This window comes from Pan troglodytes, chromosome 10 (genome assembly GCF_028858775.2).
Source record: "Pan troglodytes isolate AG18354 chromosome 10, NHGRI_mPanTro3-v2.0_pri, whole genome shotgun sequence".
In the NCBI taxonomy this organism is placed as follows: domain Eukaryota; kingdom Metazoa; phylum Chordata; class Mammalia; order Primates; family Hominidae; genus Pan; species Pan troglodytes.
Genome location: NC_072408.2, coordinates 111,789,132 through 111,925,291, shown reverse-complemented (window position 1 = coordinate 111,925,291; position 136,160 = coordinate 111,789,132). Strand labels below are relative to the sequence as shown.

Sequence of the window (136,160 nt, the reverse complement as noted above, 5' to 3'; positions counted from 1 at the left end):
GAATTACATAAAGCTCAATACATCCATACTACAAATCACTGAAGAGCTGCTAAAATAGATGAAATATATTTATAATGGCATGAACTACCGACACAAGACAGTTGCAGAGTAATGTGTATTTGTGATTACATTTATGTTTTTAAGTTACACAAACGCGTATGTGCCTATGTGTATGTAAATTCATAGGAAGACAAATCAGAGGACGGTGGTTACCTGGGGAAAAGCATGTGTTGGTGAGTAACAGGATTTTCAAGTTTTGATGTGTCTACTTATGTGTTTTTAATCCTTAACAATGAGAATTTATTAAGGTTTTACTTTTGTAATCTTAAAAACTACCGAAAAGAACTAATCAATGTAGGCAAAAGGTCTATTGAAGAGCATTCTTCTGAGGTCATTGGATCTGCCCTGGGTTAAATGTTTATTGAGTGCCCACTGGGTACCAGGCACCAGGCTAGATGCAGAAACTATAAAACATGTAAGAAAATTGCTTTCTGACCCTATGGCAGACTTAGTGGGCATTTCAGAAAGAAAAAAAAAAAATCTTGAAAAGAACAGGCATCCTTAGGGTCTAATGGCTGACAAACTTTTTTCCTGTACTTTCTGTGTGACCATGAGTTTGACTTTCCTGGATTCTTAACATTTGCATTAAATCACTGTACTTAATCTCCCAGCAGCTCATTGTGATAAATTGAACTTACAAGTCAGAAAAATTTGAGTCTATAAATACACTAATCTATTAAAGTTAATAGATCAGTAGCAAGAGGCAGTGTCATGTAATAATTGAAAGCACAGTTTTGACTGCCAAATTGCCTAGGTCCAAATCCTGGCTCTGCCACTTACTAACCATGTGATCTTGGGTCACGTAATTTAACCTCTGCCTCAATTTCCTCATCTATAAAATGAAAATAAAATAAAAACTAGTAAACACCTTGTGGGATTCTTACGAGGACTAAATTAGTTAATACATATAAGGTACATAGAACAATACCAACCACATACTATACCAGGTTGCTATTATGAATCAATATAGATTTATCTTAAAAAGATCTCAGAAGTCCCAGTGTGGTGGCTCATGCCTGTAATCCCAGTACTTTGGGAGGCCAAGGTGGGTGGATCACTTGAGGTCAGGAGTTTGAGACCAGCCTGGGCAACGTGGTGAAACCCTGTCCCTACTAAAAATATAAAAATTAGATGGGCATGGTGGTGCCTGCCTATAGTCCCAGCTACTCTGGAGGCTGAGGCAGGAAAGTCGTCTGAGCCACTACACTCCAGCCTGGGCAACAGAGCAAGACTCCATCTCAAAAAAAAAAAAAAAAAAAAAACTCAGGGATTTTCTGTCTTGATCTTAAATATGTTTAAATCAAATTTCACAGCCTATAATTTCAAATTTTCTTAGAGAATTACAAATTAGATACCAAATAGAAAAGCACATTCACTAAATGAAAAGTGCTATCTGAAAGTTATTTATAAAAATGTCCTATTGTTCTTAGACATAGTCTGCAGAAGGCAAATCATTATTTTAAGTAATCACATATTCTTCATTCTACTACTCTTCATTCACACGGTACTTTCTGAAAAGCAAGCTTGGAAATAGAAGGAGAAACTTTTCATATGGGCAATATTGTGCTATTCTGAGAGCTTCTGTGAACTTTAGAACAGCTGCCTACAGAAGGTGCCTGCCTGCCAGTTCCTAGGAATCCGTGCCTTTAACTTACAGCCCCATATACCCACACCTTAAGTTCTAGTTTATTCCATACCAAAATATTTTACATATATGTTATATAGCTAAGTTCTTGGTGAATTTGTTTATTAACTTACATTAAAAGTCTTCTTCCAACTGCTATTCACCCCAGCAATCCCATTACTGGATTTTTACCCAGAGAAATGTAAATCATTATACCATGAAGATACATGCATGGGAATGTATCTTCCCATTGCAGCACTATTCACAATAGCAAAAACATGGAGTCAACCTAAATGCTCCTGAATGACAGATTGGATTTTTAAAATGTGGTACATATATACCATGGAATACTATGCAGCCATAAAAAAGAACGAGATCATAGCTTTTGCAGGAACATGGATGGAGCTGGGGCTGTTATCCTTGGCAAACTTAGCACAGGAACAGAAAACCAAATACCACATGTTCTCGTTTATAAGTGGGAGCTAAATGATGAAAGCTCATTAACACAAAGAAGGAAACAACAGACACTGGAGGCTAACTGAGAGTGGAGGGTGGGAGTGGAGAGAGGAGCAGAAAAGATAACTATTGGGTACAGGGCTTAATACCTGGGTGATGAAATAATCTGTACCACAAACGCCCATGACATGAGTTTACCTATGTAACAAACCTTTACGTGTACCCCTGAACCTAAAATAAAAGTTTAAAATAAATAAATACAATCTAAAATAAATAAAATCTTCTTCCTACAATAGAAATTCTATGGCAATAACTCACTAGAGACATTTCACTTAGTAGTTTTTGTCACAGAATCCTGCGTGTATCTGTTTAAAAAATTCCTAATACGTTAATTCATGTATTTATTTACAAAGTAATCCCTCACTTGAACAACCACTATAGATGTGTGACAGGTCTTCTCTCTCCACTGTCCACATTCTCTGTGTGAAGCTTCTTGAAACCTATCTGATCAGGTCATGCCCTACTTTAGATCCTTCCCATTGCCTATGGTATGGAATTTATGCTTCATAGCATGTAACTCAAGGCTTCTTCCAATCTGCCCTTTTATTTAAGGGATCCTAAAATCCTTGTACTGGTTGGTTATCAGTGATTGTGGAATCATATAGATTACCACTATATATATTTTTAGTAGAGACGGGGTTTTGCCATGTTGGTCAGGCTGGTCTTGAACTCCTGACCTCAGGTGATCCGCCCACCTCGGCCACCCAAAATGTTGGGATTACAGGAGTGAGCCACTGCGCCCAGCCTAGATTACCGTTATATCTAATTCCCTGAATTCCTGGTTGGACCAAGTGCTTCGGCCCTGTGCTTCCATGGTATTTACCACTTCAAAGTTATCTATTGACATAATTATCTTCACTATTAAGTTATGTATTAGTTTCCTATTGCTGCTGTAGCAAATTGTCACCAACTTAGTGGTTAAAAGAGTACAAATTTATTATCTTCTAGTTCTAGAGGTCAGAATGCCAAAATCAGTCTCACTGGGCTAAAGTAAAGGTGTTAGTAGGGCTGGTTCCTCTTGGACACTAAGAATCTATTTCTTTGCCTTTCTTATCTTCTGTGCATTACTTGAACCTCTTGTTTCTACCATCACATTTCCTACTATTGACTGATTCACCTGCCTTCCTCTTATAATGACCCTTGTGATTACATCAAGCTCACACAGATAATCCAGGATAATCCCCTTATCTCAAAAATCCTTACCTTAATCATATCTGCAAAGTCCTTTTAAACATGTAAGGTAACATATTCACAGGGTGTAGGGATTAGGACATGAACATCTTTGGGCACCTGTTATTCAGCCTAATACAGACCATCAGCTCTTTGGTATCAGGGACCATGATTTATTCCCACATTCCACAGTCCCTGATACATGTTAAGCACTCAGAAAATAATTACAGTAAATATAGGAAGTCAAGAAGCCTGAAGTACTTTCTGATAACTCCAATATCTGGATTTCCTGAGGGTCTCTTTTCTGTTGTCTGGTGATGTTTTTTTTTTTGTTATGTTTTGTTTCTTTTTCTCTTGGTTTTCCATCATTTGGCCTTATTTCCTGGTATAGCTGATAATTTTTTTAGTGCATCTTGACCTTTATGTATGAAAAATTGTAAAGATAAGTTAAGCCTCTGAATGATGCCATCTTTCTTCAGAGGGGATTACTATATTTTCTGGAAGGCCATTAGTGTAGGGACAGTTTACTTTAACCCAGTCTAGGACTGTTCTGATTAGAAACTGGGTTTCTGTCTTTGTGAGAGCTCATCTATTTCTGTTATCACCTCAGTCCTAGGGTATATCTTTGCAGGGGAGCTTGGCAGAGCCTGCCAAACCTGATCAGTTTTTCCACCTCTCAGCTACTGCTTTCGGCTCCCCAGCCTCATAAACTCTCAGCTGCCACATTACAAATCAGCAGATGTCTTGAGGTGAAATGTGGTGCCAAATGTCAAGCTCAACTTTTTGGATCATCTCTCCTGAATTTCAGTTCCTCGAATCCTCACTGTCCTGGGTCTCCAATGCCTTCAAAAAGGATTTTAGCAAAAAAAGCAAAAATGGAAAAACTGGATAACATCAAACTTAAAAACTTCTGCATGTTAAAGTAAATAATCAACACAGTGAAAAAGCAAGCTATGGAATGGGAGAAAACAATTGCAAATCATATGTCTGATAAGGGATTGATTTCCACAATATGTAGAGAACTCTTACAACTCAACAACAACAAAACAATTTAAAAATTGGGCAAAGGATCTGAATAGACATTTCTCCAAAGAAGATATACAAATGGCCAAGAAGCATATGAAAAGATGTTCAACATCACTATTAGAGAAGTGCAAATCAAAACCACAATGAGGTATTACCTCACACCCATTAGGATGGCCACTATCAATAAAACAAAAAATAACAAGTATTGGCAAGGATGTGGAGAAATTGGAACGCTTGTGCACTGCTGGTGGGACTGTAAGATGATGCAGTTGGTATGAAAAACAGTATGGAGGTTCCTTAAAAACCAAACATAGAATTACAGTATGATCCAACAATCCCTCTCCTGGGTATATATCCAAAAACAGGCTGGGCATGGTGGCTCATGCCTGTAATTCCAGCACTTTGGGAGGCCAAGGTGGGTGGATCAGTTGAAGTCAGGAGTTTGAGACCAGCCTGGCCAACATGGTGAAATCCCATCTCTACTTAAAATAGAAAAATTAGCCAGGTGTGGTGGTACACACCTGTAATTCCAGCTACTCAGGAGACTGAGGCAGGAAAATTGCTTGAACCCAGGAGGCAGAAGTTGCAGTGATCGGAGACCACGCCATTGCACTGCAGCCTGGGCAACAAGAGCGAAACTCTGTCTCAAAAAAAACAAACAAGAAACATGGAAAGCAGGATCTCAAGGAGATATTTGCACACTCATATTCACTGCAGCATTAATCACAATAGCCAAGAGGTAGAAGCAGTCCAAATGTCCATAGAGGAATGAATGGATTTTTAAAAATGTTATATATATATATATGTATATGTATATGTATATGTATATGTATATATGATGGGGTGCAGGAAATACTACGCCAGCAGCTTCCAATTGTGCTTACAATAATATAGTCTCCCACTTGTCTGTATGCTCTATAAACATCTAAACCTTATCTCTTTGATACAGTTCAGTGCCAAGTATAATGCTAGGTACATAGATGATAAACATGTATTTGTTGAATGAGTGAACCAATAATTGTCATTTTTTTCAAGTGCTCTGTAGTAAATCCTCAGTTTACAGGAAAAGTATTTCCTAATAGTTCTTCAACAGATGGCACTGTTTGTTAAGGAATCTAAGGATAAAAGAAATCATGTAATAAATGGCTTTTTTAGTTGTTCATTTCTTCAACCAGTATTTAATCAGGACTTTCTCTGTGTGGTATGTCACAGTGACCAAAACTCTTCAAAGAGCCCAATTGTCTGGTAAGTGAAATTTTTCAGATGTTTTAACTTAGGGGTCAGCAAAGTACAGACAGCAGATCAGTAAATAAAGTAAAACTTTACTTACTTTTGTAAATAAAATGTCAGACTACAGCCATGCCCATTAATTTACATATTTTACATTAAACATAATTTACATTTGTGTTTCATCTATGGCTGCTTCACACTAAAATGGCAGTTGGGTAGTTATAGCAGCAATCATATGGCCCACAAGCCTAAAATATTTGTTACTTGGCCCTTTAAGAAAAAGTTTGTCAGCTGGGCATGGTGACTCCTGTAATCCTAGCAGTTTGGGAAGCTAAAATGAAAGGGTAGCTTGAGCCCAGGAGTTCAAGACCAGTCTGGGCAACATAACGAGACTTGGTCTCTAAAAAAATTTGTTTTAATTAGCTGGGTGTGGTGGCATGCACCTATAGCCCCAGCTACTTAGGAGGCTGAGGCGGGAGGATCGCTCGAGCTCAGGAGTTCAAGGATGCAGTGAGCTGTGATTGCACCAGTGTGCTCTACCCTCGGCAACAGAGTGAGACCCTGTCAAAAAAAGAAAGAAAAAAAGAGAGAGAAAGAACGAAAGAAGAAAGAGGAAGGAAGGAAAAGGAAGGAAAGAGAGGAAGGAAGAAAAAGAAAAAGAAAAGGAAAGAAAGAAAGAGAAAGAAAGAAGGAAAGAAGGAGAAAGAAAGAGGAAGGAAGGAAAGGAAGGAAGGAAGTTTGCTGATTTATCTGAACTCTAAAAGAGCAAAATAATATAAAAAAAAATTTTGCTGGCTTGACGCGGTGGCTCACGCCTATAATCCCAGCACTTTGGGAGGCCGAGGCTGGTGGATCATGAGGTCAAGAGTTTGAGACCATCCTGGCCAACATGGTGAAACCCCATCTCTACTAAAAATACAAAAATCAGCTGGGCGTGGTGGTGTGTGCCTGTAGTCCCAGCTACTCAGGAGGCTGAAGCAGGAAAATCACTTGAACCTGGGAGACGGAGGTTGCAGTGAGTCAAGATTGCGCCATTGTACTCCAGCCTGGGGACAAAGCGAGACTCTGTCTCGAAAAAAAAGTTTTGCTATATAAGTTATGTAAAGTAGGTTGAAATAGTCTACTTTTAAAAGCATAGACATTTTCGAAAATCTTCATGTCAAAATAATTGATAAGGACACTTCTAATAATGGAGGTAGCATAAAGTGGTCAAGTGAACCCATCTACAGTTAATAACTAAGAAAAGTAGCCAAAATATCTAAAAATGACTTTTTAAAAATCTAAAACAATAAAAGCAGGTAAAAACCACAGGAGAATTTGTTCAGCAACTGATAAGAATTATGAGTTTGTGGCTTTTTGTCTGATGGTGTCCCTCACCACTGAAGCTCAGCACTGCAGGCTTACTGGCTCAAACTGTCAGCAAACTGAGTACAGGGTTTGTTAGAAGAGAAGTCATCAGTTTGGGGAGTGACCTACAAAATGTGTGAGATCCAAAATCTGGGTGTAAACTCTGCTCAAATCACTGACTGACCACTGAAATACAGACAGCCTGATGAAATAACAGGAGTCCCTGAAAAACAGAACTGCACTCAGTGAAGTGTATGAGTTTGCTGCTCTTTTGAATGCATATATTTCCCAACAGAGGTACACCTCGGGTAGCAGAAAGCTGAAGACTTATTTGAGGTAACAGCGAATAGAAGTAGAGCTGGCAAAGCAGTTTAGAATTTAGAAGGAAAGACTGATAATTAGGGCAACTGCAGATGGGTGTAACCCCCACAATCTAAGTATAAACACTGGCCAAATCCTTCACTAAACTAAGAACTAAGCAGAATATAAACTGCTTCACTCTACTAAGGAGACAGGGAGTCTAGGCAAGTTTACTTCATTTAAAAACAAATAGTCAAACAGGCATGGTGGTTCACACCAGTAATCTCAGCACTTTGGGAGGCAGAGGTGGGAAGATCACTTGAGCCCAGGAGTCAAAGACCAGACTGGGCAACAAAATGAGACCCCATCTCTACAAAAAAATTTAAAAAATTAGCCAGGTAGCCAGGTGTGGTGGTATGCACCTGTGATCCTAGCTACATAGAAGACTGAGGCAGGAGAATTGCTTCAATCCAGGAGGTCAAAGCTGCAGTGAGCCATGCTCCTGCCACTGCACTCTAGCCTGGGTGACAGAGAAAGAACTTGGCTCAAAGAAACAAACAAACAACAAAAAATGCCAGTCAAATAATTATCTGAAGAACAAAATAGAATCCAGAGTGGCCACAATATGTTACAATGTACAGTTTTAACCAAAAGCTTTATAAGAAGATAACAAAATCTAGGCACTCAACAGTGTAAGACTCAAATATCCAATTAAAAATTATGAGACATACAAAGAAGCAAGAGAATGTGATCTATAACCAAGTGGAAAATCATGTAATAGACATAGAAACGATAGGAATGGCCAGGCATGGTGGCTCACTTCTGTAATCCCAGCACTTTGAGAGGCCAAGGTGGGCAGATTGCTTGAACTCAGGTGTTCGAACCAGCCAGGGCAACATGGTGAAATGCTGTCCCTACAAAAAATACAAAAATTAGCTGGGAATGATGGCATGTTCCTGTAGTCTCAGCTACTGGGGAGACTGAGATGGGAACTGGAGCCCAGGAGGTCAAGGCTCCAGTGAGCCAAGATTGCACCACTGCGCTCCAGCCTGGATGACAGAGTGAGACCCTGTCTCAGAGGAAGAAAGAAAGAAGGAAAGAAAGAAAGGGAGAGAGAGAGGGAGGGAGGGAGGAGAAATAATGGGAATGGTGAAATTTGCAGATGAAAATGTGAAAACAGCATTAAAATCATGTTTTACAGAAAATCTGCTGAATGGGAAAAAATATTTGCAAACTATCCATCTGACAAAGGACTAATATCCAGAATCTACAAGGAACTCAAACAGAGCAGTGAGAAAAAGCAAATAATCCTATCAAAAAAATGGTCAAATGACATGAACAGACATTTCTCAAAAGAAGATATATGAATGGGCAACAAACGTGAAAAATGCTCAACATCACTGATCAGGAAATACAAATTAAAACTACAATAAGATACCACCTTACTCCTACAAGAATGGCCATTATTAAAAAGTCAAAAAACAACAGATGGTGGTGTGGATGTGGAGAAAAGGGAATGCTTATACACTGCTGGTGGGAATGTAAATTAGTACAACCTCTATGGAAAACAGTATGGAGATTTCCTAAAAAACTAAAACTAGATCTACCATTCGATTCAGCAATCTCACTCCTGGGTATCTGCCCAAAGGAAAATAAGTTGTTATGTTAAAAAGTCATCTGCACGCATGTGTTTGTTGCAGCACAATTCACAATTGCAAAGACACGGAACCAACCTAAGTGCCCATCGACCAATGAGTGAATAAAGAAAATGTGATATACATACACCATGGAATATGACTCAGCCATAAAAAGAACTAAATATGTCTTTTGCAGCAACTTGGATGGAGCTGGAGGCCATTATTCTAAGTGAAATAGCTCAGGAATGGAAAATCCAATATCTTATGTTTTCACTTATAAGCAAGAGCTAAGCTATGGATACACAAAGGCTATATATGCACAAAGTGATATAATGAACTATGGAGACTCAGAAGGGGGAGAGTGGGGAGATATAAAAACTATATATTGGATACAACGTATACTACTAGTGAGACAGGTGCAGTAAAATCTCAGACTTCACCACCATACAACTCATCCATGTAACCAAAAACCACTTGTACCCCAAAAGCTATTAAAATATAAAAAGTTTTAACTGAAAAAAAAAAGATAAAATTATGTTTTAATTTTTTTTCTTTTTTTGAGACACAGTCTCACTCTGTTGCCCAGTCTGGAGTGCAGTGGGTGTAATCTCAGCTCACTGCAACCTGCATCTCCCAGGCTCAAGCGATTCTCCTGCCTCAGCCTCCTGAGTAGTTAGTATTACAGGTGCATGCCACCGCACCCAGCTATTTTTTTTTGTACTTTTAGTAGAGACAGGGTTTCGCTATGATGGCCAGGCTGGTCTTGAACCCCTGGCCTCAAGTGATCTGCCTGCCTCTGCCTCCCAAAATGCTGGAATTTTAGATGTGAGCCACTGTGCCCAGCCTGTTTTAGTTCTTAAAGGAAAACATGGGCTGAGTATGGTGGCTCACACCTGTAATCCCAATGCTTTGGGAGGCCGAGGCAGGCTGATCAGCTGAGGTCAGGAGTTCAAGACCAGCCTGGCCAACATGGTGAAACCCCATGTCTACAAAAATACAAAAATTAGCTGGGCATGATGGCAGGTGCCTGTAACCCCAGCTATTCAGGAGGCTAAGGAGGGAGAATCACTTAACCTGGGAGATAGAGGTTGCTGTGAGCCGAGATCGTGCCATTACACTCCAGTCTGGGCAAGAGAGCTAGACTCCATCTCAAAAAAGAAAAGTAAATATGAACACAATGAGGAAAGAAATGTAAGATATAAAAAAGAGCCAAAAAAAAAAGAGCCAAACAAAACTTTTAGAAATGATAATGAAAGATTTATGGAATGAGATTAACAGCAGAGTAGGCACAAGGAAGAAACTGTCAATAAATGTGAAGAAATACCAATAGGAACAATCTAAACTCAAGAGAGAGAAAAAAAAGAAAGAAATTAAGAAAATCTCAGATACCTTTGGGACAATATCAAGTGCTATAATGTACATATAGTTGAGGACCCAGAAAAGGAAGGACAGGAAAATATTTAAGAAACAATGACCAAAATGTTGGCACATATGAAGCAAATAATAAACTTATATATCTTAAACTCTCAATAACCCCAAGCAAGACACACACACACACATACACACACACACACACACACCACACTCACATCATGTTAAGATGGCTAAACACTGTTGCGGGAAGTCAGGGACCCCAAACAGAGGGACCGGCTGGAGCCAAGGCAGAAGAACATAAATTGTAAAGATTTCATGGACATTTATTAGTTCTAATACTATAAAAGTATTAGAATTAATAGTTTTATAATTTCTCATGCCTGTCTTTACTGCAATATCTGAACATAAATTGTGAAGATTTCATGGACATTTATCACTTTCCTAATAATACTCTTATAATTTCTTATGTCTGTCTTTAATCTCTTAATCCCATTATCTTCATAAGCTGAGAATGTACGTCACCTCAGGACCACTATTGTACAACTTGATTGTAAAACGTGTGTTTGAACAGTATGAAATCAGTGCACCCTGAAAAAGAACAGAATAACAGCAATTTTAAGGGAACAAGGGAAGACAACCATAAGGTCTGACTGCCTGCGGGGTTGGGCAGAATAGAGCCATATTTTTCTTCTTTCAGAGAGCCTATAAACGGACATGTGAGTAGGAGAGATATCACTGAATTCTTTTCCCAGCAAGGAATATTAATAATTGATACCGCGGGGAAGGAATGCATTCCTGGGGGGAGGTCTATAAACGGCCACTCTGGGAGTGTCGTTCAGTAAGGACTGAAATACACCCTGGTGTCCTGCAGTACCCTCAGGCTTACTAGAATTGGGAAATTCCAGCCTGGCAAATTCTAGTCAGACTGGTTCTCTGCGCTCGGACCCTGTTTCCTGTTAAGATGTTTATCAAGACAATACATGCACAGCAGGACATAGACCCTCATCAGTAATTCTAATTTTGCCTTTGCCTTGTGATCTTATTGCCCTTTGAAGCATGTGATCCTTGTGACCTACTCCCTGTTCATACACCCCCTCCCCTTTTAAAATCCCTGATAAAAACTTGCCAATTTTATGGCTCGGGGTCATCATCACAGTTCTACCAATATGTGATGTCACCCCCAGAGGCCCAGCTGTAAAATTCCTCTCTTTGTACTCTTTCTCTTTATTTCTCAGACTGGCCAACACTTAGGGAAAATAGAAAAGAACCTGCGTTGAAATACTGGGGGCTGGTTCCCCTGATAAAAAAATGGATCATAAAGAGAAAATCATAAAAGAAGCTAGAGAGAAAAATACAATATGTCTTCTTATACAGAAGAAGAGAGATAAGAATTACAGACTTCTCACCAGACACTATGCAAGCCAGATGACAATGGGCCAATAAAGGGCCAAAGGGGCACAAAAACAAACAAAAGTGCCTGTACCCAGCCAAAATATACTTTAAAAATGAAAATGAAATAGTAAATTTTTTCAAATGGAAAAGGCTGAAAGAATTCATCAGCATTGAACGTGTATTACAGGAGAGGCAGGTGATACCAAATAGAAACCTGTATTAATCCAAAGGAATAAAGAGTACCAGAATAAGTAAACACATGGGTAAATAAGAGATTTTTTTCTTATTTAAAAATTTTCACTATACCTTTCTATGAGACTAAGATTACTCCAAAATAAAAAGGTTTAAAAAATTAACCTTAGCCTGGACAATATGGTAAAACCCTGCCTCTACAAAAAAAAAAGAAAAATTAGCCAGGCATGGTGGCACACACCTATAGTCCCAGCTACTCGGGACGGTGAGATGGGGGGATTATTTGAGCCCAGGAAGGTCAAGGCTGCAGTGAGCCATGCTTGCACCACTGCACTCCAGCCTGGGCAACAGAGGAAGACCCTGTCTCAAAAAAAGACAAAAAAATAAATAACCTTAATACTTAAAGTCAAACTGAAAACGATGTTTTGTTTAGTTTATATTATATGCAGAAGTAAAATATATGATAAAATAGCACAAGGGACAAGAGGGGTAAATGAAAAAATACTGTTGTAGGATTCATATACTAAACATAAAATGGTATGTTATTAGGAGGTAGACTGTGATAAATTAAAGATACATTTTTTTAACTTAGAGTAAGCTCTAAAAAAAAAAAAAGAGGTGTAGCTAACAAGCCAACAGTAGAGATAAAATGGAATAATGAAAACTATTCAATTAATCCAAAAGAAGGCAGGGACAGAGGGAAAAAAGAAAAGAACACATGAAGAAAATGGAAAATAAATAGCAAAATGATAGATTTAAAACCAAGCCACATTAATAATTACATTGAAGGAGACATATTCTAAACACTCCAATAGAAGGCAGAGATAGGGGAGGCAGAGCAAGATGGGTGAAGAGAAGCCTCTAGTGATCATCCCCTCTGCAGGAATACTAAATTGAATAACTATCCACACAGAAGAGCACCTTCATAAGAACCAAAAATCAGCTTGGGTGCCAGCTCAGTCACAGTGGGATACAGCATCAGGTGGGCTCCTGGGGTCTCCTCTTCCAGACCTTGGCTCTCAACAGCATTTCTGGACTTGCCCTTGGCCAAAGGGGAGCCTACTGTCCTGAAGGGAGAGACTAAGAACTGGCAGTACTTACCACTAGCTGACCAAAGAGCCCTTGGGTCTTGAGTGAATATTGGGGGTACCCACGTAGTACACATTGAAGGCCGGGGCAGTGGATGCCACTAGGAGAGACTCCTCTGCTTGGAGAAAGGGTAGGGAAGAGTGGGAAGGACTTTGTCTTCCAGTTTTGGTGCCAGGTTCAGCTGCAGTAGAATAGAGCACCAGGTAGATTCCTAAGGTTCCCAACTCCAGGCCCGGGCTCCTAGATGGCATCTATGAATGCTGTCAGAACTACAGGGACTCACAACCCTCAAGGGAAGGACACAAGCCTGACAGGACTTGCCACTCGCTGTCAATCTGAAAGAAAAGGACATTCATGAGCAATAAGAAATCATCTGGGCCAGGTGTGATTGCTCATGCCTATAATCCCAGCACTTTGGGAGGCCAAGGCGGGTGGATCATGAGGTTAGGAGTTCAAGACCAGCCTGGCCAACACAATGAAACCCCGTCTCTAATAAAAATACAAAAAATTAGCCAGGTGTGGTGGAGGGCACCAGTAATCCTGGCTACTTGGGAGGCTGAGGCAGGAGAATCACTTGAACCTGGGAGGTGGAGGTTGCAGTGAGCTGAGATCCCACCACTGCTCTCCACACTGGGTGAGAAGAGTGAAATTCTGTCTCACCAAAAAAAAAAAAAAATCACCTGAAGGTACAAAATTCGCTGATAGTATTAAGTACACAGAAAAACACAGAATATTAAAAAACAGTAACTCTGGTGTGTACACTACTTTTAAGTAGAAAGAATAAAAGATCCTATCAAAAATAATAACTACAACAACTTTTCGAGACATACACAGTATAATAAGATATAAATAGAAACAATAAAAAGTTAAAAAGCTGGAGGATGAAGTTAAAGTATAGAGATTTTGAGTTTGTATTAGTTTTCCCTTTGCTTGTTTCTTTATGCAATTAGTATTATCATCAGTTTAAATTAATAGATTATATGATATGATTTGCAAGCCTCATGGTAACCTCAAATCAAAAAACAGACAACAGATACACAAAAAAATAAAAAGCAAGAAATTTAAAAATACCACCTGAGAAAATCACCTTTATTTAAAGGAAGACAGGAAGGAAAACAAGAAGGAAAAGGAGAACACAAAACACCCAGAAAATAAATAACACATTGGCAGGAGTAAGTTCTTATTTATCAATAATAACATTGAAGGTAAATGGACTAAACTCTCCACTCCAAAGACATAAAGTGGCTGAATAAATAAAAAGACAAGATCCAATGATCTATTGCCTGTACGAAACATATTCCACCTGGCCAGGCATGGTGGCTCATGCCTATAATCCCAGCACTTTGGGAGGCAAAGGTGGGTGGATCATGAGGTCAGGAGATCGAGACCATCCTGGTTAACACGGTGAAACCCCATGTCTACTAAAAATACAAAAAATTAACCAGGCGTGGTGGCATGCACCTGTAGTCCCAGCTACTCAGGAGGCTGAGGCAGGAGAATGGCATGAACATGGGAGGTGGAGCTTGCAGTGAGCCGAGCCAAGATCAGGCCACTGCACTCCAGCCTGCAACAAAGCGAGACTCCATCTCAAAAAAATAAATAAATAAATAAATAAATTTCACCTATAAAGACACACATAGAGTGAAAATAAAGGGATGGAAAAAGATATTCCATGCCAATGGAAACAAAAAAAGAGCAGGAGTAGCTATACTTACATCAGACAAAATAGATTATTTCAAAACAAAAACTATGGAACAAAGAAGGTCATTATATAATGATAAAAGGGTCAATTCAGTAAGAGGATATAGCACTTGTAAATATATATGCACCCAACACTGGAGCACCCACATATGTAAAGTACATATTGTTACCACTACAGAGAGAGATAGACCCCAATACCATAATAGCTGGAGACTTCAACACCCCACTTTCAACATTGGACAGATCATCCAGACAGAAAATCAACAAAGAAACATCAGACTTGATCTACACTATAGACCAAATGGACCTAATAGATATTTACAGCACATTTTATCCAACGGCTGCAGAATACACATTCTTCTCCTCAGCACATGGCTCATTCCCAAGGATAAACTATATATTAGGTCACAAAACAAGTCTTAAAACATTCAAAAAATTGAAATAAGGTAAAGAATCTTCAATGGAATGAAACTAGAAATCACAAGAGGAATTTTGGAAACTATACAAACACATGAAAATTAAACAAGTTGCTCCTGAATAACCAGTGGGTCAATGAAGAAATTAAGAAGAAAATTGAAAAATTTATTGAAGCAAATGATAATGGAAACACAACCTACCAAAACCTACAGACACAGGATACAGTGACAGAAGTCCTAAGAAGAAAGTTTATAGCTATAAGCACCTACATCAAAAAAGAAGACAAACTTCAAATAGATAAACTAATGATGCATCTTAAAGAACTAGAAAAGCACAAGCAAATCAAACCCAAAACTAATAGAAGAAAAGAAATAATAAAGGTCAGGGCAGAAATTAATGACATTAAAATGAAAAAAAAATACAAAAGATCAATGAAAGGAAATTATGGCTTTTTAAAAAACATAAACAAAATTTACAAACTTTTAGCCTAACTAGTCAAGAAAAAAAGAGAGAAGAGCTAAACAGATAAAATCAGAGATGAAAAAGAAGACTTTACAACTGATACCACAGAAATTCAAAGGATCATTTGTGGCTACTGTCAGCAACTGAATGTGAATAAATTAGAAAATCTAGAAGAAATAGATACCTTGCTAGAAAGCTACAACCTACCAAGATTGGGCCATGAAGAAATCCAAAACCTGAGCCAACCAATAAGAAGTAATGAGATCAAAGTTGTAATATAAAGTCTCCCAGCAAAGAAAGCCAGAGACCTGATGGCTTCACTGCTGAATTTTACCAAACATTTAAAGAAAAATGAATGCCAATCCCACTCAAAATATTCAGAAAAATAGAGGATGATGGAACACTTTCAAACTTATTCTGTGAGGCCAGTATTGCCCTGATACCAAAACCAAAGACACATTAAAAAAAAAGCAAACCACAAGCCAATATCCCCAATGAACATTAACACAAAAATCCTCAAAAAAAAATACTAGCAATCCAAATTCAACAAGACGTTAAAAAGAGCATTTATCATGACCAAGTGGTTTATCCCATGGATGCAAGGATGTTTCAACATATGCAAATTAATCAATGTGATACAGCATATCAACAGAATGAAGAACAAAAACCAACGATCATTTCACTTAATGCTGAAAAAACATTTGATAAAATTAAACATACCTCCATGATAAATCCTCAAAAAACTGGGTATAAAAGTAACATACCTCAACACAGTAAACAGATCCACAGCTAGTTTTATACTGAATGGGGAAAAATAGAAAACCTTTCCTCTAAGATCTGGAACAACGACAAGGATGCCCACTTTTACCACTATTATTCGACATAGTACTGGAAGTCCTAGCTAGAGCAATTAGACAAGTGAAAGAAAGGGCATCCAAACTGGAAGTAAGAAGTCAAATTATCCTTGTTTTCAGATGATATAATCTTATATTTCAAAAAATCTAAAGACTCCACCAAGAAACTATTAGAATTGATCAACAAATTCAGTAAAGTTGTTGGATACAAAATCAACATAACAAAAATCAGTAGTATTTCTATATGCCAAGAGTGAACAATTTGAAAAAGAAATCAAGAAAGTAATCCCATTTACAATAGCTACAAGTAAAATAAGATACCTAGGAATAAATTTAACTAAATAATCGAAGATCTCTCTGCAATAAAAAGTATAAAATATTGATGCAGGAAATTGAAGAGGACACACAAAAAATGGAAAAATATTCCATCATCATGAATTTGAAGAAACAATATTGTTAAGATGTCCATACTACCCAAGGCAATCTACAGATTCGGTGCAATCCCTATGAATATAACCAGTGACATTCTTGACAGAAATAGAAAAAATAGTCCTAAAATTTATATAGAACCACAAAAGACCCAGAATAGCCAAGCTATCCTGTGCAAAAAGAACAAAACTGCTAGGTATATACCCAAAGAATCACACTGCTAGGTATATACCCAAAGAAAATGAAGTCAGTATATTAAAGAGATATACTGCACTCACTCCCATATTTATTACAGCCCTATTCACAACAGCCAAGGTTTAGAAGCAACCAAAGTGTCCATCAACAGATAAATGGATAAAGAAAATGTGATACTTATACACAATGGAGTACTATGCAGCCATAAAAATCATGAAATCTTGTCATTTGCAACAACATGGATGGAACTGGAGGTCATTATGTTAAGTGAAATAAGCCAGGCACAGAAAGACAAATATTTCAAGTTGTCACTTATTTGTGGGAGCTATAAAAGAAAATCAACTAAACTCATGGGGATAGAGAGTAGAATGATGGTTCCCCGAGGCTGAGAAGGGTAGTGGTGGTGGCAGGGGTGGTGGGGGGCAAGTGGGTATGGCTAATGGATACAAAAATATAGTTGATATAGTTAGATAGAATAAATACAATCTAGTATTTTGATAGCACAAAAGCACACTTAAAAATAACTAAGAGAGTATAGTTGGATACAAACAATCCAACTATACAAAGAATAAATGCTTGAGGTGCTGGATACCCCATTTACCCTGATGTGATTATTATTTATTTTTTTTTTTTTGAAATGGAGTTTTGCTCTTGCTGCCCCAGCTGCAGTGCAATGGCGTGATCTCAGCTCACCCCAACCTCTGCCTCACAGGTTCAAGTGATTCTCCTGCCTCAGCCTCTGGAGTAGCTGGGATTACAGGCATGCGCCACAGTGCCTGGCCATCTGATGTGATTATTATGCATTGTATCTCTGTATCAGAATATCTCGTGTACCCCATAAATACATACACCTACTATGTACCCACAGAAATTCAAAATAAAAAAAGAATGCAGATAGACTGGGTGAAAAAAGAAGATCCAGCAATATGCTTTAAATATAAAGACACAGATTTTATGCAACAAAGGGATAGGGAATGATATACCGTGATAACTCTAATCATAAGAAAGCTGGAGGGCCAGGCGCGGTGGGTCACACCTGTAATACCAGCACTTTGGGAGGCCAAGGTGGGCGGATCACCTGAGGTCGGGAGTTCGAGACCAGCCTAACCAACACGGAGAAACCCCATCTCTACTAAAAATACAAAATTAGCCAGGTGTGGTGGCGCATGCCTGCAATCCCAGCTACTCGGGAGGCTGAGGCAGGAGAATCGCTTGAACCCAGGAGGCGGAGGTTGTGGTGAGCCAAGGTCTTGCCATTGCACTCCGTCTAAAAAAAAAAAAAAAAAAAAAAAATGCTGAAGTGGCTGGTGGCCATATTAATATCATACAAATTAGAGTTTGGAACAAAGAATATTATCTCAAATAAATAGAGACATTTCACAGTGTCAAAGTGATTAATTCATCAAGAAGACATTACAATCCTAAATATATATGCTCTCAATAACAGAACTTTAAAATATATGAAACAAATTCTGACAGAATAGAAAGAAGAAAAAATAGATGAATTTACAATTATAGTTTGAGACTTCAACATTTCTCTTTCAGTATTTGATATAACAAGTAGACAGAATGTAGACGTATATAGAAGAATTAAACAATATTTTCACCAACATGTCTTAATTGATGTTTACAAAACACTCCATCCAACAACAGCAAAATACACATTTTTTTCAAGAGTACAGGGACTATTCAGTAAGATAGGCCTTGTGGTAGGCCATAAAATAAATCCCAATAAAGTTAAAGGGATTGAAATATAGTTATATTCTCTCACTACCATGAAATTATATTAGAAATCAGTAACAGAAGCATCGTAAACTCCATGGAAAATGCTAAATATTTGCACAAATCTCAAGGACATCATGCTGAGTGAAAGAAACCAGGCTCTAAAAGTTACATACTATTGTGTTTCCGTTGATTTGACAACTACATTCAAACTACAGTCATAGAGAACATATCAGTGTTTATCAGGGCAAAGAGGTGGTTAATGGATATCACAACAAAGGGATAGGGCAAGGACTTTTTTCAGAAGGTGAGTAATGCAACTATTGATATTTTGACTGTGGTATTCCCTACACAAGTATATACATGTGTTAATACTCATAGAATTGTATACCAACAGTAAAGTCATTTTTACTGCATGTCAATTTTAAAACATCTAGTGTGGGGTTGGCCTTTATGTGCATCTGGCTTCAGGATTCAAATGATGCCCACTGTTTGAATTTTTATTATTATTATTTTTTTATTTTTATTTTATTAATTTTTTTTTTTTTTGATAGGGAGTTTCGCTCTTGTTGCCCAGGCCGGAGTGCAATGGTGTGATCTCAGCTCATCGCAACCTCTGCCTCCCAGGTTCAAGCGATTCTCCTGCCTCAGCCTCCCTAGTAGCTGGGATTACAGGCGTGTGCCACCACGCCCGGCTAATTTTGTATTTTTAGTAGAGACGGGGTTTCTCCATGTTGGTCAGGCTGGTCTCAAACTCCCGACCTCAGGTGATCTGCCCGCCTCGGCCTCCCAAAGTGCTGGGTTTACAGGCATGAGCTACTGCGCCCGGCCATCACTGTTTGGATTTTTACTGTTTCTTTTCTGTGTCTTCTACAGTTTGGGCTACATTCTTTAGGTTCCTATGGTATTCCTTGGCAGCTTCAGGCTCACATCATGACAAAGCATCTGCCTTGTTCATCTCTCTACATCTAGCATCTACTACAGTGCCCAGCACATGACAAATGCTCAAACATTACTTAGTGAACAATTGTCCTTAAATTTGACACACAGCTTGGTGGAGTCAGGCATGGAGCAACATATTATCGCATTATTGCACAGATTACTGGTGATAACATGAAAGTGAGAGTGGTTATTTCTACCTAGTTTAGCACTGTTCACGTGGCACTGTTTATTTCTTTTGCTCATTTTTCTTGATGTCCCGGTGAAATGGCTCCATTTTCTGGAGTATATCCCCTGGTTCTTTGTCACAGCCGAGAAAGAATTCAAAACATGGACACACACAAGGAGTGGGTTTAGGAGCGGAAAGTTTAATAGACAAGAAGAGAGAGAAAAAGGTTTCCTCATGCTGAGAAAGCGGATTGCCCCAAAGGGAGTCCAGTTTGGGGCAGAACGCAACCTGTTTTGTACGGAGGCTTGAGGAGGCGGTGATTGATTTACATAGGGCACAGGAGATTGGTTTGACCAGGTGTGTCATTTACGTAGCCAACGAAAAGACTGTCCCTCCCATCCTAGTCTTTTTTAATGCAAATGCAGCCTCCTCCTGGCGGCAGCCATCATACCTGTATACGTGGTTTTTACCTGAAGGCTGCTTTAATGCCAGCAAAGGCGGTCATAAGGAAAAGAGGGCGGGAGACCCCATATTGAATGTACCTGGGTTTCAGGTACAGCTGCCGACATTTACATATAAAAGCTTCTCAGGCTGCTTTCTGTTAAAGAAGTGGCTTGGGGCCGCTTTTTATTAAAGGAAAATTCCACTGAGAACTTTCACCCTTTCTAGTTGCCTAAGAATTATTTCTTAATAACTCCTGTATTACCTGGTCAGTTATAATTGAATGCAGGAGAGTGAATGAACAATTGCAGGCTTTCTGGATGACGTTATTTTTCTCCAGAGAGGATTGATCCTATTCTTTGGCAGGCAACTAAAGTCAGGCAGATCAGCTCATTCCAATCAGGGCTGAGAGCATGTGAGGCTAGGCTGTAGTCTTACAATAGTTGTACTGTCTCTAGTTTGCACCCTTTCCTAGGGTAATGTCATTGAAGAGTATCAGCTGAGAGCTTGTGGTGTTTACTGGACTTCTTCCTTCTTGGCAGATGCTGAATTCCAATTTCATGGTACAGAAAACTCTGCTGTGCTTTTCGGTCATTTCTGCTTGGTTTAGTAGCCTCTAATCCCATGCACCTCTAGAATCAGCAAGTACTTCTAGCTAAAAACAGGTATCATGAACTGAGTACACGTCTACATCTCTTATCTCCAAGATCTTGGCTCCTAAATTCCTGGCAGCTCAAACTCCAGTTTTTATCTTCTCCATCCCGTTAGATTGCTGAAAACTGCTGGTGTCTCTAGCATCTTCTTTATGCCTGGCTTCTCACCCCAAACCAAGCATTTGTAAATGCTGAAGAGGAAAGCAGAATGCAAAATATTGGATTCAACTTAGTGAGCTGCTTTTTCCTCTAGGACATCGGTACATAGAGTCTTGACTGCCGTTTCAGCTTTCTGATGCCTTCAAATAGATATGCCAAAAAATTTTAGCTAGATGTACTAGTTGTTCTTCATATGAGTATTAATCTGCTGCAAAGGACTTTGTCATAGCTGAAAGAGAAGTCTCTTATGCTTTTTTTTTTTTTTAATGACAGGGTCTCCCTTTGCTGCCCAGGCTAGAGTGCAGCAGCATGATCATGGCTCACTGTAACTTCTGGGCTCAAGCAATCCTCCCACCTCAGCCTCCCAAGTAGATATGACTGCAGGTGTGTGCCGTGACACTTGGCTAATTAAAAAAAAAAAATTAATAGATACCAGGTCTCTCTATGTTGCCCAGGCTGGTGTCAAACTCCTAGCTTCAGGAAAGCCTCCCACCTCAGCTTCCCAAAGTGCTGAGATTACAGACGTGAGCCACTGCACCCAGCCTCTTTTTATGTTTTTAATGTCTATGTGATCTGTACTACTGTCCAATTCTCTGTTGTTGATATTTGTTATTTCTCTTTATTTTTTCTTTATTAATCTCACCAAATGTGTACCAATTTTATAAGCCTTTTCAAAGAACCAACTTTCGGTTTCGTGGATGTTTTTCATGATATGTATTAATATGGCTCTGATGAGTGAAGAACACCAGGGCTCTTGTCTCACGCCGAATTGGATAAAACGACACGGACACACGTGGAGTAGTTTTAAGGAGTGGAGACTTTAATAGGCAAGAAAGAAGGGAGAAGAAAGAAGAACCTCCCCTGAACAGAGACAGAGGGAGGGGGGCGCTCCAAAGCCGTGAGAGGAAACCCTGAGTGCCGTGGAAATGTAACTGCTTATATAAGGAGGCTGGAGGAGGTGGTACCTGATTTGTATAGGGCTCAGGGAATTGGTTTGAGCAGGCATGTCACTCACATAACCTGTGAAAAAAAACTGGTCCTCCCACCCTAGCCTTTTAATATGCAAATACAGGGCACCATGATGTTCTACACACGTGGGGATATGTGGGGGCGGCCATGTTGCCAGGCACATGTGGGGGCAAGGGCAAGAGGGCAAAGGTGGGAATTGCCATGTTTGGGTGGACCTAGTTTCTAATGACTTGCATTTGCATATCAAAGTTTGCCGGCCTGGCTCTAAGAGCTGGAGCTTTCCTTTTCTGGAGCTGCTTTAAAAGAGACAAAAACTTTCCAAGGACCCCTTTTCCTCTCTATCTGCCTAAAATAATTTCTTAATAACTCCTATAACATTATTACAGGTTTCCTAAAATGCCAAGATGAAATTAGACATGCAAGGGATTTATTAGTGGAAAACAGTGGTGAGGGGAAGTGAGGAGGCTGGGAGGGGAGGTTGGGAGAACTATCAGGCCACAATGCAGGTCTGACCTTTTGTGAAGGAAAGCAGGCTAAAGAAGAGGTTTAGACTGCTATGAAAGTCAAAGAAAGTTCAACAGGCCAGTGAGGAGTCACCCTGTCAGAAGTGATCTGCGTCTTCCCCGAAATGACCTACCATAGCATTTCTGCCACTCCCAGTCACTGCTTGGCAGCACCCATGAGAAGCATAGACTCAATGTGTATGCAGAGCTGGATGCAAGGAGCACAGCAGCTGAAGCCATCAGTTTTCACCCCGCAGCTGAAGATCTGTCAGTGAATATGCTCAAGGTTGCCACTATAATTTTGGGTCACAGGGTAGTGCTTATACTGATGCAAACAAGATCCAAAAGGGATGCCTGGTTCAAAAGGTGGGAGGCTTTCTGCAAGTGAAAGATGAGGAAAAACTTTAAAAAGTTTATTTTAGGCTCTTGATCCTCATTGTTATGATGCATCCTTGTAAATTTGTCCCAAGAAAACTTTATTAAAATTCATGTATTTAATGAGATTAACCAAAGGAAAAAAAGGAAATGAATATTAAAGTGACAATTACAGAAGTAAAAGACCTAATTATTTATCAGGGGCAAATTCCATACAGTATTTATATTACATAATATATTTGTATCAAGTTTAATTCACTTAATTCATCATTAAAATTGTTTACCAGAATTCAGTTCTTCCTGTTACACATTGCTGGGCTGGTGCTCTCAAGTGTTTGTTTTTATCATAAAATTATTTTTGCTTAAACAATAATTAAGCATTAATAATTGTTTTAATTAACAATTGTTTAATACAAGGTCAAGAGTGCTTTAAAAAAGTGAGATTTAGGCCAGACTCAGTGGCTCACAGCTGTAATCCCAACACTTTGAGAGGCCGAGGCGGGAGGATGGTTTGAGCCCAGGAGTTCAAGACCAGCCTGGGCAACATCGTGAGACCTTGCTGCTGGAGTGCAGTTGCGCTGTCTCGGCTCATCACAACTTCCGTCTCCTGGGTTCAAGTGATTCTCCTGCCTCAGCCTCCTGAGTAGATGGGATTACAGGCATGTACCACCACACCTGGCTAATTTTGTATTTTTATTAGAGACGGGGTTTCTCCATGTTGGTCAGGCTGGTCTCAAACTCGTGACCTCAGGTGTTCCTCTTACCTCGGCCTTCCAAAGTGCTGGGATTACAGGTGTGAGCCACCGCACCCAGCCTCAAATTTTTTTTAAAAAATTATGTGTGATGGTGCATACCTGTGGTCCCAGCTACTCAGGAGGTTGAGGCAGAAGGATCACTTGAGCCCATGAGATTGAGGCCACAGTGAGCCTTGTTTGTGCCACTGTATGCCAGTCTGGATGACAGAGCAAGACCCTGTCTCAAAGAGAGAGAGAGAGAGAGAGAGACAGAGACAGAGAGAGAGAGAAATTTATAAAGAAAACATCTCTTTTTTTTTTTTTTTTAAAGTCAGGGTCTCTGCTCTGTCACTCGGCTGGAGTGCAGTGGTGCAATCATAACTCACTGTGCCCTCAAACTCTTGGACCCAAGTGATCTTCCTACTTCAGCCTCCCAAGTAGCTCGGACAACAGGTGCATGCCACCATGCCCGGCTAATTGTTGTTGTTGTTGTTGTTTTTGTTTTAGCGATGGGGGTCTCCTTACATTGCCCAGGCTGGTCTTGAACTCTTGGCCTCAAGCGATCCTCCTGCCTGAGCTTCCCAAGTCACTGGGGTTACAGTCGTGAGTCACTAGCCTAGCTCACATCACTCTTATATATGGTAAAACAGAGTATTCAGCAGAGCAAAATTTAAAAATATATAGAGAAACAGCAATGTTTCCAAATAGTCAATATGGCTACATGTTAATTTCAGTCAAAAAGCAACCAAACAAGAAGAGGGCATGGAAACCCATAGAATTTTGTTCTAAAATCCTTGAAGTTGACTGTGGAAGTAAAAATGTTCTACACACATTTTTAGAAGTTTATAAATTATATGACTTGCAATTTCATAAAATTCTGAGTGAACATTGTGTCTAGGACAAAACAGATCCCTGATCAACGTATTATATTTGCACAAGGCCCCTAATGTCACAGATATTAGTCACTAAACAAAACATTTATCTATGGCAGAATGAGTAGATTCCAATGTAGGGCCTAGTGCAGTGGCTCACGCCTGTAATACTAGCACTTTGGGAGGTGGAGGTGGGCAGATCACTTGAGGCCAGGAATTCGAGACCAGGCTGGGCAACATGGCAAAACCCCTTCTCTACAAAAAAATACAAAAAAAATTAGCCGAGCATGGTGGTGTGTGCCTGGAATTCCAGCTACCCAGGAGGCTGATGTAGAAGGACCACCTGAGCCAGGGAAGGTCAAGGCTGCAGTGAGCTGTGATCCCACCACTGCATTCCAGGGACACCAATTCCAAAAAATAAAAATAAAAAAGATTCCAATTTAGTATTCTGTAAACCCAAGACCATAGCCACTCTTACTATGCAAGCTTTACATAGAACTCTAACTTTCATACAGAGTTTTGTGTGGGAATTCTTGGGTTTCAACTTGGCACATCATCTATGTACTTTCTAAAGTGTGAAATTAATCCAGACACTTACAAAAAGTTATTCAAATGATTGTATTTACAAAAATGGCACAAAGTGAATTAAATAGTCTATGCACATGCATATATATATTTGAACTCCATAAAACATTATTATTATTGTTCTATACAATTAATATTAACTTAAATTTGCCCTCATATTAATCCTTTACATTACTATTCATTCTTTCATCTGTGAGTTTCCATCTGGGATTATTTTCTTTCCTACAAACTTATCCAACAATTTTCTATTGTTGTTTGGATATTTGTGTATTTTCATGTATACATATATAAACATAATATTTTATTATATTAATTATAATAATTTATTATTGTTCATGTGGTCAATGTTCACTTTTTTTTTTCTTGAGACAGGGTCTCACCCTGTCACCCAGCTGGAGTGCAGTGGCACAACTACAGCTCACTGAAACCTCAATCTGCCAGCTCAAGCGATCCTCCTTACTCAGCCTTCCGAGAAGCTGGGACTAGAGGCACGTGACCATGCCTGGCTAATTGTTGTATAATTTTTGTATTTTTTTGTAGAAACAGTGTTTCACCATGTTGCCCAGGCTGGTCTCGAACTGTGCCCACCTCATCTTCCCAAAGTGCTGGGAATACAAGCGTGAGCCACCACGCCCAGTCCAATGTTCACTTTAAATTTGCTCACGTCTTTGCCTTTTTTGTTGGGCTTCTTGCATTTCTAGGTTTCCATGTGGGTAAATTTTTTTTTCCTGCTGGAAGGATACTCTTTCATATTTCCTTTATTGTCTGTCTGCCGATGACAAATTCTCTCAAGTTTTTGTTTCTAAAAATGGCTTTGTTTTATCTCTATTTTTAAGGAGTATTTTTGCTGGGTATAGAAATAGATGGGCAGGGGTTGGTCTCTTTGTCAAACTCTGTAATTGCATCTGATCTAATTTCCAGTTATCAAGGAAACTATACTTTTGATTCTTCCAGGGAAAAAGTAAACACAATGAATATTTCATTATATTTGAGTGAACATAAATTCTACATTTCCTAAACTTGGGAATAGTAATATATAACTATGGAACCTCATTCAGGAAAAACAAAAACAAAAACAAACAAATAAAACAAACAAACAAACAAAAAACACTCCTTATGCACCCTTCTAGTATACACAGATCAGAATAAATAAAGTGAATATCAATATTTGGAAGTTTAAAAAAGCAATAAGTCACAAAATGCAGTCAGGAAAGTGGGTTGAATTGGCAAGATGTAGTGCTCAAAGCAAAACCCTGGATGTTTGTTGCAATTCTCCAAGTTTTTTTTTTTTTTTTTTTTTGAGACAGAGTCTCCCTCTGTCGCCCAGGCTGGAGTGCAGTGGCGCGATCTCGGCTCACTGCAAGCTCTGCCTCCTGGGTTGACGCCATTCTCCTGCCTCAGCCTCCCAAGTAGCTGGGACTACAGGCGCCCGCCACACGCCCGGCTAATTTTTTGTATTTTTAGTAGAGACAGGGTTTCACCGTATTAGCTAGGATGGTCTCGATCTCCTGACCTCGTGATCCGACCACCTCGGCCTCCCAAAGTGCTGGGATTACAGGCGTGAGCCACCGCGCCCAACCGCAATTCTCCAAGTTTTAATGATGGTTCTTTTTTGTCTCCTTACTCTCTTAAACACATTCATCCATTTCAACAAATTTTTTTTTAACAAGTTATTTTTTATTTTATTATTATTTTTTTAAAGCTCTGGTTAGTGCTAGATACTGTAAATCCTGATTAATCAGACATGGACTTAGCTTGCAAGGAGCTTCCAACAGAGACGTTAATAGGTATACAAATACCAGTAGCAGATTGAGACAGCCATAACAGATGCATAGACAAAGATTATTTCCTGTTAAGAGGAGTGAACAATTATTTATGGGGAATAAGGAGACTAAGAGAGAAAAGAATCAGAAAAAAGCGCCTCCAGGAGGCAGCATGTAAGCGGTACCTTTCAGAAAAGAAACGGTCGTGCCAAGATAATTACAAGTGACAGATGACAAGCTTTTCTGGGAAACATTGTCCAAGAAGGAATAGGCAAGAACTGCAGTCAAGCAGAATTACATATGCAAAAGAGCAGTGAGAAATAAGAGAAAATGGCAAATTGCAGACGGCCCTGAATGTTGGGCTAAGAAGTCTGGCTTGAGATAAACGTCCAGCTAAAGCAGGTCTGAGCGTTTTTTCCAGAGAGGTGAGGGAGAAGGGCATGTATCTATTAGGTTGATGCAAAAGTAATTGCGGGTTTGCCATTATTTTCAGTGGCAAAAACCACAATTACTTTTGCACCAATTTATTTATTTATTTTTAAGACAGAGTCTCGCTCTGTTGCCCAGGCTGAAGTGCAGTGGCATGATCTCAGCTCCACTGCAACCTCCGCCTCCCCGGCTCAAGTGATCCTCGTGCTTCAGCCTCCCGAGTAGCTGGGACTGCAGGCATGCGACATCACGCCCGGCTAATTATTTTATTATTTTTTATTTTTAGTAGAGACGGGGTTTCACCATGGTGGCCAGGCTGGTCTCGAACTCCTGAGCTCAGGCCATCTTCCCTCCTCGGCCTCCCAAAGTGCTGGGATTACAGGCGGGAGCCACCGCGCCCGGCCTACCGTCCTACGAGGTAGGCATCAGGATCCCTCCACAGCGAAGGCGCCCCCACTACGTATCTGTCTACAGGCGTGCCTTTTACGGGCTGTGCTATGGACAGCACTTGGGATGTTAGATTGACCACTAATAAGGTAGATCCGTATACACTGCTGCGGGGCTGAGTAACTGGTAGAGGGTCCCACAGTTAGAAAGCACCTGGACCTTGGCTAGAATTGGCGGAAAGTCCAGGCAGCGGAGAGGCGCGGTCCCTGGGACTGGGCGCGCTCTTGGCACCAGGGTCAGGGCCCACAGGCTCCAGGAAGCCCACGCGCTCCGCCGGGTCGCACCAGGTTGGCTGTCCGAACGCAGCCAGCTGGCGGGGCGGGGCCTTCCAGCTGGGGGCGGGGTCTTGACAGCTAGGGGGCGGGGCCTCGCAGCTGGTAGGGTGGGGCGGGCCGCGGGCTGTGGGCTTTGGGAGGGGTGCGGACTAGCAGAGGCCGAGAGCCGCGAGCCGCGAGCCAGGCAGTCCGGGGCATCCAGACTGCAGGCCGCGCCCAGGCCGCGCCCAGGCCGCGCCCAGGCTGCGCCGCCCGCCTGCCTCCCGCGCCGCCGCGTCGCCAGTGCTAGCGCTCCTCTCCAGCATGCTGCGGCGGGGCAGCCAGGCGCTCCGGCGCTTCTCCACTGGCCGGGTGAGTCCGGCCCGGGCGAGCGTCCCGGCTGTCACCCTGTCCTGGTTTCCAGACTCCGGGGCGGGAGGGCCGGGGCGGTGGGGCTGGGGATGAGCAGCGATGCTTAGACTTTGCTAAACACCAAGACAGCGTTTAAAACAAACAAACAAACAAACAAAAACAGAGAGACCTCAGAGGAGGGCTTGGGGAGGGTCCCGGATGGGAATTGGCACGCAAGCCATTGTCTTCTGCCGGGAGGGGGCTGAGGATGCAGTTTTTGGACGTGTCAAGTCTGGCTGGGATGGCAAGGTAGGAACAGTCACTTGGTAAGGAGGACAGAGTCTGCTTCCTTTCCTTTTTCACTTCAATCATGAGATCCCTGGTCAAGAGCTGGAGCCATATGGGACCGAGACTGTCTCCTGGAGGAGGGGAGTATCAAGTCAATAGGGTCCTCGTTGGCGGCCTGGGAGGTGTAAGCGCTCGAGACTGGCACGCAGGGCCGGTTCAGATCATGGCACTCAAAGCTGATGGCTGCAAGCTCAGTATTCCTGAGCTGAGCTGCAGATGGCAAAATTTCTAGAATTGCCAGGCGCTGCAGAGGCAGCCACGCTGGAACACTATTCTACTGTAGCACAAGAACCGAGCTCTGGCCCAGCCCCGCGCCTTGGAATTGCATCAGCTCCTCCAGAAATGGAACCGAGAGAGGACACGTTGCACTGTGGTGCTGCCTTCAGCACCCAGGGGGCCTCGGGACTGTTTAGGGAAGAGAGAGAGAGAGAGAGAAAAAATAAAAACTGTCTTATGTATCGTATCTCTTTTATAGGAAGTACATAAAAGAATTTGCTTATCGATTCTTTTTCTCGGCCATGCCAAAGCCATATGTACATATGTATATATTCAGATGTAAAAAACTTGGAGGCAGAGAGAAGTCTTGAGTAGCACCAAAAACTGGCCCAAACTTGCATCAAAGGAAAAGCTTTCTGTATCCCAGACAACCCCAAATAATAAGAATTCGTTTTACTCTTTGCAACCAGTTCTAGTTACTTTGAGGTATAGTCACCTTTTATAAAACGAGGGGTGGGGGTGGGGAAGACCTGCTCTGCTAGGACTTTTGCCTGCTCTCCTGGACCCCTCATTAGCCTCCCCCACCACGTGGCACATGGGATCCCAGATGGATAGCACAGAAAGCAACGGGCTGTGCCCAATGCCTGAGCCTGTTTTGTTGGCCTCCTCTGTCAACACCTTTCATTGACTTGTCTTTTTTGGAGACCAGAAGGAAGTCTTGCAGAATGAAAAGATTTTGATAGTGCGGTTTGCATAAGATTTCAGTAATAAAAGGTAAACATCTCAGGTGGCAAATGGCATAAACAAAACTATGGATGTGGGGAAGAACTGGCGTGATCAGGGTCTGACTGTACGCAGGGGTGCATATGGAAAAGCAGTGATACTCATGGCTGGGAAGAAGACAGTTTCCTCAATGGTCGAAAGGAAGCTATTGAGTGATGAATGAAAAATGTGGGATGTTTTATCCTGTAGAAAATGTTCTGGACTGTGTTTTATAAGAATTATTCAAAATCAAACAGATACATGGCTGGTGGAAATATAAAATGGTACAGCCACTTTGGAAAACTGTGTGGCAGTTTTATATGTAGTTAAACATAAACCTATCATATGACCCCAGAATCACACTCCTAGGTATTTACTCAAAAGAAATGAAACCTTATTCACCCGCATAGAAACCTGTTTATTGATGTTTCTAGAGGTTTTATTCATAATTGCCAAAAACTGGAAATAAATTGTCCTCAGCTGGTGACAGGATAAACAAGCTGTCGTATATCCATCCATACAATGGAATTCTACTCAGTTGGGGGAAAAAGAAATGAACTACTGATGCATACAACATGGATGGAACTCAAATATATATGCTAAGTGTAAGAATCAGACTCATAATGCTACATATTTTATGATTTCATTTATCTGACATTTTGGAAGAGTAAAACTATAGGGACAGAAAAAAGATCAGTGATGTCTGGAGCTGGAGATAGGAGGAAGGATTGATTATAAATAGGCATAAAGGAATTTGGGTGGTATGGAACTGTTCTACATCTTGATTGTGGTAGTGGTTACGTGACTGTGTGTTTGTTAAAACTCACAGCACGGTACACTGAAAAGGGTGCATTTTACCCATGCAAATTATCTTTTAATTTTTATTTTTTTGAGACAGAGTCTCACTTTGTTGCCCAGGCTGGAATGCAGTGGCACAATCTTGGCTCACTGCTACCTCTGCCTCCGGGGTTCAAGCAATTCTCCTGCCTCAGCCTTTTGAGTAGCTGGGATTACAGACATGCACCACCATGCCCAGCTAATTTTTGTATTTTTAGTAGAGACGAGGTTTTGCCATGTTGGCCAGGCTGGTCTTGAACTCCTGGCCTCAAGTGATCCTCCTGCCTCGGCCTCCTAATGTGTTGGGATTACAGGCATGAGCCACTGTGCCCGGCCTAATTATCCCTTTATCTTTAAAATTTAAAAATCAAACAATGCTTTTAAGTTTAGTATTAAAGCAGAATGAAGGATGAATAAAAATAAAGCTTTCAGAACCTAGCAAAATCCAAGGGGAAAATTAGTTTATAACACTTCTTGATAGAATTCATTTTTCCATCCTCTGTCTTAAATAAAAGGACTTAGAAATACTTAATGATTTCAGCTTAGTGATGGCTGGATCTTTTTAACTAAAACAATGGTTTGCTTTAAAACCCTTTGTCAATTAGATATTATTGCCCACCTCTGATATCCTGCCTGGCTCACTGCTTCTTCTCCCTGTGGTAGGAGTTATTTAGCCCTCTATTCATTTGACATTCCTTTGTTTAGCTTTCTCTGCCAGTGTCTGGGTCAGGTCTGTCTGGTAGCTCTGGGTTTATAGCCTGGCTCCAGGTAACTTGAGGTTACTTTATGATCCAGTCCAAAGAGGTGGGACCCTTCCTTGCTCTTTGGAACCAAGTACCTGCTTTATTTCTCAGTTCTAGGAACCAGGTTCTTGTTTCATCATTGCCCGACCTCTGCTCTGGTGTCTTATCTGTTCATAGGATCTCCAAATTCAACTTTAAACTGTATTTAATTGTCTGTTATACACTGAGGACTCTAAATCCTGAGGATATAATATTAATAGATGCATTAATAAATGCTTTACATATACAATTGTCCCTTGTATTCATAGGGGATTGGTTTCAGGACCTCCCGTGGATATCAAAATCTGAAGATGTTCAAGTCCCTTATATAAAACGGGTAATATTTGTATATAACCTGTGCGTATTCTCCTGTATACTTTAAATCATCCGTAGATAACTTATAATAATGAATACAAAGTAGATGCTATGTAAATAATTGTCCCACTGTATTGTTTATGGAATAATGACAAGAAACATTATACATGTCTAGTACAGATGCAATTTTTTCCAAATGTTTTCGATTCATGGTTGGTTGAATCTACGGATACAGAACCCACAAATACAGAGGGCGACTGTGTACTCCTTTAATCCTCATGATATCTCAGTGAAGTAGGTACTAGGTTAAGCATCCCAAATCTGAACATTTGAAATCTGAAATGCTTTAAAATCTGAACATTTTTGAGCACTGACATGACACTCAAAGGTAATGATCATTACAGCATTTTGGATTTCAGATTTTCAGATTTGGGATGTTCAAATGGTAAGTATAATGCAAACATTCCAAAGTCTGAAAATATCCGAAATCTGAAACACTTCTGGTTCCAAGCATTTTGGATAAGGGATTCTCAACCTAGATTATTATGACCATTTTGCTGATAAGAAAACTGAGACCCAGAAGTGAACTAACTTTTTCAGACTCTCATAACCCAAAAGATAAAACAATAAACAAGAAAGAAATAGTCCCATTTTCAAGGAGTTCATAGATTAGTGGGACAGACTATTAAATCTATGTTTTTAGGAAAAGAATAATAATACATAATACACTAACTAAAATGATATACCAAAAATGAAATATAAATGAGCAATAAAATATGAAAATACACTCAACCAAACTAGTAATTAGGCAAATGCAACTTAGAACAAGATACCATTTTTCACTCATCAGGGTGGCAAAAATCATAAATTTGACGATATTGTGTGTTTAGCAGGGGTGAGAAAACAGTTGATCCACTACTCTAGAGGTCAATTTGATGCTACATATTTAAATTAAATTTATGTTTAAAAATGATCCTGCAGTTTCACTTGTAGGTATCTGAGAAAAATACTTCTACATGGGCACAGGAAGCATGTACCACGATATTCATTGCCATGGTATTTGTAATAATGACATATTGAAAGCCAAAATGTTTCTCAATAGGGACATGAACAAATAAACTGAGATATAGCTACACTAAGGAATACTGTGCAACAATTTCAAAGAATGAATTATATGTACCAACAAGGAAAGTTGTGGAACATTACACATAATATTATTTCATTTGAATTATTTTTGGAAATACAAAACAATACTTTTTGTATATATTTCCATGTTTTTAAATGCCTAGGAAAGGTCTGTAGAATTCACACCAAACTACAATAGTAGTTTCCTCTGGGGAGTGAGAAGGGGATGCAGATTGGGAGTGATGGTCAAAAGGGACTGTAGTCTTATCTGTGATCTTTTTTTTTCATAAGGAGCTTGTGTGTATATGTAATATGTATAATTAAGAATTAATTTTAAAAATTTTATACAATTGAAATATTATAGTAAATTCTGTGCACGGAAATCCTGCCTCTCTAGTACTGGAGTCCGTTTCTGGACTCGAGCCCTTTGGACTGTCTCTCCCTTTACTCAAAGTCTTTGAAGTGTTCTGTGGTCACCAGCCTCGGCCCAGGAGCTCTCTCCAGCCTCTGAGTCCTGGGCATCCCCCTCTGGCATCACCTGCTCATAGGCCCCTGTATTGACATCCCTCCTTTTAAAATATTTTATCCTTTTTATGATGAAAAAACAAAAGTTGGCCAGACATCCAAGAAAGCCCTCGCTGATATCTTCTTTATATAATGAGGCAATAGGAAAATCAAGTTGCACAAGCTTGCCATTTAGGATGGTATCCTGAATCTTGCAGATCTACCTCTATGTAAAGTGTACTTGTTGCTTCTGTTAGTATGAGAGTTTGTTACAATTGGTTGCAAGAGCTTTTACACTATTCCAAACTATATCCTGTGACTATGCTAAAGGTGGATTGCTAGGTCAGCTTTGATTTTCACGCTCTGGTCCATTCTCAACACAAGAGGTGTGTCTACCCGGAGCTAGTTCATGCCTCCAGAGTTACCTAAGCAGTCTATTAGCATAGAAACTAGACTCTCCTGGTTTCAATTAACTCTCCTGCTTAAAGTGGCTCAGTGAATCTCATTGTCTTCACAATAAGGTCCAAATTATTTGACACAAAGCGCTCCATAATGTCTCTTGCTACGGTGTCACTTGTCACCACTCCCTAACTCCCAGTATTGGACACGCTGTGCACATGCATTTGTTTCTTTGTAAATACTGCACCCTCTGCCTGGAACTTCCCAAGCTTCTCCCTTTTCTCTGCCAACTCCCAAGATGGATTCTCTAAGATTCAGCTAAGTAACTCCCTTCTGGAGAAGTCTTCTCCTCTCTTAACCAAACTGTGCTCTCTTATTCTAGCACTGTTACTATGTCTTAGCTTGTGTGCCCTCCCTACTAGTTGGTGGATTCCCGAGTACAGGGACTGCTTCTTTTTATCTTTAGTGTAAGGGTCGCAAAGAGAAATTCCCACAGAGGCCAAACAGGTAAAGCAAATGAGAGATTTGAGCTGGATAGAGGGCAAGACCATGTCTAGGGTAAAGGGGCCACCACTGCTCAGCGCTAGCTGACTGTTGCTATATGGCGCCATAGACCAGGGTTGACAAACCTCCTGAGTTTTTTTGATTTTTGTTTTTTGAGACAGAGTCTTGCTCTGTCGCCCAGGTTGGAGTGCAATGGCGCGATCTCAGCTCACAGCAACTTCTGCCTCCCAGGTTCAAGCGATCCTCCTGCCTCAGCCTCCTGAGTAGCTGGGAATACAGGCACGTGCCACTACGCCCAGCTAATTTTTTTGTACTTTTCATAAAGATGGGATTTCACCATGTTGGCCAGGCTGGTCTTGAACTCCTGACCTCAGGTGATCGGCACCCAGCCAAACCTCCTGAGTTTTAAAGACAAGTTAGAAATTGTGCCTTCTGAGGTGAAACCTCCTAAAAATCTTAACAGAGTCCTCTTAAAAATGCTTTGTGGGCCAAATAAAACACCCCTGCCAGGCCAGTAATGTGCCACCTCTACCATGCACTACGCCCAGAGTGTGGCAAAGCCTGAAAACCTGCTTGTTGGATGAGTCTTGCACAGAGTCAGGCACAGTCTGGGGCACTGTGTGCCGGATGCTCCATGAAGTGTTAGGCACCTCCGGGTCTCAGGAAAATGTACTTTGTTTTATTCTTTTGTGTGAAGGTCCTCTGTGTGAAACTGCCAATTCTTACTTGGATAGCTTTGGCCTTACTTTACACCCTGCCCAGATGGTTCTATTAGCATCTGGCCAAAGAGCTTCAGATCAGGGCAGACTCTTCGCACTGTGCCTTGAAGTTTTCTTTGGAAAGCTATGTGTACCCTTTTTTTTTTTTAATTCTTGGAGCATAGTCAGGGTCTGTATTAACTTGCTTCCTGAAGAATTCCACCAGAGGGTGGACAGCCTGGGAATGCATTATTTGACAATTTGGAAAGCAAAGGCTCTGCTCCCTGCAAAAGTCTCCTCTAGTGAAGAATGTTCTCTCTAAAGAAACAAGGTCGGGCGTGGTGGCTCACGCCTGTAATCCTAGCACTTTGGGATGACAAGGCGGGTGGAGTGCCTGAGCTCGGGAATTTGAGACCAGCCTGGGCAACACGATGAAACCCCATCTCTACTAAAATACAAAAAAAAAAAAAAAAAAAAATTAGCTGGGCATGACGGCGTGTGCCTGTAATCCCAGTTACTTGGGAGGCTGAGGCAGGAGAATTGCTTGAACCCGGAAGGTGGAGGTTGCAGTGAGCCGAGATGGCGCCATTGCACTCAAGCCTAGGCGACACAGTGAGACTCTGTCTCAAAAAAAAAAAAAGAAAAGAAAAAAGAAACAAGATTAGATTATAGAACTTATCATCCAGATTTGGAAATGACTATGTGTCATTTTATGCCCTTTCTCACTAATGCGACAGACACCTATAGTGAGAGCCGGTTAAAGAATGGTGCTGTCTCCCACGTCACTTCCACCGTGGCATTTCCTTAAACAGGCTGATGGAACTATTCCCAATTGACCTGTCAAACTGTTGCTATGTTTTTCTTTTTCTAAAGTAGGAGGGGAACTTTCAGCATAGGAAAGCCTTAGAAACACATCTGCTAAAGTAAGATAGATCCAGGTTTGAATCCTGCCCTGGACCCTTATTAGCTCTGCCCTTGGGCAGGTTACTTAACTTTTCTGACCCCTTTGTTTTCTCATTTGCAAAATGGGTCACTGGGGGGATTAAAGATGTATAATAAGCATTTGATAAATACTTTTTGAATTAATGAAAAGGGCTCAACATAGTGTTTGGCTCATGGTATATTTCCAATAGGAGATATCTATTATCATTATTTGTAGGTACCTAGGTATTGCTTATGGTATGATAATAATAATAGGTAACATTTACTGAGCATTTACTATTGCCATGCACTGTGCTAATGCATTACACACTTTATCCCATTGAATCCTTATAACAACCTTATGAGATAGGTACTATTACTATTCTGATTTTAATTGATGATGGAAAATAAAGCCCAGTTCAAGACTGCATAGCTGGTGTATGAAAAAACAATAGGCACTAGGATAATAAACAGAGTTGGAATCTCAGGGCTGCCTCTTAGCAGCTATTTGACTCCTGGCTACTTAACCTCTCTGTGCTTTAATTTCTTTATCCCTAAAGTGGGTTAATAATGCCTGTCTCCAGGAGTCATTGTGCAATCAAATGAGATAATAATGTGAAATACTTGGCCCAAACTAGGGTCTCATTAAAATGTTTGCTCTTATTTCCACCATTTCTTCCTGACCGAAACTCCCCAGGGCAGAATCTTGTTCTTGTGGGCAGACATACCACTCTCCACAGAGCAGAGATTCTCAGACTTCCATGTACTTCTGAGTCACTGAAGAGTTTGTTAAAATGCAGCTTCCTGGGCTTAAGATTCTGAGTCAGTAGATCTGAAGTAGGGCCCAGGAATCCATATTTTAAACATGTTCTCCCAGTTACTTCTGCCAATACAGGCAGGCACCACACCTGGAGAAATAAGACTGAAGTAAAATAGCCTGTAATCCTGGCACTTTGGGAGGCCAAGGCAGGTAGATCACCTGAGGTCAGGAGTTTGAGACCAGCCTGGCCAACATGGTGAAACCCTGTCTCTACTAAAAATACAAAAATTAGCTGGGCATGGTGGTGTGTGCCTGTAATCCCAGCTACTAGGGAGGTTGAAGCACAAGACTCACTTGAACCCGGGAGGCGGAGGCTGCAGTGAGCCGAGATTGCACCACTTCACTCCAGCCTGGGTGACCATGGAGTGAAACCCTGTCTCAAAATAAATAAATAAAATATATCAGTCCAATTTTCTGGAATCTTGCTAACTCATTATAAACATATTTATAGTCATGAAATCTGAAAACTTCTCAGTGTTAGAAACTCACCTTTATAGCTTCAGCTTCAGTGTAAAGCTCAGAAAGTGTTTCAATGAATGTAGTGTTTCCAAAGATACTGACATGGTTTCTTTTTTTGCGGGGGGGTGTGGACAGAGTTTCACTCTTGTTGCCCAGGCTGGAGTGCAATGGTGCGATCTCAGCTCACTGCAACCTCTATCTCCCGGGTTCAAGCAATTTTCCTACCTCAGCCTCCCGAGTAGCTGGGATTACAGATGCCTGCCACCATACCCGGCTAATTTTTGTATTTTTAGTAGAGACAGGGTTTCTCCATGTTGGTCAGGCTGGTCTTGAACTCCCGACCTCAGGTGATTCACCCGCCTCAGCCTCCCAAAGTGCTGGGATTACAGGCGTGAGCCACCGCGCCCGGCCAACATGGCTTCTTTAAATACTGTCTTTCTCAGAGAGGACTGAATCTGGAATTGAACTCCAAATAACCAGACGACAGCCGAGCGGCACATTACATTTGAGTCATCTCAGTCTCTTGGCTCTTGTGTGTTTGAAAAGTAGTATTTTAGATGTCTTGAATATCTGGCATTGGTAATGGTAAGTGGTAAAGCCAAAATTTTTGTAAGGTGGCAAACATGTAGATTCTATTTCAAGCAACAGCATTAGTTATAGGATTTGAAGATAGCATATAGGACATTTGATTTTTTTGAGAAGAGGAAATTAAATGGTCAGCCATGCATTATCTGCAGGTGAATTTGCTGTTGTTACAGAGTTAATCTGTTTGTTTGCAAGTATTTGTTGAAGCTTACTTAGGTTCTTTGGGGATAGAAAGTTTGGCTGACCCTAGGATGTTTTTTAATTAGTTAAATTAGTTAAAACTTTGTTTTATTATCTGCTCAATTACAGGGAAGTTGTGATCTGGTATCCTTTTAAGTTCATTCCTAAAAACAGGATGTTATGTATGCCTCTAATAAAGTGGGAAATAAGGGAAAATTAAATTTCTTCAAAAACAGAGTTTCTCAGTGAGGCTTTACTAATTTAGAATTACTTGCCAGAACATTAGCGAATCCCATTTAGATTGGTGGGGGATAAACATCCTAAGTTCAGATCCCCGTGGAGCCACATGCTAACATGGAAGAATGTAAGGTAGAGAGAGTTCTGCGGAGGCATTGCCAAGAGAGGAAGCTCATAGGAAGTCATGACCCTCTGATTACCCTCTTTCTTTCTTTCTTTTTCTTTTCTTTTTCTTTTTTTTTTTGAGACAGAGTCTTGCTCTGTCACTCAGACTGGAGTGCTGTGGTGTGATCTCGGCTCACTGCAACCTCTGCCTCCCGGGTTCAAGAGATTCTCCTGCCTCAGCCTCCTGAGTAGCTGGGATTACAGGTGTGTGCCAGCACGTCTGGCTAATTTTTGTATTTTTAGTAGAGACAGGGTTTCGCCATGTTGGCTAGGCTGGTTTCAAACTCCTGACCTCAGGTGATCCGCCCACCTCGGCCTCCCAAAGTGCTGGGATTATAAGCGTGAGCCACCGTGCCCGGCCAAGGGTAGGTTTCTTACATGCATATATTGAGTAGTGGTGAAGTCTGGGCTTTTGGTGTACCTGATACCCAAAGAGTGAACATCGTACCCAATAGCTATCTTTTTTAACCCTCACCCTCATCCAGTGTCTTCTATCCATGCTTATGTCTTCGTCATTGAATTGTTTCACAGGTTTATTTCAAAAACAAGCTGAAGTTGGCACTAATTGGCCAGAGCCTCTTTGGACAAGAAGTCTATAGCCACCTCCGCAAAGAGGGCCACCGAGTAGTAGGGGTGTTCACAGTTCCAGACAAGGATGGAAAAGCTGACCCTCTGGGTGAGTGCATCTTGGGATGACTGGGTCAAGAATTCTCAGGTCCTTACCAATGCTGGACTTCCATCTCATGGTCCAAGGTAGCTGCCTCAGCCCCTACTATCACAGCGCCATTCCAGCAAGCAGGAAGGAAAAGAGTGGGAATCAGGGAAAAGCTTTTTATTAAGGGCATAATCCATATTACTCCCACTTGTATCCCATTGGCCAGAACTTAGTCACAGGCCAAATCTATTTGCAAGAGTGACTGAGAAATATAGATTTGATTTGGGGTGGCTATGCATTCAGCTAAACTAGGGAATCCATTGCTAAAGGATGAAGGGGGACAACTAGCAGTCTCTGCCATATACGTGGACTTCAGAAGGATTGCAAGCATATGACTTTTAGACCTCCTTTCAGAATGAATCCTGGGAAATGAACTCTTCCTTAGTGCCTGGTCCCAGGGTCAGGACCCCCTTTCCATTTGTCATGGCCATTTGGGCTCATGGCATAACTCAGAAAAAGAAAAACTGCCAACCTCACTTATAGAGTAACTATATGAGGAAGTGGGTACAGCATGTGGGTAACAGCATATGTTCTGGAATCAAGGAGTGAATTCTGATTCTGCCACTTACTAGCTGTATGACCTTGGGCAAGTTACTTAATCTTACTAAGCCTCAGTTCAGCGGTAGCTACCTCACGTGGCTGCTATGAGGATTAAATTAGATTAATGTACACAAAGTGCTCACACTATGCCTGGTTCATAATAAGGAAGCATTGACAGTAGTTGAGTATTCTTGTTAGAATATTCAACGAGGACAGTCAAAGATAGCTCTGGGGCAGCCAAAAACTGAAACGGAAGCCCAACACCTGGATGTCTCAGCCTGTCTCAGCAGAGTACTTTTTTCTTTTTTGAGACAGAGTCTAACTCTGTTGCCCAGGCTGGAGTGCAGTGGCACGACCTCTGCTCACTGCAACCTCCACCTCCCGGGTTCAAAGCAATTCTCCTGCCTCAGCCTCCCGAGTAGCTGGGATTACAGGCACCCACCATCATACCCGGCTAATTTTTGTATTTTTAGTAGAGACATGGTTTCACCATGTTGGCCAGGCTGGTCTTGAACTCCTGCTCTCAGGTGATCCGCCCACCTTGGCCTCCCAAAGTGCTGGGATTACAGGCATGAGCCACCACGCCCTGCCTGGAGTACATTTTTTTACAATGAAGACTTCTAAGTTTCCTCCACCCCATTTTTCTTTGCCATATGATCCTTCACAATTTTCTCTCATGATCACATATTTTTTTAACCACCGTTTATCCACTTTCCTGTCATCTGACATGTGAGTTAAGTTTTTTGAACATCTTATGAACACTCACATTTTGTGAACACTATTGTGCTGGTCTCTCAGATTCTTCCAAACGGATTGATCAGGGGCTAATCGTGATGGCTGGGGGTCCTTCAGGACTTCCTCAGGCTTCAGAATTTAGGTTTCATGGTGGAGGCATCATCTCATCCTAAGTCAATGAATTTTGTTGTTCAGATCTAGGAAAAAGGAAAGGGACACAAAAATGCAGATAGAAAGCTTTAGTTAAGACTTCTGGAAATTGCCTAAAATTAACATATATGCTATTATATATTAAATATATATACTTATATTATACAAGTAATATATAATAATATATTATAAAATGTATATATTATATAGGATATTAATATATATCATAATTTCTATAATTTATTAATATATACCATTATATATTAATAATAGTATGTATATATATTTTATACACTTAAACAAATTTTTTTAGAGAAAGGGTCTCACTTCATTGCCCAGGCTGGAGCGTAGTGGCACGATAATGGCTTACTGCAACCTGGAACACCTGGGCTCAAGTGATCCTCCTAAGTAGCTAGAATTATAGGTATGTGCCACCACATCCAGCTAATTTAAAAATAATTTTTGTTTTTTTGGTAGAGATGGAGGTCTCATTATGTTGTCCACGCTGGTCTCAAACTCCTGGGTTTAAGTAATCCTCCTGCCTTGGCCTCTCAAAGTGCTGGGATTACAGGTGTGAGCCACTGTGCCTGACCGATTTTTTAAATATATACTACTCGGGAGGCTGAGGCTGGAGAATGGCATGAACCTGGGAGGCGGGGCTTGCAGTGAGCTGAGATAGCACCACTGCAGTCCGGCCTGGGCGAAAGAGCGAGACTCCGTCTCAAAAAAAAAAAAAAAAATTATATATATATACTACTTATATATAAAACTATACTTAAATATATATATAAATACTTAAGATATAAGGCACACAGTAAAAATGACATTTCATTATGAAAAAAATAGGCTTGTGCTGTTTGCACTTTGGTGGGCCATTCCATTTTCACATGGCATTAGGATGGAGCCATTTGTTTGGGAGGGGACAGTGCTCTTCTTAGGAAGGAGACCCTGGTCTGCTTAGTGAGGCCAAGCCCTTAGCAGGAGCTGAGCATGTATTCTCCTTGGCCTCTCAACTTTGTTAATTTATTTGTTTGGTGAATTTGGGAGAAGGAAGTAGAAAAGCTCAGCTCAGCACTTATGCTGTTCATCTTTTGGGATCTGCCTGTTTGGCAGGGAGAATGTGTTCTGGTCTACGATGTGTTCTGTATAGGGAGGGAAGAGATTCATGGCTTTCTAGCTGTGCCAGAGGTGAGTATGTTAAATTGGTGGGTGAAGTATTGGCACATGCCTCCAAATCTAAAGCTATGTTCTTAAAATGTTGTATCAGTAATAAAGGTACGATTTTTGATCTAAAAAAGAAAAAGCTTTCATTAAAATCTTAAAATATCATCTAGCCAAAAACTTTTCAGTTCTAATTTATTATGCCTTAAGTATATAGATATGTATCACCTTAGCGTGATCCAATTACAACAGGTGAAATTCTAGTCACAATCTAAATTGTTCTTCACCATGTTTTATTTGTAAATATTTCATGAAACTGTAAAATTACAACATATGAATTCATAGTGATGTAAAATTATGGCTAACTTCTAAAAAAAAAAATCTTCTTTTTTATGCTCAGCTTTGGCTGCAGAGAAAGATGGGACCCCTGTGTTCAAGCTTCCTAAATGGAGGGTCAAGGGCAAGACCATCAAAGAAGTGGCAGAAGCCTACAGATCCGTGGGTGCAGAGCTAAATGTGCTCCCTTTCTGCACTCAGTTCATTCCCATGGATATAATTGATAGTCCAAAGCATGGCTCTATCATTTATCACCCATCCATCCTGCCCAGGCACAGAGGAGCCTCTGCTATCAATTGGTGAGATTTTTTCTTTTTACTTTTTTTTTTTGAGATGGGGTCTTGCTATGTTGCCCAGTCTGGGTTCAAACTCCTGGCCTCAAATGATCCTTCTGCCTCAGCCTCCCAAGTAGCTGAGATTTCAGGATTGTGCCAGAACACCCAGTGAGACTTTTTTAATTACAGAGAGGGTGAGTGTATTTCAATTGCCTATATTCTTTCTGTTTTTTACCTAGGTGATCAAGACAAGAAACTAGGCATGCTTGAACAGTTGTGAGGTCCTGATTGGTTACTACTGTTGCATGAACTCCCCTGAGATCTAGACATACAGCGTGAACCAGGACAGCATTTACCAAGAATAGCCTATGGAGTACTAGCTCCATTGACTGTTACTAGGTATTGAGCAAACAAAGGTTTTATGGTCAGTAAGTTTGGTTTATGCCGGAATTTTAATTGCAGGATTCATTTGAGCTATTAATACGGGCTTTAATGTCAGTATCATAATCCCCTAGAGGGAGTCTGAATACACAATGTTCCCAAACTTATTTGGCCACAGAACTTTTTTTTTGCATAGAGCATCTCAAGTACATTTCAGGAAATGCTGAATTACTTGAAATAATCATCAAGTAATTACTTGAAATGATGAAATGATCATCTTCACTGTCCATCTTCCCCATTCAACTCTAAGCTTCTTAAGGAAACGGACTTTGCACAACATTTGTATTGCTATTTTCCAGTGTCAGAAACAGTGGCTGGTACATTGTAGGTACCTAATACCATAGGGACACAATACTGTGGGTTGAGGTGGGCCTTCCTACCCTTTCTGCCTTCTCTCCTTTACCTGCACATTTTCCTAATATTCCTCAGTGTCAAGTCATTGGAATAAGCTGGAAGCCTACACTTGGTTTAAATGTGATGAAAAATATTAATTGTATTTAAACTTTGATGACATGGATTGATTTCTTTTTGGCTCTTATAAATAACACACTATTATTTAGTAGACATATTTGCACTTAGACTTGTACTTTTTCTCAATTTACACTGTTTCCACATGCAGAATCATTGGATCAAAGCACATGAATATTTTCAAGGATCTTGATAGCAATGCCAGTCAATTTCTTAGTATTTCTGAAGAGTTAGTGATTGATGGATTGATTCAGGTCTTGATTTGTAGCTCAAAAGTAAAAAATATTTACATTATTACATGGCTGACCTACCATCATACTCCCTCTGTATTAGCTTGAATTAATAATCAGCTCTGTCCTTCACATTAGCTTCACATTCTGTCCTTCACAGAGTATCCTGTTTTATCTTCTGTTCTTATTCCGCCTAATACAGGGTCAAATACGATGTAGGAATTGGACCCAGGTGGGCAAATTACTTGATCTTGAAGTAGAAAACTGATCCCTGGGAGTCAATGAGTGGTAGTAACGATAGACTCTAATGCCTTTTTGAATTCACTGCAAGTCATTACTGTACATTAACAAGAAAGACAAGATATGAAGATGTATTATATAAAATAGCAGTACCATTAGGCACTGCTTTTTATGAGCCCTGACATCTCCCAGTTCTACTGTTAATTTCTCATGGTAGCTTCATTCATTGTCTACTTTTCCATTATAACTATCTTATACTTTAATATCACTAATTCATCACTTTATGATACAGTTAACCAACATTTTAAATTGAAATTCTTCTTTTCACAGGACTCTAATTATGGGAGATAAGAAAGCTGGGTTTTCTGTTTTCTGGGCTGATGATGGCTTGGATACAGGACCCATCCTTCTTCAGAGATCATGTGATGTTGAACCCAATGATACAGTGGATGCACTTTATAATCGGTTTCTTTTTCCTGAAGGAATCAAGGCCATGGTTAGTATATTTTGCCACCCAGAATTTAGTAAACCTTTAAAGTTTTGAAAATATTTTTTCTTTTATGAAGAAATTATCCATATGAATTTTCACCAAAAATATAAAGTTTAAAAACAAAATTAGATTTTTTTTTAACTAATGGGATGGTATATTTAGGATGGAAATCTGAATTTTTCAATTTCTTAGTCTATGAAACTGACTTATTTTTCTGAGAGCAGTGATCCAATGGATGCAGTAGCATTTAAACTGCTCCATTCTTTTGCCAAATACTTGAATCTTCAACCCTGCCTGTAATGATTAATTGTAAAGAAGTAGATTGAATCTTAAGAAATTTTGCTACGTAATTTGTTATGGAAATTTAAAAGTACTTTAAATTAGCCTCTGTAACAGGGTGAAATTTGGTGTTGCTGTATTTATCCAGAGGTACTCTGGGGTAAAAAAAAAAAAATCCCAAAACATGTATACCATCAAATAAAAATATTGCAATATTAGCCTACACAAATAGTGAAAGCTCCAGCTGATAATTTTGATGTCATTTAATTTTTTTTCAGAGCTAGTATGAAAGAAGTAGCAAGATTATATACAGTAGTAGCCATTGATTTAGGAGACAGGAAAGCAGTGCTTTGCTTGTATCATTCAATGATTAAGAGAGTAGGGCTTCAATGTCAGAAAGACCTAAGCTCAAGTTTCCATTCTACCTCTTCTTTGTTGCATGACCACAGGCAAGTCGCTTAGCCTCTGTAGCTTTGGTTTCTTCATCTATACAGCATGGATAATACCACCTGACTTGTAGGGTGGTTGTGGAAATTAAGTGACACTATTTGTGCAAAGCATCTGGCCCATGGTAGGTGCTCATAAAATGATCATTACAGTCAACATAGCATTTTGTGTGTTCAGTGATATTTGCTGAAGCCCAGATTCTAGACCTAGTTATAGCCTAGGTGGAGGTGGGTGGAATGAGCTGTAAACTTGGCTCTGTTCCCCTGTGGCTCCCTCCGTGTGCTCTTGGGTGGGTTGGTCAGCAGCTGTGAGTCCTTAGAGAGAAATCTGAGAACTTGAACTCACGTGGGCCTCGCAGTGAAAATGGGAGGCTCTCGACTCAAGGCAAACATAAATATGACAGAGAAGAAAATGCAGGACACCTCCCAAAGGCAATCAAGCTCATGGATAGATTTTAACTTTTTTTATTCCAGGTCTCCTAAACTAGAAAGCAAGTTGAATTCATTAAATACAATAAGGTATCATTTTTTAGAATCATCATGATGAGTAAAATAACTCACAAAGACTTATTTTATCATTATATTCCTATCATTTCCAGTGAATCACTAAGGGAGGTGGCAGTTTCTTTAAACAAGGGAGTCATTTTTGAGAGTGCAGACTTCGATTGGCAATAGATAGACCTGGATACAAATCCTGTTTCTGACACCTACAAGCTCTCTCTGTGATCTTCAGCCAATTGCTTAGCTCTTTTTCCTTTTCTTTTCTTTCTTTCTTTTTTTTTTTGAGACAGAGTCTTGCTCTGTCGCCCAGGCTGGAGTGCAGTGGTGTGATCTCGGCTCACTGCAAGCTCTGCCTCCCGGGTTCACGCCATTCTCCTGCCTCAGCCTCCTGAGTAGCTGGGACTACAGGCGCCCGCCACCACGCCTGGCTAATTTTTTGTATTTTTAGTAGAGACGGGGTTTCACCGTGGCCTCGATCTCCTGACTTCGTGATCCGCCTGCCTTGGCCTCCCAAAGTGCTGGGATTACAGGCGTGAGCCACCGCGCCTGGCCTTGCTTAGCTCTTTTTCTGTCAGTTTCCTCAGGTGTAAAACAGGAATAACAATATACACCTTGCAGGATTTGTGTTATGTTTTCAAGGGATATTTTACATAAAGTAGCTACCACACTGCTTGTCAGGATGGACCTGAAGAAATGGTAGTTATCATCATACTCTTGACTCTCTGAACAGGTTTATAGGTAGTAATTCCGTTATGCAGAAACTTTAGTCAAATAGACCATGCCACTGTTGATCGTTGGGCTGTAACACAGGTGATGTCTTTGGCCTTAGGTAGAAGCTGTCCAACTCATAGCTGATGGAAAAGCTCCTCGTATACCCCAGCCAGAAGAAGGGGCAACATATGAAGGTATCCAGAAAAAGGAAAATGCTGAGGTATTTATATATCAACTCAATAACATGTCTCAGAGTTCATGGCCCTCTACCCTTCAGCAGTTCCCCACATACTATGATCTTGCCAAAAGGTAAGCCAGCTTGCCCTAGCCCTACCTGTTAGAGTAGACAGGTAGCCAGACATACGCAGGAGAGGGGAGTCCCCTAAAGAAAATAAAGTCTGGGAAGACTCGTGTCTGGAAGACCACTCAAAATTTGCATATTAATAGTATCTCTAATGCTGGAGTGGGTGGGCACTTAGTCAAATGTGCATAGAAAGGAGAGGAGATACTATGCAAACGAACAAACAAGCAAATAAAAAATGCCCAGAAACGCCTCTTCAGTCTGCCCAACAATCCTTCGCTCTGCAGTTAAAATGTCAAAATATCACTAGCTACATGCTAATGAAAAGGGCAAAGGGGATATTCCTTAAAAAATCTGGCATGCTAGGCGCGCTGGGCACGGTGGCTCACGCCTGTAATCCCAGCACTTTGGGAGGCTGAGGCAGGAGGATCACTTGAGACCAGGCATTCAAGACCAGCCTGGCCAACACAGTGAGACCCCTGTCACAAAAAACAAAAAACAAAAACCTGAAGCCATAAGTTCAGCTTAGGGCAGAGAAGGAAATTCCAAAAAAACACACAGATGCAGTAGGTATAGATTTGGCCACTATACAACCTTCCTGCAGTGACAATAGTAAACAACACAGGCATCAGGTAATATTCATATCCAACACCAATCCACACATACACACCAACTAATAATATGGAGGGTCCCATAAACCTGAGACAAAATCTAGGTGCAGACAAAGCAGAGAGCTAAGACAGACACAAACAAACTAGACAAAAAAAAAAAAAAAAAGAGGCAGAGACTTCACAGAGGTGGGAACTTCAAAAAAAAGTTCAACCTAATAAAAACCCAACATAAAACTCTCCAACAGCTACTGGCCTCCTCCCCTCAACAGCCCGCTCTACTTCATCTTTACAAAGCATACTGTCCCTTTAAATAACCCTCTGCTTTTTATTTTCCTTTAATAAAGTCTCTTGTTTACTAAATCAGCCACCTGACAAAATACTTACTCCAAATAAAACTAAGAAGCAAAAATTCCTTTATTTCCCAATAACATACGCGTTTCTGCCTCTGATGACGAAAAGCGTTTTTATTGCCTTTGAGGTTCACAGCCATAGGAGGCTCAGCCTGTGTTTTGTGCCTTCCTAGATTTCTTGGGACCAGTCTGCTGAAGTTTTACATAACTGGATTCGAGGTCATGATAAAGTCCCTGGAGCTTGGACAGAGATAAATGGACAGGTATGTTTTAGGGACCACTCCCCCCACCCCCCTCCCCGATTATTACCTTTGTAAGAGATATTACAGATAAATCTGGGCTTCCCATGGTTCTTCCTTGGTCATGAGGCAGGTCTGTGATTCACTCTCCCCTTTACTCAGCATGTATTAAGCATTTATTGTGCAGCAGACACTAAATCCAGCGCCTGATCTAAGGAGCCTGCAGTTTCATGGGGAGTGCAGAGAAGTGAATAAACATTCTCAGTGCAGTAAGATAAACGCTATCATGGAGGCTGAGACTCAGGCATGTTAGGAAAGGCTTCCTAGAAAAGCTCACTGCTTTGCTCGAGAAGAGTTAACCAGGTTGAGAGCAAGACAAGTAGGTGAAGCCCCAGAGATAAGAGACTCCAGCACCTGGTCAAGGACTTGCAAAAGGAGTTCAGTGAAGCCAGGGTCTGGACTGTGAGGACAGGCATGGGGAGAGCTGAAGCGGGAGAGGCGGCCAGGGCCTGAAGGGTCTTCTATCCATGGGTAATTGACTCAGCCCAGGCTCTCAGGTTTCACCTCTTCGGGGAGGTTTCCTGATCTCACATGCCCAGACTGGCAGGGTCTGATGGCCCATCTCTGGGTTCCAGCAACACTCTGCCTACCTCTGGCATCGCACATCATATATTGTGAGGGTCTCTTTATTCCCCCCAACACTAGACTGTGAACTCCTTAGGGGCAAGGGCTTCCTGTGATTGTCCTGATAATCTCAGCAGTTAAGCAGGAGTCTGGGTACGTACTAAGTGCCAATAAAAATCCATGGGCTCGATGGGTGACCAAGGGAGGGAGTTTAGTGTAATGGTTAAGAGTGCAGGATCTGAAGCCAGAATGCTTCTATGAAAAGTTACTGTGTAACCTCGGGCAGGTTTCTTAACCATTGGGTGCCTTGGTTTCCTCATTGTAAAATGGGACTAATAATACTGCCTCCCTTAGGTTATGGGTAATTGTGAAGATTAAATGAGTTGGCCAGCCATGGTGGCTCACACCTGTAATCCCAGCACTTTGGGAGGCCGAGGTGGGAGGATTACTCGGGTCAGGAGTTTGAGATCAGCCTGGCCAACATGGCAAAACCCTGTCTCTACTAAAAATACAAAAAAAAAAAAAAAAAAGCTCAGTGTGGTGGCATGTGCCTGTAATCCCAGCTACTTGGGAGGCTAAGGCAGGAGAATCACTTGAACCCGGGAGGCAGAGGTTGCAGCGAGATTGCACCAGCCTGGGTGACAGAGCAAGACTCTGTCTCAAAAAAAAAAAAAAAAAGAATTAATACATGTTAACTCATTTAAGTACTTAGCCCTGGGCCTAGAGTAAGTATTCAACAAACCATTATAGCATAATCATAATAGTGCTCCATAAATGATAACTGATCATCCTAGAATTGCAATAATAATGCAGTCAGCGTCAGTGTCTCTTGGTTACTGTCTGGATCCAATCCTTTTTCCATGAACGGACACACAAAGCACCCTATGCTTCTCATCACTTATCACCCTGCACTGTAATAGTCTGGTGACCACTGTGCATTGCCCATCATTGACGCCCACCCCCAACACCTCCCCACCCACCCAAACCCTACCTTCAGGCTATAAAGGCTGAGAGCTTTTTATCTCATTCACCTTTGTATCAATGCGAATATGTGATAAATGCATACTCATGTCACCTGGATGTGGGGCATTTTGGACTCTCCAGTGACATATTCACAGACTATTTCTTGCCTTGTGTCATTTCTTTCTTTTTTTTTTTTTTTCTTTGAGACAGAGTCTGGCTCTGTCGCCCAGGCTGGAGTGCAATGGCACAATCTCGGCTCACTGCAAGCTCTGCCTCCCGGGTTCACGCCATTCTCCTGCCTCAGCCTCCCGAGTAGCTGGGACTACAGGTGCCCGCCACTACGCCCAGCTAATTTTTTGTATTTTTAGTAGAGACGGGGTTTCACCGTGTTAGCCAAGATGGTCTCGATCTCCTGACCTCATGATCTGCCTGCCTCTGCCTCCCAAAGTGCTGGGATTACAAGCGTGAGCCACTGCGCCCGGCCGCCTTGTGTCATTTCTATGGATGTTTGAGACAGTTTCTCCCATTGTGGTGTCTCAATTTTATTACAGATGATAATATGAACTTCAGCGTTTTTGCAGAGAATGATGCTTATACATACCGCTATGAACAGCTTTTCTCCTGATTTTACAATCTGTGTTTGATCTCTTTACTAGATGGTCACTTTCTATGGCTCGACATTACTGAATAGCTCTGTGCCTCCTGGAGAACCACTGGAAATTAAAGGTGCCAAGAAGCCTGGTCTCGTTACCAAAAATGGACTTGTTCTTTTTGGTAACGATGGAAAAGCAGTGAGTGTTCAATATGGCTGCCTATGAAATAACCTTTTGATTTTCTTCTATAACCCAAGCTATTAAGGGAATAGCTTTCACTCCATTGCTGGCTGGGGAGGAGCTGGCTCTGAGTGCCCTGATGGAGATGAGGTGTCTCAAGATGGGCCCCACAGATCTGCATAGGCTGCCTTGTGTAAAGTGGAAAGAGGCTGGAATTCAGTGGGGAGATAAGGATGTGAATCCCTGCTTCCCACTCGCTGGTCTTGGGCAGGATGATTCTTCCCTTTGAGTCTGTTTTGCCATCTTTATAACAGAGAGGAGAATCTCGTCTGTCTGCCTTCCCAGTGCCAGATTCTGGGAGGATCAAGTGAAATGGATGTGACCCTCCTCAGATGCCCCTTGCCACTGATCCACCAGACAGGCACCACCTACACTGCCTATGCTCAGGAGGGTTGGCCCTGGGCCTCAGTGTGCCCTTGCGAAGCTTCCCAATGAAGCACGCAAAGGGAATTTGTAGCTTACAGCTATTTTCCAGTTGCTGCAGGATAAATCGTTAAGACTGTAGGCTTAAGAGTCCTGCTAGTTCTAGGTTCTACTCCCAGCTCTGTTACTTACTGTCTGTGTGGCACTGAGCAAATTACTGAACCTCATTGAGCCTCCCTTTCTGCATCAGTAAAATGGGAATAATAATGGCATCCGCCTCCACTGGCTTTTATGAAATTAGGTAAGATCCTTCAGCACATGCATGCATTCTTTTTATTAGTATATGTGCTGCTGAAGCAAGCACTTATGCATTCATTCTTGAGCATGGTGCAGGGCAAGTGCTCAGAGGCAGCAGCTGCAGAGTTGCAGCAGCACTGGTGGTGTCTGTTATTTTCATAATAGATTCTAATTCAAATACCTACATCCAAGTGTCAAATTTTCCAGGACTTATTTTCCATTTTGAGATGTACCTATCCCTGGACCTCACTTTTTCCTTTCTGCTGCCATTATTCAAGTGCCATTTCAGCCCTTTTACACATAATGGTGAATGCTTTTAATCCATATTTTTGTATTTTTCCAAATAAACTTGCCCTTATATGCATATAATCTATAGGACTCCTCCCACCAGCCTCACTTTTGTATTGTCTCAATCCTCAATTTTTATGCTTGTTTTGTTGCTATTTTGTAGCTGATGGTGAGAAATCTGCAGTTTGAAGATGGAAAAATGATCCCTGCCTCTCAGTACTTTTCAACGGGTGAGACGTCAGTGGTAGAACTGACAGCTGAAGAGGTGAAAGTGGCAGAGACCATTAAGGTGAACACATGATGACTTAAATCTTACTGTCACCTTGGAAAACTGAAGCATGTTCATAACTGGTACCATCAGTCCTCAAAGTAGTGGGATCAGAACTTTATTTCCTCTTTTTTTGTATTAGCTGCAAGAGGAAATCAACCTCCAAATTCATATGCTTAAACACAGTATATACAAACTGATTTTTCACATAAGTCATCCAAGGCAGTTCCAGGTTGGCACGGGGGTTAGGGGTGAAGTCATTCAGGAACCCAGTTTCTGTTATTTTCAAGGTCTCCCTGGGGGGCGTCTCTATTCCAGACAGCCAGAAGGGCAAAGGAGCATGTAGAATGGTGTGGAGGAGGGTTACATGGGCTAGGACTGGGGTGGTGCAGGTCACTTCCACTCCTGTTCATTGGTTGCATCTAACTTGGAGAGGCGCTGAGAAATGTGATCCAGCTGTGTGTACAGCTGAGTGTACACGATGAAGAGGGAATTGGTTTGGTGAAGAGCTAGCCCAGTCTCTGCCACATTGTTCTACATGGCACTTCCCTCATAAGAGTTTCCTTTTTGTGTAGGTCATCTGGGCTGGAATTTTAAGCAATGTCCCCATTATTGAAGACTCAACAGACTTCTTTAAATCTGGAGCAAGCTCAATGGATGTTGCCAGGTAAAACCACGCCCTTATTGACTCACTAGGGATTCCCTCACTAGAGATTTTGACTTTGGCTTTGACAGTGACATCCACACACATCCTTTGTTCTGGATGTGATTACCTTATCATACCTATCTATGACTCATCTTTTTTTTTTTTTTTTTTTTTTTTTTTCTGAGATGGAGTTTCACTCTTGTTGCCCCAGCTGGAGTGCAATGGTGCGATCTCGGTTCACCGCAACCTCCGCCTCCCAGGTTCAAGCGATTCTCCTGCCTCGGCCTCCCGAGTAGCTGGGATTACAGGCATGCGCCACCACGCCCAGCTAATTTTGTATTTTTAGTAGAGATGGGGTTTCTCCATGTTGGTTAGGCTGGTCTCGAACTCCTGGCCTCAGCTGATCCGCTTGCCTCGGCCTCCCAAAGTGCTGGGATTATAGGTGTGAGCCACCACGCCCGGCCAACACATCTTTATTCTTCATCTTTTTTTGCTGTTGTTTCCATGATCAAGCAGATATATCCGTTTATTTCTCTTTGTTGCTAACCAGAAGTTGTTTTCATATCTTCCGTATACCTAAAAAAGCAACCCTTAGAATTGTTTGCATCTTTTAAAAATTTGTCCTTCCAGTTTCTTAGCTAATTTTCCTCCAATATGACATCAGAATTGAGAAGCTCTGGGTGAGAATGCTAACAGTGAATTTCCTATGCAGCCTGATCCAGAATATTATCTGAATAATATCTGACACCTGATATTAATAATAATATTACCAGAATAATATCTGATACCTGATATTAATTATGCTTTCCCCCAAATCTTTTTTCTCCTACCCTCACCCCCCCCCATAAATTACCTAGTAAGACAGATCTAGAATGAGGGTTATCAGGCTACTTGCAAGGACAAGTGTAATCACCCAGTATCAGAATTTCTCCACAGAGGTTTAGAGCAAGTTGAAAGGGCTGGAGTCCCAGAAAGCCTCTATCACAAGGAAACTGGACCAGGATCCTACCGGTGCAGCATCTTTCAGAGGTGTTTTCCTTTGAGTAACTGGGATAACGAGACAGCTGGAGCTCACCAGGGACTGTGCAGTCCCTTGATGGTCGGTACAGAGAATAGAAGCTAAGAGGATTTGATCCCAGGCCACATTGTGGCCATTCACTAATTAAACAAGGCAAAAATGTTCCTCCTCTTGACAAAATCCTTCATATTGACAAAGCAATCTTCCTGATGAATATTCTATCTATTCACTCATTTACTTAACAACACTGACTGAACACTTACTACATGTCAGGAACAGTTTTAGCACTGGGGATACAGTGTAAACTAGACAACGTCACCTTTATTCATGGAGGTTTTATTCCAGAAATCAAAAACAATCATTTCAAGAGCACATAGTGTTTTCAAAAGTCAAGAGTTTCGGCTCCTCAAATTATAGATTTCTCAGCTGTGATTCATGAGTTCCCAGAAACTTCTAATTGGCTTAACTAAATATTTCAATACTACATTATGATGATTATTATTACAGATAGGGCCTCACTCTGTCACCTAGGCTGGAGTGCAGTGGTGTGATTACAGCTCACTTGCACTAGCAGCCTTGCACTCCTGGGATAGCCATCCTTTCATCTCATCCTCCCTACTAGTTGGGATTACAGGCATGAGCCATCACACCTGGTACATCACACACAGTACTGTATTATTATTATTATTATTATTATTATTATTTTGAGACAGAGTCTTGCTCTGTCGCCAGGCTGGAGTGCAGTGGCGCAATCTTGGCTCACTGCAACCTCCATCTCCCAGGTTCAAGCGATTCTCCTGCCTCAGCTTCCCAAGTAGCTGGGATTATAAGCAAATGCCACCACGCCCAGCTAATTTTTGTATTTTTAGGAGAGACGGGGTTTCACCATGTTGGCCAGGGTGGTCTCGATCTCCTGACCTCGTGATCCACCCGCCTCGGCCTCCCAAAGTGTTGGGATTACAGGTGTGAGCCACCGCACCTGGCCAGTACTGTATTATTAATACTTTTTTTTTTTGCTAGCAAGATACTCCTGCGGGAATTACTCATTTTCTGTTTGAGTGTCTGGCTTACCATAATCATCTGATATTATTATCTTGATTACAAAGGTATCATCTCTTTTAGAGAATAAATGATTGAACCATAACCATGGTGGACTTTCTACACTGTACCTCGTACAGCACTGCTATTCAAGAAATGTCAGATAACAGCTGTAATTTGACAAACTAACAGTGGAAATCAAAGGATTGGAAAGGACTTCAAAAGTTATACTGACCTACTGCATATGGTTCTAGCTAGTACCTATGTTAACTATGTAATACAAACAAATGTCCATCTTATACTTGTAATTTAGAGAAAATAGTCTACAATATGACATTCATCTCTCATAATCTTTACAGTTAGGAAAGTGTCTTTGTTTCTTGTTCCTTGAGTATATATGAAAGGAAAGGAGTTGACTTTATATGATCCTTGCTACCTTGCTTATAAGTAATTAAAATATTTTTGCCTTGATTGCTTTTATTTTTAGTCATGGATAAAGTTTTAAAAAACTGCCACTGTCCTTCAAGATATATTTTTAATTTCTTGCCCCTAGTCTTATCAATTTCTCTGATGAGTATCACAGAAGATCTCATAGGATATAAATAGGCATGTGATGTAAGTCTTACCTCAAAACAACTTCACAAATGCAAATAACACAATCTTCCTAACCCCTTTTAAAAATCTAAGTAACGCGAAGCTGGTTTTTACTTTAAGGCTGGTTGAAGAGATCAGACAGAAATGTGGTGGGCTTCAGTTGCAGAATGAAGATGTCTATATGGCCACCAAGTTTGAAGACTTTATCCAAAAGGTCGTGAGGAAACTGAGAGGAGAAGATCAAGAGGTGGAGCTGGTTGTAGATTATGTAAGCTTTTCCTTGATGTTGCAACCCTAAATCAGTGAGATCCATACACTATAAAAGACTGCTGTGCCTGTTGCCCATTTGCTTTTATATTTATGACCTTTAAAAAACAACAGCTTTACTGAGATCTAATTCAGATGGCATAAAATTCCCCTTTAAAATGTGCATTTTGGGTAGTTTTTAATATATTCACAGGGTTGTGCAATTATTATGCCATCCGATTTTGGAACATTTTCATCATCCCAAAAAGAAGCCCTGTACCCATTGGCAGTCATTCTTTACTCTTCCAGGACTACCTCATACAAAAAATGTTCCAAAATTGGATAGCATGATAGTTCCTAGAAAATGCTAACCTCTTTTCTGTCTATGGATTTGCCTATTTTAGAGATTTCATATAAATAGAATCATATAACATGTGGCTTTTTGTTTCTGGCTTCTTTCTCTTAGCATAATGTGTCCAACGTTCATCCATGTTGTATCATCATTTCATCGCTTTTTCTGGCCAAGTAATATTCTATTGTATAAATATACCACAGTTTGTTTACCCATTCATCAGTTGATGTACATTTGGGTTGTTTCTACCTTTTGGCTATTATGAATAATGCTATGAAAATTCGTATATAAGTTTTTGCATGAACATATGTTTTCAAGTCTCTTGGGTATGTACCTAAGAGTGGAATTGATGAGTCATATGGTAACTCTATGTTTAACTTTTTTGAGTAACTGCCAAACTGTTTTCCGAAGTGGCTACACCATTATGTAATCCCACCAATGTATGAGGGTTTCAACTTCTCCATATCCTCGCCAATATTTGCTCTCATCTGTCTTTTCTCTTTTAGTTGTCCTAGTGGGTGTAAAGTGGGATCTCATTGTGGTTTTCATTTGTATTCCCTAATGACTACTGATGTTGAGCATCTTCTCATATACTTATTGGGCATTTGTATTTCTTCTTTGGAGAAATGTCTGTTCTTTCAAATCCTTAGCTCATTTTAAAACTGGCTTGTCTTTTTACTGCTGAGTCTTAAGCGTCCTTCGTATATTTTGGATACTAGATCCTTATCAGATGTAAGATTTGCAAATGTTTTCTCTCATTCTGTAGATTTGCTGAAAACTTTGAGTGTCCTTTGACACATAACAGGTTTTAATTTTGATGAAGTCTAATTTATCTATGTTCTTTTACCACTTGTGCTTTCTTGTGTCTTGTCTGACACCTTTTTATTCCTCAATTTCTCCTTCACTGCTTTCTTTTATGTTAAATATGTCTAGTATGCCTTTTTAATCCTTTATTTTTAATTTAACTGTATTTTTAAGCTATTTTCTTAGTGGTTGCCTTGAGGATTATAATTAACATTTTTGCTTAAAATGATCTAGTTCAGATGAACACCAACTTAATAGTATAGGAAAGCTTTGCTGTAACATAGTTGTTGCATACTCCCCTAATTTGTGCCATTATTGTCATATGAATTATGTCTTTATACATCATGAGCCCACCAACAGTTTTATAGTTATTGCTTTATGAAGTTGTATTTTTAATGAGATAGAGTTAAAAAATATATTTATACCAATGTTTATATTTACCTATGTAGTTACCTTTACCAGTACTCTTTATTTCTTCATGTGTTTTCAAGTTAATTGTCTGGTGTCCTTTCATTTCAACTTGAAAGATTCTTCTCAGTACTTTTTGTAGGCCAGGTATGCTAGCAATCAATTTTCTGTTTTTGTTCACTTGGGAATGTTTTAATTTCTCCTTCATTTCTGAAGGATATTTTTGTTGGGTATAGAATTTTTGGACAGTATTTTTCTTTTATCATTTTAAGTATTTCATCATATTGCCTTCTGGCCTTCATGGTTTCTGATAAGTCAACTGTTAATTTTATTAAGGACTCTTTTGTATGATGAGTTCCTTCTCTCTTGCTGCTTTTGAGATTTCCTCTTTGTCTTTTGATAATTTGTTATGATGTGTCTAGGTGTGGAGCCTTTGAATTTTCCCATTAGAATTTGTTGAGCTTCTTGGATTGTGCATTCTTGAAATGTGCAAATTAATGTTTTTCATCAAATTTAGGAAATTTTCAGCTATTCTTTCTTCAAATATTTTTCCTTTCCCTTCTCATTCTCCTCTCCTTCTGGGATTTCTTTTATGCATATGTTGGTATAGTTGATGGTATCCCATAAGTCTCTGAGGCTCTGTTCATTTTTCTTTATTCTTATTCCTTCCTGTTGTTCAGGCTTTTTTCACCTTCTTGAATTTGCTATTGGGTCCCTCCAGTGATTTTTTTATTTCAGTTATTGCACTTTTCAACTTAAGCATTTTTATTTGGTTCTTTTTAAAATAATTTTTATCTCTTCATTGATATTCTCTGTTTGGCAAGACATTATTCTCTTACTTTCCTTTAATTCTTTAGACATGGTTTCCTTTAGTTCATTGAACATATTTACAAAAGCTTATTGAAAATCTTTCTTTAGCAAATCCAATGTCTAGGCTTCTCTAGGGATGGTTTCTATTAGCTGCTTTTTTTTTTCACCTGTTTATAGGCCATACTTTCCTGTTTCTTTGCACGTCTTGTAATCTTTTGTTGAAAGGTGGTCATTTAAAATAATAGAATGTGGTAACTCCAGAAAGCAGACCTTCTCCCCATCTCCCTTCACAACATTTGTTGCTGTTGCTGCTGCTGCTTTTTGTTGTTGTTGTTCAATGACTTCCTTGACAATTCTGTAAAGTCTTTATTTTTTATTGTTTGCCACTACTGAAGTCTCTGTTCAGTTACTTTAATGGTCATCTAATGATTGGGCATAGATTTTCTTAGACACCTTGAGCCAATAAGTCTCCCAGCATTTGTGAGGGGGCTCTGTGTGTGTGCTGGGATATACCTTCAGTGCTCCAGCAGGCAGTTTACAACTCTGCCTTACCTTCACACTTCCTGCCTGCACAGAGCCTCAAAGTCATCCAGAGTTAAGAGATAAGGGCCTTCTGAGGTCTTTTCTGGGCACATGCACAAGCCCTGCTTGTATATTGGTCTTCTGGATTCCCAGGAATATGTCAGAGCTTTTCAATGCCTCTTATGGATATCTCATTCCCAGTTATTCCTCCTGTTTTTTGGTCAGCCATTTTTTAGTGGCTGTGGGCAGCTGCAATATTAAATAATTGCCACTGATTATTTTTGACAAATGTCCCAGGAATAGGGCTGTTTGTGCATAACAAGCTCTGAGTCAGATCTAGTAAAGACAAGCCCAAGCCAGGCCATGGTAGCATGTGCCTGTAGTCCCAGCTACTCAGGAGGCTGAGGCAGGAGGATCACTTGAGTCCAGGAGTTTGAGGCTGTGATGCACTTGATCAGACCTGTGAATAGCCACTACACTCCAGCCTGGATAACACAGTGAGACCCTGCCTCTAAAACCAGAAAATCTCTGAGAGTAGAGCTTTTCAGGGAGCTGCCAGGCAGGCCAAATAGTAACAGTTCTTTGGGATGAGGCTTGTGAAGAGCTCCAGACCCATTTCATCCCCACCAGGGACTACTAGGCTGCTGCTTTTCACAGCTACCATACTTGCAATGATGTTGGCTTTTCAAGGCTATTGCAGAGCTTTTGAGAAAGATGGGAATAAGGCAGTTAATACACCATAAAGCTCACTTTTCTTACTGTGATTCAGCTATTCTTCTTGAAATGGATTATTGCAAGCCTTTGGCTAATTTCCAGAGTTCTGAGAGAAGTGATTTTTTAACAATATTTTCTAGTGTTCTCATTGCTTTTATGAAGGAGTGGATTTTCAGAGGTCCTTACTTTCCTGTCCCAGAAGTACTTCTCACCCATTTGTTTTTAATAAGAATTAGGCAAATCTGAAAAGCAGTTTAGCATTATCTGGCTAAGAACATGAATTTTGGAGTCAGACCAACCTAAGTTTGAATCCAAGTAGCATGGCTTACTAGCTGTGTGACCTTGGGCGAGTTACTTAACTTCCCTAAGCCACAGTTTGCTCCTATTATTACCCTCCATTATTGTTACCTCCATTATTATTATTTCCTCCATTATTTTTACCCTATTTATAGAGTATATAATTTGATTCTCCTAACAACTCTCTGTGGTGGATGTTATTATATAATATTATTATTATTACCCTATAGATTGGGTAATTATTACCTGCAAAACATTCTAGTATGCACATAATATGAAATACGTCTTCTGTTACTTGACTCATATCACCCAATTTATAGGGTAATAATATTATATAATAATAATATATTATATAATAATGATAATATCTACCTCAGAGAATTGTTAGGAGAATCAAATTAGGTGTTATACATTCAGCATATTCCAAGAATGATAATTTTAGAAAAGTGGACTGTTTGTAGACACTGAACACATCAATTCCCATGAAATTTCCTTCATTATATCCCACATAAACACAATGGAAATAGCTCATAGATCATGAGCACTCAGTGTGGGAAAAGGCAAGAGACCTATTTCCCACATCTATTTTTTGTTTCTTTTTAAAGCACTGACAATTGCTCTCTGTGAAATAATTTTTTAAATAATTACATTTACTTTTTAATACCTTGCATTGATATATTACCTCAGTTTTTCCTCACAATAACTGTATGAAGGCAGTATCATTATCCCCATTGCATTGTTGAAAAAAACTGATCCTCATCAAAGTTCATTGACTAACCTCAATTTGCTTGCCAGCCACTGGCAGAGAGTTCAATTTATGCAACACATGTGTAACAGACAAAAAGTGAAAACAGAGAGGAACTTAAGGAAAGCAAACTTAAAATGGCACCAGTGTAAAAGGAAACCTACTGACAAAGGCATTTTCAATGATTTCAATGAAGGCAATAGCTGCGCTCCACCAAAGCTGCCACTAGATGGTGGTGTTTCCATTATCTAGAGGTCTTGTGAGTTACCTTTTATCTGTTAGGAAAGAAAATCTGAAATCTGTATAAAGCCTGGCCTAGAGCACTTCTGTCTTCACAGCTTCTACCCTCCTGCCCCAGTGGCCAAGGCAAGCATCTTGAGGCCCAAATCTCACATATGCATGTCTTCTGTACGGTCGGAACTAGAATGCCATTGACTTCTCCCTCTGCATTCGTGAATATGCTTCTTTATTGCTGTTTGACATCAAATTGGTAAACACGGAAATCCATTGAATCTATTAATATAATTCTCTCAGATTTCAAAGGAGGTCAATGAAATGATGGTAAAAATGCCATACCAGTGTTTCATAAATGGACAGTTCACAGATGCAGACGATGGAAAGACTTACGACACTATCAACCCAACAGATGGATCTGTGAGTAATTCTTCAGTGTGAGTAGTGATCACTGGTCGTGGATTTTTAGTTAATACACCATTGTAAAAGAGGCAGTCTTAAGAAGCCCTTTTATTCTCTCACTCTGCCTCTAAGCACTTCACACAAATGTACTTCATGCTTTTCTTTCAATGACTCAATTCTGGTACCAGCTGCTATTAACTGTAGTAACCTATTTTATAGAACATTTATGATAAATTTAGACAGGTAGCTTTACCTATACACACCAGAGGCACTCATCTGCATAGAGATATATGTGAAAAAACTTTCTAGACTTCAAAGACTCATGGCAAGAAATTCAGCTTTCCTAAGGCACTGGAAGAACTACAGTCTTCCAATCTTCCTAAATGTGTTCTTCCATAAAGTAGTATGATATGAGAAGTACTAAATTTCTGGTTCATAATTTTCATATTAAAATTGTTCTTTTTCTTTACTGTAGTACTGGATATACTCATTTCTTATCATAACTGTTTTTTTAAATCAGTAATACTCTATACAATATTAATTCCAAGAACCATATTTTCATATCTCTCATGGGGCCTATTTTTACTTATCTTGAAATAGACAATATGCAAAGTATCCTACGCTTCTTTGGCGGATGTTGATAAAGCAGTAGCAGCAGCAAAAGATGCTTTTGAAAACGGTGAATGGGGAAGAATGAATGCAAGAGAAAGAGGAAGATTGATGTATAGGTATTTCTATTTTTTATTTTTTTATTTTTTAGAAAAGTAAGTCTGGTAGAGACAGGGTTTCACTACGTTGGCCAGGCTGGTCTCAAATTCCTGACCTCAGGTGATTCACCTGCCTCAGCCTCCCAAAGTGCTGGGATTACAGGTGTGAGTGGTGGCACGTGCCTGTAGTCCCAGCAACTCAGGAAGCTGAGGCAGAAGAATTGCTTGAACCTAGGAGGTGGAGGGTGGAGTGAGCTGAGAGTGCACCACTGCACTCCAGCCTGTGCTAGAAAGCAAGACTCTGTCTCAAAAAAAAAAAAAAAAAGAAAGAAAGAAAAAAAAAAAGCAAAGCAAAGTGAGTCTACTACCTTTGGATATCGGCTAACATTGCCAAGATTTTAAAAATTCCTGCAAAACATTCTAGTATTCACCTAATATGAAATATGTCTTCTGTTACTTGACTCATATTAAATCCTATATATGTTGATTATGTTAGTATTGCTTGCATCAGGCAGGTCCCAGCTGGAAAAGAAGTTTAATAAAGAACTGTTCACAAAGACGTGGCCAAGGTCAAAGAAATCCAATAAAGGATACTGAAACATCCAGGCAGGGCTAGCAGCAGGGGGAAGCTGCTATGTCTTCAAGGTCTGAAGGGACAGGGGAAGGAGCTGTTACTGGAATCTGGCAAGATCTGTAGCTATAGGAGAAAACCACACTGCAGTGGAGGGACATGGCAGCTTCTGAACCACAGCCTATCAGCGAGGGAGCCAGGGAATCCAATTCCCCAGCCACTTTTTCCTTCAGTTTACCAATATTCTGCGGGTGCCTCCCAGTGGTCTCTCACTGGCCAAGCCCAATGGGAGAGCAAGGGAGCCAGGTGATGTAATCTATAACGGTCATTCACCAGGGTCAAGGTCACAGAGCAGGGTGGAGAATGGATACAGAGAGCGGCAAGTGGAGAATATCCAGTTGATGTGTAAGGAATAGGAACAAGGAAGAAAAATAATAAGGACTGGGAAGAATATTATAAATCAGTAATGAAAGATGCCAGGAGTGATTAGATTCAATCATAAATTCCATTTGCTGTTTACCTAAAATCCAATATCGGACCTAGATCAATAGATCTCCTAGAGCAATGATATGATTTGGCTGTGTCCCCACCCAAATCTCATCTTGAATTGTAGCTCCCATAATTCCCATGTGTCATGGGAGGGACCCAGTGGGAGGTCATTGAATCATGGGGGCAAGTCTTTCCTGTGCTGTTCTCACGAAAGTATATAAGTCTCATGAGATTTGATGGTTTTATAAAGGGCAGTTCCCCTGCACATGCTCTTGCCTCTTTCCTTTATAAATTACCCAGTCTCAGGTATGTCTTTATTAGCAGCGTGAGAATGAACTAATACAAGCAAGATCTGGAACAAAGATTGTGGGAGGGGGATTTCAAGCTGGACTCTAGAGTGGCCCCAAAGGAACAGCTCAGAGAACCACTACAAATACAGAAGAAAAATAAATAGAGAAGTTGAACACAAAAGATGAGTCTTACTGTATCATAGTCATTATACAGTCCTGCACTTACCTTCCCATAAAACTTGTGAACACCAAACAGAAATCTGTTGTAGTGTTTGTAATTCATTGTGTACGTTGCTATCTTGTCTCTTCAGTTAGTTTTGGAAATATTTTTGTGCCAACTGGAAATCCTCAAATGTTCATGGGTTCTCAGAAGTGTGGGTTCTGGGAATGTGGTTCCAATGACTGGTACTGGCTCAGTCATTGTTCTACTTCTTATACATAGATGAGGCAAGTTATATATGCTTCCAATACCCTCTGCTTCTCCTTTGTAATTCTTGAAACAAATGATTTATGAAAATATTTGTTTAATGTCTTTCTTGCCTACTGGACCATGATCTCTATAAGGGCAGAGATCTGATCCATATGTGTTTACCTCTGAATTCTCCGTCCTTAGGATACTGCATTATATGTGACAGGAGCTCAATCAATACTTGTTGAATTTCTTTCTTTCACTGACCACACAGACTTGCAGACCTACTGGAAGAGAACCAAGAAGAGCTGGCAACTATTGAAGCCCTTGATTCAGGGGCTGTCTATACCTTGGCCCTGAAGACACACATTGGAATGTCTGTGCAAACATTCAGATATTTTGCTGGCTGGTGTGACAAAATTCAGGTAAGCACAAATATTATTTGTTCTGAAAGAAAAAGGGACTAACATTGATTAGTTTGTACCAGGCACTGTGTCAGATCCTCTTTTTATGTAGATTTTTTTACACCAACATAACAGGGTTGTCTCAGTCCATTTTATGCTGCCGTAACAGAATACCTGAGACTAGGTAATTTATAAAGAACAGAAATTTATTCTCTTACAGTTCTGGAGGCCGGGAAGTCTAAGATAAAGGTGTCAGCAGGTTTGGCCTCTAGTTTTAAGATGGTGCCTTGTAGTGCATCCTCTGGAGCAGAGGAACGGTGTGTCCTCACCTGGCAGAAGAGTAGAAGAGAGTGAATCCACTCCTGCAAGCCCTTTTTATAGCGGCATTGATCCATTCATTAAGGTGGAGCCCTCACGAACTAAACACCTCCTATTAGGCCCTACCCCTGCAACACCGTGGCATTAGGGGTTAAGTTTCCAGCACATGCATTTTAGGAGACACTTTCAGACCCTAGCAATGGTTATAACAACTACGGGAAGTAAATGGATAGCTCTTATCCCCTTATTACATGTGAGCAAACAAAGGCTTGAGGACATGGATGCCTTTCCTACAATTCGTAGCAAGTAACCCATACGACCAGATTTGAAGTCAAGATTTTCCAAATCTAAAATCTAATGATATTCTTTGCATTTTACTATAATATCTCCTGAGGGTGTTGAATAGTTTTCTAGACACTTTGGAGAAGCCTAGTATCATGTAGGGTTTACAAATTCAAATACCTACAGAGGCCAGAGAGCTACTGTAGATGGTGGAAGCAGACTGAGTATAAGAAAAACTTTGTCTTTGAATGTGTGTCCTAGGAGAAATAAGTTAAAAAAAAATTTTTTTTTCTTTCTTTTGAGATGGAGTCTTGCTCTGTCACCCAGGCTGGAGTGCAGTGGCGCCATCTCAGCTCACTACAACCTCTGCCTCCTGGGTTCAAGCAAGTCTCCTGCCTCAGCCTCCCTAGTAGCTGGGATTACAGGTGTGTGCCACCACGCCCAGCTAATTTTTGTATTTTTAGCAGAGACGGGGTTTCACCATGTTGGCCAGGCTGGTCTCGAACTCCTGACCTCAAGTAATTCACCTGCCTTGGCCTCCCAAAGTACTGGGATTACAGGCGTGAGCCACTGCACCTGGCCAAAAAAAAATTTTTTTGAAGAAAAATTTTGATAAAGATACAGGAATAATAAATAAATATTTCATCTTACTGTATGATAATAAATAGCAAACACAGGGTGATCAATGGCAACAACACTAGCTCCAGCACTGGGGATACAAAAGGGAGAGGTAGGGCTTGTAGCAAACTGCAGTATGCATGTTCCTCATAGACTCATAATAACCACTGCAGTACCAGTCATTGCAACCACAACCACATTCCCAGCAGCAAAAAGAAGGAAGTGAGAAAGGGGGAGTGGTAAGAGGAATTTAACAAAACATTCTTACCTTCCCAGTACCTTTTGCTCATATCCCTCCTTGGCCATCTCTATCTGCTAAGGAGACTGGGAAACATCATATTTCATCTGCGTACATTGCTGCCACCAATGTTAATGTACAGTCAGACAGACCTGAGTCCAAGTCTCAGCTCTGGCCCTTATCAGCCGATGTTGTTAAAGTTATTTTCTCTCTCAGAACCTTGCTTTCCTCCTCTATAAAATGGTCACAGTAATACATACTTTGCAAGTTATGTTTTGAGGATTGGAAACGAGTATTTGTACACTACAGGATTAGACAAGTCTGCAACATAGCAGGTTTGCACAAAAATGAAATTTTTATTGTGGTTCAGCCACAAAGTCATGCATATATTGATATTTACTAATGGTAGTTCAGGTCCATCTGTTATCCCCAATTATGAAACCCAAATAGTTCTGAAACCTGAAAATTGTTTGATTGGTTCAAAGTCGTTTGATGCCAAACCCTAACCTAAATGAACATAATCTATTAATAATATTTATTTACATCACTTAGAGTGAATATTCATATGTTTCAGTGAACAAATACTAGCATGTTTGATTATGGGAGACTTACCCAAATCCTGCTGGGGTAGTAGATAATATAAGGTATATGCACTATATTACACTTCTGAAGTCCAAACAATTCTGAATTCCAAAACATAACTGGCTACAAGTGTTTTAAGAAATTGTACACCCTATTAGTAGTAGCAATAATATTTTATGTGGCAAAGCAAATGAATAGCTTTCATTAAAGGCTACTATTGTGATTCCATTAGGATTAAGTTGGCTGCATATAACAGCTAACTTATTCCTGTTTTTTTAATCCTATTATTTTTCTCTCACTTTCAAGGAGTCCAGAGACAGGCAGTTAGGACTAGTATGTGAGATGCAAACTCTTTTTCTGTCTTTGCCAGGCCATGTGACCTCCACCCTGAAGGCTGACTCATGGTCTCAAGAAAACCACTGCAGTGCCAGCCATTTCGGCAACAGTCTAAACAGGAAGAAGGAGGAAGCAGACATGGAGGGAAGAATAAAAGAGTAGAGTTAGCCTAGTTTAAGTAGCATTCCCCTTCCAATGCCTTGTGCTTGTATCTTCCACTGACCATCCCTAATCTGGAGAATGGGAACCATAGTATTTTATCTGGGCATATTCCTGTCCCCATTATTAATATAGGGATTCTGTTACTAAGGACAGAGGGGAGAGTGGATAATAGGCAGGCAGTTCACATTCTCTGCCAGGCCAAGCAATTAGGAATGGACTAAATTAGAATTATGTTTATTCTTCTGTGTTTCACGGTTCTCTTGAGAAACAAATAGCTGTTCCTTCTTTGGCATGAATATAGTTCTTATCAACAAACACTCTTTTCATATCAGCTAACAAAAAGTAAGAGAGGAAGACAGAAAATGGATCCTTTGAGATGAAATTTACTTATTTAAATTAGTAAAATAAGTATCAACTTTTCTCATTCTTTAGGGTTCTACTATTCCAATCAACCAGGCCCGTCCAAATCGCAATCTGACCTTCACCAAGAAAGAGCCACTCGGGTAAGATAAGGAGAGTGCCTCTGAGTGAATCATGAGTTGTGTTATTTGAAACAACTAAGCATGTCGAATTTCTTCCCCTGCAGTGTCTGTGCCATTATTATTCCCTGGAACTACCCGCTGATGATGCTGGCATGGAAGAGTGCTGCGTGTTTGGCAGCAGGCAATACCTTAGTGCTCAAGCCAGCACAGGTAAGGCCACAAAGGGCCAGGTGCAGAATTGCCTCCTCTCTTATATCCAGTACTTCAAAAAAGTGACATATATTTATAAATAGCAAACAAAAATGAGATGGTATGGCATTTTTCTCATATATCATGGACAACTTTTCATGTCAGTAAATATTCATTTTTAATAGCTGCCTAATACATTGTATGGAGATTCCATAATTTAAAATTTTCATAATAATAGAAGCAAGCATGGTGCACATCAGTGAAGTCCACTGACTTTCTACGAACCAATTCAATTCTTGCAAAATGCCAAGTGCCCAACAATTAGGGAATTATTTAGAGTAATTATCAGACATCAAAAAAAGTATTATGCAGGTATTCAAACTTAATTGTCAAAAATATTGTAAAGGCGGAGGTTGCAATGAGCCGAGATCGTGCCACTGCATTCCAGCCTGGGCAACAAAGCGAAGACTCTGTCTCACAGAAAAAAAAAAAAAAAAAAAAAAAAAAATTATATATATATATATATATAGAGAGAGAGAGAGAAGATGTAGAAGACGAGGGAAAAGCATGTAAAAGAATGTCTGTAATTATAAAAATATATCCAGATGGAGAACAAGAAAATACTTTTAAGAAATAGTTCAGGTAGTTTTCAAAAAAATCTCTTAATGCTACAATAGCTTTTTAAGAAAAAAATATGGCAGCCAAGTTAACACTGGCTGAGCTTTTACTATATAAAGTGCACTATGTAAAATTAGAAGAAAAATAAACTTCTTACTTGGGTTTCTGTTATCTGCAGGTAACTTTACTAGGTAGTAGGCATTCTGAGGTGCATAAGTCGTGGAGTAAACTTGGTCTTTATTCTAGAAGAGTTTATAATTTGTTACCTCTCAACTCTTTTATTTCTTCTTTCAGAGTTAAAAAAAATACAGTTTCATTTGGCATAGCTACATGGTCATGTGGCCACGGCCATTTTGTTTTAATCATTAAAAACGATTTTATTTGAAAAAGTAGGTATACGTTCAAAGTTTTCAAAATTCAAAAGATACAAAGAGGTAGATAGTGAAATGTCTCCCTTCTATCATTATTCCCCAGCCAACCAGTTTACCTCCCAGAGACAACCAATGTGATTGTTATCTATTAGTGGCTTAGATAACCCAGAGATAGTCTCTACATATATATGTGTATATTTATGAATATGTAGTTTTATATGTATATGTAGAGAGATATATATTATTATATGTAGATATATATAGTATTATATATCTGTATATGTATATATTGCTAATTAATGGGCATAAAGTTTCAATTACTGGCCAGGCAAGGTGGCTCACACCTATAATCCCAGCACTTTGGGAGGCCAAGGCGGGTGGATCACTTGAGGTCAGGAGTTCAAGACCAGCCTGGCCAACATGGTGAAACCCCATCTCTACTAAAAATACAAAAAATTAGCTGGGCATGGTGGCGGATGCCTGTAATCCCAGCTACTCCAGAGGCTGAGGCAGGAGAATCGTTTGAACCCAGGAGGCAGAGGTTGCAGTGAGCGGAGGTTGCACCATTGCACTCCAGCCTGGGCAACAAGAGTGAAACTCTGTCTCAAAAAACAAACAAACAAACAAACTTCAATCATGTAAGATGAATAAGTTCTAGAGGTCCTCTGTGCAATATTGTACCTATAGTTAATTAATACTATATTTTACACTTCAAAATTTGTTAAGAGAGTAGAGCTCACATTAAATGTTCTTACCACAATAAAAATTTTAAAAACACACACAAAAAGTAGCATTCTATATACTTACCAAAAAAAAAATTCTTCCTTTTTTTAGCAGTTTCCATTGCATAGATAAAACATATTTTACTTAACCAATCCATAATTATGGATATTCAGATTTTTTCTCCTTTTGCTGTATAAACCATGTTACAGTTAATAACCTTATAAACCTTATAAGTATAATGCACATGTGCAAGTATATTTATAGGGTATGTTTCTAATAGCAGAATCCCTCAGTTAAAAGATACATGTATTTGTGTGATAGATATTGACAAATCCATCCATGGGGGTCATATTAGCTCACCAGCATTATACAAGAGTACTGTTTCCCACTCTTGCTTAATAGGTGCACAACCCATTAAACAGCAAGAAGCTAGTTGAGGGAAGTGAGGAGACAGATAATCTAGCCCAGTAGAGCTCCATACTGGCTGTACATTAGAATCACCTAAAGTTCTCCTTTTAAAATGCTGATATTGGGCCCCACTGGCAGAGATGGGGCCCCATATCAGCATTGTAAAAGGAGGGATCTGATTTAATTGGTCTGAGTTGGAGACCACGCATTGGTATTGCTTAAAAGCTTCACGTTTTTCCAAGGCACAGCCAGGATAGAGAACCACTAAATGAAATCCAATGAGTGCTAATCACTGAGGAATGGCAATGAGTATATATAATGTCCAAAAATTACAAACATTCTTTGAGTGCATACCAGTTGCCAGATAGGTAGTAGTGATGAAGATACACAAAGTTTCTGTCTCCATGGAAATTACAGGCTGGCTCTATCTGCAGTTTAAAACTGGCAGTTTTATAGTTGAAGATAATTTAAATCCTGAGAATGAAAGACCCAAAGGTGCCATTGTTATGCTGGACTTTTTAATTTTATTGGATAATATTATGCAGTGATGCATTTATAATATTAGGGCTCTGTGTGAAAGTCAAGAGGACTGAATTGAGATGACTCCTCTTAAACCTGTTGTCTGCTTTGTTATATGTGTGAAAGATTCTCTCCTGGCTTCATACAAAAGAAAGCACAGATTTTCATGGCCTAGCGTGGTCTGGTCCAGGTGTGACAAGTTCTGACTTTATTAACCTCATTTTTAGCAATGACCTACACTTGCCCAGAACCATACTAGAGGCTTTCCCATGTATTATGCAAACCTATAATCCTGCAGGGACACTGGATAGGCAAATGGAAGAAAACCAATAAAAATGAAAAGAGTTGTGATGGAGATGAAACCATTTATTTTATTTATAAATCACATTTTAAAACCTTTATATTCTTACTTTAAAAGAATTATAATTAATTCAGGATAGTTTTTAAACATCTTTCTAATTATGATGGTTTCATACCAAGGCATAATCAGATATACTTGGGCTAGGATCATCTTCAACTACACTAGATGTAAATCCACTATTTCAACAGTGTTGATAACTTCAAATATTTTGGGCCAACTTCTCATCGAGTTAAGTCTACATTGACGATTTACAAACCTCACAATGTGACCGTCGTGGATCTGTTACTAGAAGGAGGAAAAGTGGTGGCCCTGCCTCTTTCTTGTTTGTTTGCTACCATTATTATTTATTGTGCAGTTTCTATGCACATTTTTTGGCCACTTGTCCATTTTACAAAGACAAGCTTAATTAAAATAACAACATAGCCTGTGAACCCATGTAATCAGGCCTGTAAACTTCATCAGAGGGCAATCTTCTGAAGGCAAATGAGCAAGGGAAGGAACCACTGCCACCCTCTTGGTCTTGTGAGCTCCTATTCTTTCCTGGGACACTGCCCATACCTTTGTGACCCATGACCATATGACCTTCATTCAGACTGTGTGAGAGCAGCGTTATCCAGCCATACAATAAATGTTAGTTATGGTTCATTTATTTCATATCTTTGTCAGCTAAAATATATAAATAAAAGTTCCACTATTTTCTTTTCCCACCTCAATGGATCCTCTTGCACACCCCATTTTTAGAGTCCAAGCTAACCAAGTACTGACTTAAGACTCAATGGACGTTGGTTTTTAAGAGTGTGAAGGTATTGCTTTCATTTTGCTTTGGAGATTTGCATTGCTATAATAGATGTTTAAGGTGAGATCCATATTATGCCACTTTTTATGTGAGAAAGAAGGGAAAATAAGAAAATATGTATTTGCTGATTTGAATAAAAGGAAACAGGAAAGATAAACTAGAGACTAATGAAATTATCTATAGAACATGGGATGAATGGGGTGGAAAGGAGGGTGGGAGAACAACATTCTCTGAATGGACGTTTTGAATAGTCCTGACTTTTGGAAGCACAGTCCCCATATTTAATGACAGCAAAGAAAAGACATATAATCAACAAAGATGGGGCCAAAACCCTAAAATTAAATATAAACAAAACAAATTAAGCCATATTTCAAATGAATAACATGACCCCATTGAAGAGAATGAGGAAGCATGAACCCAAGTCACTTTTGACTAACTTTGGACTATATGTCCTCAGGATAAAGGCAACGCAAAACAACAACAACAAAAAAACCCAAATACATATTGAACTCTAATTAATAGGCTTCTTTTTCATACGGACATGGCTTAACAATTCTCAAATTACTTTCTGTATGTTTTAGGATTAAGCAAATAAGTAAATATATTGTGGATAATGGGAGCCATGTCTCTCTTTCTTGGAGAAGAGAATGACAAATGTAAAAAGGGCAGAAGGATAGAATCGACCCTAAGATATCGGATAAAGGTATCAGTGTAAACTCACGGGTTTTAATGTATTTAGATAGCTAAATAAAGAAATGGATATAGGTATATGAGGGATAGATACACACATACATATAGACATGTGTGTGTGTGTGTTGTGTATACATACATCTCTTTCCCAGCTCTGTCTGCTAAGAGGGCCTAGAAGCGATGACCCCTCAATAATGTCCAGATATCTTGGTTTCTAAAATACCATTCTTCACTCAAAGAAACTTGGGCTCCTTGGAGAAGTAGCTGGAGTAGGGAAGAATCAAGATGAATCTGAAATATCTTGTTGGGCCTGAAAGCAATGTAATGCTCAAAGAGTAAGAGGGGCACGTCAGAATGATAAGGGGCCGTACTGAAGGGACTGCCTCAGCCAAATCTAGAACAATTGAACATCAAAATCAATAACAATAGTAAACGATGATAACCTGCTGATTACAGTAAGAATCTTTGTGTTCACACTGATATTAATTAATTGAACAGAAAGGAAAACACTTAGAGTGCCAACTAGTACACGTAAAAGGAATGATGGAATTGGAAAATCACCATTTGGCAACCATCATGATACTTTAGGATTATTATCCAGAAATTATCCACGGACACTAAAACTAGTGGATAAAAATTTGAAGAGTATCTCCCCACAAAATATTTGTTAACTACAATGTATAAAATAGTAACTTACAGTGATGAAAGTTGGCAGACCACATTTGCCAAATAATCAAAACTAACTTTCCAGTATTGGAACTATTCTACAGCACGTGCCTCCTGATGTCCTGAGAAAAGCTCAGCATCGCTCCAGTGGCATTGTTCCCAAAAGTGCATAACTTGAATCTAACCATGCAAAAACATCAGACAAATCCAGACAAAGAGACATTGTATGAAATAACTGGCCTGTACTCTTCAAAAATGTCAGTGTAATGAAATAGAAAAGAGAACTGAGAAATTCTCCTAGATTACTGGAGACTACAGATAGAACTAAATGTAATGCAGATGTTGGATTTTCTTTTGCTATAAGACATTATTGGGATAATTGGTGAAATCTGAATACGGTCTGCAAATCATGTATTCTATCAGTTGTTAACCTCCTGATTTTGATGATTGTACTATGGTTATGTAAAAGAATTTCTTGTTTTATAGAAAATGCACACAGAAGTATTTAGAAGTATGGGGTATGTCTTTACCGTTTTCTTAAACAGTTCAGAAAAAGATATTCCTTAAATTTATCTTTAAAAAATAGTTTAGAAAAATATATACAGAAAGATAAAGCAAATGCAGTAAAATGTTAACATTTGAGGAATCTGAATGGAAATGTATATAAGGAATACTTGTACTATTTTTGCATCTTTTTGTAAGTCTGAAATTATGGCAAAAAAATAAGACAATGTACAATAAAAATAAAATGAGATCTAGTGCAGCTATCAAGGGAAAACTGGGTTCTGGGCTAAAGGTCAGGTTACAGCCTGAAGAAGGTAATTGCTGTCTGCTTCTCCTCAGGTCACGCCCTTGACTGCTTTGAAGTTTGCAGAACTGTCTGTGAAAGCAGGCTTTCCAAAGGGGGTCATCAACATCATTCCAGGCTCAGGTAAGCCACTAAATGACCGACTGTGCTATAACTAATGAATGGTACTGGGGTAGCTCAGTGGCTCTTTTACCTCTAGAGACTTGTCCTGAATTATAACTGTATTAAAACTAAATACAATTCACCAAACAGTTAAGGATGAATATACTTACCATGTGCTAAAATCTCAAAATGGAAATACAGTGGTGGGTGAGTGGCAGTGGGGAGGGGGGTTGTACAGTCATGTAAAATTACCCTAAGATGTTCCATTTTGATTTTCAAAAACTACTCTGGAAGATAAAAATCAAGGTTTACCCATCATTATTTTGGGAGTCTGATAATTTCATAAAGGGTATTATTTTAGACTTTTATCAGTTTGCAATTAATACAGAAAATGTAAAACTAAGGTGTCAAGGGGAGCTTAGAAATCTACTTCAATGAATTTAAAGCCATCTTCACTATAAGAATTTGAGTAAGGTGTTTTTTTTTTTTTTTTTTTTTTTTTTTTTTTTTTTTTTTTGAGACGGAGTCTCACTCTGTTGCCCAGGCTGGAGTGCAAAGGCGCGATCTTGGCCCACTGCAACCTCCGCCTCCTGCGTTCAAGTGATTCTCCCTCAGCCTCCTGAGTAGCTGGGATTACAGGCGTGTGCCACCATGCCTGGCTAATTTTTATATTTTTAGTAGTGACAGGGTTTCACCATGGTGGTCAGGCGGGTCTCGAACTCCTGACCTTGTGATCTGCTTGCCTCAGGCTCCCAAAGTGCGGGGATTACAGGCGTAAGCCACCGCGCCCGGCCTTGAGTATGTTTTAATTCCTGTTTTATTCCCTAATTCTACAGGTGGCATAGCAGGACAACGTCTGTCTGAACATCCTGACATCCGCAAACTTGGTTTCACTGGTTCCACTCCTATTGGCAAACAGATCATGAAGAGGTATTGGTTTTAAAATGTTGATTCACTGCAGATCCTGTTAAACTAGGTTTCAATTTTTGTTTAAACAGGGTACTTTTTGAGTGAGAAAAACTACATCAACTTTGGAAGGGAAATCTACTTATCACTGCTGAGTATTGAAATATTTGAATACAGTAAAATACTTTCCAAAGCATTAAAGCCCAGAGTCAATAAAACCAAAGCTATGTTGAAATTCTGCGCCCTACTGGTAGTTTTAACAATTCAGCACAAAAGACTTCCTGTATTAAAGCTGTGGCCCAAATTGTTCTCAGAGTATGGGTAAAAAACCAAAAAGATACATAAATGTGAAATTTATATATTTTATATGACAAACCTGGATTATTTATAAATGGAGTCCGCCAAAGCAATTTTTTTTAAGCTGTAAGCAATCTAAATGTCCAAAATAAAGCAGTTGTTAAAATATGTCAATGTAATGGAACACTGTGCAGTCACGTTCATAGAGCATTTTAATAACATTGAAAAGTGTTGTTAAAATAATAAATGGAAATAAAAATAAAGTATAACATTGTATACACTGGATGATCTCAACTATGTTAAACAACGCAAAAGCTATGGTAGGACAGATCACAAATAGGTAGTATATCAAAATGGTAAAAACAATGGTCACTGAGGCATGGAATGGAATTTTGTGATTTTTTTCTTCTGTTTGCATTTTGGGGTAGGTATTTTCAAAATGCTTTAAATAAAAATACTTTTGTAAGAAAGGAAAAATAAGCGGCGTACTTTTAAAAATTGATATTTTTTCTCCCAATGCTTCAGTAGTCTGGTTAGAGGTTTAATTCTTTTGCCAGGCTTTTATGTAACCAAAATTTCTAAAGAATTTGAATTAACTTTTGACCACAACATTTTTGAAATTTTTTTATTATGGAAAATGTCTAATACATAGAAAGCAGAAAAGCAAAATGAATTTTATGTACTCATCACTCAGCTTCAATGGTAATCACCATTCTACCATCTGTTTTATCTATGAATAAGTTTTTCCTTTTTCTTTCTTTTTTTCTTTTTTAAGAGACACCATCTAACACTGTCACCCAGGCTGGAGTGCAGTGGTGATCACAGCTCACTGCAGCTTTGAATTCCTGGGCTCAAACGATCCTCCTGCCTCAGCCTCCCAAGTAGCTGACACTACAGTCATACACCACCATACCTACCTAATTTTCTTCTTTTTTATAGAGATGAGGTCTTGCCATGTTGCTCAGGCTGGTCTCACACTTCCGGCCTTAAAGGATCCCTTCTACCTTGGTCTCCCAGACAGTTGTGAGTCACTGTGCCTGGCCTTGAATAAGTTTCTTAATATTACTGAGGCTCAATATGTTTTCCATGCCAGGTGGTAACTTATAGCTTAAAAAGTGTGTGTGTGTGTGTGTGTGTGTGTGTGTGTGTGTGAGAGAGAGAGAGAGAGAGAGAGAGAGATGTTAACTAAATGCTCATTTCTCATTTGTTTTCCTCTAGCTGTGCTGTTAGCAACTTGAAGAAAGTTTCCCTTGAGCTTGGTGGCAAGTCTCCACTTATAATATTTAATGACTGTGAACTTGACAAGGCTGTGCGAATGGTAAGAGAGGGTCAAATTTAAGTAAATAGGTGCCTGGGCCAGGTGCGGTGGCTCACGCCTGTAATCCTAGCACTTTGGGAGGCCAAGACGGGTGGATCACTTGAGATCAGGAGTTCAAGACGAGCCTGACCAACAAGGTGAAACCCCGTCTCTAGTAAAAATGCAAAAACATTAGCCGTGCGTGGTGGTGGGCACCTGTAGTCCCAGCTACCTGGGAGGCTGAGGCAGGAGAATCTCTTGAACCCAGGAGGCGGAGGTTGCAGTGAGCTGAGATCACGCCACTGCACTCCAGCCTGGGCTACAGAGTGAGACTCCGTCTCAAAAAAAAAAAAGAAAAAAAAATAGGTGCTTGCTTCTAAAACACGTTTCACCTCCTTTTTTATCAGAGGTCTTAAATGAGATTTGGGTTTTGTCTAGTCATAAATTAAAACCATTATTTTTATGCTTAGATTTGGGAATACTCAGAGCACTTAGTTTTTAAAAATAATGTCTTTATAATTCCCCTACTAAGGTGTTTTTAAAACAGGATATGAGTCATAGCAGGCATGTAAAAAAGTTCAAAAGATATTCTATTAGGGCTTCTAGCTTCTCCCTCCTTTCCCTACAACATCTCATCCCATCAACCTGAACAGTCCTACTTTTACCTGTTTTGCACATTGAGCTTCTGGTAAGCGTTTTAGACACAACAAAGGGTTTCATATTTAACAAGTAATTAGCAACATCAATTTCCTGGTTTTAACAATGTACTATGGTTTTATAAGATGTTATCATGGGGGAAGTTAGGTAAAGGGCACAAAGGAACTCTCACATTATTTTTGCAACACCTTGTGAGCCTTAAACTATTTCAAAGTATAAAGGCTTATTTTAAATAAAATGTAAAGGTTAAAAAAAATTGGCCTAGTTCTCATTCTTCACATCTGAGATATAGGCATAAAATGAGTCAATGCTCGGCAGGGGTTGTGCTAAGCTTTCTTGTAATTGTGGGGGAAACTTATGGTCTTCTCAGTTCTGTACAACTGTCCAGCCTATGCACTAAGCAGACTCTGTTCACCATTGGCCCTAAATGTAATTGTAATGAACACTCACAGCCAAACTTCATCATGTAAGCATCCCAAAGAGAATGGAGTGGTTTGGGAGTGAAGAAGAACCAAGTACCCCTGCGGCCAGGGCCTTTGAATGGACCATCTGGAGGTTTCAGTGACAGACAATGGCTGGGGGTACTCAAACTGATATCAGGGGTCGGGACTCCCCTGCATGTCTGGGTTAGGAATATATAACCTTAAAGAGTCTGTTTTAACCATTTAAGAACCCCAAACCCAAGACAGTCAACATATTTTTGTAATGTTTAAAGATAAAATGTATGCACAGGAAAAGCATGGTATTTGAAAGCATTCATTATACTTTGTTTTTGAGATGGGATCTCACTATGTTGCCCAGGCAGGCCTTAAACTCCTGGGCTAAAGTGATCCTCCTGCCTTGGCCTCCTAAATGGGTGGAATAACAGGTGTGAGCCACTGCACCCAGCCACATCCATTTTATATATGTATATATATAAAATATATATACATATATAAATATACGTATATATGTGTGTGTATATACACACACACACACACATATATGGATATATATAATATATACACATATATAAATATATGTATATATAATATATACATATATAAATATACGTATATATGTGTGTGTGTATATACACACACACACACACACACACACATATATATATAGACACTATATATAGTCCAGGGAGGTTTCCTGCAGGTGAATTAGAAACTGAATTTCTAAAAAGGGAAAATGCACAAAATTCATCAGTCTTCCAAATCCGTCATTTTTGAGTGCCTTCATTTCAAAGATTTCTCAAACTTCTTGTTGAAAAACAGGTATTTCTTTTCATGAGGGGGTTAGAGAGGCTTTCTAAATATTTATGATTTATGGCTGCACATGGTGGCTTACGCCTATAATCTCAGCACTTTGGGAGGTCGAGGTAGAAGGATCGCTTGAGCCTTGGGGTTCATGACCAGCCTGGGCAACATGGCAAGACCCTGTCTCTACAAAAAAATAAAATTAGCCCAGGGTGGCGTTCACCTGTGGCCCCAGCTACTAGGGAGACTGAGATGGAGGATCACTTCAGCCCAGGAAGTTGAGGCTGCAGTGAGCCATGATCACGACAGAGAGAAACACTGTCTTAAATAAATAAATAAATACAAATAAAAAATTTTTTAAATTGTGATTATACAATCTAATGTAGAGATTTTTAAAAGCAAAACTTGGTATACAAGTTATTACATTTAAATGTATAGAATAATCTAGATTTTCTAGGCCAAGGCAGGAGGATTGCTTAAGCCCAGGTGTTGAGTCCAGCCTGGGCAACATAGTGAGACCCTGTCTCTACAATAAATAAAAATAGAAAAAATTAGCTGGGTAAGGTGGTGCACACCTGTAGTGCCAGCTACTTGGGAGGCTAGAGAGAGTGGGACTCTATCTCTAACAAATAAATTTAAGAAGAGAATAATCTAGATTTTCTTTTATTTATTTATTTATTTATGAGATGGAATCTAGCTCTGTCGCCCAGGCTGGAGTGCAGTGGTGTGATCTCAGCTCACTGCAACCTCCACCTCCTGGGTTCAATTGATTCTCCTGCCTCAGCCCCCTGAGTAGCTGGGATTACAGGCACCTGCCACCATGCCCAGCTAACTTTTGTATTTTTAGTGGAGATGGGGTTTCACTGTGTTGGCCAGACTGGTCTTGAACTCCTGACCTTGTGATCTGCCCGCCTCAGCCTCCCAAAGTTCTGGGATTACAAGCGTGAGCCACCACGCCCGGCCTAGATTTTCTTTTAACACAAAATTTGTTTCTAATGGTACATCTTTATTGTTACACATACATTTTTTTTAAAAAAATGCTCATGGACCAAAAGGGGGAAAGGATAAACAAAATCTCTCAAATCATGCTAAATCAAAACAGAGTATCTCCAAGAAGCTCTCATCACTAATAAGGCCAAGAGGATTGTCTGTGACTTATCTATATTGCCTGCTGTCTTCCAAAAACAACTAACTCCCTCTGTGTACAACTTTATGAGAATCTTGACTTCTCAAATGATGTTAGCAATATTTTCTCTTCTCCCACTGAAGGGCATGGGAGCAGTATTTTTCAACAAAGGAGAGAACTGTATTGCTGCTGGGCGGTTGTTCGTGGAAGAATCCATCCACGACGAATTTGTGACAAGAGTGGTGAGGCACCTTCACATTTACTCTGAGTTGTTTAGAGATTTTGCTTTTACTTGAAAAATCCTACTTCTAGGATTGTTCATGAATTTTCAGGTGTGATAACAGTATTGTGGTTATGTTTTAAAAAAAAATCAGTCCCTAGTTTTTTTATAGCTACATACTGGCATACTTACAGATTAAATTATATGATGTCTGAAATTTGCTTCAAAATAACCCTGCAGGACAGGAAATGAGTAGGGGAATAAATTGGCCAGGAGTTGGTAGTTGTTGAAGCTGGGTGATGAGTACATGGGGTTTCACTGTATTATGTGTCTACTTTCACATGTGCTTATGATTTTTTTATAGTAAAAAAGTTAGAGGTTTATATAAAAACCTGATAAAGTATATTGAAGAGCTGTGATACCTTACTCTACATTTGTAATATATTAGATCCTTGACATTGTGAGAGTTACGCTCCTAGATTTTTATAAATCTCTAAATAAACTATGAGAGATACACCATGAATCCCCAATTGCGGTTGACATGATAGCATATAATTCCTTCCACTAAAATAACTAGCTAAATAAATAAACAGCCCTTGGACATTGATCATGACTCCATAAATATGGGACTAAAAGTCATCTATAGGAGTGTTAAGATGAATTATGTGGCTAAAATAAACTCTAACTTATACTATAATATGTCATTATGAAGGTAGTATTAATCAAGAATTTGCTTATATTTGCAAAACCAGCATCCAGCTATATTTTCCCCAGAGCCAATTCTCTACACCCCAACCCACCAAAAAAACCAAAGGTATTCTTTCTTCATGAGAATGAGTAACAAGGAAGTCATATAGACAGGCAGATGGAGGGCAGTCAGGTAGGCAGTGGCTGCCTCCTGAACATCACAGTGTAATTTAATTTTGTGTCTCACTGAAAGACAGTCTGCAGTGCTATATATCATGGGCTTTCACAATCAGCTAAAAGTTGTTGAAATTTCAAACACTGAGACCAGAAATGTCAAGGATTTGCTATATCAGTACATCAACAAGCATGTTTTACAAACATGCTGTTCGTATTCATTCGTCAGCAGCATTTCTCAAGCACCTACTTAGTACCAAACACTGCATGCTGGGAATATAAATGTGAACAAGGCAGACATGGTCCCTGGCCACTCAGAACTTCTCATCCAGTGCAGAACCCTGGGGAACACACTAAGAGATTATGGCCAGGCCTAAATTCAAAGTCATGGACCTGCTGGGTTATAACTCCCATTCTTCTTACCAGAATTGGACTTAACATTAGAAGATGCAGAAGTAGGTTAAGATAACTGAGGAGTGGAAGAGATAATTACAAAGACATGTCAGTGATGAACATCGTGCAGTAAAGATTATTTTTCGTCAGAGCATTCTAGTGAGTCATCTGGCATGGCTACACCAGGAGAATTTTACAAAGGCAGTCTGCCACATTTGAGGAGGAAAAAAAAAGATAACAATGTGACCATTTTAGAAATTCTCTTACCATGAACAGTGTAAGTATGTGATATTAATAAACATTTCAGAACATTAGTTTGCTATTCTTAATGGATTAACATTTAGAATAATTTTCATATAGTGTATGTAGCTTATATTGTGCTAGTAGATAGTGGTTAACGACTTGGGATTTCAAGTGGAAAAAAGTCTACAGTATTTAGTGGTTGGGTGCACTTACTTAACCCCTCTAGGCCTCAGTTTCTTCTTCTGAGAGGCTGAGGCGGGAGGATCACTTGAGCTTAGAAGTTCGAGGTTGCAGCCAGGCGCGGTGGCTCACGCCTATAATCCCAGCACTTTGGGAGGCTGATGTGGGTGGATTGCCTGAGGTCAGGAGTTCGAGACCAACCTGACCAACATGGAGAAACCCCATCTCTACTAAAAATACAAAAATTAGCCGAGCGTGGTGGCAGACACCTGTAATCCCAGCTACTTGGGAGGCTAAGACATGAGAATAGCCAGACGCAGTGGCAGACGCCTGTAATCCCAGCTACTCAGGAAGCTGAGACATGAGAACAGCTTGAACCCGGGAGGCAGAGGTTGCAGTGAGCCGAGATCACACCATTGTACTCCAGCCTGGGCAACAAAATAAGACTCCACCTCAAAAAAAAAAAAAAAAAAAAAGAAGTTCGAGGTTGCAGTGAGCCATGCCATGCCACTGTGATCCAGCATGGACGACAGAGTGACTAAGACCCTGTCTCCAAAAAGAAAAAAAAAAAAAAAACCAACCACCTACCTCCGGTGCTATTGTAAAGACTAAATGACAATACATCTATAAATACCTTAGTATAACACCTACCACATGGTAGAAACTCCATTATTATTAACAGTGAATTGTGTTTTTATGGACTGGGTAACATACAGGTAGAAGAAATTAAAAAGATGAAAATTGGTGATCCACTTGACAGATCCACTGATCATGGGCCCCAAAATCATAAGGCCCATCTGGAAAAGCTGCTGCAATACTGTGAAACTGGAGTGAAAGAAGGGGCCACTTTGGTGTATGGGGGAAGACAAGTCCAAAGGCCAGGTAAGATCACCTCTGTGGGGGTTTACCGGGTGACTGCCTTCTTCAGTTGGAATGGACAGCGACAGTTTAAGACCAGCCTGGCCAACATGGTGAAACTTCATCTCTACCAAAAATTAGCCCAGTGTGGTGGCACACACCTGCTACTGGGGAGGCTGAGGCACAAGAATCACTTTAACCTAGGAGGCAGGTTAAAGTGAGCGGAGGAGGCTGCAGTGAGCTGAGATCAAGCCACTGCACTCCAACCTGGGCAACAGACTGAGACTCTGTCTCAAACAAAACAAAACAAAACAAAACAAAACAAAAAAGGGGAGACAACTGGATAATATGTGTCTCCTGATGGAATAAAACGTGTAATACACATTATCACCTATGAAGTGTTCCTGCCAAAAAAGCTTAAGCTGAATCTAATTATACCTTTAAGCCAAGCTTTCTATTCATAAGAACTGCAGTAGGGAGGGAGGAAGGAACAGGAAGTTATTTTTTAGTGGGTATAGAGTTTCAGTTTTATAAGCTGAAAATAGTTAATGAAAATGGATGGTGGTGAAGGTTGCATATTATGAATCTCATAACACTGAGCTGTACACTTAAAGATGGTTATGATGGTAAATTTCAGTTATGTGTATTTTACCACAATAAAAGTCACTGGGAAAAAGAAGAAATACAAGAGATAGAGAAACAAATATCATCCAAAGGAAGCAATGATTAACCAGAAAGGAAGATAATGTATAAACAACTGACCCAGTCTCTTTAACATGACGATAGCATAAAAAATAAGGGGAGGTCAAAATGGGGAAATGTTTTAGAGTAAAAGATCCTTAAGAAATCTAAACACCAAATACAATGTGTAGAAGAATTTGAATCCTAAATCAAACAAACCAACTGCGAAAAAGCTAATTTCTAGACATTAAGGAAATTAAAATATAAACTCTGAATAAAGAATACTTACTAATTTTGTTAAGCATGACACTGTATAGTGGTTATATAAGAAAATATCCTTATTTTTTACAGATGTGTACTGAAATACTGAGGTGTTAAAATTATGATATCTGGAATTTGCTTTAAAATATTTCAATGAGGAAAAGATAAATACAGCAAAATATGGATATTTATTTTACCATTCATTATACTGTTTTCTCTACCTTTACATAGGTTTGACATTTTCATAATAAAGACATTAAAATATAAGAACCTGGGCATGCCAACACCAAATAGAGAAATGCAACTCTTCTTGGTTTTACTGGGCCAGAGGGAAAGAAAAAATTATAATGTAATTAAGTGAGAGGACTATTAATTGAAAATGACTTAACCTACAGTTGACATTTTTTCTTTGTTTTTTCCAAAAAGGCTTTTTCATGGAGCCGACTGTGTTCACAGATGTGGAAGACTACATGTACCTTGCCAAAGAGGAATCCTTTGGGCCTATTATGGTCATTTCTAAATTCCAAAATGGGTAGGTTCTTCAGACACAATGTAACTTAGGTTTTGACTAGATAAGTCATTTTTCCCCTTTGCCACTGTGCTATATACACAGCATAAGATTAATGAACATGTAATTTTCTACCATAAGAATAATTAACTTAAATAATTAGAAGTTACACTTTTGCTAACCATCGTAGATCATAGTATATTTTTGCTTTTCAGCTTCAATTAATGGCCAACATAATGGGCTTTTAGCTGATTAAATTTTAGTTTTTCTGCACTTGACATTTGAGATGTCTGTGGAACAAAGTAAATAACTGAGAAATAACAAAACTGGTTTTCACATTTACATTCCTAGGGTATGCATCTGTGAAATCTTATTTCCCCAGAGAAAGAGTGCTGTTATTATAGGGGATATTGCCCCCCAAAGCTTGATACTCAACTTTTCATGGAAATGTTCATAATCATCATATAATCAACTGTAAATGACATGCTGGCTTGTGATACTACATGAAACTTTGCAAAGAGTTCAGCTTATCGAAGAGGACCAAGTGCTAACTGAGCTCATAAAACAATACTTAATAGAATGGGGTCTCATGGTATACTGCACAAAATTCTTCAGAATGGCTTTAGATTTATTTCAGCCAATGAGAACTTGAAAAAAAAATAAAGAATAGACTTTCTCGGTCTTTAATAGATATAGTATAAAAGACTTCAGGGGACTATAAGGTGTAGTGAGTAACCTTTGATATATCCATTCAAGGATGCATGCTATGCCATTTCTCATTATACATTCTCCCATGGTGTTGTTGTTAAATGTGCAGACATTAGAAGTCAGGTTTGAGGGAATCTACTGTAACATGGGTAAGTCACAACCCCTGACCTTAAGGAGTTTATTATCTAACAGGGGAGACAGACAGAGATGACAGTTAGTCCACAGAGGGTCAGAGGCAGGATGGTGCAGTGGGTCAGAGGACCAACTCTGCCTCCTCTCCCCTCACTAACCCTCTGAGCTTGGGCCAGTTACTTAACCACTCTGCACCTCATGCCTGTAATCCCAACACTTTGCAAGGCTAAGGTCGGGGGACAGCTTGAGGCCAGGAGTTTGAGATCAGCCTGGGCAACAAAGACCCTGTCTCTACAAAAATTTTTTAAAAAAATTAGCTGGGCATGGTGGCATGTGCCTGTAGTCCCAGCTACTTCGGAGGCTGAGGTGGGAGGATCACTTGAGCCCAAGGAGATGGAGGCTGCAGTGAGCTATGATTGTGCCACTGCACTGCAGCCTAGGTGACAGAGCAATGCCTGGCCTCTAAAAAAAAAAAAAAAATTTAAGCAGATGGCAGTAATGTTTTCCTGTTTCTAGCATAGATGGGAAAATTTTCAGAACATAAAATGAATCTTTTGCTTTACATTTAATGAAGTTTTATGTCTTCCTAAAAACATAGGGACATCAATAGAGCACTGCAGTGAGCAAATAATAGAGTATGGTTTGGTAACAATGTGTACCTCCTTAGGTCATTCTGAGTATTACTAAGTCAAGTATTTGCTGTTGCTGCTGCCATCAATATATGCTTGTCATTGCTGTAGACATAAACAATGTGCTATGGACCTATGGTGATATCTTGATAGTCCTCAACGAGAAATGGCATAAAACCATCTTTCTCCCTCTAGTCCATTCTATAAATATTTGGGTCCCTACCATGTGCAATGCATCAAGAAGTGTGAGAGTTTTAGCAGAGTCCAAGTTCACTCCAGGTTAGATTCCAGATTTCTTGTGCAAGTTTAAAATTTTGGATAGTCAAGATGCCTTTGAAAATCCCTTCATAAGGCACTACACTGAAACCTGTCCTGTCTCAATAAATTCAGCACGAATTTTTCCTCCAGTTTTGGAACAGATCCTGTGTCTTTGCTGGAGCACCAGATGAAATACCTGGCTTGGCCAGGCACAATGGCTCATGCCGGTAATCCCAGCACTTTGGAAGGCCAAGGCAGGCGGATCACTTGAGGTCAGGAGTTCAAGACCAGCCTGGCCAACATGGTGAAATACAAAATCTCTACTAAAAATACAAAAATTATCTGGGTGTGGTGGCATGTACCTGTAATCTCAGCTACTCAGGAGGCTGAGGCAGGAGAATTGCTTGAACCTGGGAGGCGAAGGTTGCAGTGAGCCGAGATCGCACCACTGCCCTCCAGCCTGGGCGACAGAGTGAGACTCCATCTCAAAAAGAAAAACAAAAACAACAACCTGGCTTGTATTTGCTGGCCATGTGGTAGAAAATGTGTGCGTTTTTAAGCATTAGGATCACACTAGAAGAACGTGACATACGCTATGACAGGCACATTAGAACTCGACTCAACTGAGAAAAGAGTAGGTTCATGTCTTCACCTACTTGGATGTGTATACAAACTAAGTCAAAAGGCAGGGAAATCACGGGACCTATTTTGTTGAATAAGCACATGTAATCCCATTCACTCGCATTTGACGATGCAACACCATAGCATAAAGAGGTATATGAGACATAAAGTTATCCCTGCCCTCGGGGAACTTTTATCTTCCAATTTATGGAGGGTGAACCATTACCTACAGGAAGAGTTAAGTCAGCACTGTATAGTTGGTTCTACCAAAATATTAAGTTTGGAAAAATATGTGCTACCTGATGATAGCTGGCTTTTATTGAACATTTATTGTGTTCCAGGCATGATTTGTTCATTTCATCCTCATGACAACTAGACAGGTCCTTTTATTATTATTTCCATGGTTCGCAATAATAAATGAAGGCGAGGGGAGATGGAGTCATTTACCCAAGGTCACCAGGCAGTCTGGCTGCAGAGCCCTCTCACAGAACCACCCTACTCTCCCACCTCGACAATGGCACTGGTGGGATCTGAAACGGCTTCAGGCACTGAAGGAGGCTTGAACCTTATGTGCAAAATCAGAAGAGATGGAAGGAAATAGGGAGGACACTCTGAAAATCCATCTAGAAGTGGGAGTCATGGGAGAGGGGAGGGAGTGGGAGATCATGAATGAGAACCATTGAAGAAGATTGAATATATGACTTTGGGTCAGATTTTGAAAGGTGTTGCATGATATATATGAAAAATGTAATACTAGTAATTTTTTTTGGGACTTTCTTTTGGTGTGAGCCTGATATTTTCATTTATAAAAATTTAATCAGGCTGGGCGCAGTGGCTCACACCTGTAATCCCAACACTTTGCAGGGGCAAGGTTGGGGGATAGTTTGAGGCCAGGAGTTTGAGATCAGCCTGGGCAACACAGGGAGATGCTGTCTCTACGAAAAAAATTTTTTAAAAATTAGCTGAGCATGGTGGCACATGCCTGTAGTCCCCGCTACTTGGGAGGCTGAGGTGGGAGGATCACTTGAGTCCAAGGAGATGGAGGCTGCAGTGAGCTATGATTGTGCCACTGCACTGCAGCCTAGGTGACAGAGCAATGCCTGGCCTCTAAAAAACAACAACAACAACAAAAACATTTAAGCAGATGGCAGTAATGTTTTCCTGTTTCTAGCATAGATGGGAAAGTTTTCAGAACATAAAATGAGTCTTTTGCTTTACATTTAATGAAGTTTTATGTCTTCCTAAAAACACAGGGACATCGATGGAGTGTTGCAGCGAGCAAATAGTACAGAGTATGGTTTGGCCTCAGGGGTTTTTACAAGAGACATAAACAAAGCTATGTATGTGAGTGAAAAACTGGAAGCAGGAACTGTTTTTATTAACACATACAACAAGACAGATGTGGCGGCCCCATTTGGCGGAGTTAAACAATCTGGATTTGGAAAAGACTTAGGTACGGCTTTACTTTTCTGCTTCACCTTCCCTTTGTTATCACATCACAGAAAAATCTGCTCTATGTTTCATGACTTGTGTGTGACTTTGAGGGGCATTTCCTACATGGCAGTTATATCTGGGTTTAGAAGGGCATTCGTTTTTTAAAATATTAAACATTTCTATTGAATATACCATACATACAGAAAAGTACACACATTGTGTGGAAAGATATTTCTTTTCAAAAAAGATTAATGTTTGAAAGGAAAAAGAAATTGCAACAATATACTTTAGCTGAAATATGTTTGGTGTTTAATCTGACATTTGGCATGAACTTGGGTTAGCTGTCACGAGACTAAATGGAACCAAGAGAGGCAAATGGGTGGAGAGCAATAACCAGCGAGCTCCAAGAATAAATCCTGTCCTGGAGCTTCTTGGCAGGCTTTCAGAGTCAACACTGAAAAAACCCTGCAATTGGCAGGGTTTTTGGGAGTCTGAGCAATGAGACTTAAGAGTTTGTAAAAAGCCCAAAATGTAATTCACTGTGAGCAGTGACACTAACACCTTTCAAGCAATAGCTTACTTTCAGTGCGAAACACATGCCAGGCCCCATTCTACTTAGCCTGTATAAGCAAAGGCAATTCTCACACGAGCTCAGAGGAATAGGTACTATTATTATCTTATTATACAGAAGAGGACAATGGGGCTCAGAGAGGCTGGGTGAGTTGCCTCAAGTCACAGAGCCAGGCACTGGCAAGAGAGAATTCAAAGGCAGGCGGTCTGGCTGTGGAGCGCATCTCTTATTCCCCTCAGTCTGGTACGTTGTTTCAAAAACTGAAATGTTTGTGATTTACTGAAATTACAGTCTGCAAATATAAGTTTAGTTCATTTGGAGTTTTTGTTTGTTTGTTTGTTTTTTACATTTTCTCTTTACTAATGACTTTGGCAATGTATTTGCAGCAGTAAAAGTAGCTCTCATTTTAAATTCCATTGGGTGAAGGTAAGGGCTTCCCCCCCAACTTTTCCATGTCTTTAATCTGGTTTTCATGCCTGAATCTAAATCACGGTAGGAGACTTTCTTAGGGAACTTATTATTAGAAAGTGAGGCATCCCTGTTTCACCCATCTTTTGAGAGAGTGTATTTGACCAGCTCCAGGTCTGTTTTACTATAAAATACTACAGTTTTTCTAATAGTTTCTTCCTCCCCCAATCTTAAAACCCCTTAGCCCAGTGGTTGTCAACCTTAGCTGCACAGTGGATTCAAATCACCTGGGAGCTTCAAAAAATACAGATACTGATCTAATTGATCTGGGGTGTGATGTGGGGTCAGGAGTCTTAAAAGCTCCCTGAGTGATTCTAACATGGGGACAAAGTTGACAGCCCTTGTTTTAGCTCAACTTCCAGAATCACGCACTCATTAGTTTTCCCATGGTATTCAGTGCCCTTTAACCTCTGTAGAGATTGATGACAGTACTGGCTCAAAATAGAAACAGTCAAAGAAAGGCAGACCTATTTATTTTTGCCTAGACAGGTTCCCCTGTGTTTCTAACAAACAATATAAACTGAATTTTCCTTATCTTTAAAATAAGATTAAACCAAATGATTTCAAACTTTCCTGTGCTCAGTTCTGCTTTAATTAATATAATCCAGAGGACAGTATCCTGGTTACTTCTGTTTAGCTTAAATGGACAAAAAGGCAGAGTCTGTCATCAAGTAGGGAAATAAAAGAGAAGGGTTTTGGTTTGAAGCTGACCAGGCAACACTCTCTGCTCCTTAGAAGGCCTGGGAGCTGGTCTGGGCTGTTACTATTCAAAGTGTGGTCCATGGACCACTAGCATCAGCATCATCAGGGAATGGTTCGCAACACATAACCTCTGGGCCCACACCAGACTTAATCAAATCAGGATCTGCAACTTAACAGAGTCTTCAGATGGTTAGTATGAACTTCAAAGTGTGAGAAGCACTGGCTTAGGCTACATTCCATTTACTTAGTGACCTGGACACCTACGTATACCTATGTCTGAAGGTCTGAAGACATCACATGTCTGCCTTTGAATGTGGTCTGTCAACTGCTTTTCTCTTCCCTAGGTGAGGAAGCTCTAAATGAATATCTCAAAACCAAGACGGTGACACTGGAATATTAGAGCAACACCATCATCAGGAAAGCCTTGACAGACAGCCCTTTTCAACTCTGGACACACTTAAGAAGACTGGGTGTGTTGAGGCAGGAGGTGTCAGCCACAAATCAAAAAATACACAGATGGACCATGAAGAGGGCCAAGCCATGTTAAAGCATTTACACATGTGCCTGAGTATTTTCTAATACACCTTCCAGTGATTTGGAGTTGTTGCATTTTGACTATGTTGTATATCATACGTATTTCTAAAATACCAAGCTGTTTTTCCCCTACCTAGACAAATCTATTCATGGTTTCCATCTTGAAGATGTCAGTACCATGCAGTTATAATACACAAGGTGCATTTATTGGAAACTTTGTATAATATGTACAGGTTTTTAACCTCTGAACTATACATAGGGGGTTATTAAAAAGATTTTCTACAAGTCTTCTTCTAAGGAACAGTATAACCTGTAAGGAATGTGAAGGTAGTTCTTTTTTAGTATTTGGAAATAAGATACATCTTTGTGCCTTTGATATTCCATTTTTTAACCCACTGTGATGGGTGATCAACCTAGAAACATTATCTTGAGTACCTACTAGGTACCAGGTACTATATTATGTTCTGAGGAGTATACAGAATTTAATGATATGATGGCTGGCCCCCACATAGTTTAAATTTTAGTAAATAGCTTTTGAAGCAAATTTTACGTATGATATAGTAGAAGGCTGATCCTGGTCGTATCATACCATCTTCCTATCTATGTAACTTTGGGAAACTCTCGCAACTCCTCTGAGCCTCTGCTTCCCTATGTGTAAAACAGGGATAGTAAATGCCTTCCTCGGGACCCTTAATGGGAGAATTCATTGCAATAATGTAAGTAAAGCACCTCACATTAATGCTTTGCTCATGGTAAGTACTCAAATTTAACTCTGATTTCCTCCGTCACCATTCTTAAAAGATATTGAGATAGTCTAATTAACTAGATGAATTCATTTCCCACAACCCTTTTCAATCATCAATTCCTAGATATTTTTCTCATCCATTGTTCTGACACAATGCCTGATACAGCAGCACTGAAAAATGCCACACAATGAAAAATGGCAATAGTACAAGGAAAAGGGGTGCTTTTCTTTGGGCAGCTCGCTCGTCCTTCATGGGACGTCTTACTTTCCATTTTTCCACCTATTGGTTCTGCTGTTCACTGGCTGTGTTATCTTGGGCAAGATAGTAATCTAATATCTCAGAGCCTAGGTTGAGTATCTATAAAATGAAAATCAAATCTCTATCTCAGTAGGTGTTGCAAGGATTCAGTGAGATAATACACATAATGCACTTAACAAGGCATTTGGACCATAGCATTGAAGAAATGGAAACTATTAACAGCCCATTTCCCATTGGCAGACAGAAGTAGTCAGGTAAGTAAATTTTCACCATCTATGTATGACTAGAAGGCGGCAAATTTCTGAATCACATGAGTCTCCAAAAGATAGCCAGAAAGTTAAATTCTATTAATCCTCCTTTAAAAATAAAATTTCAGTAAACATTCCTTTTTCTTTGGCTTTGAAGAAGCCTTAGGGAATATTTGTCATTTTGGAGACTTGGCAGAATAACATGAGGGGATTGTAGGGAATCAATAAAAACTAAACAACAAAATCAGAGTCAGAGAACATTTTCAAAAGGAAGAATAGGAGGTTTGATCCCAGCATGATAAACAGAGCGAATTTGGCCTGGAAGCACTTTTGATTATACTATAGCTCATTCACCATCCCAGAGTTTGGCACAGCTGAAATTTTAAGTTGGAATGAATATTCACTGGGCCCAAAATGACAGTTCATATTTGAATAAAAGTGACAAAAGCCTTTTTATAAGTAATCACTTTTAAGTGAAATGTTTTAACTGATTTCATGTGATTTAGAATATGATTTAATCAAATTATTTTAATGATAGATGGAATGGCAGACAAAAACATGCCTGTCCTTCTAGACTGATTTTACTTTACCCTCTAATATTCATCTCAGTAGCAGTGTTTTAAATATTCTCTGGGCTGCAAAACTCTTTGGGAATCTGATAAAAGCTATGAACACTCCCTGTGTCCCGCTTCTACCCCCAAATTCATGTGCACACACACAATTCTGCAAGTATCTTCAAGGTGTTCACAGACCTCCCAAAGGCCATGCTTGGGCCCCAGATTAAGAACTCCTTTCTCCATAGCAAGTTTTAAACATTTCTTACCAGCTTATATTTTTAGATCTGGCTGATCAGAATCAAAGGCTCTGTGTAATACATAAAGTTACCAAGTGAACTGGAATTGGAACATCACCATCCCCAGCCTGCTAGGTGATTTACTTAACACATAGAGTAATAAAATAATCGCTGTTGCTTTAGATCACGGATTATTTTGCTAATAATGCTAAGGATGAAGCTGTGATCTTATTATCACCTGAATCGGGAGGTGTGGACACTTTAAGCAGTTCCACTTTCCTTCTAATTCCCCATCCCCATGCCTTTGCTAAAGCTGTCCCTTTTGCTCTAACACCCTTCCTGGACCTTCCTACCCTAGCTGGGCTAAGTGTTTCTCCTCAGCGTTCCCACTTGTTTCAAACATAGCACTTACCACTTGTACTAAAAGTACTTGCCTTCTTAATTAGATATGAACAACCCTCCCCAACTCCAGTATGGGCCTTCTGTCAATAATAATACGATATGACAGCTACCATTTATTAAGGGCCTCCTGTATGAAAGACCTTAGGCTAAGCATGTTTTAAATGTTATTTAATCTTCACAATCTCTGAAAAAAATGAAGAAATCAACGTGCTTTTCTTACTACCTCTACCCCTAAGCCATCATTACTTTTTTTTTTTTTTTGAGACAGAATTTTGCTCTTGTTGCCCAGGCTGCAGTGCAGTGGTGCAATCTTGGCTCACTGCAACCTCTGCCTCTTGGGTTCAAGCGATTCTCATGCCTTAGCCTTCCAAGTAGCTGGGATTACAGGTGTGTGCCACTACACCTGGCTAAGTAGAGATGGGGTTTCGCCATGTTGGCCAGGCTGGTCTTGAACTCCTGACCTCGAGTGATCCACCTGCCTCCGCCTCCCAAAGTGCTGGGATTACAGGCATGAACCACTGCACCTGGCCTGTTACCTCTTTCCTACAATTTTGCTCAAGTCTCCCAACTGGTCTTCTGGATTCCTCTCTTCTGCGGTCCTGTTCAAAGCTTAAGTCAGACAGTGTCACTTCACTCGTCTGTTTAAAACCTTTCAATGGCCCCCATTTCACGTAGACCAAAGTCCAACGTATTTACCTGGCCTACTCATCTTGCTCCTAGCTACCTCTGACCTCATCTCCTGTCAATTTCCCTCTCATTCTGTTCCACCATCCTGACTGGCTTGACTTCCTCAACAGAACAAGCCTGCTCCTGCCTCAGGGCCTCTGTCCTTATTCTTCCTCTTCCCAGGGGTGTGCTGGTAAAATATTTAACAAATAGTTCTCCGGGACGGGGGAGAAAACCCTAATTTGTAGCATTTGCAGGTATCTATGTGTAAATACTCTCATCAAGGCTATTTTTGAGCCACTAATTTGCCTTCACTGAATACAGAGTTTGGGAAGAGATGCATGCCATCAGAACAAATGCAAGCCAGCACCAGCACACCACTGCCTCTTCCTGCAACTCTTGTCCATACACAACCTCATGGCTGGCTGGCTCACTTCCTGCAGGTCTCTCCTCAAATATCATCTGATGAGAGACACATTCCCTGACTATGCTTTCTAAAATAGGCCATATGCCCCCACATTCATACCCCATCTGCTGTCATTCTTTATTCTTTTTATAAGTGCATTATTTTCACAGCACTTATCACTACCTGTTGTATATTAATCAATGATCTTTTCCCATTAGAATGTAAGTTTCATGAACAGGTACTTGTTTTAATACTGTATCTCCAGTCCTAATATGTAACAGGAGCCCAATAAATGTTTGCTTTCAAATGGAGAGGTTAAGTAACCTGCTCAAATCACACAGCTATTAAGTGGCAGAACAGGTTTTCAAGCAATGCATCTGGTGGTTTTAACTAAGTCGAGATAGTTTTTATTCCTAATGCCTAAATCAGGGCCTAGGTAGTGAGCTGTGGGCACATATTAAGTATTGGTTAAACTAAAAATAATAATAATAAGCAAAATGGACATTATCTATAAAAGCTTTTGTGGAAGTGGCTAGAGCTAGGGTAAGGAAACAAATTTGGTTCCCCATACCTGCCCTCCAAGAAAATAAAGCTGTCAAGGAAAATCTGGGCTAAGAGTAGGATATGAGGGATGATGGATAAGGCATGAGACATGAGAAATAAGGGGGATTAAATTATTATTACTATTATACAAATGATGCCTGAGTAGATTTTTAAAATGATTAAATACCCAATGATGTAAAAAACATTTATAAAATAGGAAAGTAAGACTGACTCAACCATAATTTGTTGAGTCAACCCAAAAATCTATTTGGTTATTTTCAAACAGAAATAGCCTACAGATGATATCTGAGATTGTTCCAAACTTTTTCTATGAATATGTATACTTTTTTTACATAATTAACATAATACTGTATATTAATTTGTTACCTGCTTTTTCAATTAACAATATATCATAAGCATCTATGCCAATAAACACAATTCTGCATATTTCAATGGCTTTAATTCAACATGTTGTCTATCGTTGGACATTTAGATTTGCTTTTTGCTATTTTAAATGTCACAAAAAATCTTATATAAAATTTATGACCAAAGCTACACTTATGTAATTAGAACAAATACCTGGAAGTGGAATTCCTGAATCGATAATCCCACCAACAATTTTCCCACATCTTTGCCAACATTGTGTATTACAAGTTATGCAATTAGTATCTCTATGCCAATTTTCTCAGCTGTGAAGTGAATATAAGCATATCTCACAAGGTGATAGGCTTTTTTGAAAAAAAAATAAGGAAATTTATTCTGCCACCAAAAACAAAGCCCAGCAATAGTGCAGTATACAAGTTATTTGATGCAGTGACTCTATAATGTTCTTTGCTCTTGTCTGCTATCTGTGGTGTGCTCACTTTACCCTCAAGAGCTGGCTCCATTCACGGCCACGAGAAAGGAGTTCCAGGAATCATATCCCATCATAATGATAGGGACAGGAGGCAGGAAAATTCTGAGCAGAAGAGGATGGGTCCCCAGCGAGGGCCCCACTCTTAAGCCTGGAACCACAGCCCAAAATGAGAACATGCATTCCCATTTTCCTGCTCGAATGTTGCCTTTTCCAAAACTATCCATGGCCCGCCCTACCCCAATCCTGTGCCCACAAAAACCCCAGCCCCTGCAAGCAGAGAGAGGAGAAGAGGAGCAGCAGCTGGCCGTCAAATACTACGGTTGGATGTTGGAGAGAAGCAGCTTGACTTCAGAGGGACAGCTTGACAGTGTTGCTTCAGAAAGGAGCCCAGCCAGGCCAGGGACAGCTGGACTCCGGGGGAAGATTATCTTCCCATTCTGTCGCCTTTTCAGCTCCCCTTCCCGCTGAGAGACGCTTTCATCGGCAATAAAATCCCCCGCATTTACCCTCTCCAATTTTCATGCAACCTCATTCCTCCTGGACGCTGGACAAGAATTTGGGTGCAGGTGCAAAAGGCTGTCACGCTGACCCTCCACTGAGCTGTTAACATTTAAGCCATCTACAGACAGTAAAGCTAAAAGAGCATGGACTGTAACCCTCTTTCTGGGGCTTCAGGGGTCATAGGCAGCCCCCTAGATGATGCCATGAGGCCACATGGAGTTTTGCTTCTGCCGGTGCCCAAAAGCACTCACCCGGCTCCTGCACCCACTCACCTGTACTCACCTTCCTGCAAGGGGTGGGACACAGTGGGACAGAGTGAGTGGAGTCTGCCCCTTCTGGCACTGAAGCAGCTGGCTAGTTCTAGCACCTGTGCACTCCAGTTCCCACCCATGAAAGAGTCAGGGAAAATTTCCTGCCTCACTATCTTGTCCTTTCTTCCAAAAGAAAGGAATCATTTTGTCATGTGCCTCCTTTCTAGGAATGAGAAATACAGTCATGTGCCATGATTCCTTTTGAGCAACGCAGAATTAGGCGATTTTGTTGTGTGAACATCACAGTGTACTTACACAAACCTAGATGGTATAGCCTACAACACACCTAGGCTGTATGATACAATAATCATCTCGTCATGTGCCTCCTTTCTAGGAATGAGAAACACAGTCATGTGTTGCATGATTTCTTCTGAGCAACGCATCATGAGGCGATTGTGTCATGTGACTATCATAGTTTACTTATACAAACTTAGATGGTATAGCCTATGACATGCCTAGGCTGTATGATACAGCCTATTGCTCCCAGGCTACAAACCTGTACAGCATGTTACTCTACTGAATACTGTAGGCAACTGTAACACAACAGCAAATATTTGTATATCTAAAAATATCTAAATATAGAAAAGGTATGGTAAAAATATAGCATTATAATCTTATGGGACCACTGTTGTATATGTGGTCCATCGTTGACCAAAACATCATTACACAGTGCATGACTGCACTTTCCTTCCCAAAAGTCTACAGACTTTCCGCATGCCTCACTGCTTAGGCTCACATCACGTGCCCATTCCTAAACCAGTAACTGGCAAGAGTTTTCCATGAACAGATGGTGAGGAGTCAAATACAAAGATTCCAACATTAAAACTTTTGGGAAAAGTCTACAAATCATACATATCCTGTATTTTTGCTTCAGGATTTTGACCCAGGATTGTGAACTGATGTTTAAGCTGAATTATTCTGTTGACATAAAGAGAAGGAAACAACAGTCAGTTTAATGAACATTTATTATATATTCCAACTGAGTGAAAGGCACTATGCTAGGCAGTGAGAGAAATACAAATGAAAATAAGACTCAACCTCTTTTCTTACATTTCTTTTTTTTTTTTTTTTTTTTTTTTGAGACAGTCTGTCTCTCTGTCACCCAGGCTGGAGTGCAGTGGCATGATCTTGGCTCACTCCAACCTCCACCTCCTGGGTTCAAGCGATTCTCCTGCCTCAGCCTCCCAAGTAGCTGGGATTACAGATATGCACCACCGCATCTGGCTCATTTTTATTTTTTTAATAGAGACAGGGTTTCTCCATGCTGGCCAGGCTTGTCTGGATTCCTGACCTCAGGTGATCCACCCACCTTGGCCTCCCAAAGTGCTGGGATTACAGGTGTGAGCCACCATGCCTGGCCTTTTCTTACATTTCTTATCACGGTCATGGATACAGGCAGAGTAACACAAACTATCCTGCTAGGCAGTTTTTAAAAATAAGTACCATATTTGATACGCAATTAAAATGTTATTGGAACAGATGGGAGATTTATTCAGAATGAGATTTTTTGCTTCAAAAGCCATTACACCTAATTTTCGGATCTGTAACTGTCACAGAGCCATAGAAAGACGGTACGCCACAAGTTTGAAGAGAACATTTCATTCATTTTAGGAGTGCAACTGCTCTCCAAATGCCAAACTGCCATCAACTCACACCTAAGCATCAGGGTAAGCAAAGAGTTGGACAACCAAAGCACAACAGTGATGCACTTTCCACACACTGCAGGGCAAACTGCTTACAAACAAAACAACTTTTATATAAGGCCATAACATACTGATATGTTTTGGCTGTGTCCCCACCCAAATCTCATCTTGAATTGTAGCTCCCATAATTCTCACGTGTTGTAGGAGGGACCTGGTGGGAGGTAACTGAATCATCGGGGCGGGTCTTTCCTATGCTGTTCTCATGTGAATAAGTCTCACCAGGTCTGATGGTTTTATAAAGGGGAGCTCCCCTACACAAGCTCTCTTGCCTGCTGCCATGTAAGACATGACTTTCTACCCCTTTGCCCTCTACCACGATTGTGAGGTCTCCTCAGCCATGTGGAACTGTGAGTCCATTAAACCTCCTTTCCTTTATAAATTACCCAGTCTCGGGTATGTCTTTATTAGCAGTGTGAGAACAGACTAATACGCATACATACAATAAAGTCCTCAAAAGTTACATTTACAGCTCCATTAGCCTTTACATATGTATGAGTGGTGGTAACTCTTAAAGACTAGTAGCTAACACAGAAAGGGCTCAGTAAGTACCAGCTATTGTTGCATCTGCCAATTTGACAGGTGAAGAATGCAATCCTGATTTCATTTGCATTTCTCTGATAAATGGAGTTGACCCTTTTTCTGTGAATTACTTCTTTATTTCCTATAGTCTTTTCACTACTGAGATATCCGTCATTTTTTTCTAAAATGTAAAAGCCCATGATATATTAATGACACTCTGTCATGTTTCAGATATTTTCCCCAGTATTTCCCTTATCTTTTGAATTTATTTGCAACACACTAGTTTTTAATATTTATGGGGATGAATTTTCCACTCTTTTCCTTTGTAATTTTAGGCTTTGATGTTATGCTTTAAAAAAAAAAAAACAAAACCTTTCTTGACTATTTTACTAAATATAAACCTGCATTTTGGTATGGAACTCTTATAATTTCTTTTTTTACATTTAAATCCTTAATCCATATATAATTTATCTTCGCATATGATATGAGGCTAGAGAATCTAATCTTGTTTGAAATAGCTGGTTCTGACATTATTTATGAATAATTCATCCATTTTACCAGATTATACAAGTAGTCTTATCCATGGGGGATACATTCCAAGACCCCCCAGAGGATGCCTGAAACATTTGATAGAACAGAACCCTATACACACTGTTTTCAATCTGAGAATCCAGATGGCTACTAAGTGACTAAAGGGTGGGTAACGTATACAGCGTGAATAAGCAGGACAAAAGGACAATTCACATCCCAGGCGAGACGAAGTGGGACAGCCTAAGATTTCATCACATTATTCAGCAACTTAAAACTTATGTATTATTTCTGGAATGTTCCATTTAATATTTTTATATTGTGATTGACTATGGGTAGCTGAAACCGTGGAAAGCAAAACTGACAATAACAACTGTACCTGAAATTACATCTTCATATTCTCCTGCCTGGAACCGTCTATGATAGCTTAGTCTCCTGTATACCTTCATGCATCCATTTAATCCATTTATTATCATTATTCCATGCCTACTGTGCACCACACACTATGCTAAGTAGTGAAACAGACAAATGCAACTGTTCACACAAGGTAGCATAGCATCCAGTGGAAGAAAATCTTTAAATAAGTACCTATGCCAATAACTCATCACGGCTGTGTACAGTTCTGGTGTACTCTTTCCAGCTGAAAAAATCTTGTTTCAGATCTGCTCATTTCTTTACACATTTAGCGAGTGAGTCACAGTCAAGGAGAGCTGGTTCCAATTTCCAATAAGAAAGATCAGAAAGGACCTGGATAATTATCTTCACAGCAATCACAAGAAGACTCAGGCCAATGTGAAGAATTGGAAAGAACAGAATTCAAAGAAAACCCGAAAACATTAGCAGACAAAGTTCCATCAGCTCTGCACACTCACAGATAGTCCTTAAATTCTCAGGCCTCTTTTCTGAGCAAAAGTCAGGCTTATGGCAGATGAGATCCCAAATAAATTTAATAAAACCAAGAATAGGGCAGAAAGGCAACTCCAGCCTGAGGTCATTTTGACCTTTGGAAGGGTAAACCAGCTGTCGCCTTTCTTTGTACTATGCCCTCCAAATTTTGCTGTGATGTCCCTATTTTCTACATTTGATAGGTTTCAGGCTGTGGGCAACTGTGTGGAACAGTTTTAATAGCTGAGATAAGAAGTTTTGCTTTACAAAAAAAAAAAAAAAATCAACTAAAAACTAATCTTTCCAACCAGTAAATTCTGCATGCATTGTATGACTGCACTGTCACCAACAGTGATTACACTACAAGCATCAGTTTTCCAACTCAAACTAGAAAGGAATTTTTAAAATAAAAATAGGTATGTTTGAGAATAGCTAAATACAGGTGACACTTGAACAACACAGATTTGAACTGTGTGGGTCCACTTATACATGGATTATTTTCAATAAATATATTTTTAACATTTTTGGAGATTTGTGACAATTTGAAAAAATTCACAGATGAACTGCATGGCTTAAAAAAAATTAAAAAGTTAGGTACGTCAAAAATGCATTAAATATATGTAGATACCAGTCTATCTCATCATTTCTACCATAAAAAATATATAAATCTATTATAAAAAGTTAGAATTTATCAGCACTTACCCACACAAACACTTATAGATGGTACCTAGTACCATTTGCAGTTGAAAGAAATACAAACAAATGCAAAGACACAGTATTAAATCATAACTGCATAAAATTAACTCTAGTACTGTAATAACTTTGTGGTCACCTCCTGTTGCTATTGCGATGAGCTCGTGTTGCAAGTATCTACTCACGATACCATGTGACACTAATCATCTCTGTGTGAACAGTTCCTCTCTGCAGTAAATTGCCTATCACAGTAAAAAGTGATCTCTCGGTTGGCTGGCAAGATGGCCAAATAGGAACAACTCCCAGCACTTACCCACACAAACACTTATAGATGGTACCTAGTACCATTTGCAGTTGAAAGAAATAAAAACAAATGCAAAGACACAGTATTAAATCATAACTGCATAAAATTAACTCTAGTACTGTAATAACTTTGTGGTCACCTCCTGTTGCTATTGCGATGAGCTCGTGTTGCAAGTATCTACTCACGATAACATGTGACACTAATCATCTCTGTGTGAACAGTTCCTCTCTGCAGTAAATTGCCTATCACAGTAAAAAGTGATCTCTCGGCTGGCTGGCAAGATGGCCAAATAGGAACAACTCCGGTCTGCAGCTCCCAGCGAGATCAACGCAGAAGGCAAGCGATTTCTGCATTTCCAACTGAGGTACCCAGCTCACCTCATTGGGACTGGTTAGACAGTGGGTACAGGCCATGGACGGGGAGCAGAAGCAGGGTGGGGTGTTGCCTCACCTGGGAAGCACAAAGCGTTAGGGAACTCCCTCCCCTAGCCCAGGGAAGCCAAGGGAAGCCGGGGAACTCCCTCCCCTAGCCAAGGGAAGCCATGAGGTACTGTGCCGTGAGGAACGGTGCACTCCGGCCCAGATACTATGCTTTTCCCACGGTCTTCACAACCCGCAGACCAGGAGATTCCCTCGGGTGCCTACACCACCAGGGCCCTGGGTTTCAAGCTCAAAGCTGGGTGGCCGTTTGGGCAAACACCGAGCTAGCTGCAGGAGTTTTTCTTCATACCCCAGTGGTGCCTGGAACACCAGCGAGACAGAACCGTTCACTCCCCTGGAAAGGGGGCTGAAGATAGAAAGCCAAGTGGTCTAGCTTAGCAGATCCCACCCCCACAGAGCCCAGCAAGCTAAGATCCACTGGCTTGAAATTCTCACTGCCAGCACAGCAGTCTGAAGTCAACGTGGGACACTTGAGCTTGGTGGGAAAAGGGGTGTCCACCATGACTGAGGCTTGAGTAGGCGGTTTTCTCCTCACAGTGTAAACAAAGCCACAGGGAAATTCAAATTGGGCGGAGCCCACCACAGTGCGGCAAAGCAGCTGTGGCTAGACTGCCTCTCTAGATTCCTCTCTGGCAGGGCATCTCTGAAAGAAAGGCAGCAGTCCCAGTCAAGGGGATTATAGATAAAAGTCCTATCTCCCTGGGACAGAACACCTGGGGGATCGGGTGGCTGTGGGCGCAGCTTCAGCAGACTTAAACATTCCTGCCTGCCAGCTCTGAAGAGAGCAGTAGATCTCCCAGCACAGTGCTCAAGCTCTGCTAAGGGACAGACTGCCTCCTCAAGTGGGTCCTTGACCCCTATGCCTACTGACTGGGAGACACCTCCCAGCAGAGGTTGACAGAAACCTCACACAGGAGATCTCCAGCTGGCATCTAGCGGGTGCCCCTCTGGGAGGAAGCTTCCAGAGGAAGGAACAGGCAGCAATTTTTGCTGTTCTGCAGCCTCTGCTGGTGATACCCAGGTAAACAGGGTCTGGAGTGGACCTCCAGCAAACTCCAGCAGACCTGCAGCAGAGGGGCCTGTTAGAGAAGGAAACCTAACAGAAAGGAATAGCATCTACATCAACAAAAAGGACGTCCACACAGAAACCCCACCCAAAGGTCACCAACATAAAAGAGCAAAGGTAGGTAAATCCAGGAAGATGAGGAAAACCCAGCGCAAAAAGGCTGAAAATTCCAAAAACCAGAACACCTCTTCTCCTCCAAAGGATCACAACTCCTCACCAGCAAGGAAACAAAACTAGACGGAGAATAAGTTTGACGAATTGACAGAAGTAGGCTTCAGAAGGCAGATAATAACAAATTCCTCCGAGCTAAAGGAGCACATTCTAACCCAATGCAAGGAAGCTAAGAACCTTGAAAAAAGATTAGAGAAATTGCTAACTAGAATAACCAGTTGAGAGAAGAACATAAATGACCTGATGGAGCTGAAAAACACAGCCTGAGAACTTCGTGAAGCATACACAAGTATCAATGGCCTAATCGATCAAGTGGGAGAAAGGATATCAGAGACTGAAGATCAACTTAATGAAATAAAGTGTGAAGACAGATTAGAGAAAACAGAATGAAAAGGAACAAAGCCTCCAAGAAATATGAGACTATGTGAAAAGACCTAGCCTACGTTTGATTGGTGTACCTGAAAGTGACAGGGAGAATGGAACCAAGTTGGAAAACACTCTTCAGGATATTATCCAGGAGAACTTCCCCAACCTAGCAAGACAGGCCAACATTCAAATTCAGGAAATATAGACAACACCATGAAGATATTCCTCGAGAAGAGCAACCCCAAGACACATAATCATCAGATTCACCAAGGTTGAAATGAAGGAAAAAATGTTAAGGGCAGCCAGAGAGAAAGGTTGAATTACCCAAAAAGGGAAGCCCATCAGACTAACAGTGGATCTCTCTGAAGAAACCCTACAAGCCAGAAGAGAGTGGGGGCCAATATTCAACATTCTTAAAAAGAAGAATTTTCAACCCAGAATTTCATATCCAGCCAAACTAAGCTTCATAAGCAAACAAGAAATAAAATCCTTTACAGACAAGCAAATGCTGAGAGATTTTGTCACCACCAGGCCTGCCTTACAAGAGCTCCTGAAGGCAGCACTAAATATGGAAAGGAAAAACTGGCACTAGCCACTGCAAAAACATACCAAATTGTAAGGACCATCAACACTATGAAGAAACTGCATCAATTAATGGGAAAAATAACCATCATAATGACAGGATCAAATTCGCACATAACAATATTAACCTTAAATGTAAATGGACTAAATGCCCCAATTAAAAGATACAGGATAAAAAGTCAAGACCCATCAGTCAAACTGGATAAAGAGTCAAGACCCATCAGTGTGCTGTATTCAGGAGACCCATCTCATGTGCAAAGACACACATAGGCTCAAAATAAAGGGATGGAGGAATATTTACCAAGCAAATGGAAAGCAAAAAAAAAGCAGGGGTTGCAATCCTGGTCTCCGATAAAACAGACTTTAAACCAACAAAGATCAAAAAAGACAAAGAAGGGCATTACATAATGGTAAAGGGATCAACCCAACAAGAAGAACTAACTATCCTAAATATATATGCACCCAATACAGGAGCACACGGATTCACAAAGCAAGTTCTTAGAGACCTACAAAGAGACTTAGACTCCCACACAATAATAGTGGGAGACTTTAACACCCCACTGTCAGTATTAGATAGATCAACAAGACAGAAAATTAACAAGGCTATTCAGGACTTGAACTCAGCTCTGGACCAAGTGGGCCTAATAGACATCTACAGAACTCTCCACTCCAAATCAACAGAATATACATTCTTCTCAGCACCACTTATTCTAAAATTGACCACATAATTGAAGTAAAACACTCCTCAGCTAAATGCAAAAGAACGGAAATCATAACAAATGGTCTCTCAGACCACAGTGCAATCAAATTAAAACTCAGGATTAAGAAACTCACTAAAAAATGCACAACTATATGGAAACTGAACAACCTGCTCCTGAATGACTACTGGGTAAATAACGAAGTTTAGGCAGAAATAAATAAATTATTTGAAACCAATGAGTACAAAGACACAACATACCAGAATCTCTGGGACACAGCTAAAGCAGTGTTTAGAGGGAAATTTATAGCACTAAATGCCCACAGGAGAAAGCGGGAAAGATCTAAAATCGATACTCTAACATCACAATTAAAAGAACCAGAGAAGCAAGAGCAAGCAAATTCAAAAGCTAGCAGAAGACAAGAAATAACTAAGATCAGAGCAGAACTGAAGGAGATAGAGACACGAAAAACCCTTCAAAAAATCCATGAATCCAGGAGCTGGTTTTTTGAGAAGATTAACAAAATAGATAGACCACAAGCCCAATTAATAAAGAAGAAAAGAGAGAAGAATCAAACAGACACAATAAAAAATGATAAAGGGGATATCACCACTGATCCCACAGAAATACAAACCACCATCAGAGAATACTATAAACAACTCTATACAAATAACTATAAACACCTCTAGAAAATCTAGAAGAAATGGATAAATTCCTGGACACATACACTCTCCCAAGATTAAACCAGGAAAACATCGAATCCCTGAATAGACCAATAACAAGTTCTGAAATTGAGGCAGTAACTAATAGACTACTAACCAAAAAAAGCCCAGGACCTGAAGGATTCACAGCTGAATTCTACCAGAGATACAAAAAGGAGCTGGTACCATTCCTTGTGAAACTATTCCCAACAATAGAAAAAGAGGGACTCCTCCCTAATTCATTTTATGACACCAGCATCATCGTGATACCAAAACCTGGCAAAGACACAACAAAAAAAGAAAATGTCAAGCCAATATCCCTGATGAACATCAATGCAAAAATCCTCAATAAAATGCCGGCAAACTGAATCCAGCAGCACATCAAAAAGCTTATCCACCACAATCAAGTCAGCTTCATCCCTGGGATGCAAGGCTGGTTCAACATACACAAATCAATAAACATAATCCATCACATAAACAGAACCAATGACAAAAAGCACATGATTATTTCAATAGATGCAGAAAAGGCCTTTGATAAAATTCAACACCCCTTCATGCTAAAAACTCTCAATAAGCTAGGTACTGATGGAACATATTTCAAAACAATAGGAGCTATTTATGACAAACCCACAGCCAATATCATACTGAACGAGCAAAAGCTGGAAGCATTCCCTTTGAAAACCAGCACAAAACAAGGATGCCCTCTCTCACCACTCCTATTCAACATAGTATTGGAAGTTCTGGTCAGGGCAAGCAGGCAAGAGAAAGAAATAAAGGGTATAAAAATAGGAAGAGAGGAAGTCAAATTGTCCCTGTTTGCAGATGACACGATATTTAGAAAACCCCATCATCTTAGCCCAAAAACTCCTTAAGCTGATAAGCAACTTCAGCAAAAGTCAAAGGATACAAAATCAATGTGCAAAAATCACAAGCATTCCTACATACCAATAACAGAGAGCCAAATCATGAGTGAACTACCATTCACAATTGCTACAAAGATAATAAAATACCTAGGAATCCAACTTACTAGGGATGTGAAGGACCTCTTCAAGGAGAACTTGCTCAAAGAAATCAGAGAGGACACAAACAAATGGAAAAACATTCCATGCTCATGGATAGGAAGAATCAATATTGTGAAAATGGCCATACTGCCTAAAGTAATTTATAGATTCAATGCTATCCCCATCAAGCTACCATTGACTTTCTTCACAGAATTAGAAAAAACTACTTTAAATTTCATATGAAACCCAACAAGAGCCCATATAGCCAAGACAATCCTAAGCAAAAAGAACAAAGCTGGAGGAATCACACTACCTGACTTCAAACTATACTACAAGGCTATAGTAACCAAAACAGCACAGTACTGGCACCAAAACAGATACACAGGCCAACAGAACAGAACAGAGGCCTCAGAAATAATACCACACATCTACAACCATCTGATCTTTGAAAAACTTGACAAAAACAAGCAATGGAGAAAAGATTCCCTATTTAATAAATGGTGTTGGGTAAACTGGCTAGCCATATGCAGAAAACTGAAACTGGACCCCTTTCTTACACCTTATACAAAAGTTAACTCACGATGGATTAAAGACTTAAATGTAAGATCTAAAACCATAAAAACCCTAGAAGAAAACCTAGGCAATACCATTTAGGACACAGACATTGGCAGAGACTTCATGACTAAACACCAAAAGCAATGTCAACAAAAGCTAAAATAGACAAATGGGATCTAATTAAACTAAAGAGCTTCTGCACAGCAAAAGAAACTATCATCAGAGTGAACCAGCAACCTATAGAATGGGAGAAAATTTTTGCAATGTATCCATCTGACAAAGAGCTAATATCCATAATCTACAAAGAACTTAAACAAATTTACGAGAAAAAAACAACCCCATCAAAAAGTGGGCGAAGGATACGAACAGACACTTCTCAAAAGAAGACATTTATGCGGCCAACAAACATGAAAAAAAGCTCAACATCACTGGTCATTAGAGAAATGCAAATCAAAACCACAATGAGTTACCAGTTAGAATGGCGATCATTAAAAAGTCAGGAAACAACAGATGCTGGAGGGGATGTGGAGAAACAGGAACACTTTTACACTGTTGGTGGGAGTGTAAATTAGTTCAACCATTGTGGAAGACAGTGTGGCGATTCCTCAAGGATCTAGAACTAGAAATACCATTTAACCCAGCAATCCCATTACTGGGTATATATCCAAAGGATTATAAATCATTCTACTATAAAGACACATGTATGTTTACTGCAGCACTGCTCACAATAGCAAAGACTTGGAACCAACCCAAATGCCCATCAGTGATAGACTAGATAAAGAAAATGTGGCATATGTACACCATGGAATACTATGTAGCCATAAAAAAGGATGAGTTCATGTCCTTTGCAGGGACAGGGATGAAGCAGGAAACCATCATTCTCAGCAAACTAACACAGGAACATAAAACCAAACACCACATGTTCTCACTCCTAAGTGGGAGTTGAACAATGAGAACACATGGACACAGGGAGGGGAACATCACACACTGGGGCCTGTTGGGGGGTGGGGGCCTAGGGGAGGGATAGTATTAGGAGGAATACCTAATGTAGACGACAAGTTGATGGCGGCAGCAAACCGTCATGGAAAGTGTATATCTACGTAACAAACCTGCAAGTGATCTCTTATGGTTATCACATGTTCTTCGTCTTTAGTGCAATATTGTAAACCTTGAATAACACCATAGGTAGGAACCATATAAAGTGCTACTAGTGATGTTGGAATTTCTTCCAAGAAGCAGAGAAAAGTCATGACATTACAAGAAAAATATGAATTGCTTGATGTGTACCATAGACTGAGGTCTGCATCTGTAGTTGCCCACCATTTCAAGATAAATGAATCCAGCATCAGGACCATTGTTAAAAAAGAAAAGGAAATTTGTGAAGCCATTGCTGCAGCTACGCTAGCGGGCACAAAAATCTTTTTGTGAAATACATTTTTATTTCCTATTGAAAATGCAGCTTTTATGTGGGTACAGGATTGCTATCAAAAAGGCTACAGACTGTCATATGATTTGAAAAACAGGGAAGTTATTAAATGACAACATAGAGCAAAGGGAAAGTGAAGGGTCTAAAGCTGGATAATTCAATGCCAGCATAAGATGCTTTGATAATTTTAGAGGTTTGACTTAAAAAAAAAAAAAAAGTCAAGATAATAGAAGAAACAGCTTCTGCTGACCAAGAGGCACCAGCCAAGTTCCCAGGTGCCAATAAAAAAATCATGGAGAAGAAAGGATATCTTCTCAAACAGGTTTTAAATACAAACAGAAGTACCCTCATCTGGAAAAAAAAAAAATGCCACAAATGAAATAATCTGCACACCAAACCCCTATGACACACAAAATACCTATATAACAAACCTGCACACAAGTACCCTTGAACCTAAAAGTTAAAAAAAAAAAAAAGAGCCACAAAAGACATCAATTAGTAAGAGAAGTGAGCATGATTTAAGGCAGGAAGGGATAGGCAACTCTACTGTTTTGTGCAAATGCAATTAGATTTATGATCAGGACTGCCCTTATCTATAAGGCTGCTAACCCCTGAGCCTGGAAGGGAAAAGATAAATACCAGTTGCCAGTCTTCTGGTTTACAACAAAAAGGCTTGGACAAGACCCCTTTGTCTGGATTGGTTCCATCAATGCTTTGTCTCTAAGGTCAAGAAGTATCTTGCAAATAAGGAACTGTCTTTTATAGTTCTTTTGTTATTAGACAATGCCCAGGTCACCCAGAAACCCATGAGTTCAACATTGAAGGTATCAAAGTGGTCTGCTTTCCCCCAAACAGAAGGCTTCTAATTCAGCCTCTAGGGTCAAGGGATCATGAGGACCTTTAAGGCTCATTATACATGATACTCTATGGAAAAAATTTTCAAAGCTATGCAAGAGAACACTGATAGAACATCATGAAATTCTAGAATGATTACACCACTGAAGACAATATCATTGTTATAGAAAAAGCTGTGAAAGCCATCAAGCCTGAAACAATAAATTTGTGCTGAAAAAAACTGTGTCCAGATATCATGCATTAATTCATAAGATTTACAACAGAGCCAATCAAGGAAATCATGAAAGAGATTGTGAATGTGGCAGGTGGAGTGAAGGGTTTCAAGACAGGGATCTTGGAGAAATTCAAAAGCTAACAGACGTCACACCAGAGGAATTAACAGAAGACAGCTTGATGGAGATGAATGCTTCTGAGCCACAGTGCCAGACGATGAGGAAGATGGAGAAGCATCAGTATCAGAAAACACATTGACATTAGACAATCTGGCAGAAGGGTTCTGATCATTCAAGGTTGCTTTTGACTTCTTTTATAACATGGACCTTTCTATGATACACACACTAAAACTAAAGCAAATGGTAGAAGATTGGTACTGTATAGACACATTTTTAGAGAAACTGAGCCAGGAGAATAGGGTCTGGAGGCAGGGAACCTAAGGCCAATTCGCACTGACTTCCTAGACTGAATCAAAAGGAAAACCCCAACTTTCCACGCCCAAGTAACAAAAGGATCAGAGGCTCTCCCTTTGCAGCTCCTCTGCTTCTGTGTCACAGATGAAAAATGGCAAGTACTTCTGGTCCCCTCCTGCAACCAATCAGACTGGTCACAAGCCTAGTCTTTGCGCAGGGTTACAACTTTGTAACTTCACTTCACCTTCCACAACCAATCAGATGTTTGCATAGGGTGTAACTCTGTAACTTCACTTCAGCCTCTGATTGGTCACCCAGCAACTAATCAGACTGGCTGCAGACCCCTACCTCATTTAAATAGGGTGTAAACCAAGTAACCAATGGGAAACCTCTAGAAGGTATTTAAGCCCCAGAAAATTCTCTAACCAGCACTCTTGAGCCACTTGCTTGAGCCTGCTCCCACTCTGTGAAGTGTACTTTCATTTCAACAAATCTGTGCTTTTGTTGCTTCATCCTTTCATTGATTTGCACGTTTTATCCAATTCTTTGTCAAACAACTCAGAGTCAAGACCCTCCACTGGTAACAAAATGAGTAAGTAAGAAAGTCAGACAGAAATTACAATGTATTTCCATAAAGTTACAATGAGTGTGCCTTCTTCTTCTCTACCTCTTCCACCTGTGCCAACCCCCTGCTTCCTCCTCCTCAACCTACTCAACCGGAAGACAATGAAGATGAAGTCCTTAATGATGATCCACTTCCATTTAAAGAACAGTAAGTATATATTTCTCTTCCTGATTTCCTTAGTGATATTTTCTTTTCCGTAGCTTACTTTATTGTAAAAATACAATATATAATACATATAACATATACAATATGTGTTAATCAACTATTTATGTTATCACTAAGGCTTCTAGTCAATAGTAGGCTATTAGTAGTTAAGTTTTCGGGGAGTCAAAAGTTATACATAGATTTTTGACCACAAAGGGGGTCAGCACCCTAACTCCTGCATTGTTCAAGGATAAACTGTATAAGTAATTCTTTTCTTTGTAAAAATCTTTTTTCTTTTTCACATATTCCTCCCTCATTAAACCCATCTTGATGGTGACAAATAAGTTTGACTTTATAATAACCTAAAAAAACTAGGTTATTTTATTCAAACAGATAATTTAAAACAAAACTGGTAATTTTTATTTATTTATTTGTTTTGAGACACAGTCTTGCTCTGTCACCCAGCCTCCAGTGAGCTCAGCTCACTGCAACCTCCACCTCCTGGGTTCAAGTGATTCTTCTGTCTCAGCCTCCCAAGTAGCTGGAACTACAGGCACGTGCCACCACGCCCAGCTAATTTTTATATTTTTAGTAGAGACGGGGATTCACCATGTTGGCCAGGCAGGTCTCAAACTCCTGACCTTGTGATCTGCCCACCTTGGCCTCCCAAAGTGCTGGGATTACAGGTGTGAGCCACCACATCTGGCCTTTATTTTTACTTTAAAATAAAATTGATGTTTCTGAAATCCATGCTGAAGAAAAAAGATGCTAACAAATTCACTCATCACCATGCACAAAATTAAGCTTTCTAAACTCTACCTTAGAAGAGAATAAAGATCATTCTACCCTGGGAAGACATCCAAATGCTATATATCCCAACTCTTTAAAAACTAGCTCTGGTTTCTCTGAGAAACAAAATACATCCAATATTACATATGTGAAATTAAATAAGCAGGAGGCCATTAGCCTGAGACTCCCTTGGTACTTGTAGTTCCTATATAACAAACTGCAATCTACCTCAGTAATAAACAAACCAAAACCTAACTTAGCAGAATACTTTTGTAACGAATAGCTAGGTTTAAGCCAGACAGAAACAGCTGAGCTTCAGCCAATCATAGGCAGTCAAGTTATCAAACCATGCACAAATAGGGCAAATGCCTAGCTGTAACCAATCGAGTTATTTCTGTAGTTTACTTCCAAGTTCAATTTATACTTATAAAAGCATACTCTCTGTGCCACAGAGTGGAACACTCTGAACCTTTCAGTTTTGAGTGCTAATTCATAAAATTGTTCTTTGCTCAAACAAACTGTTAAATTTAATTTGTCTAGAGGTTTTAACAATTAAGTTTTTGGTGTCAGAAGTGGCGTCCAAAGGCGACTTCCAACAACCGCCCAGGAGCACCCTAGTGACCAAATGAATGTATTTGCTGGGTCTATTGTAACCATTCCTCTCTCACAGCAACTGGAGGTTGTGCGTGATTTCCCTTTCAGATTAAAGCTACACAGATTTGTGTTTTGAGCTCTCCAAATTTACTTGAACAATTCTTTTACCAAACAGGGTCCAGAGACTGCGTCCAGTAGAAGGCCTATGATAAGTCACAAGAAGACGGGGAATCATGAGTTCATCTGGATCCATGGAGTCTAGAACTTCTCCATCTGGAACTATAGCCAATTTCGTGTATAAGAACTACAGACTCAGGGCATGTTGCTTTTCTAGAAAAATGAAACTTACAAAAAAAAAAAAAAATTTAGAATTCCAGTGGCCCACAGTGGGAAAGTTTTAACCTACATAAACTTGTTCACTTGCAAGGCACATTACAAAAGAAAGAATCCAAAATGCTTCATAAGCAATGAGATGCATTTTTTAAATTGGTACATACAGGTAGTAAAAGATTCCTTACAGAAGGCAAATGAAAAGCTTAAGTAGCTTAAGGATGATACAAAAAAAGACTGTATCTTGACTGATTCAAACCTGTTTTGTTCTTTCTCTTTACCCATCCTTACCTCAATACTCTGAGTCTAATAACCTTTTTGCTCAACTACTCTTTCATTCTAAAGATAATGAGAAAAGGCAAGTTAGACAAATGCCTTACAAAATGGGATTCTCTGATCAGCCAGGCCTGCCTGCCATAACCACCTTTACTCCATGGTCAAAAATTAAGCTTCCAGACACGGTAAAAGACTTCCCTAGACCAGGGAAAACACTCAAAAATGTACTGAAGATTTTAGAATTTGCACAGGAGCTTACAAGCCAGGACTCTCTGACCAATTTATTCATATGATACTGGGACATGGCAAAGCTTGAAAATGTATGACAAGAGAATGGGAAAAACTTAATCAGGATATTAAAGACTCCCCCAAAACCTCATCAAGAGTAGGGCCAATGAGACCTAGAAAAATTGTTGAAAACCTTTAAAATTCAATTCCTAAGATTTTGCTACAAAAAATTGATTGGTCCATCATACAGTCTCATAGACAAAAAATAGAATGAACCAGTTTCAGATTACAGGGTCCATTCAGAAAGACTATTTGTAAAACATTCCAGGTTCCAATACACCAAGGGATACTTCTGGCAGTGCCTGAAACAGGATTAACTGCTCTATTTGTAAATGGAGCTCATCCTGAACTTAGTAACCTGAATAAAAAACACAAACCAGGATGGGAGGTTATAGATATGATTGAATTGGTGGCCCTAGCCCAACATTTTGAGAGAATAGAGTAAGTAAAAGACTAAAGGTTGAAAAGCTCATGTCTCTCTAATTACAATAACCACAAAGACCAAGACCAAAGGGACTTCCTCTCCCTTATTTTAAGCTAAAACCAAGAGATCTTAGACCAAGAAATTATTTGCCCTAAGGTGTCTCCCTTCACTGCAAACAACTAGGATGCTGGAAAAGAGATTTTGCACTCTTATTTCAGTATACCGGTAAGCCTCCTTCCTTGGGGCCGTACTGTTTCCCCACTAGAATGAGTCCACAAGGTCTTAACTCTAGAGATAATAATCAACATTGATGAGCATCCAAGGAATTCTCCAGAAAACTGCTTCCCATAATACCTTTAAATAAACATGGATAAACAGCAACTCAAAGTACTATTAAAAAAAGAAAAGAAATAAACATGGAAAAACAAAAGTTAAAACAAATGAAAAATCTTATACAATTCTGGTGGATACTAGAGCCACTTTCATCTACTATAAACTCTACCTTAATAAGCTAATACATCCCTCAGAGTAAAAACGTTTACTCTGTGGAAACATTATTTCTGTGGTAGGGTTTCAAATCAAGTTGAAAAGGTTCCCATACTGGAAGCCATCCAACTGACACTGGTGTCATTTACAGAAAATCACACTTTTTAATTATGTGATACTGCCCCAGTAAATCTGCTGGGGCAAGACTTGCTCTCCAAGGCAAAAGGGCATATAAAATTCTCTTTCAGAGGGACAAATAATCTTAGAGTTTCCTGACTCTCCTGAACCAGAACTGTTATGCTCTCTAAAGGCAGAAATTGAAAAAATATTGGTGGGATGACTATTCTAAAATTGCTAAAATGGCTTATAACCAATGTTTGGTTTATCAAGCTCATAATCCTGGAAAGATAATCAAAATTTTAGGTGGTACATTTCTACTGCCTCCTGGACCATTTGAATGTTTACAGATGGATTTCATCAATTGCCACCCTTAATGGGATAACAATATGTTCTTATAAAAGTCTTTGTGTTCTCTAGTCGGATAGAAGCTTTATCATGTAGGAAGGCCAATGCTATGACAATAACTAAGTTATTAGAAAGTATGTTTCCTTCTGGGGCTTCCCTGGAGGAATTTCCAGCAATAGAAGAACCTGTTTCACTGGACAAGTTATAAAACAGCTAAAACAGTTAATCGAACACAATGGTATTACCATCATCCCTAACACCCTTAATCTTCTGGAAAGCTCAAAAGAACAAATGAAACTTTAAACTGAAATTGGTAAAGTTAACTGAATTGATTGAATTGCCTCGTCCAAAGGTATTACCATTGGCCTTATGGGCAATTAGATCCACCCCAACAGAAAATACAAAATAAATTAGTTTCTTATGAAATAGTTACTGAAAAACCTATGCCCCTAATAATTAAACCTCATATATCTCCTGCTCCTATAAACTGACATGACTAAATACTGCAAGGCCTTAATGTATTATGCCAAAGTATATTTTCACCAGGTTAAAAAAAAAAAGCCTTTCACGATCTATCAATGGAGGACAACCAAGCATTTCACAATCTGGAACATGGAGATTGGGTCTTCTGAAAACAACATCAGTGATACACTGCCCTCAAACCCCTATGGAAGGGACCATACCAAATTCTTACCATCTGCACTGCAGCAAAAGTTCAGACCCTCAAGACTTTTGCTGCAGTATGGGTGGTAAGAATTTGATCATGGATCAAGAGTTCTCTTCTCTGTCATCATGATAACTATGTCCCTTTTCTTTTTCCCTTATTTCCTATTGTCTTAATCTTTCCTTTTCCTTACAGGAAAATCCATAGGACCATAATTTGCAATGGCTTTAGGTAAGGCTCATGCTCTAGCAGAAAAAACAGAGCAACTGTTTGGGTTTGTGGGCTAATGGGTAAAAACCAGGAAACAACTCCACTAATGCCAACACCTCTCTGAGTTCCCAAAGAGAATTACCCTGAAACCCCAAAGGAAGAGAAAGCAATCCTTGATGTTCTAAATGTCACTGCTATTTGCTTGCCTACACTCACTGAAAGGAATATCCCAACCTTTCCAATTAATAACCTAACCACTATCAAATATAGAACATCAAACCAAGTGATGCCTACAAAAGGTATATTATGCTTCCAGGTATCACATACTCAAGACTTGGGGACTATCTATGTGGGCACCAGTGATTATTTGTATAATGTCATTGGATTAAATATAGTAAGGTGCTTTTCCACTAAATGTGGTTATACACATTATGCTATAAAGGGAACAGGTTGGAGGCAAGATGATCAGCTAGATGCAGCCAGAAGGAACATCTGCCACCAAGAGACTGGGATATCAGGAAGACTGGTGCACTCCTAGCAGATCTTCACAGGGAGGGCACTGAGAGTGGATGAAGGGAAGACACAGATGCTGGGCTGAAGAGGGAGGAAGCGGGGAACCCTGCAAGGGGCTACCACACACTAAGACTCGTTCCTGGCCCCCGACTCCTGGAAAAGGGGTGAGTTGAGCAGGCAAGCAGCAACTGACTCTCACCACAGGCCTCTGGAATCTGGCAGGAGACCCCAGGACCCCCACGGACCCTTGAGCTTGCAGGGAGAGCTGCCTAGAGAAGAGAAGTGGTAGGGGCAGAATTCTAGCTGGTGCACAGCCCAGAGGCTTTGGTGCAGGAGCATCTGTAGTGGATCATGGCCAGCGATGCCCATCACCCATGACTCACCTTGCTCCCCTAAGAGACTTCAACCCTAGAGGAACTATCAGACTTGAAAAATGCAGGGCAGTCTTGCCTATGAGACCTGGCCGATCGGAACTAAGCACTCCTCAGTTTCCTGGCCTCTCCCTGGGCCTCAGTCTGGCTGTCCCTGCTTGCAGTGCAGCCATAGATGCCCAGGTCGGGTGCGTCCTGGGGGCCTACACTATAGCACCTGAGTTGGCAGATTGTGCCTGAATGGCAGAGAACTCCAGTACTACCCCCACCCACAACAGACCGTGCACCAGACCACCTGATCCCACTCTCTCCTCCCACTGCAGACTCCCCCATGGCACCTTGCCTGCAGGCGCTGGCATGCAGCCAACCCCCGAATCACTTTGCCAGCACCTGTGTACACAGACCTCGCCTCCAATTTCCTGCCAGTGTGTGGGTACATGTGCACCTGGCCATGCCACTACTGCTGGCTTGAGCACACTGCACCCGACCACCATGCTGCCACTGCCACTGGAGTATCTGCAGGTACGAAGACCACCAGTACCCCACTCCGACACCAACACTGCCACCAGCTGCAAAACTAGGCACAGTGACCAGTGGACCTGCCCTGCGCCCTGTGCAGCCACTGCAGCCAGCATAAACGTGCGCACATTTGGCACCAGTCCCGCAGCCACCAGTACCCTGCCCTGTGTCAACACTGCCAGTGGTGTGAAACTATGCATGGAGACCAGCAGCCCGCCCCCCTACCCTGAGTGGCCACTGCTACCCATGTAAGCACACGCGCAGAGGGCACACAAAATCTAGCAGCAGCCACAGCGCCCCGCCCCCATGCTAACACCACAGCCACTACAAATGCCTGCACAAAAACAGCACCCTTGCAACTGCCAGCACCCCTCTGAAGCTGATGAGTGTGCACCGCACCCCACTGCTATTGCTGGCATGTGCATATGAGGACAGATCCCACTGCCACTGCCATACAAAGCACTTTGGCTGGCACCACCCATTGAAGTGTTCTGACCAGTGGTCCAGAAATATCTTGGCCTCTCTAGCACAGCAGGGTACCTAACCTCCAGTGGCCAGAGAACAAAGCCAGGGGCCTGATATCAGCCCCCCAGAATTACAGCATACAGTCCAGGAATCCTGAGTTGAGCCTTGGCCCCTGAAACCCTTCTAGAAATGAAGCCAGTTGACTAAACCCACTTTATACCACAATTAAACACAAAGTAGGATAAAAGAAAAAAAATCATCCAAAGGATAGCAACTTCAGCGACATGAGCCCACAAAGATAAAAAAGAATCAGTGCAAAAACTGACAAAAGCACTAGAGTATCTTCTTACCTCCAAAAAACTACACTAGTTCCCCAGCAATGGTTCTTAACCAGGCTGAAATGGCAGAAATAAAATTCAGAATATAGACAGGATGAAGATCATCAACATACAGGATAAAGTCAAACCCAATCCGTGGAATCTAAGGATTACAATAAAATGATACAGAAGCTGATAAACAAAACGGCCATTATAAGAGAGAACTTAACTGATCCGACAGAGCTGAAAAACACACTACAAGAATTGCATAATGCAATCACAAGTATTAACAGCAGAATTGACCAAGCTGAGGAAAGAATCTCAGAGCTTGAAGATGGCTCTCTGAAACATCTTTTTCTTTATTGGAGAAAAAAAACAATAAAGAAGAATGGACAAAACTTCCGAGAAATATGGGATTATGAAAAGAGACCCAATCTATGACTCATTGATGTGACTGAAAGGGAGAGAAACCAAGCAACTTTGAAAACATATTTCAGGATATCACTGATGAAAACTTCCCCAACCTTGCTAGAGAGGCCAACATTCAAATTCAGGAAATGCGGAAAACCTTTGTGAAATACTACACAAGCAGACCAACCTAAAACATACAGTCATCAGATCCTCCAAGGTGGAAATGAAAGAAAAAATGCTAAAAGCAGTGAGAGAGAAGGGGCAAGTCACCTACAAAGGGAACCCCATCAGGCTAACAGCAGAACTGTCAGCAGAAACTCTACAAGCCAGAAGAGATCGGGGGCCTATATTCAGCATTCTTTATTTATTTATTTGTATTATTATACTTTAAGTTTTAGGGTACATGTGCACAATGTGCTGGTTAGTTACATATGTATACATGTGCCATGCTGGTGTGCTACACCCTCAGCATTCTTAAAGAAAATAATTTTCAACCAAGAATTCATATCTGACTAAACTAAGCTTCATAAGCAAAGGAGAAATAAGATCCTTTTCAGACAGGCAAATGCTAAGGGAATTTGTTAACATCAGATCTGCCTTACAAGAGTTTTGGAAGGGAGTGCTAACTATATAAAGGAAAGACTGGGTTACCAGCCGCTACAAAGACACACTTAAGTAGGTAGATTAGTAACACTATAAAGCAACCACACAGACAAGTCTGCATAGTAACCAGCTAACAATATGATGACAGGATCAAATGCACACATATCAATACTAACCTTGAATGTAAATGGGCCAAATGCCCCAGTCAAAAGAAACAGTGTGGCAACTTGGATAAAGAAGCAAAATCCAATGGTATGCTATCTTCAAGAGACCCACCTCACATGCAGTGACACTCAGAAGCTCAAAGTAAAGGGATGGAGAAAACTCTACCAAGCAAACAGAAAGAAAAAGGCAGGGGTTGCTATTTTAATTTCAGACAAAACATACTTTTACAAAAATAAAAAAAGACAAAGAAGGGCATTACATAATGATAAAGGGCTTAATTCAATAAGACCTAACTATCCTAAACATACATGCACCCAACAGAGAAGCACCCAGATTCATAAAGCAAGCATTCAGAGACCTACAAAGAGAGTTAGATAATAGTGGGAGACTTCCCCACTGACAGTATTAGGCAGATCATCAAGGCAGAAAGCTAACACAGATGATCAGGACCTAAGCAACCAACACAGGAACAGAAAAATACCACATGTTCTCACTTATTAGTGGAAGCTAAACGTTGAATACACATGGATGCAAAGAAGGGAACCAGACATTAGGGCCCACTTGAGGATGGAGGGTGGGAGGAGGGTGCAGATTTAAAACTACCTATTGGGCACTATGCTTATCACCAGGTGATGAAATAATCTGTACACCAAACCCCCACAATACCCAATTTGTCTATATAACAAACCTCCACATGTACCTCTGAACCTAAAAGTTAAAAAAAAAAAAAAGAAAATAATAAAATGTAAAACATCTTTTTAAAAGGAGGGGAACTATAAAAAAGTAAGTTTCCTCCTGGACCTTGTTCAGGAGCTATGCAGATGTACCAGTGGATGAACTGAACTGACTGATGCTCAAATACCACTAGGTAGCCCTCTTTTCCAGCCTCAGAGGGTCTGCCTGTATTGGTCTACAGAAAATATGCTTACTCCATTTTGCTCCCCACTGGTTAGGATCTTGCTATTTGGCATGGTTCAATCCTGCCTTCCAAATAGCTTCCCCAAAAGTCCCCATAAATACCTCCTATTATCAGAGTCTAAAATGGTCAGCAATCGAAATTTGCACCAACCTTGGAATAGATGAAGAAAATAAAGATAAGCTAGTTTCCAGCTGGGCACGGTGGCTCATGCCTGTAATCCCAACACTTTGGCAGGTCAAGGAGGGTGGAACACGAGGTCAGGAGATTGAGACCATCCTGGCTAACACGGTGAAATCCCGTCTCTACTAAAAATACAAAAAAAAAAAAAAATTAGCCGGGCATGGTGGTGGGCGCCTGTACTCCCAGCTACTCAGGAGGCTGAGGCAGGAGAATGGCGTGAACCTGGGAGGCAGAGCTTGTAGTGAGCTGAGATCGCGCCACTGCACTCCAGCCTGAGCAACAGAGCAAGACTCCATCTCGAAAAAAAAAAAGATATGCTAGTTTCCACTGAGGAAAGATTACAGTGGGGCTCCTGGGGACTCACTCTTTGTAGTGGTTGGGTGCTAGTCATATGGAATTTAAAACTAATGCACAGATAGGGAAAAATCTTATTTTATGACCAACCAGACCTCCTGGGGTAGGAGCCACCCTCTGAAAGCATTTAACAAAAGCACTTAATGGGATATCATGCAGCCTTAGATCTCCTCTTTGCTCATGTTGGGGGTTATGTATGGTGCTAAACAAAACTGAATGTTGTACCTATTTTTCCAGATTTTGCTACTACAGAAAATTCAATACAATTTGTAGCTGACACTATTGTTTCTTTGGACACTGCCACCATATGCATGAAAGAAATGTCTCAAGGGAACAGAACACATGATGTTTGCAGGAGGAGCTAACGGTTAGTTTGCAGGCATCCCAAACAGTGGACGACATGCTGGGCTTAGGTCTCCTCTTTGCCTTATTTAGGCAAACACCTAGCTGTAACCCATCAAGTTATTCCTGTACTCTACACACCAAAACCTAACTCAGGAGTGTATTTTTATAACAAATAGCCAAGTCTGGCCAATCACAAACAGCCAAGCCTCAGCCCATCGGACAAGGCAGCCTTAGATTTCCTTAGATCAGACCATACCTATGGGACATTAGGCAGCCTTAGGTCTCCTCTTTGCCTTATTTAGGCAAACACCTAGCTGTAACCCATCAAGTTATTCCTGTACTCTACTTCTGTGTTCAGCTGATAAAAGCACACTTTCCTTGCTGTAGAGCGGAGGTCTCTGAACCCCTTTCAGTTTACAATGCTACCTAACTCATTAATCATTCTTTGCCCAAAGAAACTCTGTCAAATTTAACTTATCTAAAGTTTTTAACATATAAAAGCACCATAGGTGCCTGAAAAGCAAAAGAACCCGTGAATCACATTCTTTTTCACAGAATTTGCAGACATATGTCACCTGTTTCTTTTCAGATAATTTATTTGACTATTTCTTTTTTTTACTTGCTGGACTGTCCAAAACTTCAATCTTGCCTTTTCCACCTTCAGAATTGGGAAGCTTAATGTTATCTATGGTGACTTCAGATGGGATGCTGTCATCTTCGTCTTCTGATTCTGAACTGTTCTCTGAACTGTCTTGTGAACTCTCTTCTGAACTGTCCACTTCTTTTGAATCCGACTGATTCATCTCAAACAAAGCCACATCCTGCAAAAAGTAGTGGACAGGAAATCTATTTCAGAGCAGTTCCTTAAAAAGTCGTAATAAAACAATATTGGGAATAACCAACATTCAGCAAACATTGAAACATAAAGGATAAGAATTTGGTTTTTTTTGGAGACAGAGTCTTGCTCTGCTGCCCAGACTGGAGTGCAGTGGTGTGATCTCAGCTCACTGCCACCTCCGCCTCCTGGGCTCAAGCAATTCTTGTGCCTCTCAGCCTCCTGAGTAGCTGGGACTACAGGTGTGCCCCATCACATCCAGCTAATTTTTGTATTTTCAGTAGAGATGGGGTTTCACCCTGTTGGCCAGGCTGGTCTTGAACTCCTGACCTCAAATGATCCACCCACCTTGCCCTCCCAAAGCGCTGCAATTACAGGCATGAGACAGCACACCAGGCCACAAGGATAAGAAATGTTTTTAAAACAACATGGCTCTTTTATATTTTTAGTTACCAGGGTCTGTCATAATGATGATTTAAATTTACTCTAAGTGTCTAAAATATCTGCTACAGCCCAATTCTATATACCCTAAACACATTCAACAACATTCTTTCAGCAAATACTAACATGAGTTAGGCACTACACTAGGTACTAGAGACTCAATAACAATAAAAAAATCAAAACAAACCCCTCACTTTGGTGAAATTTACATTTTCGGGCAGAGACCAGTAAATTACAACCTGCAGGCCAAATCCTGCCCACCGCCTACTTTTGTTCAGCTCACAAAGTAGGAATGTTTTTTCTATTTTTAAGTGGTTGGGGAAAAAAATTAAAATACTGCTATTCACGAAAGGTGAAAATTATATGAAATTCTCATTTCAGCACCCATACACAGTGACGCACTGCTCTAATTGAGCCAATAAGCGATCACTCGGGGCCTTCTGTTGGAACTGTTGAGAGAGAAATCTGAGTGAGTTGCTGACTCTAAGGCTGAAGCTGCTGATAAACCAGAAACCTACCACAGCTGGGGGAAGAGCATGCTCTAGATTAGGTCAACACTAGGAAAGCAGAACCAAGAGACAGAGCGGCTGACAACTGAGGACACTGAGCACCTGGATCCAGGTGCACCTGAAATCACCAATCCTGGAGTTTTTTTTTCCCCAATAAAATGTTTTCCCCTTGCTTATTCATGTATGTATTGTCAGTGGCTGCTTTCACACTATGACAGCAGAGTTCACCAGTCACAACAGAGACAGTAAGGCCCACAGAACCTAATGTATTTACTATCTGGCCTCTTACAGAAACATTTGTTGACTCTTGTTCCAGAGGCGAAAGAAAGGCAATAAACAAATACATATAAAGCATAATGTAGGGTTGTGAAAATATGGAAAAATAAAGCAGGATAAAATAATAATACAGCTATCAGGGAAGGCCTCCTGAGCAGGTGATGACTGAAAAGAAACAGAGGGAGTCGAAATGGAGAAATCTAGGGAAAAGCATTCTACCTGAGAAAACCGCAGGGGAGAAGACCGGCTGCAGTGAGACTGGTGCTGGAGGGCAGTAAATGAGGACTGTGTAGGAGATAAGGTCAGACAGAGCAGCAGTGCCCAACCTCTTTGGTACCAGGGACCAGTTTTGTGGAAGAAAATTCTTCCACGGACCTTGGCAGGGATGTTTTGGGGATGAAACTGTTCCACCTCAGATCATCGGGCATTAGAATCTCATAAGGAGCGCACAACAACCTAGATCCCTTACATGCACAGTTCATAATAGGGTTCACGCTCCTGTTGGAATCTAATGCCACTGCTGATCTGACAGGAGGCAGAACTCAGGTGGTAATGCGCTCTCACCCACCGCTCACCTCCTGCTGTGCGACCTGCTTCCTAACAGGCCACAGACCAGTACCAGTCCACAGCCTGGGGGTTGGGAACCTCTGAGATAGAGAACTGCAGGCAGGATCATATGGACCCTTTGAAGGACTTAGTTTATTTGAAACGTGATGGGAAGCCCCCAGGTCCCAAACTGTGTGAACAACGGACCCCAGGGAAGGCACAGTGAACGCAGGAAAACCTGCTAAGAAATTGCTGCAATACTCCAAAGGAGAGGCCATAATTACCTGGGCCAACAAAGGTCCAAAGGAACTGCAGAGGTTGTACAAAGTGGTTGGATTTGGGATCTATTCTGGAGGGAGAGCTGAATAGAATGGCTAATGAATTAGATATTATTAACAATTGTCTCAGCTTGGTCCAGACACAGATATTATAAACGGAATTCCACTGCAGAAACAAGATATGAGTATAAACTGAGAGAACATTTTTGCACATAGCTTATGTAATCAATTGCTCTCTTCCACACATCATTTATTTTTGCATACTCAATAAATCAGGCTATGATTACCTCTTTTGGGGCTTGGACAGAAAAAAACCCAGTTAGGACATCGAGTAAATTAATGCTTCAGAATAACAAATGTAGCATTTGACTTAGAAAAAAAAACCTTCCTGTGACATCATATGACTAAAATGACTAAATCATAAAATGACTATGTACCTATACAACATTGGAAACATGAGCTAACACCAGGAAAATGAAAACTTGAAAATAAAATGGAAAAGTTCTCTTCTTCTTAGGTGACAGGCAGACCAGTAATTTCACCATATGAAAACAAAGCATAGTTACCATTTGTATAACTTTACTATGAGGCCCATCAATGTTTTCAATATTGAAACGACCAGGTGGTGCAGCTGCCATTTCTTTTCTTAGCTTTTCATTTGCCCGTGCCATCTGTGGGAGAAATGTCTGTACCTGGTCCAATACTGTGGAAAGTAAATATAGCATATCAACATTTATGCTAGTAAATTCTGAAACCCAGGATTTCCTATAAACACTTCTGAATTGAGTATTAATAATAACAACCATAATTACATATCTTTTAGTTCCCTTCATTTAAAAACCCTCCATCCTCTTCTGAATAAAACAGTATGACTACACAATCCAGCAATTAATTGTTTCACAAATGTTTTATGTTTCTCATATATCCCCAGGACTGTAAACTCCTAGAAGGCTGGCATTCAACAAATAGTAACTAAATAGGGAGGCAGTGTGACTTAACAGTTAAGAGCACCAGGTTCTGAGGCTTTAGGGTACGAATGACTAGGTATGTACAGAATCCTAGTTCTACCTCTATCTGAATTACCTTGGGCCAGTTAATTAAGTAGTGGTTATTTCTGCCTACCCAACATATGTTCCCTTTTTTCTGATAATATAACCCTGGCTTTCCTTTTAAGCTTGTGTCACTCTTAGTCACTCTTGCCTCTCACCCCATACATGCCTACATCCTCCATATCCTTGGCCACTGTACCGTGCTTTAGTGGCATCACAGTGACACGCTGCTCTAGTCGGGCCAATAATAGATCACTCAGGACCTTTTGTTGGAACTGTTGAGAGAGAAATCTTTCTGAGTGAATGACTGAGTTGGCTGAATATAAGGCTGAAGCTGCTGATAAACTGGCAACTCTCCACACCTGGGGGAAGAGTACGCTCTAGATTAGGCCAATACCCAGGAAAGCAGAACTAAGAGACAGAGTGGCTGACCTCTGAGGACACTGAGCACCTGGATCCAGATGCACCTGAAATCTACTGTGCCTGGAGTATTTTTCCCCCAATAAAAAGAGCCAACATAATTTCTTTTTTTGCTTAAGGCAATCTGAGCTGGATTTTAGTCATTTGCAACCAAGAATCCTAATTAATACATTTAATTCTACCTCTTGAAACCTCAGTGTACTAATCCATAAAAGAGGAGTGATAACTGTCAGTCACTGTGCCAAATACAGAGCAGTCAACAAACAAGGATATTTATTTTCTCTCTCAAAAGAGGCCCAGCACATAACCATGCATATAACAGACTCTCAAAACTTATGTAACTGCTATGGCTACATAACAGATGACTAAAATGTCCAGCGTATGGAAGAAGAAAAGAAAATAGTGGCCAAGGTCAAGTAGACGACCTCTTATTTGTAAAATAAGGTGCTGGAGGGACTCCCTAAGAGCATGCACACAAATAAAGCCCGACATAATAGTGAATGTTAGCTCTCATTCCCCTTCAGATTACAGAAAGAGAAATTACTAATACAAATAAAGGTATTTCTCTGTCCTCAGATTTAAATATATTGCTACAGATAGAAAATCTGGTACTGCTTTTGTTTCCAACTAATGAATCAAGTAGAGCAAAACAAGTACCAAAATGTGCGGCCTGAACCGTGATCCTCAGAAGCCAAATAATTCCGTGGTACTCTAGGAGAGTATATGCTGAACCCTGAGGTTAGTCCAGTCGTAGTTCTTCTAAATTAAATAATACTCAACACACAACACCATAATATTCAAAATGTCCAACATCTAATAAAAAATTAGCAAACATGCAAATAAACAGGAAAACATAATCCATAAAGAGTAGGGAAAAAAAGATTCAGAAATGATGCAGACGACAGAATCAGCAATAAGAATGTTAAAACAGCTCTTATAAATATACTTTGTATGTTCAAGGAAGAAAAGAAAAGCACAAACACAAGGAAAGAAAAAAAGATGTAAACAGTCTCAAACTTCTAGAGATGGAAACTGTATCTACCTTGAAAAAATACATTTGATAGAATTAACAGATTAGACAATATAGAAGAATAGTGAACTCAACGAAATCAGCGATAGAAGCTATCCAAATTGAAACACACAAAACATAAGACCCAAACAAACAATCAATGAGCTGTGAGACAACCTCAACTGGCAAAATTAGGTGTCACTGGAGTCCCTTCAGGAGAGGCGAGACAGGAGCAAGCAACAACATCCCTAAAAATTTCCCAAATTTGATAAAAATTATAAACCCATAGATCCAGTAAGTTCAACAAACCCAAGCTCAAGACTCACAAAGAAAACTACAAAGGGCACATCACCATAAAATCGGTAAAAACCAGTAATGAAGGGAATCTTAAAGGCAGCCAGAGAAGAAAAGAAACACCATATTCATGACACAAAATGACAGTAGACACTGGCGTCAGAAACAATGCCACTGAAAAGAAAGTGTAGTGATGTCTTTAAAGTACTGGAGAAAACAGAAAAAGCAAAAAACCACACTGTCAACGTAGAATTCTAAATCCATTAAAGCATCTTCCAAAAACCGAAAGCAAAATACTTTCTCAGACACACAAAGGCTGGTAAGTCTATCTCCAGCAGAGCTGCACTATCAAGAATGATGTTTACAATAAGAAACCTGATTTTTTAAATGTGTTTAAGATTTGAATAGGCACTTCACCAAAGACATACAAATAGTGACACATGAAAAGATGCTCAACATTATTAGCCATTAGAAACAAATTAAGATCACAACGCGATACCACTATATCCACACTAGAACAGCTAAAATTGAAAAGGCCATACCACATTTTGGTTAGGATGTGCAGCAACTAAACTCTCATACCTTGCTGGTGGAAATGCAAAATGGCAATTTCTTCTTCGTAAAAAAAAAAAAAAAAAAATTACACCTTCTATATACCCGCAATTCCACTCCTAGGTATGTAATCCCTCAAAACAAAAACCTATGTCCACAAAAACTGGTTTTTGGATGGGCAGCCACCATATGGTCATTTCAGCTATTGTAGATTTAGTGCTACAGTAATGATGCTACAGTTAAATTCTCCTTTCAGAGTACTCATGATTTCTTAGTTTATTGATGTGATACCTTCATTACCTTCATGCTTATTTACATTGTTTTTATTGAATTTTTGCCTTTTTTTAATATTAAGAGTGAATTACATAGAGGGCATTCGTGTAATAAAGTCTGAGTGTGGGACATACTTATGAATGTGCAGTACAGCAATACTACAGAATAATAAAGAGAACTGGCCATTATGCTGTATTCTAAGTAATATTTATCATTTAAATAATTGTGTCCAATTCAATGGGATGTGGTTGTGGTTTTCCATCCATATATATTAAGTTTGAGGCTCAGTAACCTCTAAATAAATTTGCCATGGAGATTAACAATTGTTTTTGACTTCCCAAAATTCATCCCACAAGCAATTTTTCACGAAAAAGTTACCCTCTTAAAGTAGAGAAATAATGTAAGAAGTTCCATTCTGTGTACTGACTTTATCATGTAAATCCCAAGTAGGACTTGTTCCACTGGACTATCTGTGGTTTGATACCTGACAATGAAGGCAGAAACCGTCCCACAGCTTAATCAGACAAAATTCAGCATTAGAGAGGGTGAGAGAGGGGAAGAGGTACTTACAGGGACTCCTCTCTATCCGAACTGTTTGAAGAGTGGAGGTCTTTCTGGACTTAGGTTGGGAGTTGATGAGCAACCTGTCCCATATACCTGAAAATACAGACACACAAACACCCTTAATTTACTACAGCATAAAAAAACAAAGGCCCATCAGTAAGCCTCTCACATGACCAGTCTTAAGACTTGACTGTCCACACTCCCCCAAAATTTTTTTTTTAAAGGAGAACTCCAAGCTCCATTACAACATTTTAATTCTTTATGTACAGCCAGCCACCTCTCCTTTCTTACACCTGTCTCATTCACCTCTATCACCAATGGCAGGTAATAAATGCACACCAATCTGCACTTTTCTGGATCAGAAATTCATTAGCAGACAAACGTGGGTCTGCAATGACAGAACGGAGGAAACAGTACAGAGCATAACAATGGTTAAGTGAAGCCAGAAATGGTTACTAGTTGTGTAACACTGGGCAACTTACCTGATCTTCAAGCATTTGTTTCTTCATTAGTAAAACATGCTTGCCTGGTATTTCCCCTTCCCTGAAGACGTTCAACCCAAGGAAAGCAGCCTTTTGGGGATTTTGTCACCCACTCTACCTTTCCAGCCTCATTTCTCACTACTCAAATCATCCCAACTCTCTATCCCATCAGAGTTCCAAGAGGGGAACGTACAAAACTCAAGGCTTTGCACACCCTATTTCTAATACCCGGAAAATCCCTTAACTCTCTGGTTAAAAAACAAATCCTGTTCACCTGCAAAGCAGAGCCGCAACAAACATCCATTGAATGCCTACTACTTAAGGCCTACTGGATTCGTGATCAGAGCACAGAGTCTGGAGCCAGACTACTTGAATTCAAGTCCCAGTTTTGCTACTTTCTAGCCACATGATCTCCAGAAGGTAAATTACCTGTATGATAAATCATGTCTCAGGTTCCTCAACTATAAAACAGAGATAACAGATTTTCTGCAAAGGGTTGTTGTGAGGATTAGATGAGTTAGTTCCTGGGGCATACATAGTAAGGACTACATAAGCTTTGGTTATCATTATTATACTTCCTTCGGAATCTCTGGGTTCTCACAAAACCTTTTCTTCAAGCTAGTATTTACTGACAACATGCCCAAGCCTTTTTACGCATTCTCCTCCTCACAAAAATTCTACAGGCATTACTACTATCACCATTTTCCAAATGCAAAAACTGAGGCTTAGGGAATGAAAATAACTCTAAGTCCCACCAGTTAATTACTAGTGGAGCTGGGATTCGAACTCATGCTTTTAAATTCTACCTATAGTGTCTGAAATGCTGTGTGGATTTCCTGGATGCATGTCTCCCTCTACAAGACAGCAGCACTAAGGGGTGGTCTGTGTGGGTGTGAAAGAGGTAGGGACTGTTAGCATAATATTACTCCGCTTCCCCCTATCAGCCAACTGCTCCGACCCAGGCAGCCAAACCAAAAGCCCTCCCTTCCCCAAAAGAATTCGAGAGCGTCCCAGCTTCCAGGGCAGGGTAGATGCCTGGCAGCGGCGCCTGGCAGGGTGGGCGCTCACTACCTTGCAGAATATAAGAACCACTAGCTGGGGAAACCATTCCGGGCCCGCAGACGGGTGCCCGCCCCAAAGCCCCCACCCCTGCCGCGGGCAGGGCACGCCGGAGCCCCGCAGCAGTCCCCGGGGCTCCCCTCGAGGGTACGGAGCCCGGGCAGGGAGCCACCGGCCGGCTCCCAGACTGCACCGGCCGCGCCTCCTCTGCCGCACGTGTGCGGCCCATGCCGCCGTCACCCTTCCGTCACCTCCGCGGCCGTCGCTTCCCGCCGTCAGCAGCTCCTTGGACACTGGGACTCCTGAGGAATCCCGGGTGGGCGACGAACAACTCGGGCTAGCCTGGGGCTTGCCATGGACCTCCATGCTTCCCTCAAGCCTGCACTCTCAGGCCCGGATGCAGGAAAAAGGCTCGGGTAAGGGGGCGGGGAGAGGGCCGCGATTGGAGGAAACTGCGGTGGGCGGAGTAAGGAGCGGAGAGAGAGGCGGGGCGAGCGTGGTGCAGCCTGGAGGCTGCGCGGGAGCAGGGGCCATACCTACTCCTGGGAAAAAGAAAGGTTCAGACACTGTCATAGGAAAAAAGAGCGGGCAAGGCTCGATTTCGCCAAATTCGGGCATAAAGAGCATAACATTAGGCTTCCCTCCTCTTTATCCTTTTTTATTAAATTTGTTTTTTTAATTGGTGAAAAAACACGTAACAAAATCTACCATCTTAACCATTTTTAATTGTACAATTCAGTGGTGGCAGACCTCTACATCATTTTCATCTTGCAAAACTGAAACCTTATACCCATTTACCCCTACTCCAGTCCCTTGGTAACCACCATTCTACTTTCTTCTTTGTTTCTTTTTGAAACAGCCTTGCTCTGTCGCCCAGGCTGGTGCCTCAACCTCCCAAGTAGCTAAGATTACAGGTGCACACTACCACGCCCGGCTAATTTTTGTATTTTTGTATAGAGACGGGTTTTCACCATGTTGGCCGGGCTGATCTTGATTTCCTGACCTCGGGAGATCCACCCACCTTGGCCTCCCAAAGTGCTGGGATTACAGGCGTGAGCCATCATGCCCAGCTACCATCGTTCTACTTTCTGTTACTATGAGCTTGACTACTTCAGATACATTATGTAGGTGGAATCATACAGTACTTGCCTTTTTGTTACTAATTTCACTTAAAATAATACCCTCAAGGTTTAGACATGTTGTAGCACATAACAGGATTCTCTTCTTTTTTAAGCCTGAATAATATGCCATTGTATGTATATACCACATTTTCTTACCATTGATCTCTCAACAGGCGTGCTGGTTGCTTCCACCTCGTGGTCATTGTGAACGCTGCTGCAATGAACATGGTTGTACAAATATCTCTTAGAGACCCTGCTTTTCAATGCTTTGGGATACATACCCAGACGTGGGATTACTGGATAATAGGGTAATTCTACTTTTTAGCTTTTTGTGAAGCCTCCGTATAGTTTTTCATAGTGGCTGCACCATTTTACATTCCCACAGTGCACAAGAGTTCCAATTTCTCCACATCCTTGTCAATATTTCCTTTTTCTGTTTGGTTGCTTCTTTCTTTTTGACAGTGAGCGTCCCAGTGAGTGTGAAGTGATATCTTGAAGTTTTGGTTTGCATTTCTCTAATGATTTAGTGATGCTGAACATCTTTTCATGGGCTTGTTGGCCATTTATATATCTTCTTTGGAGAAATGACTATTCAACCCCTTTACCCATTTTTTAATCTGGTTATTTGTGTTTTTGTTGTTGAGTTGTAGGAGTTATTTATATATTCTGGATATTAACCCTTTATCGGATATATGATTTACAAATATTTTCTCCCATTCTGTAGGTTGCCTTTTCACTCTATTGCTTCCTTTCCTGTTTGTTCTTTTAACAGTCTTTATTGACCACCTGCAGTATGCCCAGACCCCTCTTATATAGGATTCAAAGCAGAAGCAGCAGAAACCTTGGACCAATCTTTTCTGCTTATTTCTGACAGTGCAGAGGCTCCAGAATCAGCCTGGAGTGGATTAAATCCAGTGTCATATTATTCATTTAGTAGCTGTGACTTTGGGCAGATCACTCCCTGAGCGTCTGTCCTTCTCTGCAGAATCAGGATAATAATACTTCATGGGGATGTTATAAGGAATAAAAGAGGAAAAGGAGTAAAATGTATGTAATGGCACTGGTGATACAGAATGATTGGGCTCCCAGCTAAACCCCACTCTAAAGCATGGAACTGTGGCCCTAAGTGACAAGAGCTGACCCCATTTTTCACCCAAATGTTGCCTTTTTAGCCTGCCATTCCCATATCCTGTGCCCATAAAAGGACCAGCTGACAGAGCAATATGAATGGCTAAGTGTTGGGGATATAAGAAGAGACTACAGATAGCTGCGGCCAACTTCAGATGGTGCGACTTCAGGGAAAGATCACCTTCTTCCCCCACCATCCCCTTTCCTATTCCCCATTCCACTGAGAGCCACATCCATTGCCCAATAAAATCCTCCACATATACTACCCTTCAGTCCGTTCATGTGACCTGATTCTTTCTGGACAGCAGACAAGAACCCATGAGGGCAGGGGCTGGGACATTGCTCCAGAGCCCACACACAGCCTGCTCTCACCAGAGAGGAGTGACCGGTGAGTTCCAGCATTCGTATTTTCGCTCTGGGTCCTGCACTCACTTGCACGCTCCCTCTTGTGAGGAGTGGCAAGCAGCAGGCTAAGTGAAATGAGCCATTCCAGTTCCTGCCCATGAAGGGGGTCAAGGTCGAGGGAATAATACCATCTCACTGGTAGCAGCATTATTATGTTCATCATAATAAATTAACACTATATTATACGAAGTTACAAAAGCTAGGCCACAAAGAATTATGACAGAAATAACAGTAGGCACTGAGGAAGAAAACACTGATTAATGGGCCTGGTGCGGTGGCTCATTCCTGGAACCCCAGCACTTTGGGAGGCTGAGGCGGGCGGATCACGAGGTTAGGAGATCAAGACCATACTGGCTAACAGGGTGAAACCCCCTCTCTACTAAAAATACAAAAAATTAGCCAGGCGCGGTGGTGGGCGTCTGTAGTCCCAGCTACTCGGGAGGCTGAGGTAGGAGGATGGCATGAACCCAGGAGGTGGAGCTTGCAGTGAGCCGAGATCACGCCACTGCAGTCCAGCCTGGGCAACAGAGCGAGACTCCATCTCAGAAAAAAAAAAAAAAAAAACTGATTAATGCATTTTAAAAGTTATTTCACTATCTTCCTACTTCCAGTTAAAACCTATTAAATCTAGAGATCCTTTGCATTCCCAGCACTGAGCTTGTAATAGGTACACAGTTAATGATTAATCTGCGCTTGATGAATGAAAGAACAAAAAGAAGATGAACAAATGTATAATTGTTAATTAACTGTTTGATTGATTGACCACCTCAACAAACCTGGATTCTAGACACTGGAAATTTCCTCAAATCACTTTTGTGAATGGTTGGTTGAGATCTGAAGTACCCCACAGGTGCAGCGCCATACAAAATGAGTGGGGCATTTGTATTAGCCTGTTCTTGCATTGCTATAAGGAAATAGCCAAGACTGGGAAATGTATAAATAAAAGTGGTTTAATTGGCTCACCATTCTGCAGATTGTACAGGAAACATGATGCTAGCATCTGCTAAGCTTCTTGGTGGGGGCTTCAGGAAACCAACAATCATGGTAGAAGGCAAAGGGGGAGCAGGCACATCACATGGCCAGAGCAGGAGCAAGGAAGACTGAGCAAGGTGGCCAGGCGTGGTGGCTCACACCTGTAATCCCAGCACTTTGGGAGGCCAAGGTGGGTGGGTCACCTGAGTTCAGGAGTTCGAGACCAGCCTGGCCAACATGGTGAAACCCCCGTCTCTATGAAAAACACAAAAATTAGCCAGGCATGGTGGCAGGTGCCTGTAATCCCAGCTACTTGGGAGGCTGAAGCAGGAGGATCACTTGAGTCAGGGATGAAGAGGTTGCAGTGAGCCGAGATCATGCCACTGCACTCCAGGCTGGGCAACACAGTGAGACTTCATCTTAAAAAAAAAAAAAAGAGAGAGAGAGAGAGTGAGCAAGTTGCCACACTCAGTATCGTGAGGATGGTACGAAACCATTCATGAGAAATCCACCCCCATAACCCAATCACCTCTTACCAGGCCCCACCTCTAATACTGGGGATTACATTTCAACATAAGATTTGGGCAGGGACACACATCCAAACTATGTCAACACTTCTAGTTTGTAAGAATAGCTTAGAAATGAAGACATTCAGATCTTTCCAAGATAGTGTAGAAAATGCACTGGCAGAATTTAGTCTCCCTTCCAGAAAATTATGTTGTTAACCAAAAGAGCAGTTTTGTAAAATATGAAGGTAAATATAAAACATAGTTTCTCTACTTCTAATCTCTTTAAAAGATAATTGAGTGTTTAAAGCAAAAAAATATGTATCGTGGGGTTTATAACAAATATAGAAGCAAAAAGTATGGCAAGAATAGCACAGAAAATGGAGGTGGTAAATGGAAATAAATGTTGTAAGGATCTTATATTTTATGTGAAGTGTTTTTAGTAGGGTTTGAAAATAGATGGTGATAAGTTAAATTTTTATATTGTAAATACTAGAGCAACTACAAAAAAAATTAAAAAGACGGATATCTAATCAGCCAATAGTGAAGATAAAATGGAGCCATAGGCCGGGCGCAGTGGCTCACGCCTGTATACTAGCACTTTGGGAGGCCGAGGTGGGCGGATTATCTGAGCTCAGGAATTTGAGACCAGCCTGGGCAACATGGTGAAACCCTGTTTCTACTAAAAACATAAAAAATTAGCTGGGCCTGGTGGCATGCACCTGTAGTCCCAGCTACTTGGGAGGCTGAGGCAGGAGAATTGCTTGAACCTGGGAGGTAGAGGTTGCAGTGAGCCGAGATCATGCCACTGTACTCCAGCCTGGGCAGCAGAGTGAGACTCCGTTTCCAAAAAAAAAAATGGTGCCATAAAATATATTCAATTAATCCAAAACAAAGCAACATAAAAAATAAAGAGGAACAAAGAACATTTGGGACAAATAGAAAACAACGTCATAGTACAGGTAAGCTATACTCATTTCAGTAATGACATTAGATGTAAATTGGTGTCTTCCTCCATTTGGGCTGCTATAACAAAATGCCATAAACTGGGTAGCTTATAAATAAAAGAAATGTATTTCTCACAGTTCTAGAGGCTGGAAAGTGTAAGACCAAAGTACTAGGAGATTTGGTTTCTGGTGAGGGCTCACACTCTGATTCATAGAGGGCCCCTTCTTGCTGCATTCTCACATGGTAGAAGGGACAAGGCAGCTTTATAAGGGCATCGTCTCATTCATAAGGGTTCTACCTTCATGACCTAATCACCTCCTAAAGGTCCCACCTCTTACATCATCATCTTGGTGGTTAGGATTTTAACATATGAACTTTGAGAGGACACAAATATTCAGACCATAGCAATTGTTCTAAGACGTAAAGGCAAAAAAATTGACAGACTAGATAAAACAAAATCCAACTGTAGGCTCTCTGCAAGAAATTTGCTTTAACTGGAAAGATACGGTTAGGTTAAAAGTGAAGTGATTAAAAAAGATAAACTATGCAAATACTAAACAAAAATAAAGCTGAAGTAGCTATGTTGCTATCAGATAAAATAGATTTCAAAACAATATTACCAAGGATAAAAAGGGACTTTTCATAATCATAAAGAGATACATTTGTCATGATGATATAACAATAATTGTGTTTGCACCTAATAACAGAGCTTTATAAAATAAGAAGCAAAAACTAATAGAACTAAAAGGAGAAACAGACAAATATTATATTACTTTTGGAGATTTCAACACTCTCCTCTCAGAAATTGGTATAGAACAAGCAGACATAAAACCAATAAGTATAAAGAAGACTTACTATCAACCAACTTAACCTAATTGACATACAGACCCTGCAACAGCAGAATATACATTGTTTGAACTGTTCACAGCAATCAATGACATAGATCATATGCAAGGCCATAAAACAAGTCAAAAAACATGAAAATAACTGAAATAATACAGAGTTAACTGATCTCAACTAAACTAAGCTAGAAATCAATAACAAAAAGATATTTTGACAACCTCCAAATATTTGGAAATTAAACAATTCAGTTCTAAAATACTCATGAGTCAAATAAAAAATACAAGGGAAGTTATAAAATATTTTGAGCAAAATTAAAATGAAAACACAAAATATCAAAGTTTGTGTGATAAAGCAAAAGCAGTGCAACGAGGAAAATTTATAACATTAAATGCTTATATTTAAAAAGAAAGTCTCAAAAATTTATCTAAGCTTCAGCACTCGCTAGAAAGGAGCAAATTAAATTCAAAGCAAGTAGAAGGAAGAGAATAATAAAGAGTAGAGTAAAATAAGAAATAAACACAATAGAAAAATATATATTAAAAAAGCTGACTATTTGGAAAAAAATCTGTAAATTGATAAACTTGTATCCAGACTAATCAGGAAAAAAAAAAGAGAGGACACAAATTATCAGTAAAAAAAAAAATGAAAGAGGAATATTATTACAAATTTAGCACACATCAAAAGGATAAGAGAATATTCTGAAAAATTTTAGCAATAAGATTTTTAATTTAGATGACATGTATAAATTCTATGCAAGACACAAACTGCCACAACTCATTCAAGAAATATAGGTAACCTGAATAGCCCCATATCTTCTATTAAAAAGTTCACATTTGAAAATCTTCTCATAAAGAAAACATCAGCCACAACACTGATATGTTAAAGGAAACTTTTAGGAAAGAAATAATAGAGGTTCTACATAAACTCATCCAGAGAATAAAAGAAATGATTACACTTCTCAGCTCATTTTATGAGGTGAGCTTGATATTAAAATCAGACAAAGACATTACGGGAAAACTATAGACCAATATTCCTTATCATAGATGCAAAAATTCTTAACAAAATTTGAGTAAGTAAATTTCTTTATGTATAAAAAAGATAATATATTGTTACCAAGTATAATTATCCAATAAATGGAAGGTTGTTTTAACTTTAGAAAATCTATCAGTATGATTTATCCTAATAGCAGACTGAGGCGAAAAAAACTATTTCACCATCTCAGTAGAAGCAAAAAAATCGTTTGACAAAATTCAATACCTATTCATGATAAAAAGCTCTTGGCAAACTAGTAGTAGAGGAGAATTTCCATAACCCAGTAAAGGACATCTATGAGAAATCAACAGTTAACATCATAAATATTTTTCCTCTAATTTTGAGAACAAGGCAAAGAGGTTCACTCTCACCACTTCTACTTAGCAATTAACTAGAGGTCTTTACTGCTGCAATAAGGCAAGAAAAAGAATAAAAGGCATAAAGATTGGAAAGAAGGGATTATAACTGTTTTTATTCACAAATGAGATGATCATCTATATAGAAAATCCTAAGTTTTATCAGTTTTATTGATTTTTTCCAAAGATCCAGCTACAAAAAATATTAGAATTAATAGATAAATATGGGAAGGTAGCATGATATGAAGTCAATATGCAGAATCAACCATTTTTCTATATGCTAACAACAAGCAATGGGAAATTAAAATAACTTTATTCACAATTTAAACACAAAATATATAGGGATAGAAATATGAAAATATGTGAAAGATGATTACAGTGAAAACTATAAGAGCTTCGTTAAAGAAATTAAAGAACAGCTAAATAGAGAAGTATACCATGTTAATAGGTCAGAAAACTCATTACTGTTATGATGTCAATTCTCCTCAAATGAATACATAGGCCCAATGCAGTCTAGTCAAAATCTCAGCAAGCTGTTTTGTAAAAATTGAGAAACTGGATTTAAAATTTATATGAAAACGAAAAGAACTTTCATTTATATGAAAATGAAAAGGGAAAACATTTCTGAAAGAGAAGAATAAAGTTTTAGGACATAACACTGTCTGGTTTGAGAACATATTATAAAGATAACGAGTCAAAACAGAGTGGTATTGGTGTAAAGACAGACTATTAGATTAGTGGAACAGCATAGAAATCCAAGAAATAGGTCCACACATATATAGTTAATTGATTTTCGACATAGGTATCAAGGTAATATAATTGGGAAAAGGTACTCTTTTTAATAAATGGTCTTGGAATAATTGGATCCATATGCAAAATAATGAATCTTGATTCTTACCTCACACCACAAATGTAATTTAAATCTAAATGAATCAGAAAGGCAAACTTGACCTAAAAGTATAAAACTTCTAGAAAAAAAGAGAAAATACTTGTAACCTTCATTTAGGCAGAGCTTTCTTAGATAAAACATGCTATTATCCTTTCAAAATTCATAGGTTGAAATCCAAGGTGATGGTACTAAGAGATGGGGCCTTTAGAGGTGATTAGGTCATGAGGACAGAGCTCTCATGGATGAGATTATTGTCCTTATAAAAGAAGCCCCAGAGAGCAATCTTGCCCCTTCCACCAAGTGAGGATACAGCAAGAAGGGGCCATCTATGAACCTGAGAGCAAGCTCTTCCTCACCAGACACCAAATCTCCCAGTATCTTGATCTTGAACTTCCCAGCTTCCAGAAACGTTAAGAAACAAATTTCTATTTTTTTGGTCATCGGCAAAGTCTGAGTCCTGTCCTCTCGCCTGCCTCCCCAGACACCATGAGCTTCACCACTCGCTCCACCTTCTCCACCAACTACCGGTCCCTGGGCTCTGTCCAGACGCCCAGCTATGGCGCCTGGCCGGTCAGCAGTGTGGCCAGCGTCTATGCAGGCAGCAGGGGCTCTCGTTCCCGGATCTCTGTGTCCTGCTTCACCAGCTTCCGGGTTGCATGGGGTCCGGGGGCCTGGCCGCGGGGATGGCTGGGGGTCTGGCAGGAATGGGAGGCATCCAGAATGAGAAGGAGACCATGCAAAGCCTGAACGACTGCCTGGCCTCCTACCTGGACAGAGTGAGGAGCCTGGAGACCAAGAACCAGAAGCTGGAGAGCAAAATCCGGGAGCACCTGGAGAAGAAGAGACCCCATGTCAGAGACTGGAGCCATTACTTCAAGATCATCGATGACCTGAGGGCTCAGATCTTTGCAAACACTGTGGACAATGCCTGCATCGTTCTGCAGATCGACAATGTCTGTCTTGCTGCTGATGACTTTAGGGTCAAGTATGAGACAGAGCTGGCCATGGCCCATGACATCCATGGGCTCCGCAAGGTCATTGTTGACACCAATGTCACTCGGCTGCAGCTGGAGACAGAGATTGAGGCTCTCAAGGAGGAGCTGCTCTTCATAAAGAAGAACCACAAAGAGGAAGTAAAAGGCCTACAAGCCCAGATTGCCAGCTGTGGGTTGACCATGGAGGTAGATGCCCTTAAATCTCAGTACCTCGCCAAGATCATGGCAGACATCTGGGCCCAATATGACGAGCTGGCTCGGAAGAACCAAGAGGAGCTGGACAAATACTGGTCTCAGAAGAATGAGGAAATCGCCAAAGTGGTCACCACGCAGTCCGCCGAGGTTGGAGCTGCTGAGATGACGCTCACAGAGCTGAGATGTACAGTCCAGTCCTTGGAGGTTGACCTGGACTCCATGAGAAGTCTGAAGGCCAGCTTGGAGGACCGCCTGAGGGAGGTGGAGGCCCGCCACGCCCTGCAGATGGAGCAGCTCAACGGGATCCTGTTGCACCTGGAGTCAGAGCTGGCACAGACCCTGGCAGAGGGACAGTGCCAGGCCCAGGAGTACGAGGCCCTGCTGAACATCAAGGTCAAGTTGGAGGCTGAGATCACCACCTACCGCCGCCTGCTGGAAGATGGCGAGGAGTTCAATCTTGGTGATGCCCTGGACAGCAGCAACTCCATGCAAATCATCCAAAAGACCACCACCGCCGGATAGTGGGTGGCAAAGTGCTGTCTGAGACAAAGGACACCAAAGTTCTGAGGCAGTAATCCAGCAGAAGCAGGGTACCCTTTGGGGAGCAGGAGGAAAATAAAAAGTTCCGAGGTCAAAAAAAGATGAAATTTCTATTTTTTATAGTCCATCCAGTTTATGTAATTTGTTACAGCAGCCTGAATGGAATAAGACAAGACATAAAAGTTATAATCATACAAGAAAAATGAATAAATTTTCTCCAACAAAATTAAAATCTTTTGCTCTTGAAAGATGCTACTCTAAATGAAAAGGTAAGCCAAGACAGGGAGAATATATTTCTAAAACCTACATCTAATGAAATACAGGCATGCACTGCACAGTAACATTTCAGTCAACAGTGGACCATATATTCAAAGGTGTTTTCATATGATTATAACACCATTTTTTACTGTACCTTCTGTATGTTTAGATATGTTTAGATACACAAATACCATTGTGTTACAGTTGCCTGCAGTATTCAGTACAGTAA

General features: G+C 40.2%; 2 protein-coding genes and 1 pseudogene across 11 annotated transcripts; 2 read left to right on the top strand and 1 right to left on the bottom strand.

The window, feature by feature from the left end:
- The first annotated feature begins 28,147 nt into the window (after nucleotides 1-28,147).
- Nucleotides 28,148-88,135, top strand: ALDH1L2 (aldehyde dehydrogenase 1 family member L2). Of its 2 annotated transcripts, XM_001160213.8 has the most exons (23): nucleotides 28,148-28,401; nucleotides 38,769-38,913; nucleotides 41,939-42,173; nucleotides 43,859-44,024; nucleotides 46,074-46,175; nucleotides 47,391-47,480; nucleotides 49,700-49,834; nucleotides 50,988-51,113; nucleotides 51,668-51,759; nucleotides 54,509-54,656; nucleotides 59,821-59,940; nucleotides 60,523-60,650; nucleotides 62,663-62,813; nucleotides 65,761-65,831; nucleotides 65,915-66,020; nucleotides 71,995-72,082; nucleotides 72,898-72,991; nucleotides 74,483-74,582; nucleotides 77,732-77,830; nucleotides 80,202-80,367; nucleotides 81,712-81,817; nucleotides 85,395-85,594; nucleotides 87,661-88,135. In XM_001160213.8, the coding sequence occupies exons 1-23, from the start codon at nucleotides 28,354-28,356 to the stop codon at nucleotides 87,714-87,716; spliced, it is 2,772 nt and encodes a 923-aa protein (XP_001160213.3). In that variant the 5' UTR covers nucleotides 28,148-28,353; the 3' UTR covers nucleotides 87,717-88,135. The 2 variants fall into 2 exon arrangements, with proteins under 2 accessions (XP_001160213.3, XP_016779577.3); XM_016924088.4 differs by lacking the exons at nucleotides 28,148-28,401; nucleotides 38,769-38,913; nucleotides 41,939-42,173 and adding an exon at nucleotides 42,412-42,548.
- Nucleotides 40,259-126,187, bottom strand: NOPCHAP1 (NOP protein chaperone 1). 9 transcript variants are annotated; one of them, XM_063787070.1, is made up of 6 exons: nucleotides 125,995-126,159; nucleotides 124,209-124,295; nucleotides 120,608-120,744; nucleotides 117,806-117,977; nucleotides 116,428-116,582; nucleotides 40,259-40,424 (listed from the first exon to the last, which is right to left on the bottom strand). In XM_063787070.1, the coding sequence occupies exons 1-5, from the start codon at nucleotides 126,107-126,109 to the stop codon at nucleotides 116,458-116,460; spliced, it is 636 nt and encodes a 211-aa protein (XP_063643140.1). In that variant the 5' UTR covers nucleotides 126,110-126,159; the 3' UTR covers nucleotides 40,259-40,424; nucleotides 116,428-116,457. The 9 variants fall into 9 exon arrangements, with proteins under 9 accessions (XP_063643140.1, XP_063643141.1, XP_063643144.1 ...); XM_063787071.1 differs by lacking the exon at nucleotides 40,259-40,424 and adding an exon at nucleotides 92,357-94,498; XM_063787074.1 differs by lacking the exon at nucleotides 40,259-40,424 and adding an exon at nucleotides 92,357-94,498 and having other exon boundaries at nucleotides 116,428-116,579.
- Nucleotides 126,188-134,429: 8,242 nt separating this feature from the next.
- On the top strand, nucleotides 134,430-135,708 carry LOC467115 (keratin, type I cytoskeletal 18-like; annotated as a pseudogene).
- The last annotated feature ends 452 nt before the right edge of the window (nucleotides 135,709-136,160 follow it).

Coding starts and splice junctions, on each gene's coding strand:
- ALDH1L2 (XM_001160213.8), top strand. CDS start 28,354: ATGCTGCGGCGGGGCAGCCAGGCGCTCCGGCGCTTCTCCACTGGCCGG. Junction 51,114..51,667: donor AAGTGGCAGAGACCATTAAG/GTGAACACATGA, acceptor CTTTTTGTGTAG/GTCATCTGGGCTGGAATTTT. Junction 81,818..85,394: donor ATTTCTAAATTCCAAAATGG/GTAGGTTCTTCA, acceptor CTAAAAACACAG/GGACATCGATGGAGTGTTGC.
- NOPCHAP1 (XM_063787070.1), bottom strand. CDS start 126,109: ATGGAGGTCCATGGCAAGCCCCAGGCTAGCCCGAGTTGTTCGTCGCCC. Junction 117,978..120,607: donor ATAGTAAAGTTATACAAATG/GTAACTATGCTT, acceptor TACTTTTTGCAG/GATGTGGCTTTGTTTGAGAT. Junction 116,583..117,805: donor CAATTCTGAAGGTGGAAAAG/GCAAGATTGAAG, acceptor TTGTATTTTTAG/TAGAGACGGGATTTCACCGT.